The 144,179-nt window shown below is 42.4% G+C and overlaps 1 protein-coding gene and 5 non-coding genes across 7 annotated transcripts; all 6 read right to left on the bottom strand.

The window, feature by feature from the left end:
- Window positions 1-339: 339 nt before the first annotated feature.
- On the bottom strand, window positions 340-421 carry trnas-gcu (transfer RNA serine (anticodon GCU)). Its single transcript has one exon. It is a non-coding gene; the product is annotated as a tRNA-Ser (tRNA).
- A 726-nt stretch (window positions 422-1,147) lies between these two features.
- trnas-gcu (transfer RNA serine (anticodon GCU)) lies at window positions 1,148-1,229 on the bottom strand. Its single transcript has one exon. It is a non-coding gene; the product is annotated as a tRNA-Ser (tRNA).
- Window positions 1,230-3,383: 2,154 nt separating this feature from the next.
- Window positions 3,384-3,465, bottom strand: trnas-gcu (transfer RNA serine (anticodon GCU)). The gene has a single exon. It is a non-coding gene; the product is annotated as a tRNA-Ser (tRNA).
- A 4,940-nt stretch (window positions 3,466-8,405) lies between these two features.
- Window positions 8,406-8,487, bottom strand: trnas-gcu (transfer RNA serine (anticodon GCU)). The gene has a single exon. It is a non-coding gene; the product is annotated as a tRNA-Ser (tRNA).
- A 6,378-nt stretch (window positions 8,488-14,865) lies between these two features.
- trnas-gcu (transfer RNA serine (anticodon GCU)) lies at window positions 14,866-14,947 on the bottom strand. The gene has a single exon. It is a non-coding gene; the product is annotated as a tRNA-Ser (tRNA).
- A 38,496-nt stretch (window positions 14,948-53,443) lies between these two features.
- Window positions 53,444-124,240, bottom strand: LOC139392667 (solute carrier family 13 member 2-like). Of its 2 annotated transcripts, none has more exons than XM_071140817.1 (12): window positions 123,937-124,240; window positions 110,929-111,057; window positions 110,576-110,712; window positions 107,539-107,792; window positions 106,963-107,143; window positions 100,249-100,371; window positions 58,349-58,558; window positions 58,086-58,201; window positions 54,548-54,666; window positions 54,284-54,445; window positions 53,961-54,098; window positions 53,444-53,665 (listed from the first exon to the last, which is right to left on the bottom strand). In XM_071140817.1, the coding sequence occupies exons 1-12, from the start codon at window positions 124,033-124,035 to the stop codon at window positions 53,531-53,533; spliced, it is 1,803 nt and encodes a 600-aa protein (XP_070996918.1). In that variant the 5' UTR covers window positions 124,036-124,240; the 3' UTR covers window positions 53,444-53,530. The 2 variants fall into 2 exon arrangements, with proteins under 2 accessions (XP_070996918.1, XP_070996917.1); XM_071140816.1 differs by lacking the exon at window positions 123,937-124,240 and adding an exon at window positions 117,656-117,785.
- Between the last annotated feature and the right edge of the window lie 19,939 nt (window positions 124,241-144,179).

Genomic DNA, 144,179 nt, shown 5'->3' with positions numbered 1-144,179 from the left:
GGCCGAGTGGTCTCCAGTGCTTGATTAAGTGTGTTGAGGTGTCGGTTCAAATCCCACTATTGAGGTTGCCCTTGGTGAAGTTATTCTTCAATACCTGAATCTTATTAGTCGCTCTAGGATTGCGCAGGGATTCTATTTTCATGTGGGGCCATGTAAGAGAGGAAATAACAAATGTTGTGTGAAGAGGTTGGTGTTATAATCCACACATGCAGTTCATCGCCTTCACCACTCAGATACCAAGTCCTGTGCTCTCGCTGTGGCAGTCAGCAATTTTGCCAGTGTTTGTGAAAGTCAAAATCTTCCAGTGCCAAAATAAAGCACATCATTTGAATTGTTACTCGATGAGGATGGGATTCGAACCCATGCATGCAGAGCACAATGGATTAGCAGTCCATCGCCTTAACCACTCGGCCACCTCATCCTGTTTTTTGGAAGTTGCAAATGACGTTAAAAGACTGTATTTGCTGTATGTAAACCCTAGATTGATATCAATGAAAGTTATGCAGAGCAATGGCAAGGCCATGTGTCTATCCCATCGAGACATTTAACAAATGTTTTGTCAGGCCGAGTGGTCTCCAGTGCATGATTAAGTGTGTTGAGGTGTCGGTTCAAATCCCACTATTGAGGTTGCCCTTGGTGAAGCTATTCTTCAATACCTGAATCGTATTAGTCGCACTAGGATTGCGCAGGGATTCTATTTTCATGTGGGGCCATGTAAGAGAGGAAATAACAAATGTTGTGTGACGAGGTTGGTGTTATAATCCACACATGCAGTTCATCGCCTTCACCACTCAGATACCAAGTCCTGTGCTCTCGCTGTGGCAGTCAGCAATTTTACCAGTGTTTGTGAAAGTCAAAATCCCACTATTGAGGTTGCCCTTGGTGAAGTTATTCTTCAATACCTGAATCTTATTAGTCGCTCTAGGATTGCGCAGGGATTCTATTTTCATGTGGGGCCATGTAAGAGAGGAAATAACAAATGTTGTGTGAAGAGGTTGGTGTTATAATCCACACATGCAGTTCATCGCCTTCACCACTCAGATACCAAGTCCTGTGCTCTCGCTGTGGCAGTCAGCAATTTTACCAGTGTTTGTGAAAGTCAAAATCTTCCAGTGCCAAAAAAAATCACTGAATTTTAATTGTTACACGATGAGGATGGGATTCGAACCCATGCATGCAGAGCACAATGGATTAGCAGTCCATCGCCTTAACCACTCGGCCACCTCATCCTGTTTTTTGGAAGTTGCAAATGACGTTAAAAGACTGTATTTGCTGTATGTAAACCCTAGATTGAAATCAATGAAAGTTCTGCAGAGCAATGGCAAGGCCATGTGTCTATCCCATCGAGACATTTAACAAATGTTTTGTCAGGCCGAGTGGTCTCCAGTGCTTGATTAAGTGTGTTGAGGTGTCGGTTCAAATCCCACTATTGAGGTTGCCCTTGGTGAAGTTATTCTTCAATACCTGAATCTTATTAGTCGCACTAGGATTGTGCAGGGACTCTACATTCATGTGGGGCCATGTAAGAGAGGAAATAACAAATGTTTTGTGAAGAAGTTGGTGTTATAATCCACACATGCAGTTCATCGCCTTCACCACTCAGATACCAAGTCCTGTGCTCTCGCTGTGGCAGTCAGCAATTTTACCAGTGTTTGTGAAAGTCAAAATCTTCCATTGCCAAAATAAAGCACCACATTTTTATTGTTACACGATGAGATTCTAACCCATGCATGTAGAGCACAATGGATAAGCAGTCCATCGCCTTAACCACTCATCCACCTCATCCTGTTATTTACATGTGGCAAATGACCTTAAAAGCCTGTAGTTGCTGTATGTAAACCCTAGATTGAAATCAATGAAAGTTAGGCAGAGCAATGGCAAGGCCATGTGTCGATCCCATCGAGACATTTAACAAATGTTTTGTCAGGCCGAGTGGTCTCCAGTGCTTGATTAAGTGTGTTGAGGTGTCGGTTCAAATCCCACTATTGAGGTTGCCCTTGGTGAAGTTATTCTTCAATACCTGAATCTTATTAGTCGCTCTAGGATTGCGCAGGGATTCTATTTTCATGTGGGGCCATGTAAGAGAGGAAATAACAAATGTTTTGTGAAGAGGTTGGTGTTATAATCCACACATGCAGTTCATCGCCTTCACCACTCAGATACCAAGTCCTGTGCTCTCGCTGTGGCAGTCAGCAATTTTACCAGTGTTTGTGAAAGTCAAAATCTTCCAGTGCCAAAATAAAGCACCGAATTTTAATTGTTACACGATGAGGATTCTAACCCATGCATGCAGAGCACAATGGATTAGCAGTCCATCGCCTTAACCACTCATCCACCTCATCCTGTTTTTACATGTGGCAAATGACCTTAAAAAACTGTAGTTGCTGTATGTAAACCCTAGATTGAAATCAATGAAAGTTAGGCAGAGCAATGGCAAGGCCATGTGTCGATCCCATCGAGACATTTAACAAATGTTTTGTCAGGCCGAGTGGTCTCCAGTGCTTGATTAAGTGTGTTGAGGTGTCGGTTCAAATCCCACTATTGAGGTTGCCCTTGGTGAAGTTATTCTTCAATACCTGAATCTTATTAGTCGCTCTAGGATTGCGCAGGGATTCTATTTTCATGTGGGGCCATGTAAGAGAGGAAATAACAAATGTTGTGTGAAGAGGTTGGTGTTATAATCCACACATGCAGTTCATCGCCTTCACCACTCAGATACCAAGTCCTGTGCTCTCGCTGTGGCAGTCAGCAATTTTGCCAGTGTTTGTGAAAGTCAAAATCTTCCAGTGCCAAAATAAAGCACGAATTTTAATTGTTACACGATGAGGATGGGATTCTAACCCATGCATGCAGAGCACAATGGATTAGCAGTCCATCGCCTTAACCACTCGGCCACCTCATCCTGTTTTTTGGAAGTGGCAAATGACCTTAAAACACTGTAGTTGCTGTATGTAAACCCTAGATTGAAATCAATGAAAGTTAGGCAGAGCAATGGCAAGGCCATGTGTCGATCCCATCGAGACATTTAACAAATGTTTTGTCAGGCCGAGTGGTCTCCAGTGCTTGATTAAGTGTGTTGAGGTGTCGGTTCAAATCCCACTATTGAGGTTGCCCTTGGTGAAGTTATTCTTCAATACCTGAATCTTATTAGTCGCTCTAGGATTGCGCAGGGATTCTATTTTCATGTGGGGCCATGTAAGAGAGGAAATAACAAATGTTGTGTGAAGAGGTTGGTGTTATAATCCACACATGCAGTTCATCGCCTTCACCACTCAGATACCAAGTCCTGTGCTCTCGCTGTGGCAGTCAGCAATTTTACCAGTGTTTGTGAAAGTCAAAATCTTCCAGTGCCAAAATAAAGCACATGAATTTTAATTGTTACACGATGAGGATGGGATTCGAACCCATGCATGCAGAGCACAATGGATTAGCAGTCCATCGCCTTAACCACTCGGCCACCTCATCCTGTTTTTTGGAAGTTGCAAATGACCTTAAAAGACTGTAGTTGCTGTATGTAAACCCTAGATTGAAATCAATGAAAGTTATGCAGAGCAATGGCAAGGCCATGTGTCGATCCCATCGAGACATTTAACAAATGTTTTGTCAGGCCGAGTGGTCTCCAGTGCTTGATTAAGTGTGTTGAGGTGTCGGTTCAAATCCCACTATTGAGGTTGCCCTTGGTGAAGTTATTCTTCAATACCTGAATCTTATTAGTCGCACTAGGATTGTGCAGGGACTCTACATTCATGTGGGGCCATGTAAGAGAGGAAATAACAAATGTTTTGTGAAGAGGTTGGTGTTATAATCCACACATGCAGTTCATCGCCTTCACCACTCAGATACCAAGTCCTGTGCTCTCGCTGTGGCAGTCAGCAATTTTACCAGTGTTTGTGAAAGTCAAAATCTTCCAGTGCCAAAATAAAGCACATCATTTTAATTGTTACACGATGAGATTCTAACCCATGCATGCAGAGCACAATGGATAAGCAGTCCATCGCCTTAACCACTCGGCCACCTCATCCTGTTATTTACATGTGGCAAATGACCTTAAAAACCTGTAGTTGCTGTATGTAAACCCTAGATTGAAATCAATGAAAGTTAGGCAGAGCAATGGCAAGGCCATGTGTCGATCCCATCGAGACATTTAACAAATGTTTTGTCAGGCCGAGTGGTCTCCAGTGCTTGATTAAGTGTGTTGAGGTGTCGGTTCAAATCCCACTATTGAGGTTGCCCTTGGTGAAGTTATTCTTCAATACCTGAATCTTATTAGTCGCTCTAGGATTGCGCAGGGATTCTATTTTCATGTGGGGCCATGTAAGAGAGGAAATAACAAATGTTGTGTGAAGAGGTTGGTGTTATAATCCACACATGCAGTTCATCGCCTTCACCACTCAGATACCAAGTCCTGTGCTCTCGCTGTGGCAGTCAGCAATTTTACCAGTGTTTGTGAAAGTCAAAATCTTCCAGTGCCAAAATAAAGCACATCATTTTAATTGTTACACGATGAGGATTCTCGAACCCATGCATGCAGAGCACAATGGATTAGCAGTCCATCGCCTTAACCACTCGGCCACCTCATCCTGTTTTTAGAAGTGGCAAATGACCTTAAAAAACTGTAGTTGCTGTATGTAAACCCTAGATTGAAATCAATGAAAGTTATGCAGAGCAATGGCAAGGACATGTGTCGATCCCATCGAGACATTTAACAAATGTTTTGTCAGGCCGAGTGGTCTCCAGTGCTTGATTAAGTGTGTTGAGGTGTCGGTTCAAATCCCACTATTGAGGTTGCCCTTGGTGAAGTTATTCTTCAATACCTGAATCTTATTAGTCGCTCTAGGATTGCGCAGGGATTCTATTTTCATGTGGGGCCATGTAAGAGAGGAAATAACAAATGTTGTGTGAAGAGGTTGGTGTTATAATCCACACATGCAGTTCATCGCCTTCACCACTCAGATACCAAGTCCTGTGCTCTCGCTGTGGCAGTCAGCAATTTTACCAGTGTTTGTGAAAGTCAAAATCTTCCATTGCCAAAATAAAGCACCGAATTTTAATTGTTACACGATGAGATTCTAACCCATGCATGCAGAGCACAATGGATTAAGCAGTCCATCGCCTTAACCACTCGGCCACCTCATCCTGTTTTTACAAGTGGCAAATGACCTTAAAAGACTGTAGTTGCTGTATGTAAACCCTAGATTGAAATCAATGAAAGTTAGGCAGAGCAATGGCAAGGCCATGTGTCGATCCCATCGAGACATTTAACAAATGTTTTGTCAGGCCGAGTGGTCTCCAGTGCTTGATTAAGTGTGTTGAGGTGTCGGTTCAAATCCCACTATTGAGGTTGCCCTTGGTGAAGTTATTCTTCAATACCTGAATCTTATTAGTCGCTCTAGGATTGCGCAGGGATTCTATTTTCATGTGGGGCCATGTAAGAGAGGAAATAACAAATGTTGTGTGAAGAGGTTGGTGTTATAATCCACACATGCAGTTCATCGCCTTCACCACTCAGATACCAAGTCCTGTGCTCTCGCTGTGGCAGTCAGCAATTTTGCCAGTGTTTGTGAAAGTCAAAATCTTCCAGTGCCTAAATAAAGCACATCATTTGAATTGTTACACGATGAGATTCTAACCCATGCATGCAGAGCACAATGGATTAGCAGTCCATCGCCTTAACCACTCGGCCACCTCATCCTGTATTTTAGAAGAGGCAAATGACCTTAAAAACTGTAGTTGCTGTATGTAAACCCTAGATTGAAATCAATGAAAGTTATGCAGAGCAATGGCAAGGCCATGTGTCGATCCCATCGAGACATTTAACAAATGTTTTGTCAGGCCGAGTGGTCTCCAGTGCTTGATTAAGTGTGTTGAGGTGTCGGTTCAAATCCCACTATTGAGGTTGCCCTTGGTGAAGTTATTCTTCAATACCTGAATCTTATTAGTCGCTCTAGGATTGCGCAGGGATTCTATTTTCATGTGGGGCCATGTAAGAGAGGAAATAACAAATGTTGTGTGAAGAGGTTGGTGTTATAATCCACACATGCAGTTCATCGCCTTCACCACTCAGATACCAAGTCCTGTGCTCTCGCTGTGGCAGTCAGCAATTTTACCAGTGTTTGTGAAAGTCAAAATCTTCCAGTGCCAAAATAAAGCACATCATTTTAATTGTTACACGATGAGGATGGGATTCTAACCCATGCATGCAGAGCACAATGGATTAGCAGTCCATCGCCTTAACCACTCGGCCACCTCATCCTGTTTTTTGGAAGTTGCAAATGACCTTAAAATACTGTAGTTGCTGTATGTAAACCCTAGATTGAAATCAATGAAAGTTATGCAGAGCAATGGCAAGGACATGTGTCGATCCCATCGAGACATTTAACAAATGTTTTGTCAGGCCGAGTGGTCTCCAGGGCTTGATTAAGTGTGTTGAGGTGTCGGTTCAAATCCCACCATTGAGGTTGCCCTTGGTGAAGTTATTCTTCAATACCTGAATCTTATTAGTCGCTCTAGGATTGTGCAGGGATTCTATTTTCATGTGGGGCCATGTAAGAGAGGAAATAACAAATGTTGTGTGAAGAGGTTGGTGTTATAATCCACACATGCAGTTCATCGCCTTCACCACTCAGATACCAAGTCCTGTGCTCTCGCTGTGGCAGTCAGCAATTTTACCAGTGTTTGTGAAAGTCAAAATCTTCCAGTGCCAAAATAAAGCACATCATTTGAATTGTTACACGATGAGATTCTAACCCATGCATGCAGAGCACAATGGATTAGCAGTCCATCGCCTTAACCACTCGGCCACCTCATCCTGTATTTTAGAAGTGGCAAATGACCTTAAAAACTGTAGTTGCTGTATGTAAACCCTAGATTGAAATCAATGAAAGTTATGCAGAGCAATGGCAAGGACATGTGTCGATCCCATCGAGACATTTAACAAATGTTTTGTCAGGCCGAGTGGTCTCCAGGGCTTGATTAAGTGTGTTGAGGTGTCGGTTCAAATCCCACTATTGAGGTTGCCCTTGGTGAAGTTATTCTTCAATACCTGAATCGTATTAGTCGCTCTAGGATTGCGCAGGGATTCTATTTTCATGTGGGGCCATGTAAGAGAGGAAATAACAAATGTTGTGTGAAGAGGTTGGTGTTATAATCCACACATGCAGTTCATCGCCTTCACCACTCAGATACCAAGTCCTGTGCTCTCGCTGTGGCAGTCAGCAATTTTACCAGTGTTTGTGAAAGTCAAAATCTTCCAGTGCCAAAATAAAGCACATCATTTTAATTGTTACACGATGAGATTCTAACCCATGCATGCAGAGCACAATGGATTAGCAGTCCATCGCCTTAACCACTCGGCCACCTCATCCTGTATTTTAGAAGTGGCAAATGACCTTAAAAAACTGTAGTTGCTGTATGTAAACCCTAGATTGAAATCAATGAAAGTTAGGCAGAGCAATGGCAAGGCCATGTGTCGATCCCATCGAGACATTTAACAAATGTTTTGTCAGGCCGAGTGGTCTCAAGTGCTTGATTAAGTGTGTTGAGGTGTCGGTTCAAATCCAACCATTGAGGTTGCCCTTGGTGAAGCTATTCTTCAATACCTGAATCGTATTAGTCGTACTAGGATTGTGCAGGGATTCTATTTTCATGTGGGGCCATGTAAGAGAGGAAATAACAAATGTTTTGTGAAGAGGTTGGTGTTATAATCCACACATGCAGTTCATCGCCTTCACCACTCAGATACCAAGTCCTGTGCTCTCGCTGTGGCAGTCAGCAATTTTGCCAGTGTTTGTGAAAGTCAAAATCTTCCAGTGCCAAAATAAAGCACATCATTTTAATTGTTACATGATGAGGATGGGATTCGAACCCATGCATGCAGAGCACAATGGATTAGCAGTCCATCGCCTTAACCACACGGCCACCTCATCCTGTATTTTAGAAGTGGAAAATGACCTTAAAAAACTGTAGTTGCTGTATGTAAACCCTAGATTGAAATCAATGAAAGTTAGGCAGAGCAATGGCAAGGCCATGTGTCGATCCCATCGAGACATTTAACAAATGTTTTGTCAGGCCGAGTGGTCTCAAGTGCTTGATTAAGTGTGTTGAGGTGTCGGTTCAAATCCAACCATTGAGGTTGCCCTTGGTGAAGCTATTCTTCAATACCTGAATCGTATTAGTCGCACTAGGATTGTGCAGGGACTCTACATTCATGTGGGGCCATGTAAGAGAGGAAATAACAAATGTTTTGTGAAGAGGTTGGTGTTATAATCCACACATGCAGTTCATCGCCTTCACCACTCAGATACCAAGTCCTGTGCTCTCGCTGTGGCAGTCAGCAATTTTACCAGTGTTTGTGAAAGTCAAAATCTTCCAGTGCCAAAATAAATCACCGAATTTTAATTGTTACACGATGAGGATGGGATTCGAACCCATGCATGCAGAGCACAATGGATTAGCAGTCCATCGCCTTAACCACTCGGCCACCTCATCCTGTTTTTTGGAAGTTGCAAATGACCTTAAAATACTGTAGTTGCTGTATGTAAACCCTAGATTGAAATCAATGAAAGTTATGCAGAGCAATGGCAAGGCCATGTGTCGATCCCATCGAGACATTTAACAAATGTTTTGTCAGGCCGAGTGGTCTCCAGTGCTTGATTAAGTGTGTTGAGGTGTCGGTTCAAATCCCACCATTGAGGTTGCCCTTGGTGAAGTTATTCTTCAATACCTGAATCTTATTAGTCGCACTAGGATTGTGCAGGGATTCTATTTTCATGTGGGGCCATGTAAGAGAGGAAATAACAAATGTTGTGTGAAGAGGTTGGTGTTATAATCCACACATGCAGTTCATCGCCTTCACCACTCAGATACCAAGTCCTGTGCTCTCGCTGTGGCAGTCAGCAATTTTACCAGTGTTTGTGAAAGTCAAAATCTTCCAGTGCCAAAATAAAGCACATCATTTGAATTGTTACACGATGAGGATTCTAACCCATGCATGCAGAGCACAATGGATTAGCAGTCCATCGCCTTAACCACTCGGCCACCTCATCCTGTATTTTAGAAGTGGCAAATGACCTTAAAAAACTGTAGTTGCTGTATGTAAACCCTAGATTGAAATCAATGAAAGTTATGCAGAGCAATGGCAAGGACATGTGTCGATCCCATCGAGACATTTAACAAATGTTTTGTCAGGCCGAGTGGTCTCCAGGGCTTGATTAAGTGTGTTGAGGTGTCGGTTCAAATCCCACTATTGAGGTTGCCCTTGGTGAAGTTATTCTTCAATACCTGAATCTTATTAGTCGCTCTAGGATTGCGCAAAATCCCACTATTGAGGTTGCCCTTGGTGAAGTTATTCTTCAATACCTGAATCTTATTAGTCGCTCTAGGATTGCGCAGGGATTCTATTTTCATGTGGGGCCATGTAAGAGAGGAAATAACAAATGTTGTGTGAAGAGGTTGTTGTTATAATCCACACATGCAGTTCATCGCCTTCACCACTCAGATACCAAGTCCTGTGCTCTCGCTGTGGCAGTCAGCAATTTTACCAGTGTTTGTGAAAGTCAAAATCTTCCAGTGCCAAAATAAAGCACATCATTTTAATTGTTACACAATGAGGATGGGATTCGAACCCATGCATGCAGAGCACAATGGATTAGCAGTCCATCGCCTTAACCACTCGGCCACCTCATCCTGTTTTTTGGAAGTTGCAAATGACCTTAAAAGACTGTAGTTGCTGTATGTAAACCCTAGAATGAAATCAATGAAAGTTAGGCAGAGCAATTGCAAGGCCATGTGTCGATCCCATCGAGACATTTAACAAATGTTTTGTCAGGCCGAGTGGTCTCCAGTGCTTGATTAAGTGTGTTGAGGTGTCGGTTCAAATCCCACTATTGAGGTTGCCCTTGGTGAAGTTATTCTTCAATACCTGAATCTTATTAGTCGCTCTAGGATTGCGCAGGGATTCTATTTTCATGTGGGGCCATGTAAGAGAGGAAATAACAAATGTTGTGTGACGAGGTTGGTGTTATAATCCACACATGCAGTTCATCGCCTTCACCACTCAGATACCAAGTCCTGTGCTCTCGCTGTGGCAGTCAGCAATTTTACCAGTGTTTGTGAAAGTCAAAATCCCACTATTGAGGTTGCCCTTGGTGAAGTTATTCTTCAATACCTGAATCTTATTAGTCGCTCTAGGATTGCGCAGGGATTCTATTTTCATGTGGGGCCATGTAAGAGAGGAAATAACAAATGTTGTGTGACGAGGTTGGTGTTATAATCCACACATGCAGTTCATCGCCTTCACCACTCAGATACCAAGTCCTGTGCTCTCGCTGTGGCAGTCAGCAATTTTGCCAGTGTTTGTGAAAGTCAAAATCTTCCATTGCCAAAATAAAGCACCGAATTTTAATTGTTACACGATGAGATTCTAACCCATGCATGCAGAGCACAATGGATAAGCAGTCCATCGCCTTAACCACTCATCCACCTCATCCTGTTACTTACATGTGGCAAATGACCTTAAAAACCTGTAGTTGCTGTATGTAAACCCTAGATTGAAATCAATGAAAGTTAGGCAGAGCAATGGCAAGGCCATGTGTCGATCCCATCGAGACATTTAACAAATGTTTTGTCAGGCCGAGTGGTCTCAAGTGCTTGATTAAGTGTTTTGAGCTGTCGGTTCAAATCCCACCATTGAGGTTGCCCTTGGTGAAGTTATTCTTCAATACCTGAATCTTATTAGTCACTCTAGGATTGCTCAGGGATTCTATTTTCATGTTGGGCCATGTAAGAGAGGAAATAACAAATGTTGTGTGATTAGGTTGGTGTTATAATCCACACATGCATTTCATCGCCTTCACCACTCAGATACCAAGTCCTGTGCTCTCGCTGTGGCAGTCAGCAATTTTACCAGTGTTTGTGAAAGTCCAAATCTTCCAGTGCCAAAATAAAGCACATCATTTGAATTGTTACACGATGAGATTCAAACCCATGCATGCAGAGCACAATGGATTAGCAGTCCATCGCCTTAACCACTCGGCCACCTCATCCTGTTTTTTGGAAGTTGCAAATGACCTTAAAATACTGTAGTTGCTGTATGTAAACCCTAGATTGAAATCAATGAAAGTTATGCAGAGCAATGGCAAGGACATGTGTCGATCCCATCGAGACATTTAACAAAGGTTTTGTCAGGCCGAGTGGTCTCCAGGGCTTGATTAAGTGTGTTGAGCTGTCGGTTCAAATCCCACCATTGAGGTTGCCCTTGGTGAAGTTATTCTTCAATACCTGAATCTTATTAGTCACTCTAGGATTGCTCAGGGATTCTATTTTCATGTTGGGCCATGTAAGAGAGGAAATAACAAATGTTGTGTGATTAGGTTGGTGTTATAATCCACACATGCATTTCATCGCCTTCACCACTCAGATACCAAGTCCTGTGCTCTCGCTGTGGCAGTCAGCAATTTTGCCAGTGTTTGTGAAAGTCAAAATCTTCCAGTGCCAAAATAAAGCACATCATTTTAATTGTTACACGATGAGATTCTAACCCATGCATGCAGAGCACAATGGATTAGCAGTCCATCGCCGTAACCACTCGGCCACCTCCTCCTGTATTTTAGAAGTGGAAAATTACCTTAAAAAACTGTAGTTGCTGTATGTAAACCCTAGATTGAAATCAATGAAAGTTAGGCAGAGCAATGGCAAGGCCATGTGTCGATCCCATCGAGACATTTAACAAATGTTTTGTCAGGCCGAGTGGTCTCAAGTGCTTGATTAAGTGTGTTGAGGTGTCGGTTTAAATCCAACCATTGAGGTTTCCCTTGGTGAAGCTATTCTTCAATACCTGAATCGTATTAGTCGTACTAGGATTGTGTAGGGACTCTATATTCATTTGGGGCCATGTAAGAGAGGAAATAACAAATGTTTTGAGAAGAGGTTGGTGTTATAATCCACACATGCAGTTCATCGCCTTCACCACTCAGATACCAAGTCCTGTGCTCTCGCTGTGGCAGTCAGCAATTTTACCAGTGTTTGTGAAAGTCCAAATCTTCCAGTGCCAAAATAAAGCACATCATTTGAATTGTTACACGATGAGATTCTAACCCATGCATGCAGAGCACAATGGATTAGCAGTCCATCGCAGTAACCACTCGGCCACCTCATCCTGTATTTTAGAAGAGGCAAATGACCTCAAAAAACTGTAGTTGCTGTATGTAAACCCTAGATTGAAATCAATGAAAGTTATGCAGAGCAATGGCAAGGACATGTGTCGATCCCATCGAGACATTTAACAAATGTTTTGTCAGGCCGAGTGGTCTCCAGGGCTTGATTAAGTGTGTTGAGGTGTCGGTTCAAATCCCACTATTGAGGTTGCCCTTGGTCAAGTTATTCTTCAATACCTGAATCTTATTAGTCGCTCTAGGATTGCGCAGGGATTCTATTTTCATGTGGGGCCATGTAAGAGAGGAAATAACAAATGTTGTGTGAAGAGGTAGTTGTTATAATCCACACATGCAGTTCATCGCCTTCACCACTCAGATACCAAGTCCTGTGCTCTCGCTGTGGCAGTCAGCAATTTTACCAGTGTTTGTGAAAGTCAAAATCTTCCAGTGCCAAAATAAAGCACATCATTTTAATTGTTACACGATGAGGATGGGATTCAAACCCATGCATGCAGAGCACAATGGATTAGCAGTCCATCGCCTTAACCACTCGGCCACCTCATCCTGTTTTTTGGAAGTTGCAAATGACCTTAAAATACTGTAGTTGCTGTATGTAAACCCTAGATTGAAATCAATGAAAGTTATGCAGAGCAATGGCAAGGACATGTGTCGATCCCATCGAGACATTTAACAAAGGTTTTGTCAGGCCGAGTGGTCTCCAGGGCTTGATTAAGTGTGTTGAGCTGTCGGTTCAAATCCCACCATTGAGGTTGCCCTTGGTGAAGTTATTCTTCAATACCTGAATCTTATTAGTCACTCTAGGATTGCTCAGGGATTCTATTTTCATGTTGGGCCATGTAAGAGAGGAAATAACAAATGTTGTGTGATTAGGTTGGTGTTATAATCCACACATGCATTTCATCGCCTTCACCACTCAGATACCAAGTCCTGTGCTCTCGCTGTGGCAGTCAGCAATTTTACCAGTGTTTGTGAAAGTCCAAATCTTCCAGTGCCAAAATAAAGCACATCATTTGAATTGTTACACGATGAGATTCTAACCCATGCATGCAGAGCACAATGGATTAGCAGTCCATCGCCGTAACCACTCGGCCACCTCATCCTGTATTTTAGAAGTGGCAAATGACCTCAAAAAACTGTAGTTGCTGTATGTAAACCCTAGATTGAAATCAATGAAAGTTATGCAGAGAAATGGCAAGGACATGTGTCGATCCCATCGAGACATTTAACAAATGTTTTGTCAGGCCGAGTGGTCTCCAGGGCTTGATTAAGTGTGTTGAGGTGTCGGTTCAAATCCCACTATTGAGGTTGCCCTTGGTGAAGTTATTCTTCAATACCTGAATCGTATTAGTCGCTCTAGGATTGCGCAGGGATTCTATTTTCATGTGGGGCCATGTAAGAGAGGAAATAACAAATGTTGTGTGAAGAGGTTGGTGTTATAATCCACACATGCAGTTCATTGCCTTCACCACTCAGATACCAAGTCCTGTGCTCTCGCTGTGGCAGTCAGCAATTTTACCAGTTTTTGTGAAAGTCAAAATCTTCCAGTGCCAAAATAAAGCACATCATTTTAATTGTTACACGATGAGATTCTAACCCATGCATGCAGAGCACAATGGATTAGCAGTCCATCGCCGTAACCACTCGGCCACCTCATCCTGTATTTTAGAAGTGGCAAATGACCTTAAAAAACTGTAGTTGCTGTATGTAAACCCTAGATTGAAATCAATGAAAGTTAGGCAGAGCAATGGCAAGGCCATGTGTCGATCCCATCGAGACATTTAACAAATGTTTTGTCAGGCCGAGTGGTCTCAAGTGCTTGATTAAGTGTGTTGAGGTGTCGGTTTAAATCCAACCATTGAGGTTTCCCTTGGTGAAGCTATTCTTCAATACCTGAATCGTATTAGTCGTACTAGGATTGTGCAGGGACTCTATATTCATGTGGGGCCATGTAAGTAGGGAAATAACAAATGTTTTGTGAAGAGGTTGGTGTTATAATCCACACATTCATCGCCTTCACCACTCAGATACCAAGTCCTGTGCTCTCGCTGTGGCAGTCAGCAATTTTACCAGTGTTTGTGAAAGTCAAAATCTTCCAGTGCCAAAATAAATCACAAAATTTTAATTGTTACATGATGAAGGTGGGATTTGAACCCATGCATGCAGAGCACAATGGATTAGCAGTCCATCGCCTTAACCACTCGGCCACCTCTTCCTGTATTTTAGAAGTGGAAAATGACCTTCAAAAACTGTAGTTGCTGTATGTAAACCCTAGATTGAAATCAATGAAAGTTAGGCAGAGCAATGGCAAGGCCATGTGTCGATCCCATCGAGACATTTAACAAATGTTTTGTCAGGCCGAGTGGTCTCAAGTGCTTGATTAAGTGTGTTGAGGTGTCGGTTCAAATCCAACCATTGAGGTTGCCCTTGGTGAAGCTATTCTTCAATACCTGAATCGTATTAGTCGCACTAGGATTGTGCAGGGACTCTATATTCATTTGGGGCCATGTAAGAGAGGAAATAACAAATGTTTTGAGAAGAGGTTGGTGTTATAATCCACACATGCAGTTCATCGCCTTCACCACTCAGATACCAAGTCCTGTGCTCTCGCTGTGGCAGTCAGCAATTTTACCAGTGTTTGTGAAAGTCAAAATCTTCCAGTGCCAAAATAAATCACCGAATTTTAATTGTTACACGATGAGGATGGGATTCGAACCCATGCATGCAGAGCACAATGGATTAGCAGTCCATCGCCTTAACCACTCGGCCACCTCATCCTGTTTTTTGGAAGTTGCAAATGACCTTAAAATACTGTAGTTGCTGTATGTAAACCCTAGATTGAAATCAATGAAAGTTATGCAGAGCAATGGCAAGGACATGTGTCGATCCCATCGAGACATTTAACAAAGGTTTTGTCAGGCCGAGTGGTCTCCAGGGCTTGATTAAGTGTGTTGAGCTGTCGGTTCAAATCCCACCATTGAGGTTGCCCTTGGTGAAGTTATTCTTCAATACCTGAATCTTATTAGTCACTCTAGGATTGCTCAGGGATTCTATTTTCATGTTGGGCCATGTAAGAGAGGAAATAACAAATGTTGTGTGATTAGGTTGGTGTTATAATCCACACATGCATTTCATCGCCTTCACCACTCAGATACCAAGTCCTGTGCTCTCGCTGTGGCAGTCAGCAATTTTACCAGTGTTTGTGAAAGTCCAAATCTTCCAGTGCCAAAATAAAGCACTTCATTTGAATTGTTACACGATGAGATTCTAACCCATGCATGCAGAGCACAATGGATTAGCAGTCCATCGCAGTAACCACTCAGCCACCTCATCCTGTATTTTAGAAGTGGCAAATGACCTCAAAAAACTGTAGTTGCTGTATGTAAACCCTAGATTGAAATCAATGAAAGTTATGCAAAGCAATGGCAAGGACATGTGTCGATCCCATCGAGACATTTAACAAAAGTTTTGTCAGGCCGAGTGGTCTCCAGGGCTTGATTAAGTGTGTTGAGGTGTCGGTTCAAATCCCACTATTGAGGTTGCCCTTGGTGAAGTTATTCTTCAATACCTGAATCTTATTAGTCGCTCTAGGATTGCGCAGGGATTCTATTTTCATGTGGGGCCATGTAAGAGAGGAAATAACAAATGTTGTGTGAAGAGGTTGTTGTTATAATCCACACATGCAGTTCATCGCCTTCACCACTCAGATACCAAGTCCTGTGCTCTCGCTGTGGCAGTCAGCAATTTTACCAGTGTTTGTGAAAGTCAAAATCTTCCAGTGCCAAAATAAAGCACATCATTTTAATTGTTACACAATGAGATTCTAACCCATGCATGCAGAGCACAATGGATTAGCAGTCCATCGCCGTAACCACTCGGCCACCTCATCCTGTATTTTAGAAGTGGCAAATGACCTTAAAAAACTGTAGTTGCTGTATGTAAACCCTAGATTGAAATCAATGAAAGTTATGCAGAGCAATGGCAAGGCCATGTGTCGATCCCATCGAGACATTTAACAAATGTTTTGTCAGGCCGAGTGGTCTCAAGTGCTTGATTAAGTGTGTTGAGGTGTCGGTTCAAATCCCACCATTGAGGTTGCCCTTGGTGAAGTTATTCTTCAATACCTGAATCTTATTAGTTGCTTTAGGATTGCCAAGGGATTCTATATTCATGTGGGGCCATGTAAGAGAGGAAATAACAAATGTTTTGTCAAAAGGTTGGTGTTATAATCCACACATGCAGTTCATCGCCTTCACCACTCAGTCAGATACTAAGTCCTGTGCTCTCGCTGTGGCAGTCAGCAATTTTACCAGTGTTTATGAAAGTCCAAATCTTCCAGTGCCAAAATAAAGCACAGAATCTTCCTTGTTACACAATGAGATTCTAACCCATGCAGGCAAAGCACAATAGATTAGCAGTCCATCGCCTTAACCACTCGGCCACCTCATCTGTATACTGGAAGTGGCAAATGACCTTAAAAAACTGTAGTTGCTGTAATGTAAACCCTAGATTGAAATCAATGAAAGTTAGGCAGAGCAATCGCAAGGCCATGTGTCGATCCCATCGAGACATTTATCAAACGTGTTGTCAGGCCGAGTGGTCTCCAGTGCTTGATTAAGTGTGTTGAGGTGTCGGTTCAAATCCCACCATTGAGGTTGCCCTTGGTGAAGCTATTCTTCAATACCTGAATCTTATTAGTCGCACTAGGATTGTGCAGGGACACTATATTCATGTGGGGCCATGTAAGAGAGGAAATAACAAATGTTTTGTGAAGAGGTTGGTGTTATAATCCACACATAGAGTTCATCACCTTCACCACTCAGATACCAAGTCCTGTGCTCTCGCTGTGGCAGTCAGCAATTTTACCAGTGTTTGTGAAAGTCCAAATCTCCCAGTGCCAAAATAAAGCACAGAATCTTAATTTTTACACGATGAGAATCTAACCCATGCATGCAGAGCACAATGGATTAGCAGTCCATCGCCTTAACCACTCGGTCACCTTATCCTGTATTTTAGAAGTGGCAAATGACCTTAAAAAACTGTAGTTGCTGTATGTAAACCCTAGATTGAAATCAATGAAAGTTAGGCAGAGCAATGGCAAGGCCATGTGTCGATCCCATCGAGACATTTAACAAATGTTTTGTCAGGCCGAGTGGTCTCAAGTGCTTGATTAAGTGTGTTGAGGTGTCGGTTTAAATCCAACCATTGAGGTTGCCCTTGGTGAAGCTATTCTTCAATAACTGAATCGTATTAGTTGCACTAGGATTGTGCAGGGACTGTATATTCATGTGGGGCCATGTAAGAGAGGAAATAACAAATGTTTTGTGAAGAGGTTGGTGTTATAATCCACACATAGAGTTCATCACCTTCACCACTCAGATACCAAGTCCTGTGCTCTCGCTGTGGCAGTCAGCAATTTTACCAGTGTATGTGAAAGTCCAAATCTCCCAGTGCCAAAATAAAGTACAGAATCTTAATTGTTACACGATGAGATTCGAACCCATGCACGCAGAGCACAATGGATTAGCAGTCCATCGCCTTAACCACTCGGCCACCTCATCCTGTATATAGGAAGTGGCAAATGACCTTAAAAAACTGCAGTTGCTGTATGTAAACCCTAGATTGAAATCAATGAAAGTTAGGCAGAGCAATGGCAAGGCCATGTGTCGATCCCATCGAGACATTTATTAAATGTTTTGTCAGGCCGAGTGGTCTCAAGTGCTTGATTAAGTGTGTTGAGGTGTCGGTTCAAATCCCACCATTGAGGTTGCCCTTGGTGAAGTTATTCTTCAATACCTGAATCTTATTAGTTGCTTTAGGATTGCCAAGGGATTCTATATTCATGTGGGGCCATGTAAGAGAGGAAATAACAAATGTTTTGTCAAGAGGTTGGTGTTATAATCCACACATGCAGTTCATCGCCTTCACCACTCAGTCAGATACTAAGTCCTGTGCTCTCGCTGTGGCAGTCAGCAATTTTACCAGTGTTTATGAAAGTCCAAATCTTCCAGTGCCAAAATAAAGCACAGAATCTTCCTTGTTACACAATGAGATTCTAACCCATGCAGGCAAAGCACAATAGATTAGCAGTCCATCGCCTTAACCACTCGGCCACCTCATCTGTATACTGGAAGTGGCAAATGACCTTAAAAAACTGTAGTTGCTGTAATGTAAACCCTAGATTGAAATCAATGAAAGTTAGGCAGAGCAATCGCAAGGCCATGTGTCGATCCCATCGAGACATTTATCAAACGTGTTGTCAGGCCGAGTGGTCTCAAGTGCTTGATTAAGTGTGTTGAGGTGTCGGTTCAAATCCCACCATTGAGGTTGCCCTTGGTGAAGCTATTCTTCAATACCTGAATCTTATTAGTCGCACTAGGATTGTGCAGGGACACTATATTCATGTGGGGCCATGTAAGAGAGGAAATAACAAATGTTTTGTGAAGAGGTTGGTGTTATAATCCACACATAGAGTTCATCACCTTCACCACTCAGATACCAAGTCCTGTGCTCTCGCTGTGGCAGTCAGCAATTTTACCAGTGTTTGTGAAAGTCCAAATCTCCCAGTGCCAAAATAAAGCACAGAATCTTAATTTTTACACGATGAGAATCTAACCCATGCACGCAGAGCACAATGGATTAGCAGTCCATCGCCTTAACCACTCGGTCACCTTATCCTGTATTTTAGAAGTGGCAAATGACCTTAAAAAACTGTAGTTGCTGTATGTAAACCCTAGATTGAAATCAATGAAAGTTAGGCAGAGCAATGGCAAGGCCATGTGTCGATCCCATCGAGACATTTAACAAATGTTTTGTCAGGCCGAGTGGTCTCAAGTGCTTGATTAAGTGTGTTGAGGTGTCGGTTTAAATCCAACCATTGAGGTTGCCCTTGGTGAAGCTATTCTTCAATAACTGAATCGTATTAGTTGCACTAGGATTGCGCAGGGATTCTATATTCATGTGGGGCCATGTAAGAGAGGAAATAACAAATGTTTTGTCAAGAGGTTGGTGTTATAATCCACACATGCAGTTCATCGCCTTCACCACTCAGATACTAAGTCCTGTGCTCTCGCTGTGGCAGTCAGCAATTTTAACAGTGTTTATGAAAGTCAAAATCTTCCAGTGCCAAAATAAAGCATAGAATTTTAATTATTACACGATGAGATTCAAACCCATGCACGCAGAGCACAATGGATTAGCAGTCCATCGCCTTAACCACTCGGCCACCTCATCCTGTATTTTGGAAGTGGCAAATGACCTTAAAAAACTGTAGTTGCTGTATGTAAACCCTAGATTGAAATCAATGAAAGCAATGGCAAGGCCATGTGTCGATCCCATCGAGACATTTAACAAACGTGTTGTCAGCCCGAGTGGTCTCCAGTGCTTGATTAAGTGTGTTGAGGTGTCGGTTCAAATCCCACCATTGAGGTTGCCCTTGGTGAAGCTATTCTTCAATACCTGAATCTTATTAGTCGCACTAGGATTGTGCAGGGACACTATATTCATGTGGGGCCATGTAAGAGAGGAAATAACAAATGTTTTGTAAAGAGGTTGGTGTTATAATCCACACATAGAGTTCATCGACTTCACCACTCAGATACCAAGTCCTGTGCTCTCGCTGTGGCAGTCAGCAATTTTACCAGTGTTTGTGAAAGTCAAAATCTTCCAGTGCCAATATTCTGTTATTTGCATGTGGCAAATGACCTTAACTGGTGCCTCTAGAGACAAAACCTCTCTCATCGTCACTCAATGCCTAGGCTTACCTCCACTGTACTCACATCCTACCATACCCTTGTCTGTACATTATGCCTTGAATCTATTCTTCCACGCCCAGAAATCTGCTCCTTTTGTTCTCTGTTCTGAACGCACTAGACGACCAGTTCTTATCGCCTTTACCCGTACCATTATGCTACTCCTCCTCTGTTCCTCTGGTGATGTAAAGGTTAAGCCTGCAGCCCCCAGCACCGCTCTCATTCCCCAGGCGTTCTCATTTGTTGACTCCTCTAACCGTAAAAGCCTTGGTTTCATGCATGTTAAAATCCAAAGCCTCTTCCCTAAGTTTGTTTTATTCACTGCTTTAGCACACTCCACCAACCCTGATGTCCTAGCCGTGTCTGAATCCTTGGCCACCAAAAATCTTGAAATTTCCATCCCCATCTACAAAATTTTCTGAAAAGATAGAACTGCCAAAGGGGGCGGAGTTGCAATGTACTGCAGAGATAGCCTGCAGAGATATCATACCATCCAGGTCTCTGCCCAAAACATTCGAGCTTCTACTTTTAAAAATCCACCTTTCCAGAAACAAGTCTCTCACCATTGTTGCTCTCACCCCCCTTAGCCCCCAGCTGTGCACTGGACACCATATTTGAATTGATTGCCCCCCATCTATCTTCAGAGTTCGTACTGTTAGGTGACCTAAACTGGGACATGCTTAACACACCGGCCATCCTCCAATCTAAACTAGATGCACTCAATATCACACAAATTATCAAGGGGACCTACCAGGTACAACCCTAAATCCGTAACCATGGGCAACCTCTTAGATATCATCCTGACTGCTTCCGTAATTGGTCCGTGGTCAAACGACCACACCTCATGACTGTCAAACGCTCCCTAAAACACTTCAGCGAGCAGGCCTTTCTAGTCGACCTGGCCCGGGTATCCTGCCTGGTTGCTATTTAAAAGTGCTTTCTTCGCCATCTTAAAGAGGCATGCCCCATTAAAAAAATGTAGAACTAAGAACAGATATAGGTTATTGGATATTGGTTCACCCCAGACTTGACTGCCCTTGATCAGCATAAAAACATCCTGTGGCGTTCTGCATTAGCATCGAATAGCCCCCGCGATATGCAACTTTTCAGGGAAGTCAGGAACCAATATACAGTCAGTTTGAAAAAAATAGCCCTAGCTTTCCTAACAGAAATGTTCATCCTGTAGCAATAATTCCAAAAAGATTTGGGACACTGTAAAGAATTAGAGCACCTCCTTCCAGCTGCCCACTGCCAAGAGGCTAGCAACCACTGTCACCAGCAATAAATCTACGATAATCGATAATTTCAATAAGCATTTTTCTACGGCTGGCCATACTTTCCACCCGGCCAACAGCTCTGCACGCCCTGCAGTAACTTGCCCAAGCACCCCCCGCTTCTCCTTCAGCCAAATCTAAACAGCTGATGTTCTGAAAGAGCTGCAAAATCTGGATCCCTACAAATCAGCTGGACTAGACAATCTGGACCCTCTCTTTCTAAAATGATCTGCCGAAATTGTTGCAACCCCCAATAGTAGCCTGTTCAACGTCTCTTTCGTATCGTCTGAGATCCCCAAAGATTGGAAAGCTGCTGCGGTCAACCCGCTCTTCAAAGGGGGAGACACTCTAGACCCAAACTGTTATACACCTACAGTTGAAGTCAGAAGTTTACATACACCTAGGTTGGAGTCATTAACTTCTTATGGGCAGGTGGGACGGTAACGAAATACATCAAAATAAAGCTTAACTTCTTGTTAATCCAGCTGCTGTGTCAGATTTCAAAAAGGCTTTACGGCGAAAGCACACCATGTGATTATCTGAGAACAGCACGCCGCATACAAAAGCATGAAAACTTATTTCAACCAGGCAGGTGCAAAAAGTCAAAAATAGCAATATAATAAATGCCTTACCTTTGGTGATCTTCTTCTGTTGGCCCTCCAAAAGGTCCCGGATACATCACAAAGGGTTATTTTTGTTCGATAATGTCCTTCTTTATATCCATAAAAACTCAGTTTAGCTGAGAAGAAGTTAACAGATCACCGACTATTTCAAATCCCACCGTACCTTCTCCACTATGCAATCTGGTTTCCGAGCTGGTCATCGGTGCACCTCAGCCACACTCAAGGTCCAAAACGATATCATAACCGCGATCGATAAAAGACAGTACTGTGAAGCCGTCTTCATTGACCTGGCCAAGTCTTTCGACTCTGTCAATCACCAAAACACACCGCAGGACCTTGGTATGCTTCTTACAAAGCCACTCCTTCGTTGCCCGGGCGGTGTGTTTGGGATCATTGTCATGCTGAAAGACCCAGTCACGTTTCATCTTCTATGCCCTTGCTGATGGAAGGAGGTTTTCACTCAAATACTCACAATACATGGCCCCATTCATTCTTTCCTTTACACGGATCAGTCGTCCTGGACCCTTTGCAGAAAAACAGCCCCAAAGCATGATGTTTCCACCCCCATGCTTCACAGTAGGTATGGTGTTCTTTGGATGCAACTCAGCATTCTTTGTACTCCAAACACGACGAGTTGAGTTTTTACCAAAAAGTTATATTTTGGTTTCATCTGACCATATGACATTCTCCCAATCTTCTTCTGGATCATCCAAATGCTCTCTAGCAAACTTCAGACGGGCCTGGACATGTACTGGCTTAAGCAGGGGGACACGTCTGGCACTGCAGGATTTGAGTCCCTGGCGGCGTAGTGTGTTACTGATGGTAGGCTTTGTTACTTTGGTCCCAGCTCTCTGCAGGTCATTCACTAGGTCCCCCCGTGTGGTTCTGGGATTTTTGCTCACCGTTCTTGTGATCATTTTGACCCCACGGGGTGAGATCTTGCGTGGAGCCCCAGATCCAGGGAGATTATCAGTGGTCTTGTATGTCTTCCATTTCCTAATAATTGCTCCCACAGTTGATTTCTTCAAACCAAGATGCTTACCTATTGCAGATTCAGTCTTCCCAGCCTGGTGCAGGTCTACAATTTTGTTTCTGGTGTCCTTTGACAGCTCTTTGGTCTTAGCCATAGTGAAGTTTGGAGTGTGACTGTTTGAGGTTGTGGAGAGGTGTCTTTTTTACTGATAACAAGTTCAAACAGGTGCCATTACTACAGGTAACGAGTGGAGGACAGAGGAGCCTCTTAAAGAAGAAGTTACAGGTCTGTGAGAGCCAGAAATCTTGCTTCTTTGTAGGTGACCAAATACTTATTTTCCACCATAATTTTTAAATAAATTCATTAAAAAAATCCTACAATGTGATTTTCTGGATTTTTTTTCTCATTTTGTCTGTCATAGTTGAAGTGTACCTATGATGAAAATTACAGGCCTCTCTCATCTTAAAGTGGGAGAATTTGCACAATTGGTGGCTGACTAAATACTTTTTTGCCCCACTGTATATACCGTTACACATGCACTTATCACATAGTATTCCATACATAAATTAAAGGTCATGCAACCTGAGTTGAAACCTGAGTGAGGTGCACATGTACATAAACAGATACATGTGCAATATATTCATGTGTTGGACACTTGATACGGTCACATGATTTTGTTGTGGTATGGCACAAAATAATGTTACGACCACATATCACAATTAATTGTATATATCAATATTTTACTAAGTGGATGGTCTCTACAGAAGGTGTAAACAGTACAGCCAAATGGTTCGTTGCATAGTAGGAATATCATAAATAGGTAGTGTCAATATAAATAACATACGGTACAGTATGTACAAGAACAATATCAGTGATAGACGAGGTAGTTATATGCATACAATCAGGGGTAAAGTGGCTGAGCAGCAGGACAAAAAAAAAAAACGTACGTGAGTGTGTTAGGAGAGAGTCATGTGAATAGAGGCACTGCAGATCGTGCTGATGACTGGTCCGTCCAAACCACGCATGAACAAGGGAATCAATATTCAGAGAGACTGTTTCTGTCCTGCCTTTGACTTTGGTGCAGGGCATGTAATGTCCATAGTCTCTTCATTGCAAAACTCCCTGATCTTCTCAAAAAGATCAGTTTGTCTTGCTGTGTCCAGTCCAGGTGGTGCTTGTACAGGCAGACCATCAACGGGCAGAAGGATGCTAAGCAGCTGAAACCTGGTTCCGAAAGTCCGGACGCTCCTTGGCGACAACACCAGGCTCCAGAGCATCAAAGCTGTAAAACAGGGAATAACAACAACAACAAAAAATCAAAAGACACAACAACCCTGCACACCATTAATTCACCTCCCAAGTTTAGATAAGAATAACCTCATACAATGAAAATTGTTTTACCTGAAGTGCTGGTACTGCTTGATCTGTGGCAGCAGCCTGAAGTACGGAGTCAGGTGTTGTTGCCAGCCATAGCTTTCCACCAGCACCGTACCAGCCTCCAGTCCAACCAGCTCTGGGATGTTGACCTGTCACAGTGCTGTCCTTCACAACACCAGCAATCTCAGACAAAGTGTTCACTCTGTTCTTTCTGAAGCGCTTCTTGATGAGGTCGAAGCACCAGCCATGGGCAAACTTGGTGTGGCCTGTGATCAGGAAGTGAAGGTCCAGATTGTGGTGGAGGTTGTGAATACCATTGCACAAACTTGTTCTTGTTTTGGCCACTGCAGTTCTCACAATTCAGGTCCACACGTGTTTTCCCAACTCCGTAGTTGAAGAAATGGTGCCTGTAGTTGATGACAGTGCTGCTGCCTTTGCTTGCTTGGGCCAGCTCTCTTTTTAATGACTGGTGGATTAGAGTCAGGTGGGTTCTACTGATTGATGCTGACAGACAAATTCCAGATACAAATATTTTAGCATTATTTTACAATAAATGCAAAAAAACTGGCATTCTGCTTTATCACTGCACACAGTTCATACAGGGAATGTTAGCTACTGTAGCTAACAGTAAGCTTTAACTAGCATTACAATACAGATTTGCTAGCTATGACAAAATTAACTTCTTTGGGGTAGTGGGCAGTATTTTCACGTCCGGATGAAAAGCGTGCCCAGAGTAAACTGCCTGCTACTCAGGCCCAGATCCTAGGATATGCATAGTATATTTGGATAGAAAACACTCTGAAGTTTCTAAAACTGTTTGAATGATATATGCGAGTATAACAGAACTCATATGACAGGCAACAACCTGAGAAAAAAATTAACCAGGAAGTGGGAAATCTGAGGTTTGTAGGTTAACTCTTTGCTTATCCAAGATACAGTGGAAATGGGGTCATGTTGCACTTCCTAATGCTTCCACCAGATGTCACTTTTCGTTCGTACTTTCCGCTGGATCTCTTTGGATTGATTTGTCGTTTGAGCGCCGTACTCAGATTATTGCATGGTTTGCTTTTTCCGTAAAGTTTTTTTTTTAAATCTGACACAGCGGTTGCATCAAGGAGAAGTTGATCTAAAATTCCATGTATAACGTGTATTTTCATCAACATTTATGATGACTATTTCTGGAAATTGATGTGGCTCTCAGCAAAATCACTTAATCTTTCATGTGCCTTAATATAAAACTTACACGTTCGAGAAGGCATTTCTGCCAAAAAAAAATGCATTTTGATAAAATAAAAATGTACGTTCAAAAGGCTCTCCTGTAAAGTCGTGATTTGCGACAGACGCCTAGTTTCCTGAATCAGGTCACAAAGTAACCCGTTTTTCCCCACGTACAAGTCTCTCACCTGAGCCCTACCACTATTCTGCCTGGTCCATTTCTCCCACCAGTACAGCAGGAGCATGAGAGAAGTTTGAATGTTCTCTCTCCATACTCACTCCACATGCGTGGTCTCAGGACTCATGGCGCACTCCTGCTGCCCATACCCAGGTTACAGATAGGAGTGTTAAAAGTCACTTTTGCATTGAACGCCTTGGTTCTTTCTTCAGCCGGTTAGGAAGGGGTTTAGGTTCACACTGTTCGGTTCAATTATCTCTTTCATTCATTAAGATACCATCTGATGGCCCTCCCGAGTGGCACAGTGGTCTAAGCTGTGCCACTAGAGATTCTAGGTTTGAGTCCAGGCTCTGTCGCAACCGGCCGCGACTGGGAGGCAGCGCACAATTGGCCCAGCGTCGTCTGGGTTAGGCCAGCAGGGATATCCTTGTCTCATCATGCACTAGCGACTCCTGGGGTGGGCCGGGCGCAGTGCACACTGACACGGTTGCCAGGTGTACGGTGTTTCTTCCGACACATTGGTGCCGCTGGCTTCCGGGTTGGATGGGCATTGTGTCAAGAAGCAGTGCGGCTTGGTTGGGTTGTGTTTCGGAGGACGCATGGCTCTCGACCTTCGCCTCTTCCGAGTCCGTACGGGAGTTGTAGCGATGAGACAAGACTAACTACTACCAATAGAATACCACGAAATTGGGAAGAAAAAAGGGCTGACAAATACAACAAAAATAGATACCGTGTCACATTTGCCATAACTTGAGTGAGAACAGAGCAAAACAATCAGTTTAAGACACTTTGAATCTGGAAATCCAGACCATCCATTATGATAAATTATATTCTCAATACCAATATCTCTAAGACAAAAGTCAGAGTATAACATGCGGTTACTGTTGAAACCATTTTCAAAATTTAATCATACTCCCTTTTTTTTACTGGCCACCTCTCTGAAGAGTTACCAGATCAGGGCGTTAGTACCCCAACCCAAGGGGGAGTCCCAACAATCCAGCAGACCCAATCTGGTGAAATTCGTATTGAAACAAAGACAAAAATTAAGTCAGCAATACACATGTCACAATCCATTTGGAGTGACTGTCATCCCTTAACATATTTTTCCTTCTATATACACAGACTGAACAAAGTACATTTGTATATTTACCCGAAGACCATGCCCCCAGGTACCTGGTAATTTTCCCTTCCAACACATGATTCAAAAACATGTTACATAAAAAATAAACCAGTTCAAATAACCAATCAATTTAGAATTACAACTCTTGATAACCCCATAAGGAAATAATCTCATAAAGTAATGGAAAAATAGAACAGAAACTGGTGTTTCTCATTCATTATATTATAAAATCCCACCTGTTTCGATCATTTCCTGTGAGATTGGTGAGAACTGATCAGAAAGTCAGGATACTGGGCATTCGACACCATTAAATAGTTCCTTTCCTTGTCCTTCAGAAACCATTTAAAAAACATGTCCATCCTTCTGCATACCCAATTTAAAAACAAATTGAAAAGACCCCACAAAATGAATCCCGCGGTATTAACACCAATAACAAATATTCATACCTGGTGAGTTGTGTGTGCATGCTAGTGTGGTAAACCGTAGGTTAAAACACACATGAACAGGCCTTACTTATCTGGGAACTCTGTTTATGGCCTAATCCACATTTATACCTAACTGCTGAAAACCAGTTTCGGGGAACATTCCAACGATAGATAATGAAACCCCCTCCTCTTCCGGAAAAGAAAGTGTACATTGTTAGCATTCACTTTGCTACATCTTAAATCAGCAATCCAAAAGTATTAATTATAAACCAACCATGATAATGGTAAATCCACTGTCCTTACTCTAATCATTAAATGTTTGTTTTAATCCACCCAATCATTTATGTATCCTTTATTTAGCATCTACTATCCTTATCTCGCAACCGAGTCTAATGTTGCCGTGTCTAACTGTTCACTGGTCTCTTTTCCCCATGATTCTCCATAACCACAATGTTCATGAACTAAACAGTTTAAAACTTAATTTTAGATTTTGTAACCCTAATGCTTTTCTCGTGACTCCTATCGCCCACTATAAAAATCTATTTCAGAATAAGACATAAAATGTCTGAGATTAAACCCCTCCCCAAAGTGTTCTGAGTTTGCAAGGAGTGTTTGGCCAGATCATTTGACTTTTTTTGCCTCTATAGAATCCATCCCCCTGGCCCCCATTTCACCTAGATTCTTCAACCCAAAATACTTTTTCCTGTAGCAAATTCATCCAGTTTCTCATAAGGAATCCACAATATTTGATCCCAGGCATATATCACTTTTCAATACTACGTCTCCCTTCACATAGAAACTGTATCTTCAATGGACCACTATCAATCTATCCGAGGCCATACACCACTGTGTGAAAGTTCCCTGTCCCGTTACTTTCAGGAATGTATGCTGCTGTTTTGACAAAGATGCAAAGGCTTGCATCTCAGCATACCCCCGAATGCAGCGGGTTCAGTGGTCTCCATTACAGGTCGACACTCATTCTTCCATTGACCGATAGCCCCACATCTAAAACAGGGAGCTAACCCCTTGTGCCTTGGAAAGGGTAGCAAACCAGTGCTCTTGCTGTTTCTTTGTCCTACCGTAGCAATTGAGACCCCTTTAAAGAAACTTGTTGAAATCGGACACTGTGGTGGGATTAACAAGGCTTTACGACAAAAGCATACCATGCAATTATGTTAGGTCAGTACCTAGTCACAAAAAAAACAGCATTTTTTCCAGCCAAAAGAGAAGATTCACAAAAAGCAGAAAAAATGAATCACTAACCTTTGATGATCTTCAGATGGCACTCATATAACTTCATGTTACACAATACATGCATGTTTTGTTCGATAAAGTTCATATTCATATGCAAAAATCTGTTAACATTGGCTCGTTGTTATGTTTTGCCTCCAAAGCATCCAGTGAAAGTGCAGAGAACCACATCCATTTACAGAAATACTCAAATGTTAATGAAAATACAACATATGCATGTAATTAAAGATATACTTCTCCTTATTAATGCAACCGCTGTGTCAGATTTCAAGAAAGCTTTACGGAAAAAGCACAACATGGAATAATCTGAGTACAGCGCTCAGAGACCAAAACAAGCAATACAGATACCCGTTATGGAGTCAAAGTCAGAAATTGCATTGTAAATATTAACTTACCTTTGATGTTCTTCATCAGAATGCACTCACAGAAATCCCAGTTCCACAATAAATGTTATTTTTGTTTGACGAAGTCCATAATTTGTCCAAATACCTCCTTTTTGTTCAGCATTTAGTACAGTAATCCAAATGCGCAGGCACAAGGTCCAGACAAAGCCAAAAAGTTATATTATAGTTCGTAGAAACATGTCAAACGATGTATATAAATCTTCAATAATGTTTCAACCGGAGAATTCCTTTGTCTTTAGAAATGTAAGGGAACGGAGCTAATTCAAGGGCCATGACTCAATCAGCTCTCATTCTCTCCCACTTCACAGTAGAAGCCTCAAGGTTCTAAAGACTGTTAACATCTAGTGGAAGCCTTAGGAAGTGCAATATGACCCCACAGACACTGTATATTGGATAGGCCAAGACTTGAAAACCTCAGATTTCCCACTTCCGGTTTGGATTTTTGCCTGCCATATGAGTTCTGTTATAATCACAGACATCATTCAAACAGTTTTAGAAACTTCAGTGTTTTCTATCCTACACTAATAATATGTGTAGGATAATAAAATATATATAATATCCTATCCTAATCTACTAATATGCATATCCTAGCATCTGGGCCTGAGCAGCAGGCAGTTTACTCTGGGCACGCGTTTCATCCGGATGTGAAAATACTGCCCCCCTACCCCAAAGAAGTTAAACCAAGTTTATTAATTCCAGAGTGTTGAACAGGCAGACACAAAACACAGATGACGCAATCTCAATCGCACACTGCCCTTTCCCACCTGGACAAAAGAAACACCTATGTGAGAATTATGTTCATTGACTTCAGCTCAGCGTTCAACACCATAGTGCCCACGAAGCTCATCACTAAGATAAGGACCCTGTGACTAAACACCTCCCTCTGCAACAGGATCCTGGGATTCCTGACGGGCCACCCCCAGGTTGTAAGGGTAGGCAACAACATGTCTCCCATGCTGATCCTCAAAACTGGGGCCCCTCAGGGTTGTGTACTTACTGCACGGCCAGGCACGACGCCAACACCATCATTATGTTCGCTGATGACAGTGGTAGGCCTGATCACAGACAACGATGAGACAGCCTATAGGGAGGAGGTCAGAGACCTGGCAGTGTGGTGCCAGGACAACATCCTCTCCCTCAAATGTGAGCAAGACAAAAGGAGCAGATTGTGGACTACAGGAAAAAGCCAGCGGAACAGGCATCCATTAACATCAACAGGGATGTAGTGGAGCGGGTCGAGAGCTTAAAGTTCCTTGGTGTCCACATCACCAATGAACTATCATGTTCCAAACACACCAAGACAGTCATGAAGAGGGCATGACAGAACCCACCTCCTAGGAGACTGAAAAGATTTGGCATGGGTCCCCAGATCCTCAAAATGTTCTATAGCTGAACCATCGAGAGCATCCTGACCAGTTGCATCAACACCTGGTATGGCAACTGCTTGGCATCTGACCATAAGGCGCTACAGAGGGTAGTGCATATGGCTCAGTAAATCACTGAGGCCAAGCTTTCTGCCATCCAGGACCTACATAATAGGCAGTGTCAGAGGAAAGCCCATAAAATTGTCAAAGACTCCAGTCACCCAAGTCAGACAGTTCTCTATGCTACCACATGGCAAGCGGTACCGGAGCGCCAAGACTAGGACGAAAAGGCTCTGACAGCTTCTACCCCAAGCGATAAGACTGCTGAACAATTAATCAAATGGCCACCGGACTAGTTACATTGACCCCCCCCACGTCGCACCTACCGATATTTTACAAATTACCTCAACCCGTACCCCCGTACCCCCGCACACTGACTCGCTACCAGTACCAGTACCTGTTACTGTTATTGTCTTACTTTAGTTTATTTGGTAAATATTTTCTTAACTCTTCTTGAACTGCACTGTTGGTTAAGGGCTTGTAAAGTAAGCTTTTCACTGTAAGGTCTACGCTTGTTGTATTTGGCGCATGTGACATTGAGATTCACACAAGAATTGATATTTAACCCTTTCTCCAATGCCGAGTCTCCTCCCACACATCAGAACAGCCACTGCATCTATTGCTAGACAGAACCTTAGTGATATCTGTTCTTCCTCAGAACTCTGCACCACAGTGCTCATTCCTCCCCAACTCACGGCTGTCATAGTCTGGTACCAGTCACGATCTCTTCTCCTCCGAGGATCCCTCCCGGCTAACATATCCTGACAATGTAAACGTTATACATTACCCTCTCCCTCTGTGACATGAATAAGTATATTTCATATTCTCAGAACCCAACAATGACACTTTATGCACTTATGACAAACTATTTATTCCCTGTTATGAACGGGATATCAGATAGCTTTCGATCTACGACGGTCCATTATGTTGTGTCCAGGGGTAGACATTAGGGTAGGGCCTGATTTTGTAACTAGGCATGACTTTCACTTAAAACCAAGCCCATCACCAGTCCCATCCCCTTTGGGCCAGGACAAAACAGCTTGGCAGCTGTTTTTTTTATTTTATGTACCAAACAGCTTGGTACATCATACTGTACCTTTCCACTCAGATCTCTCCTCACCTGCTCCCTCCACTAATCATGTGTCCCAAACCTCTTCTCTGCCCCCTCCCAGTCTCCCCCTCTCTCCAGTGAGTGATGAAATGGATTTGAAACCTTGCAAGTTATTAAAGATCAGTCCAGTTGAGCTGTGTTGAACTGCAGTTCCTTACTGCTCGTACCGGATTGGTTGTTCAGCTCCCCACAAACAGACCTCAGTCACTCACTGGCTGCACACCAATTCTATTCTATTTTTTTTCTTCTTAAAACTGCATTGTTGGTTAAGGGCATGTAAGTAAGCATTTCACTGTAAGGTTTTCACCTGTTGTACTCGGCACGTGACAAATAAAATGTGATGTTCATGGTAATCTATTGAGTGTTAAAGTGAGAAAGGCTATTCTCCATTCAAATGAACTTTTAAGTGATGTTAGTTTTGAGAAATGCAACTTTGTTATATGTCACGCTCAAAACTGTAGCCTAGTTTATATTGTAAGAGCATTTGAAAAGAGAACACTAAAAGTTTTGCTCCCCCCAACTTGTAATGCATACTCAGGGAGAAAAAGGTGTAGATTCACACACAGAGCATGGCAGATGTTAATTAAGCCTTCGCAGAAGGCAGAAATTGTGGTCACAGGCAGACAAATTGTCAAACATAGGTAGGCAGTAAAAAAAACAAATACCTCACAACCATACTAACAGAAAGAACTGAACTAAATAGGGAGCTGGAGAGACAGAACATTGTTGGCGGAGGTACTTCGCTATTTCGTGGTTCAGGCGTTCCGTCTGCCCGTTGGGTCTGGGGGTGGTACGCGGAGGAGAGGTTGAGGGCGACCCCCAGTCGGTCACAGAAGGCTCGCCACACCCGGGAGACAAACTGGGGCCCAAGGTCAGAGATGGTGTCCTCTGGAATCCCATACAGCCGGAACACCTGCTGGAATATATACTCCGCCACTTCCATGGCGTTAGGTAGATGAGGAACCAGACAACACATTTTACAAGAGGTTACCAGAGGATTCAGGAAGGTCTGTGATGAAGTCAACAGCTAATTTGGACCAGGGTCTGTGGGGGATTGGCAAAAGTTGAAGCTTCCCAGAAGGGAGATGAGGGCTTTTGGTTTGGGCGCAGACTGAACAGGAGAGTACGTAATCCCGTACTTCGAATGCCAGTGAGGACCACCAGAAATCCCGGGCTAGAAGTTCAGTGGTTTGTGTAATGCCCGGATGTCCTGACCCCAAGGACGTGTGATACCATTGCATCAGTTGGGGTCCAACAGCTGCTGGTACACAACTTTTCCCAGCTGGTGTCTCAGGAGGAGCCGGGTCGGTGGTTAGGGCTTCTTGTATGGCACGGTGAACCTCTCACTGTACCGGTTCCCTAATGCAAGAGGAAGAAAGAATGGGTGTAGGGTCTGAGTTGCTGGTCGGAAGGTCAAACTGGCAGGAGAGAGCATCAGCATTTATGTTATTCTCTCCAGGGATGTAAGTAACATGAAAATGGAAGCGTGTGCAGGTGAGCCCAGCGGACTTGTCTGGAGTTTAACCTCTTGGCCCCTCTGATATATTCCAGATTACGATGATCTGTTAGGACGAGAAAGGGATGTTGTGCGCCCTCCAACCAGTGGCGCCACTCCTTGAGGGCCAGCTTGCTGCAAAGGAGTTCTGTTCCCCACATAATTCGTAATTCCTCTCAGCGGGGATAACTTCCTGGAGAAGGCACAGGGATGTGATTTGGGAGGTGTTCCCACCCACAGAGAGTATGTCGCCTACTTAGGAGGCATCCATCTCCAGGGTGAAAGGAATGGTCAGATCAGGTTGGTGAAGGACAGGAGCTGAGGTGAAGAGGCGTTGCGCTAGCGGAACCCCTCGACAACATTCCGCTGAAGAGGCAGCGAGCGAAATTCAAAAATATTTTTTTGAAATATGTAACTTCACATTAACAGCAAATGAAAGATAAACATCTTGTTAATCTATCCATGGTGTCCGATTTCAAAAAAGTAAAAAACAAAAACAGCAATTTCTCCAGCCAAAGATAGAGTAACAAAATGCAGAAATAGTTCAAATTAAATCACTAACCTTTGATGATCTTCATAGGACATCATGTTACACAATACATGTATGTTTTGTTCGATAATGTGCATATTTATATCCCAAAATCTCAGTTTACATTGGCGCCTTACGTGCAGTAATGTTTTGATTCCAAAACATCTGGTGATTTTGCAGAAATACTCATAAACATTGATAAAAGATACAAGTGTTATTCACAGAATTAAAAGATAGACTTCTCCTTAATGCAACCGCTGTGTCAGATTTTAAAAAAACTTTGCGGAAAAAGCATAATCTGAGAACGGAGCTCAGATCCCAAAACAGCCAGAGGAATATCCACCATTTTGGAATCAACACCTTAAATGTTCACTTACCTTTGATTAACTTCATCAGAATGCACTACCAGGAATTCCCAGTTTGACAATAAATGACTGATTTGTTCCATAAAGTTCCATCATTTATGTCCAACTAGCCACTTGTTAGCGTGTTCAGCCCAGTAATCCATCTTCATGAGGCGCAGGCACTTCATCCAGACAAAAACTCGAAAAGTTCCGTTACAGTCCTTTAGAAACATGTCAAACGATGTATGGAATCAATCTTTAGGATGTTTTTAACATAAAACAACAATAATGTTCCAACCGGAGAATTCCTTTGTCTTCAGAAAAGCACTGAAACGAGAGGCAATTCTGTCGGGAGCGCGCGTCATGAGACCAAGGTTCTCTGCCAGACCACTGACTCAGATCTCATGAGCCCCTGCTTTATAGTATAATCCTCATTCAAGTTTCTAAAGACGGTTGACATCTAGTGGAAGCCGTAGGAAGTGCAACTTTAGCCATATCTCAATGTGTAGTCGGTAGGCCAAGCTTTGAAAAACTACAAACCTCAGATGTCCCCCTTCCTGGTTGGATTTCTCAGGTTAACCTGCCATATGAGTTCTGTTATACTCAGACGTCATTCAAACAGTTTTAGAAACTTCAGAGTGTTTTCTATCCAAAACTAATAATATGCATATATCAGCATCTGGGACAGAGTAGCAGGCAGTTTACTCTGGGCACCTTATTCATCCAAACTACTCAATACTGCCCCCCTGTCACCAAGAAGTTAATGGGGTTGTGCTCAATGTATTTGCTGCATTGCATCAGAAATCCCTGACATTTCCCAGGTGAACAGTCATATTTTCCAGGCGTGGGTATGAACGAAGGAGGGCTATGGGTTACGATACCTGGCATCAGAGGAGTAGGGATAGGCTGGCAGAGAAGATGGCACATTTCCTACATAAGCTCCTCTTGCTGGGTTAGGCGCATTTCCTCCATAAGCTCCTCTTGCTGGGTTAGGCGCATTTCCTCCATAAGCTCCTCTTGCTGGGTTAGGCGCCACTGTAGCTCCACTGAATGCATTCCATTTTTAGGTGAGAGTGTGTAATGGATACTCATGCAGAAAAAATAGTGTTGATACACACGCAGAGCGTGGCATATGTTTATTAAGCCTTCGCAGAAGGCAGGAATCGTGGTCGCAGGCAATGGTCAAACACAGGTAGGCAGTCAAAATCAACAACCATACAAACAGAAAGAACTGAACTAAATAGGGAGCTGATGAGACCAGGTGAGAAATGATCACAGGTGAAATCAATGAACAAAAATGAAAGACAGGGCTACGTTCCAGAAAACAAAGAAACAGGGCTAAGTTCAAAGAAAAAGAACACAAGGTTGACTAAGAAAAGAAAAGCAGAACCAACCCACAACTTCCGGCGCCGACAGAGATGGCCGCCTCGCTTCGCGTTCCTAGGAAACTATGCAGTTTTTTGTTTTTTTACGTGTTATTTCTTACATTAGTACCCCAGGTCATCTTAGGTTTCATTACATACAGTCGAGAAGAACTACTGAATATAAGATCAGCGTCAACTCACCATCAGTACGACCAAGAATATGTTTTTCGCGACGCGGATCCTGTGTTCTGCCTTACAAACAGGACAACGGAGTGGATTCCATGCAGCGACCCAAAAAAACAACTCCGAAAAAGAGGGAAAGGAGGCGGTCTTCTGGTCAGACTCCGGAGACGGGCACACCGTGCACCACTCCCTAGCATTCTTCTTGCCAATGTCCAGTCTCTTGACAACAAGGTTGATGAAATCCGAGCAAGGGTAGCATTCCAGAGGGACATCAGAGACTGTAACGTTCTTTGCTTCACGGAAACGTGGCTCACTGGAGAGACGCTATCCGAGGCGGTGCAGCCAACGGGTTTCTCCACGCATCGCGCAGACAGAAACAAACATCTTTCTGGTAAGAAGAGGGGCGGGGGCGTATGCCTTATGACTAACGTGACATGGTGTGATGAAAGAAACATACAGGAACTCAAATCCTTCTGTTCACCTGATTTAGAATTCCTCACAATCAAATGTAGACCGCATTATCTACCAAGAGAATTCTCTTCGATTATAATCACAGCCGTATATATCCCCCCCAAGCAGACACATCGATGGCTCTGAATGAACTTTATTTGACTCTTTGCAAACTGAAAACCATTTATCCGGAGGCTGCATTCATTGTAGCTGGGGATTTTAACAAGGCTAATCTGAAAACAAGACTCACTAAATTTTATCAGCATATCGATTGCGCAACCAGGGGTGGAAAGACCTTGGATCATTGTTACTCTAACTTCCGCGACGCATATAAGGCCCTGCCCCGCCCCCCTTTCGGAAAAGCTGACCACGACTCCATTTTGTTGATCCCTGCCTACAGACAGAAACTAAAACAAGAGGCTCCCACGCTGAGGTCTGTCCAACGCTGGTCCGACCAAGCTGACTCCACACTCCAAGACTGCTTCCACCACGTGGACTGGGACATGTTTCGTATTGCGTCAGACAACAACATTGACGAATACGCTGATTCGGTGTGCGAGTTCATTAGAACGTGCGTTGAAGATGTCGTTCCCATAGCAACGATTAAAACATTCCCTAACCAGAAACCGTGGATTGATGGCAGCATTCACGTGAAACTGAAAGCGCGAACCACTGCTTTTAATCAGGGCAAGGTGTCTGGTAACATGACCGAATACAAACAGTGCAGCTATTCCCTCCGCAAGGCTATCAAACAAGCTAAGCGTCAGTACAGAGACAAAGTAGAATCTCAATTCAACGGCTCAGACACAAGAGGCATGTGGCAGGGTCTACAGTCAATCACGGACTACAGGAAGAAATCCAGCCCAGTCACGGACCAGGATGTCCTGCTCCCAGGCAGACTAAATAACTTTTTTGCCCGCTTTGAGGACAATACAGTGCCACTGACACGGCCTGCAACGAAAACATGCGGTCTCTCCTTCACTGCAGCCGAGGTGAGTAAGACATTTAAACGTGTTAACCCTCGCAAGGCTGCAGGCCCAGACGGCATCCCCAGCCGCGCCCTCAGAGCATACGCAAACCAGCTGGCCGGTGTGTTTACGGACATATTCAATCAATCCCTATACCAGTCTGCTGTTCCCACATGCTTCAAGAGGGCCACCATTGTTCCTGTTCCCAAGAAAGCTAAGGTAACTGAGCTAAACGACTACCGCCCCGTAGCACTCACTTCCGTCATCATGAAGTGCTTTGAGAGACTAGTCCAAGGACCATATCACCTCCACCCTACCTGACACTCTAGACCCACTCCAATTTGCTTACCGCCCAAATAGGTCCACAGACGATGCAATCTCAACCACACTGCACACTGCCCTAACCCATCTGGACAAGAGGAATACCTATGTGAGAATGCTGTTCATTGACTACAGCTCGGCATTCAACACCATAGTACCCTCCAAGCTCGTCATCAAGCTCGAGACCCTGGGTCTCGACCCCGCCCTGTGCAACTGGGTACTGGACTTACTGACGGGCCGCCCCCAGGTGGTGAGGGTAGGCAACAACATCTCCTCCCCGCTGATCCTCAACACTGGGGCCCCACAAGGGTGCGTTCTGAGCCCTCTCCTGTACTCCCTGTTCACCCACGACTGCGTGGCCACGCACGCCTCCAACTCAATCATCAAGTTTGTGGACGACACAACAGTGGTAGGCTTGATTACCAACAACGACGAGACGGCCTACAGGGAGGAGGTGAGGGCCCTCGGAGTGTGGTGTCAGGAAAATAACCTCACACTCAACGTCAACAAAACTAAGGAGATGATTGTGGACTTCAGGAAACAGCAGAGGGAACACCCCCCTATCCACATCGATGGAACAGTAGTGGAGAGGGTAGCAAGTTTTAAGTTCCTCGGCATACACATCACAGACAAACTGAATTGGTCCACTCACACAGACAGCATCGTGAAGAAGGCGCAGCAGCGCCTCTTCAACCTCAGGAGGCTGAAGAAATTTGGCTTGTCACCAAAAGCACTCACAAACTTCTACAGATGCACAATCGAGAGCATCCTGGCGGGCTGTATCACCGCCTGGTACGGCAACTGCTCCGCCCTCAACCGTAAGGCTCTCCAGAGGGTAGTGCCCTCCAGGACACCTACACCACACGATGTCACAGGAAGGCCATAAAGATCATCAAGGACATCAACCACCCGAGCCACTGCCTGTTCACCCCGCTATCATCCAGAAGGCGAGGTCAGTACAGGTGCATCAAAGCTGGGACCGAGAGACTGAAAAACAGCTTCTATCTCAAGGCCATCAGACTGTTAAACAGCCACCACTAACATTGAGTGGCTGCTGCCAACACACTGACACTGACTCAACTCCAGCCACTTTAATAATGGGAATTGATGGGAAATGATGTAAATATATCACTAGCCACTTTAAACAATGCTACCTTATATAATGTTACTTACCCTACATTATTTATCTCATATGCATACGTATATACTGTACTCTATATCATCGACTGTATCCTTATGTAATACATGTATCACTAGCCACTTTAACTATGCCACTTTGTTTACATACTCATCTCATATGTATATACTGTACTCGATACCATCTACTGTATCTTGCCTATGCTGCTCTGTACCATCACTCATTCATATATCCTTATGTACATATTCTTTATCCCCTTACACTGTGTACAAGACAGTAGTTTTGGAATTGTTAGTTAGATTACTTGTTGGTTATTACTGCATTGTCGGAACTAGAAGCACAAGCATTTCGCTACACTCGCATTAACATCTGCTAACCATGTGTATGTGACAAATAAAATTTGATTTGATTTGATTTGAAGCTCTCGAAGAAAAGTTATTGTGCTGACGTTGCTTCCAGAAGCAGTTTGGGTACTGAGTGTTTCAACCGAGGACAGATGTTTTTACACACTACGCACTACAGCACTCGGCGGTCCCGTTCTGTGAGCTTGTGTGACCAACCACTTCGCGGTTGAGCCGTTGTTGCTCCGAGACATTTCCACTTCAACTCTAGCAGGGCAGACATTTGACGAACTGACTTGTTAGAAAAGTGGCATCCTATGACGTTGCCACGTTGAAAGTCACTGAGCTATTCAATAAGGCCATTCTAACGCCAATGTTTGTCTATGGAGATTGCATGGATGTGTGCTCGATTTTATCTTCTTCTCAGCAACGGGTGTGGCTAAAATAGCCGAATCCACTAATTTGAACGGGCGTCCACATAGTTTTGTAGTATTTATAGTGTGTGTAGCCTTCAGACAGTGTATGTCTGTTTCATTAGATCCTTACACAACTAAAAGCCACACCCTGTGGTTACTGACAGTGTACTGCCGGTCAGTTCACAACTCTGTTTAATGTAATCCTTACTGTGTGTATTTACAGCAGCATCCTGGTTCTTATGCTGAGTGGCTCAGTGGAATAAGACCAAGCCCTCATTGGTCAAAGGCCAGTTTGGAGGGTCAGGGTGATGATGTCATCAAATCAGTGGTAGTGAATGGTATCATCATCATACTCCATTACATTTCTAGGTGTGGGGAATTTGGGTAGAGAGGTGAGGTGACCAGAGTGAGCGAGCAATTCGAGGGCAGAGACAGACAATTATGTTTCCATGATAACACTGTTGACAGTGATAAGAAGGCCATGCATCCCAGAGTCAGTTGGCCTTGTTAGGGCCGTCATGGTGATTCATTATACAATTATAAGTGGGTCTCCTACTCATTCAAGGGTTTTTCTTTATTTTTACTATTTTCTACATTGTAGAATAATAGTGAAGACATCAAAACTATGAAATAACACATATGGATTCATGTAGTAACCAAAAAAAAGTGTTAAACATATCAAAATATATTTTATATTTCAGATTCTTCAAAGTAGTTACCCTTTGACTTGATGACAGCGTTGTACACTCCTGGCATTCTCTCAACCAGATTCACCTGGAATGCTTTTCTTGAAGGAGTCTTGAAGGAGTTCCCACATATGCTGAGCACTTGTTGGCTGCTTTTCCTTCACTCTGTGTGTGGTCCGACTCATCCCAAACCATCTCAATTTGGTTGAGGTCAGGGGATTGTGGAGGCCAGGTCATCTGATACAGCACTCCATCACTCTCCTTCTTGGTAAAATAGCCCTTACAAAGTTTGGAGGTGTGTTGGGTCATGGTCCTGTTGAAAAACAAATGATAGTCCCACTAAACCCAAACTAGATGGGATGGCGTATAGCTGCAGAATGCTGTGGTAGCCATGCTGGTTAAGTGTGCCTTGAATTCTAAATAAATCACAGACAGTGTCACCAGCAAAGTACCCCCACACCATAACACCATCTCCTCCATGCTTTACAGTAGGAAATACACATGCGGAGATCATCCGTTCACCCACACCGCGTCTCACAAAGACATGGCAGTTGGATCCAAAAAATCTCCAATTTGGACAGATTTCCACCGGTCTAATGTCCATTGCTCATGTTTCTTGGCCCAAGCAAGTTTCTTCTTCTTTTGGTTGTCCTTTAGTAGTTGTTTCTTTGCAGCAATTCAACCACGAAGGCCTGATTCACGTAGTCTCCTCTGAACAGTTGATGTTGAGATGTATCTGTTACTTGAACCCTGTGAAGCATTTATTTGGGCTGTAATTTCTGAGGCTGGTAACTCTAATGAACTTATCCTCTGCAGCAGAGGTAACTCTGGGTCTTACATTCCTGTGGCAGTCCTCATGAGATCCAGTTTAATCCTAGCGCATGATGGTTTTTGCTACTGCACTTGAAGAATCTTTCAAAGTTCTTGAAATTTTCCATATTGACTGACCTTTGTGTCTTAAAGTAATGATGGACTGTCAATTCTCTATGCTTATTTGAGTTGTTCTTGCCATAATATGGACTTGGTCTTTTACCAGATAGGGCTATCTTCTGTATACCACCCCTACCTTGTCACAACACAACTGATTGGCTCAAACGCATTAAGGGAAGAAATTCCACAAATTTACTTTTAACAAGGCACACCTGTTAATTGAAATGCATTCCAGGTGACTACCTCATCCTTCAGGGCCTGAGCTACAGGCAGTTAGGTTAAGGTATGTAATTTTAGGCGACAATTGAAAAAAGGGGCTAATCCTTAAGAGATTTTTGAATGACTACCTCATCTCTGTACCCCACGCATACAATTATCTGTAAGGTCCCTCAGTCGAGCAGTGATTTTCAAACACAGATTCAACCACAAAGACCAGGGAGAAAAACAGACATTGAATTTCCCTTTGAGCATGGTGAAGTTATTCATTACACTTTGGATGGTGTATCAATACACACAGTCACTACAAAGATAGGAAACCGCTCGGGGATTAACCATGAGGCCAATGGTGACTATAAAACAGTTACAGAGTTTAATGTTTGTGACAGTAGAAAACTGAGGATGGAGCAACCGCATTGTAATTACTCCACAATACTAACCTAATTGACAGAGTGAAAAGAAGGAAGCCTGTACAGAATACATATATTCCAAAACATGCATCCTGTTTGATACAAGGCACTAAAGTAATAACAATAAAAATGTGGCAAAGAAATTAACTTTTTGTGCTGAATTAATACAAAGTATTATGTTTGGCGCAAATCCAGTACAACACATTACTGAGAATCCGAGAGGAAAACGTGGTTCAGTCTGCTTTCCACCAGACACTGGGAGATTAATTCACCTTTTAGCAGGGCCAAATCTACACCGGAGTTGCTTACCAAGAAGTCAGTGAATGTTCCTGAGTGGCCAAGTTACAGTATAATTGTCACGCCCTGACCTTAGAGAGCCTTTTTATGTCTCTAGTTGGTTTGGTCAGGGTGTGATTTGGGTGGGCATTCTATTCTATGTGTTGTATTTCTTTGTGTTTGGCCGAGTGTTGTTCCCAATCAGAGGCAGCTGTCTATCGTTGTCTCTGATTGGGAATCATACTTAGGTAGCCTTTTGCCCCACCTATGTTGTGGGATCTTGTCCTTGTATTGTTGCTGTTGAGCCCTACAAGGCTGCACGTGGCGGTGGTTCTCTTTTTCTTGTTATTAGTAAAGAATATGATTAACCTACCCCACGCTGCATCTTGGTCTAATTCCACCAACGCCGATCGTTACAATGATAGAACAATAGGCAAATATTGTACAATCCAGGTGTGGAAAGGTCTCACTTACCCAGAAAGACTCACAGCCGCAATTGCTGCCAAAGTTGATTCTAACATGTGTTGACTCAGACTTATGTAAATGAGATATTTCTCTATTTCATTTTCAATAAATTTGCGTGGATCTGTTTCTACATCTGGATTGCTTGCTGTCTTGGGTTTTAGGCTGGGTTTCTGTACAGCACTTTTTTTACATCGGCTGATGTAAAAGGGGCTTTCATAAATCAATTTGATTGATTGATAGTGAACCACATCCAGTTCCACTCTCTCTCTCTCGCTCTCTAGTGAACCATGGGAAGTTTCCTAAGCAGGAGGACTCGTATGCGTTCGAGGAGGACAGCAGCAGTGGCAGTCTGTCTCCAGAGCAACACCACAGTGATGAGTCACAGGGGTCCGCATGCCTAAGTGCAGCACCAGCCCTCAATAGCCCTAAACAGGTAATAGTCCTTCTCCTCCTCTTACCTCTTTCCTTACCAGACCCAAATAGGCCTATCGTCCTCTCATTTCCCCTCCATCACTGTTTCCCTCTTCTTCTTGCCGCTTCTTCTCTTCATTATCCTCCTCCCTCTTGATAATGTATCATAACATAAAATATCCTCCATGAGTGCACACACTATGAACAAAAGGTGCACCAAAGCCTCCCCTATTCCTTCACAAACATACCCAAGTTAGTTATATGGTATATGTTAGTTATAGTGGTATATATGGTATACATTTTGAGCTTAACAAACATGAACCCTCTACCTGGACATACAGTCCCAAATGGCACCCTATTCCCTTTATAGTGCACTACTTTTGACCAGGGCTCATTGGGCACTATATGGGGAATAGGGTGCCATTTGAGATGTGTGCGCAGTCATCAGTCAAATGATTTGTTAAGGACATTGAATTGTTGTGATCTTATTGTCTGGATAAGAAACTGTTAAAAATGACAACCATATAGATCCATGCAACACAAAATCATGTAGCCTAATGTGTGATGATGCTACTGCATATTACATATTGTATCTGGTTCAAAAAATAACCACAATAACAAGTTCAAAGTACAAGTAGAATTGTATTAATTTAATTGAAATGTATTCACAGTGCCGATACCATGCCCTCTGCTTAGCTATAAGAATATATGTTGAGGATCAATAACTTTTTTACATTTATTTAACCTTTATTTTACTACACTGTAAAAAAAAGTTTTTGCGTTTAAGTTAAAATAACTTTATTTAATCTATTCAAGTCAATTAAATGTGAAAAATGTGTTGATTTGACAAATCATGCTAAGTTGACTTCAACTCAACAAAAGCTGTAAAAATAAAAATAAATTTGTTCAGTTAGCAAAGAACAATTTGCTCAGTCAACTTTCAAATCAGAACTAATAAGTCAAACTAAAACAAAGATCCTAGTTGTGCTGACGAAAAATGGCAAGTTATAACAACTACAAGTCATTACATTGTCTTAACTTGGGGCGGCAGGGTAGCCTAGTGTTTAAAGCGTTGGACTAGTAACCAAAAGGTTGCAAGTTTGAATCCCTGAGCTAACAAAGTACAAATCTGTTGTTCTGCCCCTGAACAAGGCAGTTAACCCACTGTTCCTAGGCCGTCATTGAAAACAAGAATTTGTTCTTAACTGACTTGCCTAGTTAAAGAAAGCTAAAATAAATAAATAAAACTTACAAAATCAAGTTGAATCAGATATTAACTATGTGTTCACTCAACTTTCAAATTAGATCCAATAAGTCAAATGAACTAAATAAAGACACCAGTTGTTTTGACTTTAAATGTCAAGTTGGGATAATTACAATTCTTGACATGAACTTTACTTACAAAATTAAGTTAAATCAGCTAAGACCTGTGTGTTTAACTTTCAAGTCAGAACCAATAAGTCAAATCAACAACACCAACATAACAATTGTGTTTACTAAATATTTCAAGTTATGATAACTACAATGCATTACACTGTCTTAACTTACAAAATCAATTTGAAACCCCTAAGAACAATTTGTTCAGTCAATTAAAAAAAAGTTAAAATAAACTAAAATAAGATCCCAGTTGTGTTGACAAAAAAATGACATGTTATATTAACTACAAGTCATTACATTGTCTTTGCTGATTCAATTTGTTTTTTTATAAATTATGAACTGCCGTAATTCCGGACTATAAACCGCTACTTTATTCCCACACTTTGAACCTCGCGGTTTATACAATGACGCGGCTAATTTATGGATTTTTCCCGCTTTCACAAGATTCATGCCGCCAAAAAACTGAGCACCGTTACATAATGTGACGTAAATCGAGCGCGCTCAAACTTCCCATCATTCTGATTACGGTAGTAATTTTGTCACCCTCATCATGGCAAAGACACGGAGAAATGCATATGATGCAGCTTTCAAATTGAAGGCGAGAAATCTGGCTGTTGGAAAAGGAAATAGAGCTGCTGCACGGGAGCTTGGCCTTAATGAGTCGATGATAAGACGTTGGAAACAGCAGCGTGAGGAACTGACTCAGTGCAAAAAGACAACAAAAGCTTTCAGAGGGAAGAAAAGCAGATGGCCCAAAGTATTTGCAGCCACTCGACATCAGTGTAAATCGTGCATTTAAGGTGGCGCTCCTTGTTCAGTGGGAGGCTTGGATGACAAGTGGGGAGAAATCCTTCACTAAAACGGGCCGCATGCGAAGAGCAACTTATGGTCAAGTCTGCCAGTGGGTCCTGACAGCGTGGAGCATTGTCAAAAAAACCACTATCATCAACGGGTTTCGAAAGGCTGGACTGCAGCGTGTTGAAGGGGCAGCATGAGCTCAGCGGGGTATTTGCCTCCGGATGAAAGTGAAGAGAGCGACAATGAAAACGATCCAACATCGGATGAAGCAATTCGGAGGCTATTCAACTCCGACACCGAAGGAGATTACTTCAGTGGTTTCAGTGCACAGGAGGAGGAAGATAGTGACCAATGACTTTCTTGGTAGGCTACTGTTTTAATTTTTGTTACAAGCCGTGTTTCGTTAAAGCCTATTTATTTTTGTTACAAGCCGTGTTTCGTTAAAGCCTATTTATTTTTGTTACAAGCCGTGTTTCGTTAAAGCCTATTTATTTTTGTTACAAGCCGTGTTTCGTTAAAGCCTATTTATTTTTGTTACAAGCCGTGTTTCGTTAAAGCCTATTTATTTTTGTTACAAGCCGTGTTTCGTTAAAGCCTATTTATTTTTGTTACAAGCCGTGTTTCGTTAAAGCCTATTTATTTTTGTTACAAGCCGTGTTTCATTTAAAGGCTGTGTAAAGTTCATTTGTTTCAATGTACCGGTAGGCAAATCTGTACATTAACTAACTTAAAATTAATATGTGCTTATTTAACTTTTAAGTCAACCAAGAATCAAGAAGTAAAATCAGTGGTCTGTGCAACTGCATCCGGTGCACATGTACTGTTGTGTGGGTTGAACTTCTTAAATTATAGCCCAAATAGTGTACCCATTTTAGTGGAAACCATTTTTTTTGTGTGTGTTTTTGCCTATCCACATTGTGATTGATGAAAAATGCCTTATTTTTAAATCCCAGTTAAAGGGAGCCATGGAAGGCCACAATACAGTTCCTTTTTTCATACGTAAGAATCCCTATTGGGTGCCAACAATTGTTCCAGTTGTCATTTTGTGGATGGTTTGTTTTTAAATCAAATTTGATTGGTGCAACTTTGCTGGAGTGACTTCCCCCATATTCCTTGCAGCCAATAAATTATTTTTTTTGTCTCCTGAGGGCAAAAGTCACATGTAATATCTCATTTTCTCATTTCTGACACCACTGCAGCAAATGTTAAATAATATGGAGCCACATAGCCACACACTGTGCCAATTGTATAGGTTATGGGTTCATATTGTGTTAGCTGAGAGTTACAGGTTTTTACTGGATGAAGGTCTACATGTGTAAGGCCAAGCTGCTTGCTTAGTAAGTAGGCCTATTGCTTATTCCTGTCAGACTAACAGTTAGTTGCTCTGGATAAGTGTGTTGATTGATAGGGGATATTGATCAAACTTCATTTTCAGTGGTAATTTATAGGCAGCAGCGCATTTCAGGAAGCGGATTGATCAAGACCACGCTTCGGCAACTCCTATACTGCATTCAACATCTTTCCAAGCAGGAGTGAGTAGCTTGGCAAAATGTGTTTATAAAAATAATGACAACTTTTCAGCACAAGAATAGCAAGGACATTAGCCACTGTGTTACATGCTAGCTAGCTGGTTAGCACCACACACACACCATGTTAAAATGGTAATTTGGTTCAATTAAGAAAGAAAATCTGATGTTTGGCAAATAGTATTTTACTATATCAGTTAAAATCAGATTACTTGTGCAATTCTGCTATGTGTACTGTAGTATAATTGCAGCTAAGCTTGCTGTTATTGTGCTGTTAAATAGCACCTCTCTAGCTAGCAGCACACATGGCGCCAACTGACTAACTAACTAACTTGTCATTTGTTTGATAACCTGCATAACAGTAGCTAGCTACAAAAGCCAACTGTTGCTACTGTAGCTATGCTTATAGTTATAATTACTATTAGATTGGGTGGTAATGCCCTGTTATCAGTTTATTTTACTATTGTGGTTGTATTCGGTGACTTGCTCGTCAAAAATCAAAAAGTCAAGCTAGTCAAAAATCAGATATCAAACATCAAACAATAGCATGGTTGTGCTGCCATCCTGTTAGAAGGTGACAGATTATTTTATTACAATGATTAAGGTGGATTTTCATTGTGTTCCATGGTGTTATTCGCCCCCTAGTGGAGCTTTCTGATACTTAGAAAGACTGTACGCAAATAAGAAGTAGAGAATTAGTTCTGCACGCATAGAAGCAGCTAAAAACAACGCTACAGTGCAGGTCTTTTAGTGTAGTTATTTCTTGTCACTCTTCAGCCTTGGAAAATATTTGTTTGTAAGTTCGATTCAAGCATTTAGCTAATGATGATAATCTTGTTATTGATAGAGTTGCTTACATATCTATGCTAGTTGGTTGCATTTACTCACACAAATTGCAATGCCATTCATGTATGCCGTTAGCTGTATTACTCATTACTCATTGCTCATGCGTCATGCAAACTAATTGTAAAATATACAATACTGTAGTTTTGTTACTGCTTTCTAGTGTAACATGCTTTGTTATTCTACAGAGATGGATGTACATTATTAGAGTAATGAAAGGAATTAGCCAATTACCATATAAGTAACAATTAGCTATATGGTTTGGCATCATGCCAGATGCATGGTACCTTAGCACGTGCTTTGTATTTATGCAACTTCAAATGTATAATGTACAGCTATAGTATGTCGGTGTGAATTGAATACTAAAGTATATTCTTTTCTGTATTTTGCAGTTTCACAACAAACTTTTTGAACATATTCATTCAAGAAAAGTCGCGCCTTGGGAGTTTTATTGTAGACTTAGTTTTTTTATCTGTCTAGTTTTGCATGGGAAAGCAATTCAAGGGCAGAATAATGGCATTATTTCACTCTAATAGCTACTATAAATTGGACAGTGCAGTAAGATTAACAAGATTTTAAGCTTTCTGCCAGTATCAGATATGTCTATGTCCTGGAAAATGTTCTTGTTACTTACAACCTCATGCTAATCGCAATAGCCTACATTAGTTAAATCGTTCCATGGAAGGGACACCGATCCCAAAGAAGATTTATAGTTTTTTTTAACAAGTGTTTGAGTTTATTGGCTATTGGCTATTGGCTAATTGGCTATTTTGCTTGATGGCCTTTAGTGCCCAGGCTAATTGTTTTGGTGCACTGGCAGATTAGTCACCCCCTTAATTAAGACATAGTGGCCTTGTCCCTAAAATTAATTTCCTTGTATGTTATGCTCTTCAAACAGGTTGCTCTGGAATTCATGAGACTGGTATCTGTGGACCTCCAGAAGATATTTTATGAAGGCCTGGACAGTCATCTTTCCAAGCTCCTTGAATTCTACCGGGTCAAGAGCGATGGAGGGATGGAGCTAAAACACCTTATGAAAAGTCTTGACAAAGACATAGGTTCCATTATATTCACATGACAGTATTTTTGTACATTTATTACCTACGTTTTGCTGTATTGATAATTGCTACTTTTTTAAATACACATCGATATTGGGGGTGAGACCTTAATATTGACAACTACATTAACAATGTTGTAAAACAGTCAATTAGGCTTTTGATGTTAGAGTTCCAATCAAAGGAAGAGAGAGGCTGTGCTCCGAGGATTGCCATACTTCCTGTGAGAAGACCCTACCAATTTTTTTAAAGATGTGAGGCATACAACCCTACAACATAACCTTAAGCTTTCTCCCAGGAGTGAAATTTCCTATGAATCATGATGCACTGTAACGTTCAATGGGGTCAAGTTGAATGTCTTTCACCATCTGAAGTGATTGTAGCACACAGGCCAAATCAAATGTGAACCAACTACAGTATATAAGGGCATCTCTTTTAGCAATGTTTTAGATGTTTTACTTTTACTCCCTTGCTAGACATTCAATTGAGAATAGTGATTTAGCATGCTTTTTGTCCAGAAGAAACTAAGTCTTTATCTTGGACAACTTCATCTTGGACTGCAAAGCAAAAATCAGGACCATACATTAAACACAATACTAGGTTTGGGCGATAATACCTAACTACCATGTAAACTACTATTGATAGCTGTTGTCGACGGCTGTGAAATGTAAGTATGCGCAGGTTTTTGGATATTTTAATGTATCACACATCCCTGGTGTATGGCAGCACACAATACTGCTGTGCCCTTAGTGATATGTCAAATTACCCCTTAGACAATTAACAGAATTAAAGTGGCACTGTGAGGAATTCCAAATTCTATACCAAAGCTGTAGAAATATTTATTATTGATGGGACAATTAATCCCTACACCATGCAGTGCTGATTTTGCCATTTGAACAGGAATTGCAATCAGTTTTGCTTCAACATTGTTTGTCAGTGGGCTCGCTCCGGTCCGTCTTCAATATAAACTTAGCATTTTAGGCTATACTTTTGTGTAACAAACTAATTGCTTATTGTAGGGAATCATTGTCCTATTTTTAACATTTCTAGAGATATAGTTTTTGCAGCTTTTGTAAGCTGGTCATTTAAAAAGAAAGTAGAGGTAGAATTCTACACAGTGCACCTTTAATATAATGAATGTTGTAGATTGCCAAAACAGCACTGAATGATAGATGATGCTTTACATGCTTTTCCCCCTTAGGGTAGCCTAGTGGTTAGAGCGTTGGAATAGTAGCCGGAAGGTTGCAAGTTCAAACCCCTGAGCTGACAAGGTACAAACCTGTCATTTTGCCCCTGAACAGGCAGTTAACCCACTGTTCCTAGGCCGTCATTAAAAATAAGAATTTGTTCTTAACTGATTTGCCTAGTTAAATAAAGGTTACATTTTTAAAAAGTCAGTGTTGGATGAACATAGGCCTTTGCGGCGCTATAGCAGACAATCAATCATTTTTAGCAAATAGGAAAATAACAGACATGTTTTACCTCAACTAAGAACACATTATTTCTAGACCTGGGAGCAATCATGGTTAACTGACGTGCTTGAGGACCATGCTTGTTTACTGGCGCAACGCTCTTGACCACTAGGCTACCTGCCACCCCACTTGCCTGCATCAATATGCAACAGTACATTTGCAGACATTTTCACAGAAAAAAAATGTATTGTAGGATGTTTTGTAGGGCAATGCCTTTATTCTTGGCCTCTTTTTGTTCTGTTTTTCAGAAGACAACTGATTCTGAGGAAGTCACCCATGTAGTGAAAATACACTTGTCGTTGTGGTTGGAGCTGCAGCAGATGACCCAATGCCAGCTGACAATGTGGACGTTGCCCTTGTGATAGAATAGCAGGTGATCATACATGAGCTTCACAATGTCCCAAATGCCTTTGCCACTTTGATTGGACTTCTTTATTTTCTGAACATGGGTTACCCAAAAATGTTTGAGGTAGTTCAGAAAATATTCTTGAAGATTTTGGTGCAGAAAACTACAGCAGAAGTGCATGGGCTGAAGAACCGTCTTCGTTAATTCAACTAATTGGTGTGTTTTTGTTTTGCTCGCAGTAGTTGAGTTAATTCTGAGGACAATGATGCAGTTATTTGCCTAAATCTTCCAAATCTCAATTTTGGGAAGACTTAAGTTACCCTATTTTTACGTGTGAACTTCAGTCTACAAACTACAACTGTCTTTTGTTAGAGACCATTGAATTTGCTATCATCTCTTCCCATTGACTACAGTGCATTCTGAAAATGTTTACAGCATGTTAGAATTTCTTTTCACACTCAACATCCACTTGTCTTAGAAACCATTGTGAAGGCTGTCTTTGCTCAGTGTTTGAATTTTTAATTACCGTGCCATAAAACCATTTTTTAATGGTGCCATTTACAAATGTGTATGGGTTTATTGGACAGTGGAATAAATACAACTTTGACAAAACATTTTATCTTAATAAAATTAAATAAAAATCTTCCCTGATATTGTTTAAAATACCAATTAGTGACAGCAGAATTTGGCTGCCCGTTTAAATGCACCCAAAGACATTAATCTAAAAATATGCATTGTTAGATTTTTTTTTAATGACAATAAAAATGCATTCTAGGGAACGATACATTGTTGAAAATGTATTTGTTAATACATAGTGTAATAAATGTTCTGAAATACACAAAAGGACTATTTTGTCATTACAAGCTAGATATAATTAATTGATTTCAATGTAAGTTGTTGAATCGATCAATGTCCTCTTGATAGTAAAACAGTCATTGTAAATATAAAGTCATTTTAAAATGGAGATAAGCTTTACTAAATCTGAACTTTGGTCAACTGTACATACGGGGTTATATTAAGTTTACAATTTGTATTAGTCAGTCATTTTGTTGAGTTAAAACAGTGGTTCTCAACCTGCAGCCTATGGCAATCTTGTCTGTTATGTCATTAATAGTATAGTTATTTATTTGTGTGTGGCCTGCTTGACTTGCTCGTAGCCACAGTCTAGCACCACCAGCCAAACAGGTTGAGAACTATGTGTTACAATAACTCAATATGACGTAGGCTTGACTCTTTTTTTAAATGTGACATTAAATCAGATAACTCACACTTTAATGTTGTTTCAACTTGTTATTTCCAGTCATCTAGTTGCGTGGCCTTTTTCAAGCTCAGAGCACTTAACATGTCACATTATCCTTGCATAGACCATTTGGTTATGTAAACTTTAAATGTAGTTTCGATAACTATTACTAGTTACAGTAACTTAATTGAAAGTTTACTCAACAAAAAACAGTTGGTCATACTGACATGATGATGTGGACTTAGGTGTTTTTAATTTGTCAACAAATGTTGCTTTATGTTGCTATGATAACACAACATTTATTGTTGACGTAATAAATGTTTAAGTTGACTCGAATTAGAATAGTAAGTTACACTGAAATGAAGCAGTGTACTTAGCTGTCTTATTTGGCAACAATAATGTAGCTTTAGTTATTAGAATTACACATTTATTGTTAACATAAAAGGTTTAAGTTGATTCAAATAATAATATTAAATTAACAATTTACAAACATCAAATTAACAGTCTATTGTTAGTCAAAATAAATGTAATCAAAGCTAGGATACCGTGAAATGTGAAGTACTCTGAGCTTGAAAAAGGCCACTGGAAATAATAAGTTGAAACAAAAAATATTTTTTTTACAGTTAGGTAAGTCAGTTAAGAACAAATTATTATTTACAATGACAGCCTACCCCAGGCCAAACCCTCCACTAACCCAGACGAAGCTGGGCCAATTGTGCGCCTCCATATGGGACTCCCGATCACAGCCGGTTGTGACAAAGCCCGGGATTGAACCACTGCGACCCTCGGTCCCCATTCCTACTTATATGCTATATTTCAAGATATGTATACATACACATTCCTGCACAATGCTTGCTTTGAAGATGTAGTCTCGTTTTAAGGATATCCTTGTCTGGAACTGGGACAGACTCGATTCAAAGGAGTGCACTACTGTGTTGAAGCACCATTCAACCCTATTCCGCTTCACCAGATTTACAATTACATGTAATGAACACTAGGGGGCAATGGAACTGTATTGTAATGTATGGCCCAGTCCAGGAACCACCAAGACCCTAGTTCGCTAGCCCCTTGCCCTGACCACCTAGGCACTTTTAACAGCAGACTTAGCCTATCAGAGGGCAAGGTAGAGCTGCAACCATATTGTATATGGTATCTTATTTCTAAACTGTCCTAAATTAAGGAGAAAATACTGTAGCTGGTGTACTTGTTCATTGTCACTTCAACATTATGTGTGTGTGCTTAATCTCCCTTTCCCATTCGCTTTGTCTCTCTCTGTCTATGTCTGACTTTCTGTTTGCCTGTCAGTCCACATTTACAGTACCAGTCAAAAGTTTGGACACACCTACTCCTTCAAGGGTTTTTCTTATTTTTTTACTATTTTCTACATTGTAGAATAATAGTGAAGAAATCAAAACTATGAAATAACATCTATGGAATCAAGCAGTATGCTGTGGTAGACATGTTGGTTAAGTGTACCTTGAATTAAGTATCACCAGCAAAGTACCCGCACAGCATCACACCTCCTCTTCCATGCTTTATGGTGGGAACCACACATGAGATCATCCATTCACCTACTCTGCGTTTCACAAAGACATGGCGGTTGGAACCAAAAATGACAAATTTGGACTCATCAGACCAAAGGACAGATTTCTACCCGTCTAATGTCCATTGCTCGTGTTTCTTGAACCAAGCAAGTCTCTTCTTATTGGTGTCCTTTAGTAGTGGTTTCTTTGCAGCAATTTGACCATGAAGGCCTGATTCACAAAGTCTCCTCTGAACAGTTGATGTTGAGATGTATCTGTTACTTGAACTCTGTGAAGCATTTATTTGGGCTGCATTTTCTTAGGCTGGTAACTGTAATGAACTATAGCAAAGGTAACTCTGGGTCTTCCTTTCCTGTGGCGGTCCTCATGATAGCCAGATTCATCATAGTGCTTGATGGTTTTTGCGACTCTGCTTTAAGAAACTTTCAAAGTTCTTGAAGTGTTCCATATTGACTGACCTTCATGTCTTAAAGTAATGATGGACTGTCATTTTACTTTGCTTATTTGAGCTGTTCTTGCCACAATATGGACTTGGTCTTTCACCAAATAGGGTTATCTTCTGTAGCCCCCACTACCTTGTCACAACACAACTGATTGGCTTAAAAGCATTAAGCAGGAAAGAAATTCCACAAAATAACTTTTAACAAGGCACACCTGTTAATTGAAGTGCATTCCAGGTGACTACCTCATGAAGCTGGTTGAGAGAATGCCAAAGCAAATGAGAATACCAAGGCAACTGGTGGCTACTTTGAAAAATCTCATATTAAATATATTTTTATTTGTTTAACACTTTTTTGGTTACTACATGATTCCATTCACATTTTTGATGTCTTCACTATTATTCTACAATGCAGAAAATAGTAAAATGAAGAAAAACCCTTGAATGAGTAGGTGTGTCCAAACTTTTGACTGGTAATGCCTCTCTCTCTCTCTCTCTCTCTCTCTCTCTCTCTCTCTCTCTCTCTCTCTCTCTCTCTCTCTCTCTCTCTCTCTCTCTCTCTCTCTCTCTCTCTCTCTCTCTTTGGTGCTCATATCAAAATCCTCCCTCCATCCTCCTCCTTCCTCCAGCCTCTCTCTCTCTCTCCCCCTCTCAGGGCTTGGTCCCATGTGTGATGTTGGCCCAGTCAGGGAAAGTGCTGAGCTGGAACATTGCGTCTCCCCAGGTGTTGATGCCCATGTTGATGGTCATGATCCCGATCATGTTCAGCATGAAGCCTGCCTTCACCTGGACAACACAACAACACAAATTCAGGGTATACAGTAAACAAGGTTGTATCTGAATGTGTAATAACAAAATATATGCCTTTTAGCTGACACTTTACTCCAAAGCGATTTACAGTAGTCTGTGCATACATTTCAGTGTATGTGACCCCAGTGGGAATTGAACCTACTATTTTGGTGTTGCAACACTATGTTACCATCTGAGCAGCACAAGACTACTGCTGTGGTTGTGTGTCTGTGTCTATCCATTTGTGTGTGTGCACTTATTCACCTGTGTGTGTGCATGTGTTGGGTCTCACCATGTCCATGACTTTGAGATTTCCATAGGAGAAGACGATGGCATTGGGAGGTGTTGCCACAGGCAACATGAATGCCAAAGAGGCACAGATGGTGCAGGGCAGCATCACGTACAGAGGATGCAGCCTAATAGCTGTGGCCTGTTGGGAAGTAGAAAGGAACACACCAAGTCAGTCAACACACTTGGACATGTGTATGAGAGAGACAGACAGAGAGAGGGAGTGTGTGTGTGTATGCAAATGTGCACGCATGCATACGTGCGTTATTGCGTGTGTGCGTTCGTTCGTGCATGAGTGCGCATGTGTCTGTTTGTGTGTGTGGTTACCATAGAGGCCAGTATGGGCAGGAACAGTGTGGTAGTAGCTGTGTTGCTGGAGCACTCAGTGAAGGTCCCCACCAACAAACAGAGTAGCAGAGAGATACCGAAGGGAGGAATGGACTGTAGAGGAGCTAGACTCTCACCCAGCCATTGAGACAGACCAGATGCCTAGAGAAACAGATGGGGTGGGCGAGATGAGGGGGGTGAGTGGAGGTGAGAGCGAGAGAGACAAGATACAGGGCATTATGAACTAGATGCCTGCACACAAACCTCGCTACCGCTGGCCAAAGCAAAACCTCCTCCCAGCAATAGGATGATATTCCAGGGCATGCGTTCGTGGACCACATGCCAGTTCAACAGAGCAGTTGGGGCCTTTTGCTTCTTCTTACCTGGAGAGTGGGAGGGGAGTAAGAGAAGGAATAAGTGAAATTAACATTAACAATGCACATTAAAGGACTATCTCTTCATTAGAGAGTGAAACTGAACTTTGTCTCATTGAGTCTTCTTAACTGAACAGAATCTGCAGACAAAGATACAGTTGAAGTCGTTTACATACACCTTAGCCAAATACATTTACATTTAAACTCAGTTTTTCACAATTCCTGACATTTAATCCGAGTAAAAATTCCATGTTTTACGTCAGTTAGGATTACCACTTTTTTTTAAGGATGTGAAAAGTCAGAAAAATAGTGTAGATTTATTTATTTCAGCTTTTATTTCTTTGATCACATTCCCAGAGGGGCAGAGGTTTACCAACACTCAATTAGTATTTGGTAGCATTGCCTTTAAATTGTTTAACTTGGCTCAAACGTTTCGGGTAGCCTTCCACAAGCCTCCCACAATAAATTGGGTGAATTTTGGCCCATTCCTCCTGACAGAGCTGGTGTAACTGAGTCAGGTTTGTAGGCCTCCTTGCTCGCACACGCTTTTTAAGTTCTGCCCACATACAGTGCCTTGCGAAAGTATTCGGCCCCCTTGAACTTTGCAACCTTTTGCCACATTTCAGGCTTCAAACATAAAGATATAAAACTGTATTTTTTTGTGAAGAATCAACAACAAGTGGGACACAATCATGAAGTGGAACGACATTTATTGGATATTTAAAACTTTTTTAACAAACCAAAAACTGAAAAATTGGGCGTGCAAAATTATTCAGCCCCTTTACTTTCAGTGCAGCAAACTCTCTCCAGAAGTTCAGTGAGGATCTCTGAATGATCCAATGTTGACCTAAATGACTAATGATGATAAATACAATCCACATGTGTGTAATCAAGTCTCCGTATAAATGCACCTGCACTGTGATAGTCTCAGAGGTCCGTTAAAAGCGCAGAGAGCATCATGAAGAACAAGGAACACACCAGGCAGGTCCGAGATACTGTTGTGAAGAAGTTTAAAGCCGGATTTGGATACAAAAATATTTCTCAAGCTTTAAACATCCCAAGGAGCACTGTGCAAGCGATAATATTGAAATGGAAGGAGTATCAGACCACTGCAAATCTACCAAGACCTGGCCGTCCCTCTAAACTTTCAGCTCATACAAGGAGAAGACTGATCAGAGATGCAGCCAAGAGGCCCATGATCACTCTGGATGAACTGCAGAGATCTACAGCTGAGGTGGGAGACTCTGTCCATAGGACAACAATCAGTCGTATATTGCACAAATCTGGCCTTTATGGAAGAGTGGCAAGAAGAAAGCCATTTCTTAAAGATATCCATAAAAAGTGTTGTTTAAAGTTTGCCACAAGCCACCTGGGAGACACATCAAACATGTGGAAGAAGGTGCTCTGGTCAGATGAAACCAAAATTTAACTTTTTTGGCAACAATGCAAAATGTTATGTTTGGCGTAAAAGCAACACAGCTCATCAACCTGAACACACCATCCCCACTGTCAAACATGGTGGTGGCAGCATCATGGTTTGGGCCTGCTTTTCTTCACCAGGGACAGGGAAGATGGTTAAAATTGATGGGAAGATGGATGGAGCCAAATACAGGACCATTCTGGAAGAAAACCTGATGGAGTCTGCAAAAGACCTGAGACTGGGACGGAGATTTGTCTTCCAACAAGACAATGATCCAAAACATAAAGCAAAATCTACGATGGAATGGTTCAAAAATAAACATATCCAGGTGTTAGAATGGCCAAGTCAAAGTCCAGACCTGAATCCAATCGAGAATCTGTGGAAAGAACTGAAAACTGCTGTTCACAAATGCTCTCCATCCAACCTCACTGAGCTCGAGCTGTTTTGCAAGGAGGAATGGGAAAAAATGTCAGTCTCTTGATGTGCAAAACTGATAGAGACATACCCCAAGCGACTTACAGCTGTAATCGCAGCAAAAGGTGGCGCTACAAAGTATTAACTTAAGGGGGCTGAATAATTTTGCACGCCCAATTTTTCAGTTTTTGATTTGTTAAAAAAGTTTGAAATATCCAATAAATGTCGTTCCACTTCATGATTGTGTCCCACTTGTTGTTGATTCTTCACAAAAAATACAGTTTTATCTCTTTATGTTTGAAGCCTGCAATGTGGCAAAAGGTCGCAAAGTTCAAGGGGGCCGAATACTTTCGCAAGGCACTGTATTTTCTGTGAAATTGAGGTCAGGGCTTTGTGGCCACTCCAATACCTTGACTTTGTTGTCCTTAAGCCATTTTGTCACAACTTTGGAAGTGTGCTTGAGGTCATTGTCCATTTGGAAGACCCATTTGCGTCCAAGCTTTAACTTCCTGACTGATGTCTTGAGATGTTGCTTCAATATATCCACATAATTTTCCTTCCCTCATGATGCCATCTATTTTGTGAAGTGCACCCTTCCCTCCTACCCCCCACAACATGATGCTGCCACCTCGTGCTTCACGGTTGGGATGGTGTTCTTCGGCTTGTAAGCCTCTCCCTTCTTCCTCCAAACATAACAATGGCCAAACAGTTCTATTTTTATGGCCAAACAGTTCTATTTTTGTATCATCAGACCAGAAGACATTTCTCCAAAAAGTACGATCTTTGTCCCCATGTGCATTTGCAAACCATAGTCTGGCTTTTTTATGTCGGTATTGGAGCAGTGGCTTCTTCCTTGCTGAGCGGCCTTTCAGGTTATGTCGATATAGGACTCGTTTTACTCTGGATATAGATACTTTTGTACCTGTTTCCTCCAGCATCTTCACAAGGTCCTTTGCTGTTGTTCTGGGATTGATTTGCACTTTTCGCACCAAAGTACGTTCATCTCTAGGAGACAGAACGCGTCTCCTTCCTGAGCAGTATGACGGCTGCGTAGTCCCATGGTGTTTATACTTGCGTACTATTGTTTGTGCAGATGAACGTGGTACCTTCAGGTGTTTGGAAATTTCTCCTAAGGATGAACCAGACTTGTGGGGGTTCATCCAGGTCTTGGCTCATAATTGTCCATGATGTCAAGCAAAGAGGCACTGAGTTTGAAGGTAGGCCTTGGAATACATCCACAGGTTCACCTCCAATTGACTGAAATTAGCCTCAGAAGCTTCTAAAGCCATGACATCATTTTCTGGAATTTTCCAATGGCAGTCAACTTAGTGTATGTAAACTTCTGACCCACTGGAATTGTTTTCAGTGAATTATAATTTAAATAATCTGTCTGTAAACAATTGTTGAAAAAACTACTTGTGTCATGCACAAAGTAGATGTCCTAACCAACTTGCCAAAACTATAGTTTGTTAACAAGAAATTTGTGTGGTTGAAAAACGAGTTTAAATGACTCCAACCTAAGTGTATGTAATATTCAGACTTCAACTGTATTTGTTATTGTGTCTCTTTCATTGAACCCCCCCCCCCCCCTCACCTTCCTCCCCAGCCTCTCCCTCCTCTTCCTCAGCACTCCCACAGCAGAACGGTCGTGAGGGGATAATGAAGAAGAGCGTGGACATGAAGATGGCAACAGTCCCGTCTGTCACAAACCTGAAGGATACACACAGCGAAAGAGTTTAGAATTCAGTTAGAAGAACAGACATTCACATTTTATTGGTGTGTGTTTGTGTGTGTGTGCATGCATCTGACTGTGTGCCTGCCTGTGTGCATGAATGTATCTGTATGTGTGCTACTCACGCTCCATCCTTGTTAAACAGTACAGTGGCCCAGCCTGGCATGAAGCCTGGTTCTCTGGTGAACCACATCACCACCAGCAGGACAAAGATGGTCAGCACAGCCCCCTCGGCGAAGGTCATGCTCCCCAGCTTCCTGTACTCCTCCTTCATCACTGCGAACGCCTCCTTGTCTCCCTCGTTCTTCTTCCCGCAGCCAAATGACTTCTTCATGCTGTCACGGACAAGGAGTGAGACCTCAAAGAATCAACTAATATCAAACTTAATTGAATTAGGAGCTATTAGTTAGAAGTAATGTAGCATGTTCAGCGGCTTCTGTTAAAGTGATGTTTCACTTCTCTTTCGATGTATATGTCCATTAATTTGTTATTTAAAAAAAGTAGAGAATTGCCTCACTACACAGAAATAACAGTGTTTCTGCATCTCGCCGGAAGGGAAGGGCCATCTACATTTCCTGGTTGTAAGCAAACCATAATATGTGGAATTCATGGCGATTTCGGGATGTAGTACAGCACCTGTCGAAGTTGATCCAGTTGAGAATTGGTGTCAACAGATAGCTAACGTTAATTACGGGACCAGCCACTCATTCATAGAACATCAGAGGGTGTCTCAGGGGAGTCGGGATATGCAAACAAACACATTTCCATTTACACCTCACACTTGTGTTTACACACCTCACACTTACAGGACAAATATAAGCACTCACTATTTGACCTTTTGAGATTGCGAAGAACTTTTTATTTTTGTGTCAACAACAACTGTAAAGTTTAGTCATGTTGTGGTGCTCAATACCTGGATGTGCAAACTTCAAGCAAGTGCAGGCTGCTGGGGTAACATTTCATTGGTTACCTGACGGAAATATTCCTTTGAGCCGATAGTGGCTGGCGGCAGTGCTTAATTTAAGCTAAAGCCTGCCGGAACAGGATCCGGCACTTCTCCGTTTTGGATTGTTTCGTTCCGGGAACCCATTTGGCCGGCAGGTACCTCTCATGGCATGAAAAATAATTGTCAAAAATGTGAATAAACGCGGTGAAAGTTCATTCGAGTTGCCTCTGTTAATTTTCCTCATTATTAGGACTATGATTTACTGCTCATATTGTAGCATACAATATGTGTCTCCACACATCTAGGCTATTGATGGATTCAAGACAACGTTGTTTTCATTGATTTCAGATAATCAGTTTGTCAGTGTCAAAGTAGCCTGACTTTTTGATAATTTGTGCTTTCAAGACAACTGGGAACTCTGGAAAAAAATGAGGTTGAATCATGACGTCAGTGATCTTCAGGTCGGAACTTTGGGCATTTAGAAAGAGGCCAGGGTTCCCCACTTGAAATTCTGGAAAACATATTTTCCCAGTCGGAGATAGTTTTTTCCCAATTTCCCAGTTGTTGAACGCACTGAAGTTGGAAGTCGAAGATTTCCCAGCTCTGAGTTCCCAGTTTTGAACGTGACATTAAAAAGATTATGCCTATGTCTCCAATCATGTAAAATGACATAGAATTGCATAAAATACATCTATAAAAGGCAACAAAAAAATCCCATGTGTGCAACTTCTGTAAGTGCCTCTACTCTACTGCTCTATACCACTTCGCAAATGTGATGATATGCATGCAATGCTTTACTATCAAGGTAAAAAATAATTCTCATGTTTTCCGGTCCCCAGGTCACCCCCCCTCTCACGCTCACTTTTTGTTCCATCACCTCCCGATTTACAAATTAAGCACTGGCTGGCGGCAGTGGAGAAATATCCAAGTGTGTATGTTGGTTGCCAGCACTTTCAGCCAGAGGATTTCGAAACAGACCTGAAGTCTTAACTGATGGGGTTGCCAGGTCGTAGAACATTGAAATGTGAAGCTATTCCATCGATTTGCACCTTCACTTCAAAGAGGAAGCATGCCGATCAGCCAACATCAGCGCAGCAGAAAATAAGTCAAGCAGCAGTAATGTAGTTAACTAGCTAGCCAGTGGCGACCCGTCATTCAGAGCAGATGTTCACCTGTTTTGAGCCCCACCTGTAAAACATTCGTTTTTTGCAGTAATTTGTGTCATATCAATTTGCAAGCAATGTAAAAACAAATGTATTGAGTGAATAAAGCCACATGGTCTTTTTCTTGCATTCTTGAGTAAGGCAGCTCCAAAATGCAGGTGTTTCAGCCTAGACCAGTGCTTTCTATGGTGGAGGGGCAGCCAGTGGAAAATACAGAGCGTAGGTGTTGGTAATCTTCTCTAGTTGCGCTGTGATAGGCTCAGTGTTCTGTCATTCATGGGGACACTACGTCACTGCGTAATCTACAGGGAGAGCTAGGCAGTTGAAGCCCCCTTGGGTGCTGCCATAGATTTACGTTAGAAGTGCTCATCCAAGAAGGCTCAAGGTCATAGGCCACAGATAAAATGACTTTAAATTACGTTATATGTGCTGTAGTTTTGATTGGACTGATCGTGTCAACATCATACTTTCAAAATCTTAACTAGACAAGCAGTCATCATCATAAATCACCTCAACAATCTACTCGCAAATCCTTTCTAATCCTTATCATATGAAGAGAAATGATAGATAAAAGGTATTGGTGCTCATCGGCCATTGGACCGAAAATTACAAATTCAACAATGAGTGGTTTGGAAGGAATAAGTGGCTAACTGCAAGAGTTGCAAAGCACTCACTATGTTGCTTACCCTGCCTGCTATAAGTTTGAATACATTGGCCATGCTATGACTCCAGCATGACTTCTGCCAATTTCAAAACAACTGGAAATTCAGAACTGGGAAATCTCATACTTCAGTAAGTTCAAGACAACTGGGAACTCTGGGAAAAAAATGAGCTCCGACTGGTGAAAATACATCTTAAATGGTCATCCAAGTCAGAATTCCAAGTCGAGAAAGCCTCTTTCTAGAGCTCTGACCTGAAGATCACTGAAGTCATGTTTCGACCATGTCATGATTCGAGTTCCCAGTTGTCTTGAAAGCATCATAAATCCAGAGAATGTCAAAGTTGATGACAAAGTTTGATGATAAAGGACCGCTGCGCCACCTTCCTGTTCAGGAGGGCACAGCACAATGAAGGTAGTCAAAAAATGTATTGTATGCTGCTGCATCAATGATGTAATATGCCAGGTAGATATGTATACTGTAGATAAGAAAGTAATACTAAGTGTATGTTGTGTAGTAAGCTGTTACTATACCATGTGCTTCACCCTAATAATTTTGTCCCTTTTTCCCCCTCAGCACTTGGTGGTGCACATGTAGCCTATAGCCTGTTTTAGAGAAATGTCATCATCAAACATTGTAAGAGCTTTCTTTGTTTGCTTATATGCCCCCTTTATTTATCCTATGTTTCTGACTTGGTGTACATGGAGAACACTGTAAAAATGGCCCATGTTCTGAATTCTGTCTCAAAAGTGCTGAACAAAGTACCCCACACATATAATTATCTGTAAGGTCCCACATTAGTGCAGTGAATTTCAAGCACAGATTCAACCACAAAGAATAGGGAGGCATTCCAATGGTTCTCAAAGAAGGGCACCAATTGGTAGATTGGTAAAAGAAAAAAAAATCAGAAATTGAATATCCCTTTGCGCATAGTGCAGTTATTAATTATACTTTGGATGCTGTCTCAATACACCCGGTCACTACAAAGATACAAGCGGCTTTCCTAACTCAGTTGCCGGAGAGGAAGGAATCCATTCAATTGATTTTAACTTTAAAAAACTAAACATGGCGGTCTTCGCCTTAGCAATCTCACTGCAAAGACCTCCTCCATTCCTGTCATTATTGTAAGAGATTGTGATATCTCACAACTCAAAATAGAGCTAGTCACTTCCAAGGCAGTCAGTCAGTTAACTAATAACTGATCATAACATTGATGTGATTGGCCTGACTGAAACATGGTTCAGTGGGGTTCAGTGGGGTTTGTCCAGCATGTCTAAGGACCTACGCATTGCCACAGTCATACCCTGGATCTAGGTTTGTCTCGTGGAATACAATTTGTGGATCTAAATGTTTTTCCTGATAATTCCTGGACTATCGGACCTCCATTTTATTACAATTGAAATCTCTAAAAAAAATCTGCTAAAACCCCAACAAACTGTTATTAAAATCTGCGAATAAATTATCGGACAACCCAAAGACTCCCTCCACCTACCCAATGACACCGGAGTACAACAATCAGTTAACCACCTACATTTAGGCTTGCATAATACCCTAGATGCAGTCACACTTCAAAAACATTTTTCAAAATAAATGAGCTCTCTGAAATACAGAAAATACCCGACCCTTGAGGCAAGCTTCCAGAAAATTGCTCCACTAAACGAAGTCTTCCGACTAGCTTGGAAAGACAGTAAAGTGCAAGATTGAAGAGCCCTCACTGCTGCTCGATCAGTCTACTTATCCAACCTGAGTAAGGAGAATAAAACAATCCAAAACATATTGTTGATACTGTTGCAATGCTAACTAAAGAGCAGCAATCCCCAAGTGAGGATGGCCTTCACTTCAGCAATGATGAATTCATGAACTTCTTAGATTAAAAGATTATGATTATTAGAAAGCAAATTACGGACTCCAATTTAAATCAAGTCAGGTAAGGCAGGTCCTCACCAGACACCAACGGCAACAATGTCGCCTATGGGCACAAATCCACCATCGCTGGACCAGACAGGACTGGCAAAAAGTGCTCTTCACTTCTTCGTTACACCGAGGCTTGTACTCTGGATCGGGATCGATTTTGAGGTGGAGGATCCGTCATGGTCTGGGGTGGTGTGTCACAGCATCATCGGACTGAGCTTGTTGTCATTGCAGGCAATCTCACCTCTATGCGTTACAGGGAAGACATCCTCCTCCCTCATGTGCTAACCATCCTGCAGGCTCATCCTGACATGACCCTCCAGCATTCCACCAGCCATACAGCTCGTTCTGTGCGTGATTTCCTGCAAGACATGAATGTCAGTGTTCCGCCATGGCCAGCGAAGAGCCCAAATCGCAACCCCATTGAGCACGTCTGGGACCTGTGAGGGTGAGGGCTAGGGCCATTCCCTCCAGAAATGTTCTGGAACTTGCAAGAGCCTTGGTGGAAGAGTGGGGTAACATCTCACAGTAAGAACTGGCTTATCGGGTGCAGTCCATGAGGAGGGGATGCACTGTAGGACTTTATGCAGCTGGTGGCCACACCAGATACTGACTGTTACTTTTGATTTTGACCCCCCCCCCCCCCCCCTTTGTTCAGAGACACATTATTTCATTTATGTTAGTCACATGTCTGTGGAACTGGTTCAGTTTATGTTTCAGTTGTTGAATCTTGTTATGCTCATACAAATATTTACGCGTTCAATTTGCTGAAAATAAACGCAGTTGACAGTGAGAGGACATTTATTTTTTTGCTGAGTTTATATCAGCCTATATTGAATCTTCCTTTCCTGTCAACATTTTTTGAAAAAGTTGTTTAGCAGCTACTCACTGCCTTCCTGAGGACAAATTATGTATATGAAACACTCAAGGCTGGTTTTAGACCCCATCATAGAGACTGCACAGTCCCCTCTATATAGGTTTCCTGTTAAGGCTAAGGCTGATTTCAAGGTTTTACTGCTAACCTACACAGCAATAAATTAACTTGCTCCTACCTATCTCTCCAATTTGGCCCTGCCTTACATATTTACATGTACTCTATGTCACAAGACACAGGACTCGTTATTGACCCTAGAATTTCTAAGAAAACAGCTGGAGGCAGGGCTTTCTCCTATAGAGGTACATTTTCATGGGATGGTCTGCCTATTTATGTGGGAGACGTCTCAACCTTTAAGTCTTTACTAAAGACTCATCTCTTCAGTAGGTCCTATGATTGAGTGTAGTCTGGCCCAGTGGTGCGAAGGTGAACGGCAAGGCACTGGAGTGACAAACCGTCCTTGCTGTCTCTGCCTGGCAGGCTCCCCTCTCTTCATTGGGATTCTCTGCCTCTGATGCTATTATGGGGGCTGAGCCACTGGTTTACTAGTGCTTTTCTATTCCATCCCTAGGAAGGGCGATGGACTAGAGTGGGTTGAGTCATTGACGTGATCTTCCTGTCCGGTTTTGTGCCCCCGTGGGCTCACGCGGTGGAGGAGATATTCATGGGCTACACTCAGCCTTGTCTCCTTGTAGTAAGTTAGTGGTCTATTGATTTCGCTTTAGTGTTGAAGAACAATCTGGCCTTAATGGCCATGTACTCTTATAATCTCCACCCGGCACAGCCAGAAGAGAACTGGCCACCCCTCAGAGCCTTCTTCCTCTCTAGATTTCTTCCTAGGTTCCTTTCTTTTCTAGAGGGGTTTTCCAAGACACCATGCTTCTACATCTGCATTGCTTTCTGTTTGGGGTTTTAGGCTGTGTTTCTGTATAAGCGCTTTGTGACATTTGCTGATGTAAAAAGGTCTTTATAACTACATTTGATTTGATTTGACATTGAATGTTCCTGAGTGGTCTAGTTACCGTTTTGACTTAAATTGGCTTGAAGATCGATGGCAAAACTTGACCATTGCTGTCTAGCAATGATCAACAACCAACTTGACAGAGCTTGAAGAATTTGTAAAATAATAATGGGCAAATATTTTACAATCCAGGTGTGCAAAGCTCTTAGAGACTTACCCAGAAAGATTCACCGCTGTAATCGCTGACAAAGTGTCACGCCCTGACCTTAGACTCTCTAGGGTAGGGGGCAGCATTCGGAATTTTGGATGAAAAGCATGCCAGAATTAAACGGCCTGCTACTCGGGCCCAGAAGATATGATATGCATATAACTGGTAGATTTGGATAGAAAACACCATCACTAGTTTCCAAAACTGTTATAATAGTGTCTGTGAGTATAACAGAACTGATTTGGCAGGCAAAAACCTGAGAAAAATCTATTCAGGAAGTACTTTTTTTTTGGTTTTGTAGTTTTCTATTCAATGCCATTACATACCTTAAGGGAACATTTTGACATTTGCCATATGGTTAGTGAGAAAGTCCACATTGCAAATGTACAGTCCCTTACTAGACGTCCGAAAACGTTTCTAAAATTCGCGGACGGCGTCAGGCCGTGCGGCAGGGCCGGATCTTCCAGGAAGTCATTAAACAAACTCTCTCGGACATTCGGTTTCCGTTTGATAAAATAATATAATTTTGGTCATTTTTCCGCTGTCCCAGTAAATCCCACAAGAGGGCGAATGGAATCATATTGCAAATGTACAAAACATCACCAATCACGACGTGGCCTTATCTCCTAAACTGAAAATATTTCGAAGCCAAAACTTGGTGAGCATAGGTTTGGCATAATGGACAGTTGGCCCCGAACAAGAGGGCGTCTAGGCCTCAACGTTTTTTGAGTTATGGCCATTTTTCGGGGATAAAAGGTCCAAAATAAAAATAGAGCAATATTTTTTCCGCTTCACGTCAAAGTAAAGGAACCTACGGTGTCAATAAAAAAAGAACCAGCCATTTATCTATAGTCATTTAAGAGAAATCGTACAATGTAAAATTCTGTGATTATCTGAAATAATAAACACTCACTAAACCCTCCGCAAATAAGTCAGTTCTTAACGTAAAGACTTAAAACTCAATATTCTATAATTGCCTACCCCAAGGAGGATATGTGTTCACTTTCAGCTTCCTGTGTAAACTGGAAGTGCCTTAAAATGGTGTCATAGGTGCTGTTTAGAAGGGTTTCAAAACTTCATATGTGTGATTAGGCAAACCTCATGAACTGTATGTCAGTCATTTCTCCCAACAGATATCAAAGGGCGGCAGGGTAGCCTAGTGGTTAAAGCGTTGGACTAGTAACCGTAATCCAATTTTAGGTATTATTAAACGTTTATAATCTATCAAAATGATTACAGGGCGATGTGTATTCAATAGCTCCTCGTCTTCAAATCAATGGCCGAAAATGTGCACTTCAAAACATCCTGGCGGAGACCGGAAGAAATGGAATCCAGTTAGTTGGATTTACCAACAAAAAACTCCCCGGATAATGACGACAATGGCGACATCGTGTGGAATCTGTAGGAATTGCATGCAGGTCCATAATTCATTTTGTGCCCTTTTAACAATCCATGAAAGTGACGCATGGATATTATTTTTAGCTTTCAGTGAGCAGTTTTTCTTGCGCTTTTCGATGAAACACACAATCTGTTATAGTCACAGCCGTGATTTAACCAGTTTTAGAAACTTCAGAGTGTTTTCTATCCACACATACTAATCATATGCATATACTATATTCCTGGCATGAGTAGCAGGACGCTGAAAAGTTGCGCGATTTTTAACAGAATGTTCGAAAAAGGAGGGGGTAGGCTTAACAGGTTTTAACTGACTTGCCTAGTAAAATAAAGGTAAAAAAAAAAAAAAACTCTCTCACACACACACACAAAGTGCAGTGCTTAAAGACACACAGAGCCTGCAATGGCATTTCCATATTCTCAAGGCTGTGCCGAGTTCAACGAGATGCCCCGCTTGACCGTAGCACGCTCGGAGTGCAGCGACCGTGAAAAAAGTAGGCCCAAAATGAAGCCTGGCCCTAAATGTCATTTGCTTTTGGGTGACAGTGAGAGAAGGGTTAGGGTGAGAAGCACAATTCGACCTCAGGTACGTTCCTGAGGTCCTCCCGATCTGTGCAAGCCTAACCTTGACCGTGGCATTAACCCTTAACAGTTAATCAGGGTTTTTTGATCTCACAGATTACAATGACATCTCTCCCCATAGGAATACATTGCCTGCTCCTCTAAAGTCAACCTGAAGCCTATGTGGGTTATGAATGCCTTATGAACCTGTCTTCAATGACAATCCATCAGGCCACTATGAGGTCTACCTGTGTTGATTCTAAGCTTCCTGGAGCAACTGGAAGTGGTTAAAATCACCCTAAAAAAAAAAATTCCATACCCAAGCAGCAGTTTGTGATAAATAGTGCATTCAACCCTGTGTAAATTGGTCAGTTCTTAACGTAAACACTGTAAAGATTCTGTAAAGGCATACCCCAATCAGGATATGTGTTTACTTATAGCTTCCTGTGCCAATCGGAAGTGCCTTAAATGGTGTCATAGGGGCTGATTCAAAGGGTTAAAAAGGTCAGATCTTTTCAAAACTTCATATGTGTGATTAGGCAACCCCCATGAACTGTAAATCAGTCATGTCTCCCATACAATTTCCAAGAAAAAATCACACACACACACACAGCTAGGAAAGAGGGACACAGTGTGGTGCGTAGAGACAGACAGTGCCTGCAATAGTTACCTTTGTTCGAGCTATAAAATAACCATCAGACTTAGAGTTCTGAAACTTTAAAAACATGTTCTAGACCTCAGGTTGATAGTGCGTGGTGAGTTACTTGGCTCTAGAAGGTTCTCGGACCGAGAAAAAAACTTGTACATTTGCAATGACTTCAATTCATTTTGACCATTACGAAAATGATGACATTTAGAAAAGTCTCAGAGACGCAAGACTAGGAGCATTGAAACCGGCTCGGCCCATAGAGACGGACCCCAACGTTTCTGTCCGATAGCTCATTCAAGGACCCCGTAGCAAGGCATGGAAAAAAGTGGATTTTCAGCACCAATTAAGGTCTTGCTCGGGCACCGAAGGACCTATTGAGCCGAAACTCAGGATTCGGGGTCGCCTCATATAGGCCTACACATAATGTCAGAACTGGACCCGCAGTTAGAACGTAACTATGTGTTTTACGTTTTTATTATGTTTTAAACTGAAGGCGCTGTGAATTATGGGCCTGCTCTGATATATGTAATAGTTGGCTTCTAAAGGAGTTGGAAAAAGTGGGTTTGGTGTCAGATGGTATCAGTTTGGTGTCAGAACTGACGGACACAGACTTGCTAGTTGACCTTGTACATTTTCAATATGTTTAAACGGAGAGGGACCATCACCAAAATGGCATTCTGAAATCAACACTAAAAATGGCATCACCATAGTCTGCAGACTGTGCCGAGTTCAACGAAACACCCGATGGACCATAGCTCGCTCTGAGTGCAGCAACAGTGGAAAAAAAGCAGTCTCAAAATGAGGCCTGGCCCTAAATTTCAGGGGCTTTTGGGGGACAGCGGCGGAACTGTTAGGTTTAGAAGGACAATTCAACCACAGGAATGTTTCTAAGGTCCTCCCGATCTGTGCAAGCCCAACCTTGACCGTGTGGCATTAACCCTTAACCTGTAGTGACACCCCATCCTGTGAACGGGACCGTTGTCATCATCTGACACTAATTAGCATAACGCAACGGACATAAATCTTCCTAGAAATATTCCTATTCATGAAAATCACAATTTAAATATATTGGAACACAGCTTAGCCTTTTGTTAATCACCCTGTCATCTCAGATTTTCAAAATATACTTTACAGCCAAAGCTAGACAACCATTTGTGTAAGTTTATCGATAGCCTAGCATAGCATTATGCCTAGCAGGCAACCTGGTCACGAAAATCAGAAAAGCAATCAAATTAAATCGTTTACCTTTGATGAGCTTCGGGATGTTTTCACTCACGAGACTCCCAGTTAGATAGCAAATGTTCCTTTTTTCCCAAAATATAATTTTTGTAGGCGAAATAGCTCCGTTTGTTCTTCACGTTTGGCTGAGAAATCGCCCGGAAATTGCAGTCACGAAAACGGCGAAAAATATTCCAAATTAGCTCTATAATATCAACAGAAACATGGCAAACATGGTTTATAATCAATCCTCAAGGTGTTTTTCAAATATCTATTCGATCATATATCCATCGGGACAATACATTTTTCAGTAGGACCGATTGGAGTAATGGCTACCTCTGTATTTTACGCGAGAATCTCTCTGGGAGCATCAGGTGACCACTTGCGCAATGTAGCCGCCTACGGGTATTCTTCAACATAAATGCGTAAAACTACGGCACAATGCTGTAGACACCTTCGGGAATACAGAGAAAGAGTAATCTGGTGGTAGCCCATTCACTGCTCAATAGGGATGTGTTGGAACGCAGCGCTTTCAAAACATGAGGCACTTCCGGATGGGATTTTTCTCAGGCTTTCACCTGCAACATTAGTTCTGTTATACTCACAGACAATATTTTTACAGTTTTGGAAACTTTAGAGCACATATGTCAGAGTCAAGGCCCGCGGGCCACATCCGGCCCGCAAGAAGGTTTTTTACGGCCCCTGGGATGATCTTGATTTATTATTAGAACCGGCCCGCAGCAAGCCGGCAGCCCGCAGATCTTTTACACGCACCAATACTACATTTCCCACAATGCAAAGGTGACGCACCGAGCAGTAGGCTGCTTCATTTCAATATTTATTGGCACAGCAGTCGTCAGCATCACAGTAAAATTAACTTTCAGATACCCATCAAAAATGGCAAAACGGAAGGTGGATACTGAGAACCGGGGGTTTCAAACAAGGTGGGAGTCGGAGTATATGTTCACGAAGGTAGCTGGAAAACCTGTGTGTCTTCTGTGTGGAGAAAGTGTGGCGGTACTGAAAGAGTATAATCTGAGACGACATTATGAAACGAAACACGCGGACACACACGCGGACGCAACTGTCAAGGCCAGTTTTATTTTGGCAGAAGAGATCGCTAAATCAGCCCGGCCATTTACGGAGGGGGATTTCATCAAAAACTGCATGATTAAAGTTTGTGACGAAGTTTGCCCAGAAAAAAGGCAACTCTTTTTAAATGTGAGTCTGAGCAGAAACACCATTGCCGAGAGAGTAGACCAGTTGTCCATCAATCTAAAAGAGCAGCTTGTGAAAAAGGGAAAAGATTTTATTGCATATTCCTTGGCTGTGGATGAGAGCACCGACATTTCTGACATTGCCCAGTTGTCAATTTTCATCCGCGGAGTGGACTCCAACCTAAGCGTGACAGAGGAGTTTTTGGCTTTACGTCCTATGCATGGCACAACTACGGGGCATGATTTGTATGAAGAGGTGTCAAGATGTGTAAATGAGATGGAGCTGCCTTGGGAAAAACTCGTGGGTTTGACAACCGACGGAGCACCTGCGATGTGTGGACACAGGAGCGGACTGGTGGCGAAGATACGGGAAAAGATGCAAGAGGAAAACGCGACAGGTGAGCTGACAGCTTATCATTGTATCATACACCAGGAAGCGTTGTGCGGTAAAGCCTTGAAAATGGAGCATGTAATGAGCATCATCACGCGCACAGTTAACTTTATCAGAGCCAAAGGTTTGAATCACCGCCAGTTCAAGGCATTTCTGACGGAGTTAGAAACGGAGCATGGTGATTTGCCTTATCACACAGAGGTGCGATGGCTAAGCCAGGGAAAGGTTCTTCAAAGATGTTTCGAGCTTCGTGAGGAGATTTGTCTGTTCTTGGACAGCAAAGGGAAAGACACAACACAACTCCGAGACGAAATGTTTCTGTGTGAAATGGCTTTTCTGTGTGACATTACGAGTCATCTGAATGCAATAAACTTGCAGCTGCAGGGTCGGGATCGTGTCATCTCTGATATGTACAGTACAGTGAAGGCATTTAAAACCAAACTGACTCTGTGGGAGACGCAGATGCGGAAAGAAAATTTGAGCCACTTTCCCAGCTGCCAGACCATGAAAGAGAAGCTCTCTACCAGTGCGTTCCCGAGCACACAGTTGGCTGATAAAATAGGTATGCTTGCCGCTGACTTTCGACGCCGATTTGCTGACTTTGAAGCACAAAAAAGCAGGTTGGAACTGCTCGGTAACCCATTTGCTGTTGACGTGGAAAGCTCACCACCAAACCTCCAAATGGAGTTGATTGACCTCCAATGCAATGATGCACTGAGGGCAAAATATGCGGCAGTGGGTGCTGCGGAGTTCGCCCGTTTCCTCCCCGGCACAATGCCCCAGCTGCGCATCCAGGCTGCTCAAACGTTGTCTATGTTTGGCAGCACATACCTGTGTGAACAACTGTTTTCTTTGATGAACCTGAACAAAACATCACACAGAAGTCGACTTACTGCTGAACACCTCCACTCAATTCTGAGGATTTCTTCAGCTCAGAGCCTTACCCCGAACATTGATGAACTTGTGGAAAAGATGGGACACCACCAAGTATCACCCTCAACCTCAAACAAGTGAACATTACTGTGCAATCACATATTTAGAGTTTTTACTCAGTTCAAGTTTAAAAGTTAAAATTTAATATTTGTTTTCACTGCATGTTACTTCTCCTTAAACAAAGTGTTGTTTTTGATTAATAGATTTTTGCACTTTATTTTTTTGTATTTCAATCCAATTATATTTTAAAAATATTTCAGTTGAGTGGATGATAGAAAATTGCTATTATTGTTTTTTCTTTGAAGTAAATTTAGCCCACTTTTGCTAAAATAGAAAATATAGTCTACTGATGGTGCCTTGAATACCGGTTTCTTTCATTTAATGTTCATGTTATGGGGATATTTATATAAAGGAAATTTGTCTTTTGTGTCTGTTGAAAATTAAAGATTACTGACAGAGCCATAAGAAAATATTGCTTTATTTATCTGATCATATTGTAATATATTTGTTAGGTTTTCAGTAGGTTCAATTAGGTTCACTAGACTATATGCGTCATTTAAAATTTTTTCAATGAACATTCGAACAGTCCGGCCCTCGTCTTGTAGCTGATTTTTTTATTTGGCCCTCCGTCCATTTGACTTTGACACCCCTGCTTTAGAGTGTTTTCTATCCCAAGCTATGCATTATATGCATATTCTAGCATCTTGTCCTGACAAATATCCTGTTTACTACGGGAACTTTTTTTTCCAAAAATGAAAATACTGCCCCCTAGTCACAAAAGGTTTTAAGAGTAGTAATTCTAATTTGATTTTCAATGTTGTTTTTTTACACATGAATCACGTTGTGAGTCATGTGTCAAAATGGGGGAATTACCAGTCCTTTAAGGTTTTGGATTGAAGTTTACACACCTAAGAGAGACCACTGCAAAATGATCAGTTTCTCTGGTTTTACTATTTATCGGTATGTGTTTGGGTAAAATTAACATTTTTGTTTTATTCTATAAACTACTGACAACATTTCTCTCAAATTCCAAATGAAAATATTGTCATTTAACCTCCTGTCTGGCGCAGGCGTTCTGCTGGCAACCCACCTCGACAACAAATGGAGAAATTGCAGAGCGCCAAATTCAAATTAACATTCATGAAAATACAAGAATTATTCATCAACATAAAGCTTAACTTCTTGATAATCCAGCCGCTGTGTCAGATTTCAAAAAGGCTTTACGGCAAAAGCACACCATGTGATTATCTGAGGACAGCGCCTCGCATACAAAAGCATGAAAAACATATTTGAACCAGTGAATGAACCAGTGCGCAATGAAAGTCAGAAAAAAATATATAATAAATGCCTTACCTTTGAAGATTTTATTTTGTTGGCACTCCAAAAGGTACCAACTACATCACAAATGGTCCTTTTGTTCGATAAAGTCCTTCTTTATATCCCAAAAACTCAGTTTAGCTGGCGCGCTTCAGTCAATAATCCACCGGTTTCCCTCCTTCAAAATGCATACAAAATGAATCCCAAACGTTACCAATAAACTTCTCCAAACAAGTCAAACAACGTTTATAATCAAACCTCAGGTACCATAATACGTAAATAAACGATACAATTTAAGACAGAGAATCGTTATTGTCTTTACTGGAGATAAACAACAAAGAACGCATTCTCATCCATGCGCATGAAAACACTACAGCCAAAATGGGAGCCACTTAGAAAAACTACAAATTCGATCAAATATTTCCAAAAACAAGCCTGAAACTCTTTCTAAAGACTGCTGACAGCTAGTGGAAGCCCTAAGAACTGCAATCTGGGAGGACTTGCCTCATAATAAAGATGACAGCCAATTTTTATTTTTTGGGATGGTTTTTCTTCTGGGTTTCGCTTGCCATATCAGTTCTGTTATACTCACAGACATAATTTTAACAGTTTTAGAAACTTTAGAGTGTGTTCTATCCAAATCTACCAATTATATGCATATCCTAGCTTCTGTGCCTGAGTAACAGTTTACTTTGGGCACGCTTTTTATCTGGACGTCAAAATACTGCCCCCTAGCCCAAAGAGGTTTTAAAGCAAAATAACAAAAACAATACAGTGTTGTCAGACCTTGAATAATGCAAAGAAAAAACATTTAATATTCATTTTTAAACAACACAATACTAATATTTTAACTTAGGAAGAGTTCAGAAATCAATATTTGGTGGAATAACCCTGATTTACAATCACAGCTTTCATGCATCTTGGCATGCTCTCCACCAGTCTTTCACATTGTTGTTGGGTGACTTTATGCCACTCCTGGTGCAATAATTAAAAAGTTCAAGCAACTCTGCTTTGTTTGAAGGCTTGTGACCATCCATCTTCCCCTTGATCACATTCCAGAGGTTTTCAATAGGGTTCAGGTCTAGAGATTGGGCTCGCCATGACAGGGTCTTGATCTGGTGGTCCTCCATCCACACCTTGATTGACCTGGCTGTGTGGTGTGGAGCATTGTCCTGCTGGAAAAAACAATCCTCAGAGTTGGGGAACATTGTCAGAGAAGAAGGAAGCAAGTTTTCTTCCAGGACATCCTTGTACATGGCTTGATTCATGCGTCCTTCACAAAGATAAATTTGCCCCAATTCCAGCCTTGCTGAAGCACCCCCAGACCACCAAATTTCACAGTGGGTGTGAGACCTGGAGAGGCCTACAAGCCACAGTGTCTCGCACCTACTGTAACATTTGGTGGAGGATAGAGATAGCCTGGAGGAGTAAAACAAAACCCTTATTATTCCTGGCATACGTTAACCAGCCGATGAACCTGAGGTGGCTTAGGATGCCCTCCGATCTGCATTAAAGGGGTGGAACCAGCCATGACTAAAACATTTTTAAACTTGTTATGGCTGAAATCCCGCTACCGGGATCGATATGACAACAGCCAGTGAAAGTGCAGGGCGCCAAATTCAAACAACAGAAATCTCATAATTAAAATTCCTCAAACATACAAGTATTTTACACCGTTTTAAAGATAAACTTGTTGTTAAACCCACGACAGTGTCCGATTTCAAAAAGGCTTTACACCGAAAGCACACCAAACGATTATGTTAGGTGAGTGTCTAGTTACAAAAAACACAGCCATTTAAAAGCCAAAGAGAGGAGTTTCAAAAAGCACAAATAAAGATAAATTTAATCACTAACCTTTGATGATCTTAATCAGGTGACACTCATAGTGTCACTATCTCACACCATGTTACACAATACATGTTTTTTTTCGATGAAGTTCATATTTATATCATATTTACAGTGCCTTGCGAAAGTATTCGGCCCCTTGAACTTTGCAACCTTTTGCCACATTTCAGGCTTCAAACATAAAGATATAAAACTGTATTTTTTTGTGAAGAATCAACAACAAGTGGGACACAATCATGAAGTGGAACGACATTTATTGGATATTTCAAACTTTTTTAACAAATCAAAAACTGAAAAATTGGGCGTGCAAAATTATTCGGCCCCCTTAAGTTAATACTTTGTAGCACCACCTTTTGCTGCGATTACAGCTGTAAGTCGCTTGGGGTATGTCTCTATCAGTTTTGCACATCGAGAGACTGAAATGTTTTCCCATTCCTCCTTGCAAAACAGCTTGAGCTCAGTGAGGTTGGATGGAGAGCATTTGTGAACAGCAGTTTTCAGTTCTTTCCACAGATTCTCGATTGGATTCAGGTCTGGACTTTGACTTGGCCATTCTAACACCTGGATATGTTTATTTTTGAACCATTCCATTGTAGATTTTGCTTTATGTTTTGGATCATTGTCTTGTTGGAAGACAAATCTCCGTCCCAGTCTCAGGTCTTTTGCAGACTCCATCAGGTTTTCTTCCAGAATGGTCCTGTATTTGGCTCCATCCATCTCCCCATCAATTTTAACCATCTTCCCTGTCCCTGCTGAAGAAAAGCAAGCCCAAACCATGATGCTGCCACCACCATGTTTGACAGTGGGGATGGTGTGTTCAGGGTGATGAGCTGTGTTGCTTTTACGCCAAACATAACGTTTTGCATTGTTGCCAAAAAGTTCAATTTTGGTTTCATCTGACCAGACCTTCTTCCACATGTTTGGTGTGTCTCCCAGGTGGCTTGTGGCAAACTTTAACCGACACTTTTTATGGATATCTTTAAGAAATGGCTTTCTTCTTGCCACTCTTCCATAAAGGCCGGATTTGTGCAATATACGACTGATTGTTGTCCTATGGACAGAGTCTCCCACCTCAGCTGTAGATCTCTGCAGTTCATCCAGAGTGATCATGGGCCTCTTGGCTGCATCTCTGATCAGTCTTCTCCTTGTATGAGCTGAAAGTTTAGAGGGACGGCCAGGTCTTGGTACATTTGCAGTGGTCTGATACTCCTTCCATTTCAATATTATCGCTTGCACAGTGCTCCTTGGGATGTTTAAAGCTTGAGAAATCTTTTTGTATCCAAATCCGGCTTTAAACTTCTTCACAACAGTATCTCGGACCTGCCTGGTGTGTTCCTTGTTCTTCATGATGCTCTCTGCGCTTTTAACGGACCTCTGAGACTATCACAGTGCAGGTGCATTTATACGGAGACTTGATTACACACAGGTGGATTGTATTTATCATCATTAGTCATTTAGGTCAACATTGGATCATTCAGAGATCCTCACTGAACTTCTGGAGAGAGTTTGCTGCACTGAAAGTAAAGGGGCTGAATAATTTTGCACGCCCAATTTTTCAGTTTTTGATTTGTTAAAAAAGTTTGAAATATCCAATAAATGCCGTTCCACTTCATGATTGTGTCCCACTTGTTGTTGATTCTTCACAAAAAATACAGTTTTATATCTTTATGTTTGAAGCCTGAAATGTGGCAAAAGGTCGCAAAGTTCAAGGGGGCCGAATACTTTCGCAAGGCACTGTATATCCAAAAATCTCCGTTTATATTGGTGCGTTATGTTCAGTAGTTCCAAAACATCCAGTGATTTTGCAGAGAGCCACATCAATTTACAGAAATACTCATAATAAACATTGATAAAAGATACAAGTGTTATACATGGAATTTTAGATCCACTTCTCCTTAATGCAACCGCTGTGTCAGATTTCAAAAACACTTTACGGAAAAAGCACACCATGCAATGCTCTGAGTACAGTGCTCAGACACAAAAACAAGCCATACAGATACCCGCCATGTTGTGGCGTCAACAGAAGTCAGAAATAGCATTATAAATATTTACTTACCTTTGATGATCTTCATCAGAATGCACTCCCAGGAATCCCAGTTCCACAATAAATGTTTGTGTTGTTCGATAAAGTCCATAATTTATGTCCAAATACCTTCTTGTTGTTGGCGCATTTAGTTCAGAAATCCAAATTCATGAGGCGCAATCACTAGGTCCCGATGAAAAGTTACTGTCCATAAAAACATGTCAAACGATGTATAGAATCAATCTTTAGGATGTTTTTTACATAAATCTTCAATAATGTTCGAACCGGAGAATTCCTTTGTCTTTAGAAATGCAATGGAACGCAGCAACCTCTCAGGCGAGGCCGCGTGATCAGCTCATGGCAGACACCTGATTGAAAGAGCTCTCTTTCTCTCCCCCTTCACAGCAGAAGCCTGAAACATAAGACTGACATCTAGTGGAAGCCTTAGGAAGTGCAATATTACCCCATAGAGACTGTATATTCGATATGCAATGACTTGCAAAACTACAAACCTCAGACTTCCCACTTCCTGGTTGGATATTTTCTCAGGTTCTTGCCTGCCATATGAGTTCTGTTATACTCACAGACATCATTCAAACAGTTTTAGAAACTTCCGAGTGTCTTTCCAAATCTACTAATAATATGCATATCCTAGCTTTTGGGCCTGAGTAGCAGGCAGTTTACTCTGGGCACCTAATTCAACCAAGCTACTCAATACTGCCCCTAGCCATAAGAAGTTTTAACTCTGCAATGTTTGTAAGGTTAAGCTCTCGGCAACACAAACTTCAGAGTGTGCAGTTGGCCAGATTCATTATTGCAATAATTAATCGAGCTTAAATAAAGATTAATTGTTTGAATAGATGTCCAAGTTTCTCTCAGTATACATGATTTTCCATATTATAGTATACTATTCTTTTCCATATTTTTCAGGAGTTGAAAGCTCTCCCCCCGGAATCAGCAAGGAGGGAGGGGATGCTACAGCCACATACTGGACGTCGTATGTGGTGATGGATGAAGTGCTGCAGGTGCTGCCACCCCATCACCACACCGGTCATCATCTCCTTCTCTACCTCCCAGAGTGGTCCAGATGAGGATGTGGGAGAAGGAGGTGATTTCTGTATTCTCATCAAAGTGTTCAGTAACAATTTATTTTAAGGGGTCCTTATTACAGTGTAAGTATTGTAGTTAATTGTAATAACTCATAGTTACACTCTAATAACGACATGGTGGTAATTGCAGTTTGTAATTACAGCGGCATAACAACGAATGCTTGTTAAATGCAAGCATTTTAAAATGGGCAAGTTTACACTAAATTCACCAATTTAGTGTTTAGTTTCTTCTTAGCTGCATCCATTTGTACATTTGAGTCATTTAGCAGACTCTCTTATCCAGAGTGACTTATAGTAGTGAGGTCATACATTTTCTCATACTGGTCCCCCGTGGGACTCAAACCCACAACCCTGCCATTGCAAGCACTGTGCTCAACCAACAAAGCCACACAGGAGCATCCAGTTCATTAATAACTGTCACAGATCGCTGGGGGTCCAAAAAATCCTAAGGTTGAAGGCACTATAGACTCTGACTCTTCAAAATCTCCACTCAATGTTGCTAGCTCTTGCCCCCAAAACGTGTACCATCTGGGTCAACTTTCTTGAGTTTACCAAAACAGATCAGACATAAATCATCCTCACTGGCTGGTGTCAACGATACGGGTGTCATCCCAGATTATAATAAACAATTATTTGTAATATTTAGAAAAAAGGTACAAAATTATTAATATGTTTGTTCCCCATTTCAACAACCTGAACCTCCTTTCTGTACAAGTGAGAGGATAAACCCACAAGTACATATCTTCATAAGGACAATATAATTACTAGGTGTTACACAGGATATACAGTGCCTTGCGAAAGTATTCGGCCCCCTTGAACTTTGCGACCTTTTGCCACATTTCAGGCTTCAAACATAAAGATATAAAACTGTATTTTTATGTGAAGAATCAACAACAAGTGGGACACAATCATGAAGTGGAACGACATTTATTGGATATTTCAAACTTTTTTAACAAATCAAAAACTGAAAAATTGGGTGTGCAAAATTATTCAGCCCCTTTACTTTCAGTGCAGCAAACTCTCTCCAGAAGTTCAGTGAGGATCTCTGAATGATCCAATGTTGACCTAAATGACTAATGATGATAAATACAATCCACCTGTGTGTAATCAAGTCTCCGTATAAATGCACCTGCACTGTGATAGTCTCAGAGGTCCGTTAAAAGCGCAGAGAGCATCATGAAGAACAAGGAACACACCAGGCAGGTCCGAGATACTGTTGTGAAGAAGTTTAAAGCCGGATTTGGATACAAAAAGATTTCCCAAGCTTTAAACATCCCAAGGAGCACTGTGCAAGCGATAATATTGAAATGGAAGGAGTATCAGACCACTGCAAATGTACCAAGACCTGGCCGTCCCTCTAAACTTTCAGCTCATACAAGGAGAAGACTGATCAGAGATGCAGCCAAGAGGCCCATGATCACTCTGGATGAACTGCAGAGATATACAGCTGAGGTGGGAGACTCTGTCCATAGGACAACAATCAGTCAGTCGTACATTGCACAAATCTGGCCTTTATGGAAGTGGCAAGAAGAAAGCCATTTCTTAAAGATATCCATAAAAAGTGTTGTTTAAAGTTTGCCACAAGCCACCTGGGAGACACACCAAACATGTGGAAGAAGGTGCTCTGGTCAGATGAAACCAAAATTGAACTTTTTGGCAACAATGCAAAACGTTATGTTTGGCGTAAAAGCAACACAGCTGAACACACCATCCCCACTGTCAAACATGGTGGTGGCAGCATCATGGTTTGGGCCTGCTTTTCTTCAGCAGGGACAGGGAAGATGGTTAAAATTGATGGGAAGATGGATGGAGCCAAATACAGGACCATTCTGGAAGAAAACCTGATGGAGTCTGCAAAAGACCTGAGACTGGGACGGAGATTTGTCTTCCAACAAGACAATGATCCAAAACATAAAGCAAAATCTACAATGGAATGGTTCAAAAATAAACATATCCAGGTGTTAGAATGGCCAAGTCAAAGTCCAGACCTGAATCCAATCGAGAATCTGTGGAAAGAACTGAAAACTGCTGTTCACAAATGCTCTCCATCCAACCGCACTGAGCTCGAGCTGTTTTGCAAGGAGGAATGGGAAAAAATTTCAGTCTCTCGATGTACAAAACTGATAGAGACATACCCCAAGCGACTTACAGCTGTAATCGCAGCAAAAGGTGGCGCTACAAAGTATTATCTTAAGGGGGCTGAATAATTTTGCACGCCCAATTTTTCCGTTTTTGATTTGTTAAAAAAGTTTGAAATATCCAATAAATGTCGTTCCACTTCATGATTGTGTCCCACTTGTTGTTGATTCTTCACAAAAAAATACAGTTTTATATCTTTATGTTTGAAGCCTGAAATGTGGCAAAAGGTCGCAAAGTTCAAGGGGCCGAATACTTTCGCAAGGCACTGTAGCTAGTTAAAATGAAGTGTATCTTCAGGGGTACTTACTTGTAACTAGTGTGTACTTATATAGTACATTACCCATCCTGACAGCAAATGTATTTGGAATTAACTAGAAGTAACTAGTTACAATGTTACTGTCACGTCTATTCTCCCTCCCTGGCGCTCGAGGGCAACAGTCTGCCCTTCATTAAGCACACCTGTTGTAACGTCTGCTTCCAACTCACACCCTCAAACACGTAGATCCCTTAATTAAACGCAGCACACTTTCCAGCCCACACTCTCAAACACCTAGGTCCCTTGAACGCAGCTCACTCTCCAGATCCCAATCAACTAAATTCTAATCACCTGTTCACACACCTGTATGTCATTATCACACAATATTTAGTTCAGTTCTTTGCACCCCAACACTGTGAGATATTGTTTGTTTTGTGACACATGTCTTTCGGTACTCTGGTTTTCCCTGTGATTTATTCCTCCCATGTATGATCGTTTTTGCCTGCCTCACTAACGATGCCTTTGGCATCCCAGTCTTTAGCCTATCGGATTTCCTGTTATCTACCTATTGCCTGATCTCCCGGACTACGTTACTAGACTTTTCCCTGCCTGTACTTTAGCCTGTCAGATTTCCTGTTATCTACCTATTAACTGATCACCCGGACGACGTTACTAGCCTTTTCCCTGCATATACTGTTGCCCTTTTGGACCCCCTGTGTATAACCTCCTGCCTGCTCCTGGACCCAGCTACCTGCCTCCTCCTGTGGTCCATTGTGATAAACACCTGCTGCGCCCTGCTCTTGAAACCAGCTCTCTGTCTCCCCCCGTGTTCATTATACCTGTCACCATCATTACGCACAGCAGCGCTCATTGGACTCACCTGGACTCCTTCCCTTTGTTGATTACCCCGTCTATAACTGTCTGCTCCCCCGTTTGTTCCCTGTGTCTGCATTAATGTCGTTATGTGTTCATGTCCATACGCTGTCCTGTCCTGTTTCATATCCGTTGTTAATTAAATGTTCACTCCCTTTACCTGCTTCTCGTCTCTAGCAGCGTTGATTCTTACACTTACTGCTATAGAAAATGGTGAAGGGACATTCAACATTCATTCATTTGCAAGTAAACATGTTTCAATAAAACTAGATTGGTCTGTCAATATAGGAAATAGGTTAAACATGGCTTGTATGCAAGACAACATTTATTTGTGAGTTTACACAGCAGTATGCAGGGACAGTTAGGACCACCTGCTCTTTCCATGGCAGACTGACCAGGTGAATCCAGGTGAACGATATGATCCCTTATTGATGTCACTTGTTAAATCCACTTCAATCAGTGTAGATGACGGGTTAAAGAAGGATTTGTTAGCCTTAAGACAATTGAGACCTGTATTGTGTATGTGTGCCATTCAGAAGATGAATGGGCAAGACAAAAGATTTAAAGTGACTTTGAACGGGGTATGGTGGTAGGTGCCTGGCGCACTGGTTTGTGTCAACTCCAATGCTGCTGAGTTTTTCACGCTCAACAGTTTCCTGTGTGTATCAAGAATGGGCCACCACCCAAAGGACATCCAGCAAACTTGACACAACTGTGGGAAGCGTTGGAGTCAACAATGGGCCAGAATCCTTGTGGAACTGTAACGGATTTCCTCCTCTTCGTCTGAACAGGTGTAGCAAGGATCGGACCAATACGCAGCGTGGTAAGTTTCCATGTTCTAATAGAAAAGACTGAACATGACACAAATACAAAATAACAAATTGAAACGGAAACAAAACTGTCCAGTGTGGGACAAACACTGACACAGGAAACAATTACCCACAAAATACCCAAAGAATATGGCTGCCTAAATGTGGTTCCCAATCAGAGACAACGATAAACACCTGCCTCTAATTGAGAACCAATCTAGGCTACCATAGACCTACATAAACACCTAGATGGAAACAACCCCATAAATCTACAAAAAACCCTAAAATAGTACCAACACCCTAGATGAGACAAAAACACACGTATCACCCATGTCACACCCTGACCTAACCAAAATAAGAAAGAAAAGAAAGAATACTAAGGTCAGGGCGTGACAGGAACGCTGTCAACATCTTGGCTGTTCTGAGGGCAAAAGGGGTGAAACGAAATATTAGGAAAGTAGGCAGCAGTGTGGGGAATCCAGGGCAGAGTAGCAGGATGAGGAGACGTGGGACTGGAGATGGGAACCAGAGTCAGAGTATTTGTAGAGGTCTTGATTATGGAACAGGTTGCAGCTGGTGGGGATCTGCTCTGACTCCAGCACACCTGTCTCCACCCACACAGAGAGAGAGAGAGAGAGAGAGAGAGAGAGAGAGAGAGAGAGAGAGAGAGAGAGAGAGAGAGAGAGAGAGAGAGAGAGAGAGAGAGAGAGAGAGAGAGAGAGAGAGAGAGAGAGAGAGAGAGAGAGAGAGAGAGAGAGAGAGAGAGAGAGAGAGAGAGAGAGAGAGAGAGAGAGAGAGCGCGCACTGGGGGAGTGGCGGCAGGTCAAGGAGCGCCCCTTTACACCACTCCAGCTGACGCTTGGAATTGTGCATGGTGATCCAGACATAAGGAAGTGGATGGCTGCAAACTTTCTACTTTTAAACTCGGACAAAACAGAGATGCTTATTCTAGGTCCTAAGAAACAAAGAGATCTTCTGTTGAATCTGACAATTAATCTTAATGGTTGTACAGTCGTCTCAAATAAAACTGTGAAGGACCTCGGCGTTACTCTGGACCCTGATCTCTCTTTTGAAGAACATATCAAGACCATTTCAAGGACAGCTTTTTTCCATCTACGTAACATTGCCAAAATCAGAAACTTTCTGTCCAAAAATGATGCAGAAAAATTTATCTCTGCTTTTGTCACTTCTAGGTTAGACTACTGCAATGCTCTACTTTCCGGCTCCCCGGATAAAGCACTAAATAAACTTCAGTTAGTGCTAAATACGGCTGCTAGAATCCTGACTAGAACCAAAAAATTTGATCATATTACTCCAGTGCTAGCCTCCCTACACTGGCTTCCTGTCAAAGCAAGGGCTGATTTCAAGGTTTTACTGCTAACCTACAAAGCATTACATGGGCTTGCTCCTACCTATCTCTCTGATTTGGTCCTGCCGAACATACCTACACGTACGCTACGGTCACAAGACGCAGGCCTCCTAATTGTTTCTAGAATTTCTAAGCAAACAGCTGGAGGCAGGGCTTTCTCCTATAGAGCTCCATTTTTATGGAACGGTCTGCCTACCCATGTCAGAGACGCAGACTCGGTCTCAACCTTTAAGTCTTTACTGAAGACTCATCTCTTCAGTGGGTCCTGTGATTGAGTGTAGTCTGGCCCAGGAGTGGGAAGGTGAACGGAAAGGCTCTGGAGCAACGAACCACCCTTGCTGTCTCTGCCTGGCCGGTTCCCCTCTTTCCACTGGGATTCTCTGCCTCTAACCCTATTACAGGGGCTGAGTCACTGGCTTATTGGGGCTCTCTCATACCGTCCCTGGGAGGGGTGCGTGACCTGAGTGGGTTGAGTCACTGATGTGATCATCCTGTCTGGGTTGGCGCCCCCCCCCCCTTGGGTTGTGCCGTGGCGGAGATCTTTGTGGGCTATACTCAGCCTTGTCTCAGGATGGTAAGTTGGTGGTTGAAGATATCCCTCTAGTGGTGTGGGGGCTGTGCTTTGGCAAAGTGGGTGGGGTTATATCCTTCCTGTTTGGCCCTGTGTCCTCGGATGGGGCCACAGTGTCTCCTGACCCCTCCTGTCTCAGCCTCCAGTATTTATGCTCTAGTAGTTTATGTGTCGGGGGGCTGGGGTCAGTTTGTTATATCTGGAGTACTTCTCCTGTCCTATTCGGTGTCCTGTGTGAATTTAAGTGTGCTCTCTCTAATTCTCTCTTTCTCTCATTCTCTCTCTCTCTCTCTCTAAGGACCTGAGCCCTAGGACCATGCCTCAGGACTACCTGACAATATGACTCCTTGCTGTCCACAGTCCACCTGGCCGTACTGCTGCTCCAGTTTCAACTGTTCTGCCTTATTATTATTGAACCATGCTGGTCATTTATGAACATTTGAACATCTTGGCCATGTTCTGTTATAATCTCCACCCGGCACAGCCAGAAGAGGACTGGCCACCCCACATAGCCTGGTTCCTCTCTAGGTTTCTTCCTAGGTTTTGGCCTTTCTAGGGAGTTTTTCCTAGCCACCGTGCTTCTACACCTGCATTGCTTGCTGTTTGGGGTTTTAGGCTGGGTTTCTGTACAGCACTTTGAGATATCAGCTGAATACGAAGGGCTATATAAATACATTTGATTTGATTTGATTTGATCCTAGGTTTGTGCGACTGCTCGGTCTTTGAAACCCATTTCAAGAATTCCCGACGAACAGGTATTGTGCTGACGTTTCTTCCAGAGGCAGTTTGGAACTCCAGAGGCAGTTGAGATTTTTACACATTACACGTTTCAGCACTCACCGGTCCCATTCCGTGAACTTGTGTGGTCCACCACTTCGCGGCTGAGCCGTTGTTGCTCCTAGACGTTTCCACTTCACAATAACTGTACTTACAGTTGACCGGGGCAGCTCTAGCAGGGCAGACATTTTACAAACTTACTTGTTGGAAAGAAGGCATTCTACAGTATGACGGTTCCACGTTGAAAGTCACTGAGCTCTTCAGTAAGGCATTTCTACTGCCAATGTTGGTCTATGGCGATTGCATGGCTGTGTGCTCGATTTTATACACCCGTCAGCAACGGGTGTGTTTGAAATAGCCAAATCCACAAATTTAAAGGGGTGTCCACATACTTTTGTATATACAGTGGCTTTGGAACGTTTTCAGAACCCTTGACTTTTTCAAAATTTTGTTACGCTACAGACTTATTCTAAAATGGATTAAATAAAACAATCATCAATCTACACACAATAGTCCATAATGACAAAGCAAAAACAGGCTTTTAGAATTTTTGGCAAATTTATTAAAAGAAAAACAGAAATACCTTATTTACATAAGTATTCAGACCCTTTGCTATGAGACTCACAATTGAGTTCAGGTGCATCCTGTCTCCAGTGGCGCAGCGGTATAAGGCATTGCATCTCAGATTGGGAGCCCATAGGGCGGCGAACAATTGGCCCAGCGTCGGTCGGGTTTGGCCGGGGTAGGCCGTCATTGCAAATAAAATTTGATCTTAACTGGCTTGCCTGGGTAAATACATGTTAAATAAAAAATCATCCTTGAGATGTTTCTGCAACTTGATTGGAGTCCACCTGTGGTAAATTAAATTGATTGGACATGATTTGGAAAGGCACACTCCTGTCTATATAAGGTCCCACAGTTGACAGTGCATGTCAGAGAAAAAACCAAGCCATGAGGTCGAAGAAACTATCCATAGAGCTCCGAGACAGGATTATGTCGAGGCACAGATCTTGGGAAGGGTACCAAAACATTTATTTAGCATTGAAGGTCCTCAAAGACACAGTGGCAGCATGTGGTGGCAGCATCATGCTGTGGGCATGTTTTTCAGCTGCATGGACTGGGAGACTAGTCAGGATCGAGGCAAAGATGAACAGAGCAAAGTACAGAGAGATTCTTGATGAAAACCAGCTCCAGAGCGTTCAGGACCTCAGCCTGGGGCAAAGGTTCACCTTCCAACAGGACAACAGCCCTAAGCACACAGCCAAGACAACACAGGAGTGGCTTCGGGACAAGTCTCTCAATGTCCTTGAGTAGCCCACCCAGAGCCCAGACTTGAACCTGATTGAACATCTCTGGAGTGACCTGAAAATAGCTGTGCAGCAACGCTCCCCATCCAACCTGACAGAACTTGAGAGGATTTGCAGAGAAGAATGGGTGAAACTCCCCATATACAGATGTGCCAACCCAATTAAATTTGAGACAGTAATCACTGCCAACGGTGCTTCAACAAAGTACTGAGTAAAGGGTCTGAATGCTTATGTACATGTCATATTTCAGTGTTGATTTTTTATAAATTCACAAAAAGTTATAATAAATCAGTGTTTGCTTTGTCATTATGATGTAGAGTATGGTGAGAAGATTGATGAGGAAAAAAAATATTTAATCCATTTAAAAATAATTCTGTAACGTAACAAAATGTGGAAAAAGGGTTGTGAATACTTTCCAAATGCATTGTATAGTGTACGTTAGATTCTTCAAGAATCAGTGGACTTAATTTATGTCCACACATTGATGTAGCAACTGCTGATTGGACTTTTAATGTCTACATTTGTTTTTGACATGTTTATTCTATTACAGATACCTTCATGCAGGGCTGCCCAACCCTCTTCCTGGAGATCTACTGTCCTGTTGGTTTTCAGTCCAACCCTAATTTAGCATATCTGATTCAGCTAGTTAAGGTATTGTTGAGCAGCTAATTAGCAGAATCAGGTGTGTTAAATTAGGGTTGAACTGAAAACCCACAGGAAAGTAAATCTTCAGGAAGAGGGTTGGGCAGCCCTGCCTTAATGCATACTTTTAAATGCTATTATGTGAGCTAAACATAACAAAAAAAGCAATACAATTTATATTAATAATAATAATAATTTTCCTTCAAGTATTTTTTTTTAAAGTTCTAATGTTTACTGCCCCAACTACAACAAGAAAAACACTTAAATACAGTACAAAACTGTAGAATTCCATTAGTTTTTCTGGGGAGTGCCAATATGGCCAACCGATGGCTTCAAAGCCTCTTATTGGCCAATACATAGCATCAGCATTCCAAGGTTGATACAGTCAGGTCTATAAATATTTGGACATTGACCAAGTTATTATTATTTTAGCGGTCTACCACAGCATATTGGAATAATGAATATGAGCTGAAAGTGCATACTTCAGCTTAGGGATAGGGGGCAGCATTTTCACTTTGGATGAATTGCGTGCCCATAGTGAACTGCCTCCTACTCTGTCCCAGATGCTAATATATGCATATTATTATAACTATTGGATAGAAAACACCCTGAAGTTTATAAAACTGTTTGAATTATGTCTGTGAGTATAACAGAACTCATAGGGCAGGCAAACTTCCAAACAGGAAGTGGAAATTCTGGGGCTGGTTGATTTTCAACTCATCGCCTATTCACATGCAAATAAGATATGGATCTGTTCGCACTTCCTACGCCTTCCACTAGTTGTCAACAGTCCGTAGAACGTGGAATGAAGCCTCTAGTGTGATGTGTGACCGGATGCCAGCTATTTGAGTCACTGGTCTGGCAGAATGCCAGTTCCTGGTTACGCACAGTACTTATTATATCGCCTTGCGTTCCATTACTCTGTAAACAAAAATGAATGCTCCGGTTGGAACGTTATAGGATATATATGATAATAACATCCTGAAGATTGATTCGCTACTTGGTTTGACCAGTTTATTCGACCTGGAATATAACTTTTTGAAGTTTTCGTCCGAGTTCGCCTGGACCAGCGCCAGCTTTTGGACATGTGAACTAAACGTGCTAGCAAAAGTAGCTAATTGGACACAAGTAATGGACATTATGGAACAAAACAACGATTTATTGCGGAACTAGGATTCCTTGCACTGCATTCTGATGAAAGATCATCAAAGGTAAGGGAATATTTATGATGTAATTTCGTATTTCTGTTGACTCTAACATGGCGGAGAAATATATTTACGTCTGAGCGCCGTCTCAGATTACTGCATTGTATGCTTTTCTTTTTAAATGCTTGTTTAAAAAAAATCTGACACAGCGGTTGCATTAAGAACCAGTGTATCTTTAATTATATGTAAAACATGTATCTTTCGTCAAAGTTTATGATGAGTATTTCTGTTATTTGACGTAGCTGTGTGGCTGTGTGTTTTTTGGGATTTGGTGGTGATCTAACATAAATAAATATATGTTGTGTTTTCGTTGTAAAACACTTTAAAAATCGGACACGATGGGTAGATTAACAAGATGTTTGTCTTTCATTTGCTGTATTGGACTTGTTAATGTGTGAAAGTTAAATATTTCTAAAAAATATTTTTGAATTTCCCGCGCTGCCTTTTCAGCGGAATGTTGGGCGGAGGTTCTGTTAGCGGGAACCTGTGTCCTAGTGTCCTAATTTGAGGATATTTACATCCAAATCGGGTGAACGTTGTAGGAATTACCGCACTTTTTATATGTGCTCTCCCCCTTTTTAAGGGACCAAAAGTAATTGGACAATTGGCTGCTTAGCTGTTCCATGGCCAGGTTTGTGTTATTCCCTCATTAGTTAATTTACAAGTAAGCAGATGAAAGGTCTGGAGTTGATTTCAAGTGTGACATTTGCATTTGGAATCTGTTGCTGTTAACACTCAATATGAAGTCTGAAGAGCTGTCACTGCCAGTGAAGCAAGCCATCATTAGGCTGAAAAATCTAAACAAACCCAACAGAGAGATAGCAAAAACTTTAGGTTTGGCCAAATCAACTATTTGCTCCATTCTTAAAATGATAGAACTCACTGATGAGCTCAGGAACAACAAAAAAGCCAGGAAGACCACAGAAAACAGCTGTGGTGAAAGACAGGAGAATTCTTTCCCAGATGAAGAAAAAACCTTCACAACAGTTGGCCAGATCAATAACACCCTCCAGGAGGTAGGTACAGTGCCTTGCGAAAGTATTCGGCCCCCTTGAACTTTGCAACCTTTTGCCACATTTCAAGCTTCAAACATAAAGATATAAAACTGTATTTTTTTTAGAAGAATCAACAACAAGTGGGAAACAATCATGAAGTGGAACGACATTTATTGGATATTTCAAACTTTTTTAACAAATCAAAAACTGAAAAATTGGGCGTGCAAAATTATTCAGCCCCCTTAAGTTATACTTTGTAGCGCCACCTTTTGCTGCGGTTACAGCTGTAAGTCGCTTGGGGTATGTCTCTATCAGTTTTGCACATCGAGAGACTGAAATTTTTTCCCATTCCTCCTTGCAAAACAGCTCGAGCTCAGTGAGGTTGGATGGAGAGCATTTGTGAACAGCAGTTTTCAGTTCTTTCCACAGATTCTCGATTGGATTCAGGTCTGGACTTTGACTTGGCCATTCTAACACCTGGATATGTTTATTTTTGAACCATTCCATTGTAGATTTTGCTTTATGTTTTGGATCATTGTCTTGTTGGAAGACAAATCTCCGTCCCAGTCTCAGGTCTTTTGCAGACTCCATCAGGTTTTCTTCCAGAATGGTCCTGTATTTGGCTCCATCCATCTTCCCATCAATTTTAACCATCTTCCCTGTCCCTGCTGAAGAAAAGCAGGCCCAAACCATGATGCTGCCACCACCATGTTTGACAGTGGGGATGATGTGTTCAGCTGTGTTGCTTTTACGCCAAACATAACATTTTGCATTGTTGCCAAAAAGTTCAATTTTGGTTTCATCTGACCAGAGCACCTTCTTCCACATGTTTGGTGTGTCGCCCAGGTGGCTTGTGGCAAACTTTAAACAACACTTTTTATGGATATCTTTAAGAAATGGCTTTCTTCTTGCCACTCTTCCATAAAGGCCAGATTTGTGCAATATACGACTGATTGTTGTCCTATGGACAGAGTCTCCCACCTCAGCTGTAGATCTCTGCAGTTCATCCAGAGTGATCATGGGCCTCTTGGCTGCATCTCTGATCAGTCTTCTCCTTGTATGAGCTGAAAGTTTAGAGGGACGGCCAGGTCTTGGTAGATTTGCAGTGGTCTGATACTCCTTCCATTTCAATATTATCGCTTGCACAGTGCTCCTTGGGATGTTTAAAGCTTGGGAAATCTTTTTGTATCCAAATCCGGCTTTAAACTTCTTCACAACAGTATCTCGGACCTGCCTGGTGTGTTCCTTGTTCTTCATGATGCTCTCTGCGCTTTTAACGGACCTCTGAGACTATCACAGTGCAGGTGCATTTATACGGAGACTTGATTACACACAGGTGGATTGTATTTATCATCATTAGTCATTTAGGTCAACATTGGATCATTCAGAGATCCTCACTGAACTTCTGGAGAGAGTTTGCTGCACTGAAAGTAAAGGGGCTGAATAATTTTGCACGCCCAATTTTTCAGTTTTTGATTTGTTAAAAAAGTTTGAAATATCCAATAAATGTCGTTCCACTTCATGATTGTGTCCCACTTGTTGTTGATTCTTCACAAACAAATACAGTTTTATATCTTTATGTTTGAAGCCTGAAATGTGGCAAAAGGTCGCAAAGTTCAAGGGGGCCGAATACTTTCGCAAGGCACTGTATATCTGTGTCAAAGTCAACAATCAAGAGAAGACGTCACCAGAGTAAATGCAGAGGGTTTTCCAGAAGATGTAAACCATTGGTAAGCCTAAAAAAAGGAAGACCAGATTATCATTTGCCAAAAAACATCTAAAAAAGCCTGTACAGTTCTGGAACAGCATGGAAAACCTATAGACAGATGAGACAAAGATCAACTTGTACCAGAATGATGTGAAGAGAAGAGTATGGAGAAGGGAAGGAACTGCTCATGATACGAAGCATACCACCTCATCTGTGAAGCATGGTGGAGGTAGTGTTATGGCGTGGACATGTATGGCTGCCAATGGAACTGGTTCCCTTGTATTTATTGATGATGTGACTGCTGACAAAAGCAGCAGGATTTATTCTGAGGTGTTTAGGGCTATATTATCTGCTCAGATTCAGCTAAATGCTTCAAAACCTATTGGATAGTGCTTCAGAGTGCAGATGGACAATTACCCAAAGCATACTGCGAAAGCAACCCAATACTTTTTTAAGGCAAAGAAGTGTAATGTTCTACAATGGCCAAGTCAATCACCTGACCTGAATCCAATTGAGCATGCATTTCACTTGCTGAAGGCAAAACGGAAGGCATAGCATCCACCAGGGGAGAAACCAAGCATCTGGTGATGTCTATGGATTCCAGACTTCAGGCAGTCATTGACTGCAAAGGATTTGCAACCAAGTATTCAAACTCACAATTTAATTTATGATTATGTTTATCCAATTACTTTTGAGCCCCTAAAATTGGGCGGCTGTGTTTAAAAATAGTTATAATTCCTACACGGTTCAAATAATAAGTTTGACAAAACCCTTATATTAAAGACGAAAGTCTACACTTCAAGCGCATCTTGATTGTTTCCTTTCAAATCCATTGTAGTGGCGTACAAAGCAGAAATTATGCAAATTGTGTCACTGTCCAAATACTAATGGACCTACCTGTATACATCATTGGTTTCGCACAGTGATTACGCATGTCAGCCTTGAAGGAAAAAGACGCCACTGCAGTGGATAGTAGACATGTTTTTCTTACTTACTGATCTGAAGTTTTTTTGTACATAATATCACCACCATCATATCCTGTGACCGAAAACAGCTTCATGACAGCAGAACAGCAGTCACTAACCTCAATGTGGATTAACATTTCTACTCAAACTAGTTGACAGCTCTGGATGTTCTGCTTACACTGGACCAGGCCATAATTCCCGGGAATCGAAAGAGGATGCGTCGGCGAAAGAGGCAGGCGAGGCAGCATCCTGCTGATACTATGCCGATGAGCAAATAGACCATTGTCCTCTGTTCTATTACCGAACGTGCAGCAACTGATGGATGAGCTCCGTTCGAGACTATCCTATCAACAGGTCCTGAAAACTGTAAAATTCTATGTTTCTGAGTCGTGGTCGAATGAGGACATCAATAATGTACTGTACATCTTTCTGATTTTTCTATGCATGGTCAAGACTGGACGGCAGACTCGGTTAAGACAAAGTGAGGCAGGGTGTTTCTCTATTTTAACAACAGCTGGTTTTTGCTGGCCTGAGATAGAATACTGAGTTAGAGTACCTCATGATAAGCTGCAGACCATACTATTTACCAAGAGATTTTTTATCTATATTTTTTTGTAGCTGTCTATTTACCACCACAAACCGATGCTTGCACTAAGACAACACTCAACGAGCTGTATAGGACTATAAGCAAACCAGAAAATGTACATTCAGAGGCAGTGTTTTGTAATGGCCAGTGATTTTAATGCAGGGTAACTGAGATCCGTTTTATACCAGCATGTCACCTGTGCACTTCGAGATGACAAAACTCTAGATACATTTTACTCCACACACACACAAACACGTGCAAGGCCCTCCCTTTGGCAAATCAGACCACAAATCTATCCTCCTGCTTACAAGCAAAAACTCAAAAAGGAAGTACTAGTGACGTGCACAATATGGAAGTGGTCTGATGAAGCAGATGCTAAGCTACAGGATTGTTTCGCTAGCACAGAATGGAATATGTTCTGGGATTAATCCGATAACATTCAGGAGTTTACCACATCAGTCATCGGCTTCATTATTAAGTGCATCGACGACAGTGACCATACTTATCCTAACCAGAAGCCATTAATTACAGGGAACATCCACATTGAGCTAAAGGCTAGAGCTACCGCCCGCTTTCAAGGAGCAGGACACCAATCCAGATGCTTATAAGAAATCTCGCTACGACCTCCGACAAGCCATCAAACAGGCAAAGTGTCAATACAGGACAAAGATCGAATACTACGGCTCTGATGCTCGACAGATGTGGCAGGGCTTGCAAACTATCACGGAATACAAAGGGAAACAAACCCAGCGACACGAGCCTACCAGACCAGCTAAATGCTTTCTATGCTCACTTTGAGGCAAGCAGCACTGAACCATGCACGATAACTGTATCTTTAAACAGGTAAACATTTTCAAGGACGCAGGGCCAGATGGAATACCAGGACGCATACTCAGAGCGTCTTTACTGACATTACAACCTATCCCCGACCTGGTCTATAATAGTAACTTGTTTCAAGCAGTCCACCATAGTACCTATGCCCAAGAACGTCAAAGTAACCTGCCTAAATTACTATCGCCCTGTAGCACTCACATCTATAGCCATGGAATGCTTTGAAAGGCTGGACCCATTCCAAGTCGCATACCGCCCTAACAGATCCACAGATAATTCAATCTCTATCGCACTTCACACTACCCTCACCCAACTGAACAAAAGGAATACCTGTTTAACTTCTTGGATATAGGGGGCGCTATTTTAATTTTGGGATGAAAAACGTTCCCGTTTTAAACAAAATATTTTGTCACGAAAAGATGCTCGACTATGCATATAATTGACAGCTTTGGAAAGAAAACACTTGACGTTTCCAAAACTGCAAAGATATTGTCTGTGAGTGCCACAGAACTGATGTTACAGAAAAAAAATGTTGAAACCGCCTCATGGCAATGACTCCTTATCCTCTTACTTCTACCCCCTCCTTTTTCGAAAATTCTGTTAAAAATCGCGCAACTTTTCAGCGTCCTGCTACTCATGCCAGGAATATAGTATATGCATATGATTAGTATGTGTGGATAGAAAACACTCTGAAGTTTATAAAACTGGTTAAATCACGGCTGTGACTATAACAGATCGTGTGTTTCATTGAAAAACGCAAGAAAAACTGCTCTCTGAAAGCTAAAAATAATTTCCATAAGTCACTTCCACCAGTTGTTAAAAGAGAACAGAATTTAATGGCGATCTGCCTGAAATTCATACAAATTCCGCACGACGCTAAATGCTAAATGTACTCGTTAAAACTCAAACCTTCATCAAAATTCACATGCAGGGTATTGAATTAAAGCTACACTCGTTGTGAACCTAGCCAACAAGTCAGATTTTTAAAATGCTTTTCGGCGAAAGCATGAGAAGCTATTATCTGATAGCATGCAACACCTCAAAATGCCTGAATGCGATGTAAACAAAGATATAGCTTAGCCGGCGCTACACAAAACACAGAAATAAAATATAAAACATTCATTACCTTTGACGAGCTTCTTTCTTGGCACTCCTATATGCCCCATAAACATCACTATTGGGTCTTTGTTTCGTTTAAATCGGTCCATATATACCCAAAATAGCTTTCTATGGAAGCTGTGTCATTCAGAAAAAAACATTGTTTTTAAACGCTGCGTCATTTTTAAAAATTAAAAAAGTCGACGATAAACTTTCACAAAACACTTCGAAATACTTTTGTAATCCAACTTTAGGTATTAGTAAACGTTTATAATCTATCAAAATGATTACAGGGCGATGTATTTCAATAGCTCCTCGTTTTCAAATCAATGGCTGCCAATGTGCACATTCAAAACATCCTGGTGGAGACCGGAATAAATGGAATCCAGTTAGTTAGATTTACCAAGAAAAAAGTCAATTGAAAATGACGACAATGGCGACATCGTGTGGAATCTGTAGGAATTGCATGCAGGTCGATAATTAATTTTGTGCCCTTTTAACAACCCATGAAAGTGACGCATGGAAATATTTTTTAGCTTTCAGAGAGCAGTTTTTCTTGCGCTTTTCAATGAAACACACAATCTGTTATAGTCACAGCCGTGATTTAACCAGTTTTAGAAACTGCAGAGTGTTTTCTATCTACAGATACTAATCATATGCATATACTATATTCCTGGCATGAGTAGCAGGACGCTGAAAAGTTGCGCGATTTTTAACAGAATGTTCGAAAAAGGAGGGGGTAGACTTATTAAGAATGCTGTTCATTGACTAAAGCTCAGCATTCAACACCCTTGTCCCCTCCAAGCCCTTCACCAAACAAAGGGCCCTGGGACTGTAAACCTATCTCTGCCACTAGATCCTGCACTTCCCGACGGCTGCCCCCAGGCGGTGAGCGCATGCAACAACATATCTGCCACACTGACCATCAACATGTGGGCCACTCAAGGGTGTGTCCTTAATCCCCTCCTGTACTCCACAACTGCATGACTCCATCCCCATAATCAAGTTTCTGACAACATGTCGGTTTTTAGGAGTGACCAGCGATGATGATGAGGCAGCCTAGGAGGTCAACCTCTCCCTCAAGGTAAGCAAGTTAGAGCGTGGCTGCTCTAACTGTGGTGAGTTCATTATAAAATCTGAAAAATAGTAATTGTTCTCCACCCAGTGTTTTTCTACATAGAGAGTCATCCATCCACCATCTAAAGAACCCTCAAACGACAGGAGCTGCAGTCCCAGGAAATTGGACACTGGAGACAGAGCACTGAGAGGCTACACCAAAAACTAACACTCAGACGGGCTGGTGCATAGCAAGGAACAGCCGGCGACCTGCCACTAACAACCGACCCAGACATCACCCACCCCTCTGCGCTTCTCTCTCCCTCTTCACATTCAACGAGAGACATACATTAACACAGTTGTGCGTGGGCTAGTGTGGGCATCTGCGGCCACGGAGGGAGCATCTAAGTCCACAGCGGAGCCAGGAAATGTTTGTTCCCTTGGACTGTTGGCGTGCAGCAGTGAAAACTCATTTGAATATGCTGGGTACTCGCGTTCTATCAAATGTATCATCTGCAACATGTTCGTTGTTGTCACAAGGAAAGGTCCGATGGATACCTTCATTTGTGAAAAATGTATAGAACTTAATGACGCTAAAGAAAGGACTATTACTCTTCATGAAGAAAAATACAATTAGACCAGGCGCCTTGAACTGAATAAGGATGCTTTGAGACTATCGGTATCTTTAAATGATTCCAATCAAAACACCCAAGAGGATCATAATGGGACCTTCCTGGACTGTGATCTATTTCCACCACTGCAGCCCTCTACTAGCTTGGACCAGAAAATGGTTGCTCATTATTTGACTCCAGGTGAGTGAAAAATAAATGCGTGTCTAAACCAGAAAGAAGGAGAATAATCGTTCTCAACATGCCTGCCTTCTTCCCCCGCATCCGGACTTAAAACTTTAAAATCGCTTTGAGCCCTTGTACCAGCTGTCTTCTGCCGGGGGCTTGGGTGTTCCCTCCATGGCTGTGGATGCCCCTCCAGCTACCTCTTCCTGTCCTAGTCAATCAACAGCCTGGGCACAGCCTGGACCAAGGTGGCCCCCTTTGGCCCTACAATAAGCCTGTTACCAACCCTTAGTAAACTTTTAGTAAACTGTTATAACACACAAAAATGTGTGTTATAACAGGATCCCAAACTATTTTACAGTAATCAAATTGACAACAGACTTTCAGCAATCTTATAGGGAAGGACATTCAACAAGCACAGCACTTACACAAATGACTGATGATTGGCTGAGAGAAATTGGTGATATAAGATTGTGGGGGCTGTTTTGTTTGACTTCAGTGCGGCTTTTGACATTATAGATCATAGTCCGTTGCCATAAAAATGTATGTGTTATGGCTTTACACCCCCTGCTATATTGTGGATAAAGAGTTACCTGTCTGACACAACACAGAAGGTGTTCTTTAATGGAAGCCTTTCCAACAAAATCCAGGTAGAATCAGGAATTCCCCAGGGCAGCTGTCTAGGCCATTTGATTTTTTCAATCTTTACTAACAACATGCTACTGGCTTTGTGTAAAGCCAGTGTGTCCATGCATGCGCATGACTCAACACTATACACGTCAGCTACCACAGTGACTTAACAAAGAGCTGCAGTTAGTTTCAGAATGGGTGGAAAGGAATAAATTAATCCTAAATACCTCAACTAAATCTTGAAATTAATAATGTTGAAATTGAACAAGTTGAGGAGACTAAACTGCTTGCAGTAACCCTGGAATGTAAACCGTCTTGGTCAAAACAATCTGTCTATAATAAAGCGCTTCTCTACATTCTTAAGAGCACTGTCAGCAAGGCAGGTCCTACAGGCCCTAGTTTTGTCGCACTTGGACTACTGTTCAGTCTTGTGGTCAGGTGCCACAAAGAGGGACTTTGCAATTGGCTCAGAACAGGGCAGCACGGCTGGCCCTTGGACGTACACAGAGAGCTAACATTAATCATATGCATGTCAATCTCTCCTGGCTCAAAATGTACTTCATCACTACTTGTATTTGTGAGAGGTATTGCCATGTTGAATGCACCGAGCTGTCTGTTTGAACTACTGGCACACAGCTCAGATAACCATGCATACCCACAAGACATGCCACCAGAGGTCTCTTTACAGTCCCCAAGTCCAGAACAGACTATGGGAGGCGCACAGTACTACAAAGCCATGACTACATGGAACTCTATTCCACATCAAGTAACTCATGCCAGCAGTAAAATTAGATAAAAAACCAATATAAAGATTTGCCTTATGGAACAACACAAGCATAGAGACATGCACACTATAACATACGCACTATACACACATTTACACATGGATTTTGTCTTATAGATACGTGGTAGTAGAGTAGAGGACTGAGGGCACACACTTAATATGTTGTGAAATCGGTTATGAATGTATTGTAACGTTTTTAAAATGTATAACTGCCTTAATTTTGCTGGACCCCCGGAAGAGTAGCTGCTGCCTTTGCAGCAACTAATGGGGATCCATAATACATTCAAATACAAATACAAAAGGAGCTGATCATGGACTACAGGAACCGTATGAGCGAGCACGGCCACGTGAATGATGCTGTAGTGGAGTATGTCGAGATGTTCAATTTCCTTGATGTCCACAACACTAAGGAATTAACATTTTCCACACACACCCACACAGTTGTGAAGAGGGCACAACAGCACATCTTCCCCCTCAGGAGGCTTAAATACAGTGCCTTGCGAAAGTATTCGGCCCCCTTGAACTTTGCGACCTTTTGCCACATTTCAGGCTTCAAACATAAAGATATAAAACTGTATTTTTTTGTGAAGAATCATCAACAAGTGGGACAATCATGAAGTGGAACGACATTTATTGGATATTTCAAACTTTTTTAACAAATCAAAAACTGAAAAATTGGGCGTGCAAAATTATTCAGCCCCCTTAAGTTAATACTTTGTAGCGCCACCTTTTGCTGCGATTACAGCTGTAAGTCGCTTGGGGTATGTCTCTATCAGTTTTGCACATCGAGAGACTGACATTTTTTCCCATTCCTCCTTGCAAAACAGCTCAAGCTCAGTGAGGTTGGATGGAGAGCATTTGTGAACAGCAGTTTTCAGTTCTTTCCACAGATTCTCGATTGGATTCAGGTCTGGACTTTGACTTGGCCATTCTAACACCTGGATATGTTTATTTTTGAACCATTCCATTGTAGATTTTGCATTATGTTTTGGATCATTGTCTTGTTGGAAGACAAATCTCCGTCCCAGTCTCAGGTCTTTTGCAGACTCCATCAGGTTTTCTTCCAGAATGGTCCTGTATTTGGCTCCATCCATCTTCCCATCAATTTTAACCATCTTCCCTGTCCCTGCTGAAGAAAAGCAGGCCCAAACCATGATGCTGCCACCACCATGTTTGACAGTGGGCATGGTGTGTTCAGGGTGATGAGCTGTGTTGCTTTTACGCCAAACATAACGTTTTGCATTGTTGCCAAAAAGTTCAATTTTGGTTTAATCTGACCAGAGCACCTTCTTCCACATGTTTGGTGTGTCTCCCAGGTGGCTTGTGGCAAACTTTAAACAACACTTTTTATGGACATCTTTAAGAAATGGCTTTCTTCTTGCCACTCTTCCATAAAGGCCAGATTTGTGCAATATACGACTGATTGTTGTCCTATGGACAGAGTCTCCCACCTCAGCTGTAGATCTCTGCAGTTCATCCAGAGTGATCATGGGCCTCTTGGCTGCATCTCTGATCAGTCTTCTCCTTGTATGAGCTGAAAGTTTAGAGGGACAGCCAGGTCTTGGTAGATTTGCAATGGTCTGATACTCCTTCCATTTCAATATTATCGCTTGCACAGTGCTCCTTGGGATGTTTAAAGCTTGGGAAATCTTTTTGTATCCAAATCCGGCTTTAAACTTCTTCACAACAGTATCTCGGACCTGCCTGGTGTGTTCCTTGTTCTTCATGATGCTCTCTGCGCTTTTAACGGACCTCTGAGACTATCACAGTGCAGGTGCATTTATATGGAGACTTGATCACACACATGTGGATTGTATTTATCATCATTAGTCATTTAGGTCAACATTGGATCATTCAGAGATCCTCACTGAACTTCTGGAGAGAGTTTGCTGCACTGAAAGTAAAGGGGCTGAATAATTTTGCACGCCCAATTTTTCAGTTTTTGATTTGTTAAAAAAGTTTGAAATATCTAATAAATGTCGTTCCACTTCATGATTGTGTCCCACTTGTTGTTGATTCTTCACAAAAAAATACAGTTTTATATCTTTATGTTTGAAGCCTGAAATGTGGCAAAAGGTCGCAAAGTTCAAGGGGGCCGAATACTTTCGCAAGGCACTGTATTTGCCATGGGCCCTCAGATCCTCAAAAAGTTACACAGCTGTACCATTGAGAGCATCTTGACTGGCTGCATAACCGATTGGTACGGCAACTGCAAGGCATCCGACCGTAAGGCACTACAGAGGGTTGTGGGTACGGCCCAGTACATCACTGGGGCCGAGCTCCCTGCCATCCAGGACCTCCATACCATGCGGTGTCAGAGGAAGGCCCATATTTTTTTTTGGAGGGGGGACTTTTTTTTAAAGACTCCAGCCATAGATGGCAAGCGGTACCACTGCACAAAGTCTGTAACCAACAGGACCTTGAACAGCTTCTACCCCCAAGCCATAAGACTGCTAAACAAGACTGATAAATAGCTAATCGAAATGGCTAACTGGACTATCTGCATTGACCATTTTTTGCAATAACTCTTTCACTGACTCTGTACACACACACTGGACTCTACCCATTCACTAACACATACTTACACTGACACCCCAACACACACACATACACACACACACACACACACACACACACACACACACACACACACACACACACACACACACACACACACACACACACACACACACACACACACACACACACACACACACACACACACACACCTTTACACTCCCAGCATGCACTGCTGCTACTGTCTATTTCCATCGAGTTGTCTAGTCACTTTGCCCCTACCTGTACATACATGTAGCTACCTAAATTACCTCGTAATTGCACATCGATCAGTACTGGTACTCTCTGTATATAGCCATGTTATTTTTACTTATTATTAATCTGGTCTGAATATTGTACAGGGATGACATGTGAAGTGAGTCTTGTGAATATCCCCCAGTGAGGACACATGATGTGAGCATTGTGAATGTCACGCGTTCAAAACAACTGGGAACTCGGAACTGGGAAAATGGAAATCTCCAACTTCTGACTTTTTAACATTTTTATTAAACCTTTTTTTTTAACTAGGCAAGTCAGTAAATAACAAATTCGGCGTGTTTAAACTACTGGGAACTTGGAAAAAAATGAGTTCTGAATGGGAAAAATCGATTTGAACGGTTCTGAGCTGAAGATCACTGATTTGATCTCCCATTTCTCAGTTGTTCCCAGTTGTTTTGAATGCTGCATTACTTACTTGAAGCCCATGTACATGAACTGCAGCCAGAGCCAGGACAGGATAAGCATGATGATCATGTTGGGAAAGGCAAAGCCAAACCATGACGCAAAGTTGATCACATCGCCATTACCTGGGAAGATCCTATAGGGAGGAGGAGAGGGGGAAAAGGAGGAGAAAGGAGAGGGGAGAAGGGGGAGAAAGGAGAGAGAGAGAAGGGAGAAAGGAGAGAGCGAGGAGAGGGGAGTAGGGGAGAAAGGAGAGAGAGGGGAGAGGGGAGAAGGGGGAGAAAGGAGAGAGAGGGGAGAGGGGAGAAGGGGGAGAAAGGAGAGAGAGAGGAGAGGGGAGAAGGGGGAGAAAGGAGAGAGAGAGGAGAGAGGAGAGGGGAGAAGGGGGAGAAAGGAGAGAGAGAGGAGAGGGGAGAAGGGGGAGAAAGGATGAAGAGAGGAGAGGGGAGAAGGGGGAGAAAGGAGAGAGAGAGGAGAGGGGAGAAGGGGGAGAAAGGAGAGAGAGAGGAGAGGGGAGAAGGGGGAGAAAGGAGAGAGAGAGGAGAGGTGAGAAGGATAGGGAGGAGATTTAGATATGGCCCGATTTTATCTTCATCAAGACTGTATGAAAATTATGGTCATGTACTCAATGTCATATTTATGGAGTGTGCGAGCATGAATGCATGCACGAACACATGTGGGTATCTGTGTCTGCTATGTTACACCCTTATTCTAAAATGGATTCAATAGCCTTTTTTTTCTCATCAATCTACACACAATAACCACAATGATCACACATTTGCAAAAGTATTCAGAACCTTTACTCAGTACTTTGTTGAAGTCCATTTGGCAGCGATTACAACCTTGAGACTTCTTGGGTATGACACTACAAGCTTGATACAACTGTATTTGGGGAGTCTCTTCTCTGCAGATCCTCTCAAGCTCTGTCAGGTTGGATGGGGAGTGTCGCTGGACAGCTACTTTTAGATAGATATACGATAGGGTTCAATCTGGGCTCTGACTGGGCCTCTCAAGGACATTCAGAGACTTGTCCTGAAGCCACTCCTGCATTGTCTTGTCTGAGGTCCTGAGCGCTCTGGAGCAGGATTTCATTAAATGCTGAGCTGTAGTCGATGAACACCATTCTTACGTAGGCATTCCTCTTGTCCAGATGGGTTAGGGCAGTGTGCAGTGTGATTGCGATTACGTCGTCTGTGGACCTGTGGTAAACTGTGGTAAATTCCATTGATTCGACAGGATTTGGAAAGGCACAAACCTGTCTATATTTAAGGTCCCACAGCTGACCGTGCATTTCAGAGCAAAAACCAAGTCTTGAGGTCAAAGGAATTGTCCGTAGAGCTGAGACAGGACTGTGTCTGTCACGCCCTGGTCTTAGTATTTTGTTTTCTATATTAATTTGGTCAGGCCAGGGTGTGACATGGGTTTTGTATGTGGTGTGTTTTGTCTTGGGGTTTTTGTTAGGTATTGGGTTTGTGGCTTAGTGGGGGTATCTAGCATAGTCTATGGCTGTCTGGAGTGGTTCTCAATCAGAGGCAGGTGTTTATCGTTGTCTCTGATTTGGAACCATATTTAGGCAGCCATATTCTTTGAGTGTTTTGTGGGTGATTGTTCCTGTCTTTGTGTTTGTTGTCACCAGATAGGCTGTTTAGGTTTCCTCACATTTATTGTTTTTGTTAGTTTATTCATGTATAGTTTTCTTCATTAAAAAACATGAATAACCACCACGCTGCGTTTTGGTCCGATCCCTGCTACAGCTCCTCGTCAGAGGAGGAGATAGAAGAAAACCGTTACAGAATCACCCACCACAAAAGGACCAAGCGGCGTGGTGAAAGGCTGGAGCAGCGAAAAGAGGAATGGACGTGGGAGGACGTTTTGGACGGCAATAATATAGACAATACTACTTGGGAGGAAATAGACAGGTGGGCGGTCGACCCAGGGAGAGTGCCGGAGCCCGCCTGGGATTTGCTGGAGCAGTGCGAAGAAGGTTATAGGAAAATGGAGTTGGAGAGACGAGCACGGCGACGCGGACGGAAGCCCGAGAGTCAGCCCCAAAAATGTATTGGGGGGGTGGCTCACAGGGAGTATGGCTACGCCAGGTAGGAGACCTGCGCAAACTTCCTGTGCTTACCGGGGGGTTAGAGAGACCGGGCAGGCACCGTGTTATGCTGTGGTGCGCTGTGGTCTCCAGTGCGGGTGCATAGCCCGGTGCTATACATTCCTGCTCCGCGTATCGGGCCGGGCTAGAGTGAGCATCGAGCCAAGTGCCATGAAGCCGGCTCTACGCATCTGGTCCCCAGTGCGTCTCCTTGGGCCGGCTTACATGGCACCAGCCTTGCGCTCGGTGTCCCCGGTTCGCCTGCATAGCCCAGTGCGGGCTATTCCACCTCACCGCACTGGCAGGGCGACCGGGAGCATTCAACCAGGTAAGGTTGGGCAGGCTCGGTGCTCAAGAGCTCCAGTGCGCCTGCACGGTCCGGTCTATCCAGTACCACCTCCACGCATCAGCCCTCCGGTGGCAGCTCCCCGCACCAGGCTTCCTGTGCGTGTTCTCGGCCCAGTACCACCAGTGCCAGCACCACGCATCAGGCCTACAGTGCGGCGGGCCTGTCCAGCGCTGCCAGAGACTTCCTCCTCTCCAGCGCTGCCGGAGTCTCCCGCCTATCTAGCGCTGCCAGAGCCTTCCTCCTCTACAGCGCTGCCGGAGTCTCCCGCCTGTTCAGCGCAGTCAGAGCCTTCCTCCTCTACAGCGCTGCCAGAGTCTCCCGCCTGTTTAGCGCTGCCAGAGCCTTCCACCTATACAGCGCTGCCGGAGTCTCCCGCCTGTTCAGCGCAGTCAGAGCCTTCATCCTCTACAGCGCTGCCGGAGTCTCCCGCCTGTTCAGCGCTGCCAGTCTGCAAGGAGCAGCCAGAGCTGCCAGTCTGCAAGGAGCAGCCAGAGCTGCCAGTCTGCAAGGAGCTGCCAGTCTGCAAGGAGCTGCCAGTCTGCAAGGAGCTGCCAGTCTGCAAAGAGCCGCCAGAGCTGCCAGTCTGCAGGATGCCGCCAGAGCTGCCAGTCTGCAGGATGCCACCAGAGCTGCCAGTCTGCAAGGAGCCGCCAGAGCTGCCAGTCTGCAAGAAACCGCCAGAGCTGCCAGTCTGGATGGAGCAGCCAGAGCCGCCAGTCAGCATGGAGCAGCCAGAGCCGCCAGTCAGCATGGAGCAGCCAGAGCCGCCAGTCAGCATGGAGCAGCCAGAGCCGCCAGTCAGCATGGAGCAGCCAGAGCCGCCAGTCAGCATGGAGCAGCCAGAGCTGCCAGTCAGCCAGGATCTTCCAGATCCGCCAGTCAGCCAGGATCCGCTATTCAGCCAGGATCCGCCATTCAGCCAGGATCTGCTAGAACTGCCAGTCAGCCAGGATCTGCAAGAACTGCCAGCCAGCCAGGATCTGCCAGAGCCAACTACCTGCCTGAGCTTCCTCTCAGTGCTGAGCTTCCTCTCAGTGCTGAGCTTCCTCTCAGTCCCAAGCTACCCCTCAGTCCCGAGCTACCCCTCAGTCCAGTGGGGCCCTTGATGAGGACTACTAGGCCAAGGTCGGCGGCGAGGGTCGCCTATCTAAGGACGCGAGGAAAATGGACTAAGACTTTGTTAGAGTGGGGTCCACGTCCCGCGCCGGAGCCGCCACCGTGGACAGACGCCCACCCGGACCCTCCCCTATGGGTTTAGTTGTGCGGTCGGGAGTCCGCACCTTGGGGGGGGGGGGGGGGGGGGTTCTGTCACGCCCTGGTCTTAATATTTTGTATTTTCTTTATTAATTTGGTCAGGCCAGGGTGTGACATGGGTTTTGTATGTGGTGTGTTTTGTCTTGGGGTTTTTGTTAGGTATTGGGTTTGTGGCTTAGTGGGGGTATCTAGCATAGTCTATGGCTGTCTGGAGTGGTTCTCAATCAGAGGCAGGTGTTTATCGTTGTCTCTGATTGGGAACCATATTTAGGCAGCCATATTCTTTGAGTGTTTCGTGGGTGATTGTTCCTGTCTTTGTGTTTGCTGTCACCAGATAGGCTGTTTAGGTTTTCGCACGTTTTTTGTTAGTTTATTCATGTATAGTTTTCTTCATTAAAAAACATGAATAACCACCACGCTGCGTTTTGGTCCGATCCCTGCTACACCTCCTCGTCAGAGGTGGAGATAGAAGAAAACCGTTAGTGTCGAGGCACTGATCTCGGGAAGGGTACCAAAAAATATCTGTAGCATTGAAGGTCCCCAAGAACACAGTGGCCTCCATCATTCTTTTATTTAAAAAATGTACCCATTACACCCCCACCCCTCTTCGGAGGACACATACCTTGTATGTTTTTTACAGCTTTTCTGCTACATATACACTACCATTAGAAGTTTGGGGTCACTTAGAAATGTCCTTTTTTTTGTCCATTAAAATAACATCAAATTGATCAGAAATACAGTGTAGAAATTGTTAATGTTGTAAATCACTATTGTAGCTGGAAATATTATGGAATATCTACATAGGCGTACAGAGGCCCATTATCAGCAACCATCACTCCTGTGTTCCAATGGCACGTTGTGCTAACTAATCCAAGTTTATAATTTTAAAAGGCTAATTGATCATTAGAAAACCCTTTTGCAATGATGTTAGCACAGCTGAAAACTGTTGTCCTGATTAAAGAAACAATAAAACTGTCCTTCCTTAGACCCGTTGAGTATGTGAGGCATCAGCATTTGTGTGTTTGATTACAAGCTCAAAGCGGACAGAAACAAGAACTTTCTTCTGAAACTTGTCAGTCTATTCTTGTTCTGAGAAATGAAGGCTATTCCATGCGAGAAATTGCCAAGAAAGTGAAGATCTTGTACAACTCTGTGTACTACTCACTTCACAGAACAGAGCAAAATGGCTCTAACTAGAATAGAAAGAGGTGTGGGAGGCCCTGGTGCACAACTGAGCAAGAGGACAAGTACATTAGTCTAGTTTGAGAAACAGATGCCTCACAAGTCCTCAACTGGCAGCTTGATATGGGCAGATATGCATTCTCATTAATCTAACTGCACTGTCCAGTATACAGTAGCTATTACAGTGAAATAATACCATGGTTTTGTTTGAGGAAAGTGCACAGTTATGAACTTGAAAATGTATTAATTAACCAATTAGGCACGTTTGGGCATTCTTGATACCACATTTTGAACAGAAATGCAATGTTTCATTGAACAGTCTAAAACTTCGCACATACACTGCTGCCATCTAGTGGACAAAATCAAAACTGTGCCTAACCTGGAATGGTACATTATGGCCTTTCTCTTGCATTTCAAAGATGATGGGACAAAAATATGAAATAGATGCATGTTTTTTCTTTGTATTATCTTTTACCATATCTAATGTGTTATATTCTCCTACATTAATTTAATTTCACTTTTCCACAAACTTTAAAGTGTTTCCTTTCAAATGGTATCAAGAATATGCATATCCTTGCTTCAGATCCTGAGCTACAGTTAGATTTGGGAATGTCATTTTTGGCAAAAATTGAAAACAAGAGCATGATACTTAAGAGGTTTTAATTAACACCATAGTACCCTCAAAACTCGTCACGAAGCTCGAGACCCTGGGTCTCGACCCCGCCATGTGCAACTGGGTCCTGGACTTCCTGACGGGCCGCCCCCAGGTGGTGAGGGTAGGTAACAACATCTCCACCCCGCTGATCCTCAACACCGGGACCCCACAAGGGTGCGTTCTCAGCCCTCTCCTGTACTCCCTGTTCACCCATGACGGCGTGGCCATGCATACCTCCAACTCAATCATCAAGTTTGCAGACAACACTACAGTGGTAGGCTTGATTACCAACAACAACGAGATGGCCTACAGGGAGGAGGTGAGGGCCCTCGGAGTGTGGTGTTAGGAACATAACTTCACACTCAATGTCAACAAAACAAAGGAGATGATCGTGGACTTCTGGAAACACCAGAGGGAGCACCCCCCTATCCACATTGACGGGACAGTAGTGGAGAAGGTGGAAAGTTTTAAGTTCAATGGCGTACACATCACGGATAAACTGAGGCACTGGTCCACCCAGTGCCTCTTCAACCTCAAGAGGCTGAAGAAATTTGTCTTGTCACCAAAAACACTCACAAACGTTTACAGATGCACAATCGAGAGCATCCTGTCGGGCTGTATCACCGCCTGGTACGGCAATTGCTACGCCCACAACCGTAAGGCTCTCCAGAGGGTAGTGAGGTCTGCACAACACATCACCGGGGGCAAACTACCTACCCTCCAGGACACCTACACCACCCGATGTCACAGGAAGGCCAAAAAGTTCATCAAGGACAACAACCACCCGAACCACTGCCACCCGAGCCACTATCTCAAGGCCATCAGACTGTTAAACAGCCATCACTAACATTGAGTGTCCACTGCGAACATACTGACTCATCTCTAGCCACTTTAATAATGAAAAATGTATGCAACAATTGTATCACTAGCCACTTTAAACAATGCCACTTTGTATATAATTACATACCCTACGTTACTCATCTCATATTTATATCCTGTATGCTATACCATCTACTGCATCTTGCCTATGCCGTTTGGCCATCGCTCATTCATATATCTTTAGGTACACTCGCATTAACATCTTCTAGCCATGTGTATGTGACAAATAAAATTGGATTTGATTTGATTTGGGAAGGGTTCTGAATACTTTCTGAATGCACTGTATGTGTGTGCCTGTGTGTGTGTAACTTACTCATCCATCTGTCCCTTGAGGATGAGGTTGGGTGTGGTGCCAGTGAGGGTGGCTGTGCCTCCGATACTGGCAGAGTAGCACACACTCAGACTCATCCCTTTAGTCAAGAGCTGGTACTTCAACTCTCTCTCTTTTCTTCTCCTCTCCAGAGGTGAGTCCGCATCCCTCTCCTCATCCTTGTCTGGAGGGAGGGAAGATGAGGAAGGACAGACAGAGAGAGGAGGGGTGGAGAGATAATGAGGAATGTGGTTAGCGGGCTAGGGGGGAAAAAGGGCTAGGTTTGAGAGTTAATCAGGAATAGGGTCACATTAAACGAGACATGTTCCTGTCATTCCCTGTTCTCCATTCATTCACACACACACACACTTCTCAGAAGAATCATTAACACTGTATTCAGGGTACTCTTTTCAACTCATTAAAACATATTGAAAACATATTGAAAATGGTTCTAGGAACCATATCAGGCAATAATGGGTTGTTCTTTATAACATTACTTTTAAGTTTTAAGAAAGAACCATAAAACTCCCCTTAAAAGGATTACATTCAGGAAAGAAAGTACTGTATCTTTACACTTACACATATAATCCTGCTGAATCTTGACGAGGTCCTGTTTAGTGTTGATCTCTTCTTCTTGGGGTGCTTTGGTGTCCAGTTCAAAGGCCTGGTTGTCTTTCCCTTCAACCTGCAGCTCCCGCTCATCCTGCCTGGCCTCTGTGGCACACAGCTGTCCTAGCACAGCCTGGGCGATGGGCACCATCATGGCTGTGGTAGCTGTGTTACTGATCCACATGGAAAGGAAGGCTGTCACACCCATGAACCCCGACATCAGCCTGGAGAGAGTGAGATGGGGATGGTGATTGCATTCAAATGTTACTATTGCATGTAATATCTATCTGTATTGTTTTTTTTATACCTAAGGTAGGCCTACTTCTAACATTGTTCTTATTGTTTTATGTGATACAGTAGCTAATGTTGCTAACTCTGTCTGTATTTTGGAGGACGATAGCTAATGTTGCTAACTCTCACTGCATTTTACAGTACAGTACCTAATATGTCAAAATCTGACTGTATTTTGTAGGACGGTAGTTAATTTTGAGAACTCTGACTGTATTTTGCATTACTGTAGCTAATGTTGCCAAATCTGACTGTATTTTGTAGAACTGTAGCTAATATTGCTAACTGACCGTAATTTGTAGAACAGTCGCTAATGTTACTTACTCTGACTGCGTTTTGTATTACCGTAGCCCTTGTTGCTAAATCCGACTGTTTTTTGTAGAATAGTAGCTAATATTGCTAAATCTGACTGTATTTTGTAGAATAGTAGCTAATATTGCTAAATCTGACTGTATTTTGTAGAACGATAGTATACTTACAGTGCCGTCCATATCCCCACTACCAGTAGTAAGGTAGCTAATGTTTCTAAATCTGACAGTATTTTGCCAGACGGTAGCTAATATTGTTAACTTTGACTGTATTTTGTAGAACAGTCGCTAATGTTGCTAACTCTGACTGTATTTTGTAGCTAATATGGCCAATTCTGATTTATATTTTGTTGTACGTTACCTAATGTGGCTAACTCTGACTGTATTTTTTACGAAGGTAGCTAATATTTCTAACTATGGCTGTATTTTGTAGTACGTAGCTAATGTTGCTGACTCTGACTATTGTTGTATTATGGTAGCTTTTGTTGCTAACTCTTACTGTATTTTTTAGAACGGTAGCTAATATTGCTCTCTGACTGTATTTTGTAGAATGGTAGCTAATATTGCTAACTCTGACTGTATTTTGTAGAGCGGTAGCTATCGTTACTAAATCTGACTGTATTTTAGTTCATTAGAACGTACATTGAAGATGTCGTTCCCATAGCAACGATTAAAACATTCCCAAACCAGAAACCGTGGATTGATGGCAGCATTCACGTGAAACTGAAAGCGCAAACCACTGCTTTTAACCAGGGCAAGGTGACCGGAAACATGACCGAATACAAACAGTGTAGCTATTCCCTCCGCAAGGCAATCAAACGTCAGTATAGAGACAAAGTAGAGTCGCAATTCAACGGCTCAGACACAAGAGGTATGTGGCAGGGTCTACAGTCAATCACGGATTACAAAAAGAAAACCAGCCCCGTAACGGACCAGGATGTCTTGCTCCCACATGCGGACTCTCCTTCACTGCAGCCGACGTGAGTAAAACATTTAAACGTGTTAACCCTCGCAAGGCTGCAGGCCCAGACGGCATCTCCAGCCGCGCCCCCCAGAGCATGCGCAGACCAGCTGGCTGGTGTGTTTACGGACATATTTAATCAATCCTTATCCCAGTCTGCTGTTCCCACATGCTTCAAGAGGGCCACCATTGTTCCTGTTCCCAAGAAAGCTAAGGTAACTGAGCAAAACGACTACCGCCCCGTAGCACTCACTTCCGTCATCAGGAAGTGCTTTGAGAGACTAGTCAAGGACCATATCACCTCCACCCTACCTGACACCCTAGACCCACTCCAATTTGCTTACCGCCCAAATAGGTCCACAGACGATGCAATCTCAACCACACTGCACACTGCCCTAACCTATCTGGACAAGAGGAATACCTATGTGAGAATGCTGTTCATCGACTACAGCTCAGCATTTAACACCATAGTACCCTCCAAACTTGTCATCAAGCTCGAGACCCTGGGTCTCGACCCCGGCCTGTGCAACCTCACTGAGCTCGAGCTGTTTTGCAAGGAGGAATGGGAAAAAATTTCAGTCTCTCGATGTGCAAAACTGATAGAGACATACCCCAAGCGACTTACAGCTGTAATCGCAGCAAAAGGTGGCGCTACAAAGTATTAACTTAAGGGGGCTGAATAATTTTGCACGCCCAATTTTTCAGTTTTTGATTTGTTAAAAAAGTTTGAAATATCCAATAAATGTCGTTCCACTTCATGATTGTGTCCCACTTGTTGTTGATTCTTCACAAAAAATACAGTTTTATATCTTTATGTTTGAAGCCTGAAATGTGGCAAAAGGTCGCAAAGTTCAAGGGGCCGAATACTTTCGCAAGGCACTGTATATGTATATACTGTACTCTATATCATCTACTGCATCTTTATGTAATACATGTATCACTAGCCACTTTAAACTATGCCACTTTGTTTACATACCCTACATTACTCATCTCATATGTATATACTGTACTCGATACCATCTACTGCATCTTGCCTATGCCGTTCTGTACCATCACTCATTCATATCTTTATGTACATATTCTTTATCCCTTTACACTTGTGTGTATAAGGTAGTAGTTTTGGAATTGTTAGGTTAGATTACTCGTTTTTTATTACTGCATTGTCGGAACTAGAAGCACAAGCATTTCGCTACACTCGCATTAACATCTGCTAACCATGTGTATGTGACAAATACATTTGATTTGATTTGTAGAACGGTAGCTTATATTGCTAACTCTGACTGTATTTTGTAGAACAGTAGCTAATGTTGCTAACTCTGACTATATTTTGTAGCTAATGTTGCTTGCTCTGACAATATTTTGTAGAACGGTAGCTAACTCTGACTGTACAGTATACTGACTGTAAATGCTACTGTATTACAGTGGCTACTAGCTAACTTAGTGTACTTACAGTGCCGGTCGTACCCCCACCACTAGTAGTACTCGGAGGGCGATGCGTTTGTGAAGATTCCAGTTCTCAACAGCGATGGCCACCAACAGACCACCGATGAACAGCATGTTAGAGTCCTTTAGGTACTGGACACACACCTGGAAAAGGTAACATGCACGCACGCACGCACGCCCGCACACACGCACGCACGCACACACACACACACACACACACACACACACACACACACACACACACACACACACACACACACACACACACACACAGGTCAGGACCTAATCAGCCCACTGACTAAAGCGTAGACATCAGGTTTCAGTCATTTGTATTGATTTGTTTGTGTAATGTTTGCGTACTGCTCCAGACTCCATGATGCCCATCATAGGGAAGAGGACAACAGGCAGTAGGGCAGTCACAGCCAGGGGCATACACTCTGTACACCAGTACAGTGCCATCAGGATGATAGCATAGCCACACTTAGCCTCCTGTACACAGACACAAATGGAGAAAAAGAGAGAGAGAGTGAGAGGAATAGGGGGGGGGGGTTAGAATACAAACTTGAAACAGAATATGGCCAGTTTCATTACACGTTAAACAACAATAGCAACTGCCTAGCTCTCCATTAGACCAGAAAGGGATGGATTTTCACTTGTGGGTTCTGGAATTGCTAAACTGACTGAATTAGAAAATGTATAGCACTACTACTGTTTCTCTGTATTAAGTCTCTCTCTTAAACATACATGCACATAATCTTAAACACACACACACACACACAACAGAGAAATAGTAAATAGCTGTAACCTTTGATCATAAAAACGAACATTCATCCATGCGCTTGTCTTTTATGACACACTTTATGGGCCGGAGGGAAAAATACAAACTCATTATTTAACCTCCCTGGCTGAAAACTTTCCATTGGTTTAGAACACATTGGTTTAGAACAGATCATCGTTTACAACAAACCAGGAGAGAGTTACAGTAGAAAGGAAACAGTGTGAAAGGTAATCATAGTAGTAGCTAGCTAGTTGACCTAAGGTCAGGAATTCAGCTTTGAACAGAGCTTTCCTTTATCCCTTGGTCTACCATGTAGCCTTGGGTTTGGGTTCTCTCTCTCACACACACACACACACACACACACACACACACACACACACACACACACACACACACACACACACACACACACACACACACACACACACACGTTACCTTAGTACCATGGTCACCTCAGAGAGTCCGATGACCCAACACATCCATTACAATTTCATCATGTTATTGCTGTCAGCTGTACTCTTGTACAATTCCATTGACTGTGCTATTCAGTTTCAGGTTGTGTCAGTGTGCCACCGACAAAATGTGTATGGGCAGAATGCAATATACTGTATGTATTATGTATGTGGTGGTACAATATGTGTATGACATGGGCAATGTCCACTGTATGTATTGTGTATTTGTTGAGTGTGAACAGTGCAGATCTGGGTTAAAATACTATTTAGGGTATTTCAATTACTTTCAAATACATTTTGACATAATTTTTCTTGAAAATACAAGTAGTTGAATATGATTGATTGATATGATTTATTTAAGTCTCTGAAAATCTACCGGTGCCCAGCCACATGGGCTTACAAGACACTACGAAACACAATACAATTTTCCTTGTACTGAAAGCCAAATAACATTTGACAAATTATATACATATACAATAATTATGTACAGCTACCATCTAGCCACATTACACAAATAGTACATTTCTCCTCCTCCTCCTCCTTCTCCAGGCATTGTGAACAAACTGAGCAAACTAAACATAATGCAAGCCTCCTACTGAAGAGTTGATCTAGCTACAGCTATTCATTTGGTCTCGCAATCCGGGGTTTTAATCAAGCCCTGCCCTGCTTAACTCTGATATTTGTCACTGACTACTACCAATGTGCTATCCTGAGAATGATTATTGAGAGATCTCTTAATAACTAAATATATTCACTGTTGTTTTCGAAGTCAATCCAACATTTTGGTTTAAAATAACAAATTAAATGTAACCATACTTCATTAGTCACACAGTGATTTCGGAAAGTATTCAGACCCCTTGACCTTTTTCACAACTTGCGTCACAGACAATTCTAAAATGAATTAAATAAATTAAAAATCATCAGCAATCTACAAACAATACCCTATAATGACAAAGCGAAAACGTGTTTTTTAAAACAGAAATACCTTATTTACATAAGTATTCAGACCCTTTGCTGTGAGACTCGAAATTGAGCTCAGGTGCATCCTGTTTCCATTGATCATCCTTGAGATGTTTATACAACTTGATTTGAGTCCACTTGATTGGACAGGATTAGCAAAGGCACACTCCTGTCCATATAAGGTCCCACAGTTGATAGTGCATGTCAGAGCAAAAATCAACACATGAGGCCAAAGGAATTGTCTGTAGAGCTCCGAGACAGGATTGTGTCTAGGCACGGATCTGGGGAAGGGTACCAAAAAATATCTGCAGCATTGAAGGTCCCCAAGAACACCGTGGCCTCCAACATTCTTAAATGGAAAACGTTTGGAACCACCAAGACTCTTTCTAGAGCTGGCCACCTGGCCAAACTGAGCAATCATGTGGAGAAGGGCCTTGGTCAGGCAGGTGATCAGGAACCCGATGGTCACTCTGAAAGAGCTCCTGAGTTCCTCTGAGGCGATGAACCTTCCAGAAGGACAACCATCTCTGAAGCACTCCACCAATCAGGCCTTTATGGTAGAGTGGACAGACGGAAGCCAGTCCTCAGTAAAACTGCACATGGCAACCCGCTTGGAGTTTGCCAAAAGGCACCTAAAGATTCTCAGATGAAACCAAGATTGCACTCTTTAGCCTGAATGCCAACCTTCACGTCTGGAGGAAACCTGGCACTATCTCTACGGTGAAGCATGGTGGTGACAGCATCATGCTGTGGGGATGTTTTTCACTGGGCAGGGACTGAGAGTCTAGTCAGGATTGAGACTGGGGCGAAGGTTCAGCTTCCAACAGGACTTGAATCCGATCGAACAGCTCTGAATATAGCTGTGCAGCAATGCTCCCCATCCAACCAGATAGAGCTTGAGAGAATCTGCACTGAGGAATGTAAGAAACTCTCCAAATACAGGTGTGCCAAGCCTGTAGCGTCATACCCAAGAAGACTCGATGGTCTAATCGTTCCTAAAGGGTCTGAGTAAAGGGTCTGAATACTTATGCATGAATACTTTCCGAAGGCACTGCATATCATCAATGATATTATTTAAGCCTATATATCCTTTGAAAAGTCACCAACAGCTTTTGCTTCAATTCAACCCAGGGTTTAACAAAAAATGCACAATCAACTCAGCAGAAAAAGAAAAATACCTTTTTTCAGGACTGTCTTTCAAAGATAATTAGTAAAAATCCAAATAACTTCACAGACCTTCATTGTAAAGGGTTTTTAACACTGTTTCCCATGCTGGTTCAATGAAACATAAACAATTAATGAACATGCACCTGTGGAATGGTTGTTAACAGCTTACAGACGGTAGGCAACTAAGGTCACAGTTATGAAAACTTAGGACACTAACGAGGCCTTTCTACTGACTCTGAAAAACACCAAAAGAAAGATGCCCAGGATCCCTGCTCATCTGCGTGAACGTGCCTTGGGCATGCTGCAAGGAGGCATGAGGACAGCAGATGTGGCCATGGCAATAAATTGCAATGTCCGTACTGTGAGATGCCTAAGACAGCTCTACATGGAGACAGGACAGACAGCTGATCATCCTCGCAGTGGCAGAACATGTTTAACAACACCTGCACAGGATCGGTACATCCGAACATCACACCTGCAGGACAGACACAGGATGGCAACAATAACTGCCCGAGTTACACCAGGAACAATCCCTCCATCAGTGCTCAGACTGTCCGCAATAGGCTGAGAGAGGCTGGACTGAGGGCTTGTAGGCCTGTTGTAAGCAGGTCCTCACCAGACATGACCGGCAACAACGTTTCCTATGGGCACAAACCCACCGTCGTTGGACCAGACACGACTGGCAAAAAGTGCTCTTCACTGACGAGTCACGGTTTTGTCTCACCAGGGGTGATGGTCGGATTCGTGTTTATCGTCGAAGGAATGAGCGTTACACCGAGGCCTGTACTTTGGAGTGGGATCGATTTGGAGGTGGAGGGTCCGTCATGGTCTGGGGTGTGTCACAGCATCATCGGACTGAGCTGTTGTCATTGCAGGCAATCTCATCTTACATATAGGCCTAGGGTTTCAAGTTTTGGTTGATTTCAAATATATTCTTCAAGTTCATCATTAATATGTTGGACTCTTGTCTCCATCTCAACCAGAAATCTAAGTAAAAAAATAGGACTAAATTAAATCAAACCTTAAATGCACTTTACATGAAGTTTGATGTGATTATTGGTTGAGATGGAGTCGTAAATCCAACATATCAATTCTTAATTTGTAGACAAACTGAAATTGAAGCCAGACTAAGTCACCTGTACAAAATATACGTCTCCTTCAAATGTTGATATTTGGTTGAGTTGACTATCAAACACAATTCATCATTTTTATATATTACTTTTGTAATACAGAAAATTGCCAAAAGTTAATTTTACAAACTAATATAACAGTATTTATTTAACCTTAAAATGAGTAACGGCCACATTGAGGGTAGCCTATAGTAACTATGAATATAAATATCTTCTTATGTAATCATGGAGCGTTTGCATGTTCAAGATAACATGCAAAGATCACAGGTCGGTGGAGATCTTCACAATTGCTGTAATAATTTGTGCAGGATCTCGAACAGCATTGATTACTTGCACCATGTATTTTTTATGTAATCTCAACTGGATACCATGTCATTTGGTTTTGCTATTAGATGAAGCACAGTGATAAAACATCACGCTTTTGTATGAATAAAAAATATCTGACATTGTATTCCCATTTGAACTTTGTTTTGCTTTTAAATGGTTGAAAGTGCAGTAATAACACATTTAGATGACCACTAAACCAAAAATCAGACATTGTTTTTCCATTGTAATTTGCTTGGGGTTTTAGATGGTTGAAAGCATAGTGATAACACATCGGGAATTCAACAAATTTTACCCACATTGAAATGCCGTGGTATGTGTGCCCATTGGGAGTGTACATTCTAAGTTGAAGTTTAAACCTAATATCAGCTTCCCATTTTTCCTTGTGGATTACAAAAAGTTTATCCTTGATTTGGGTTACACCACATGATAATTTGTTCCTGAATATTTATACTGAAAATCAGTTTCACAAAAAATAGATAACAATTCTCTAGTCCACGGATTGTTGTTATGAGTAAGGTCCCAGTCTAACACTTTTTTTGTGATTCTGTGTTCTGGCATATTTATCCGTCTGCGCCATAGACATACCATGTCACCTTTTTGCCTAACCACACATGGTTCCCAACCCATATCTCCACAGATGGCCAGGTTTGGAGTCAGTTCGCGCCCTACAAGAAAGCAGCGGATTTCTCTGTTTTGAACATTGTTACAATTAGTACGCACGTTGGATCCCTACACCCCAGAAGCATAGTCCATCACTGGAAAAACAAAGGGTTTATGCATCTGAGAATAAGCACACAGTAAAAACGCAATTTTGTGTATTTAGAAATACACTAGCAAATTATTGGCAAATTATTGGCATGTATTTGCAAATATTAATGTTTAAATACTCCTATGCATTTGAACCCGTGTCTGTTTGGTATTTCAAATATTGTATTTGGAAATAAGTATTTGAAAATAGTTCAAAAGAGTATAGTAAATAATTTTAAAATACTTAAAAATACTTCCAATAGAAGTAGTTCAGGGATTCTTGAAATTCTTGTCTGGAAAAGTATTTTTTATAGGTGAAAAAAGTGTTTTGTTATTTGAGCTTACCTTTAGGGGGATTTTTTTGAAGGTGAAAGATTTGCTTTTGGTATTTTCTACATATTTTCAATATTATTCATATCCATGTCAGCTCCATGCCCAGAAATGCCCATGTCCGGATTAAAGGATCCCAATTTCAAGCGCTCCCCCAAAAAGTTTTTACTGTTTTAAAAACTGTGATTCCTGAAAAATGTGTCCAGAGATTTGGTCAACTCAGTCAAATTTGTCTACAATCCTAAATTAATCAGGAATGTGGAGGGAGCTATATTATTCATGAGCAGGACCCCTTATTCATGTCCTCATTACATGTAGTGCAACACAACCTCATGGTCTGTAAAGTTATCTTTTTTTTGATTGATTTAAACAAACAATAGTGAAATTACCATAAATGGTCAACTCCATCTCCCTGATAGATTAAGATAGGATGTACACTTTTTTGTTTATTTTAATTAGGTTTTAGAGTCATAAAGGCAACGAAGGGAGAGTGTGAGAGAGAGAGAGAGAGAGAGAGAGAGAGAGAGAGAGAGAGAGAGAGAGAGAGAGAGAGAGAGAGACACAACTGCATGTGAGCTCTCACATTTTTTTATAAGAAGATAGATTTAGAGTTAGGTAAACTTGCATTTTTCGGGTAGGGACATATACAGGATGCTACCCTCCACAGCTTAACCTTTAGTCCGCTTTCAAAACCCCAAACCTAAAACCACATTTTTGGACAAAATTACCTTTATGTAACGATTCTCGTTGGTGGAAGAAGGAGTAGACCAAAGCGCAGTGTAGTAGTGTTCATGATGCCTTTAATAAACTGAACACTAAATACAAAACATAGAATACCCACCGCAACTCACGCCCTGACCAAACTAAAATAGAGACATAAAAAAGGAACTAAGGTCAGCACGTGACACTTTAAGGAATACTACTATCAAGGATTCTTTCTTCCAAGCTAACAAACAGCAGAAACCTGTGACAGACGAGATACAACTTCTATTAGCACTGAGGTGTGAAGAGAGAGGTGTCGAAGCCTTTGAGCCCAACAAATGGCAGGAGTCTCTCACAGCCTTCCACACCCAAATCCGAAGGCCTTTGAAGCAACCTCCCACTGTTAAAAGACCATTCAATGGCATTTTCTTCAAGAAATCTGCCTCCAGATATAAAAGCTTCTCCCAAGTGGGTGTGACACCTACTCCCATTACCTGCTGCACTGCTGCTTGGATTCCGCCAGGTGATCTGTTCTCTGTCTGCACTGTTGACTCTGGACTTACAATGGCTAGCCCCAAGTCGTTATTTTTTTTCTTGTGCATTTTCCTATTTTGCTATTTGCCTCATGACTCCTGCATGCTTTGTTGACTATGAACGTGCTTGTTTACCCAACCGTGGGATAGACTATGTTTGTTCCCACACTCGGGACTCTGACTCTATTGGTTAGACAGACTTTTGGCCTCCCATCCTATTCTAACCACCTCTCGCCAGCTTGATATTCATGTTACCTGATGAAATTTCTGTACAATATGATCTTGTTGCCATCTAGTACACATTCAAATGTCATAAATCAGCACTGCAGAGCTCTCCCTGTCCTTGATTGTATTACTGCTGATGATATCTAGAAATGTACATGTACACCCTGGCCCATTTACTGTTGCTAGCCCCAATTCTGACCCCAATTGTGCTCTGATATCTGCTTCACTGATTTCTGCTCTCGTAAAAGCCTGGGTTTTCTGCACGTAAACACGAGAAGCTTATTACCTAAAATTGATCAATTGAAAGCGTGGGTTCACAGTTACAATCCAGATGTGTTGGTCATTACTGAGACGTGGTTGAGGAAATGTTTTGAATACGGATGTTAACCTTTCTGGTTGTAACCTTTTTTAGCAAGACAGACCTTTCAAAGGTGGTGGAGTGGCAATCTTTATCAAGGATCACCTTCAGTGCTCGGTTGTCTCCACCAACTCTGTCCCCAAACAATTTGATGTGCTGGTTTTAAGCATTACACATTCAAATAGCTCTTTGTTGACTGTTGCTTGTCCTCCATCAGCACCGGCCTGTACCCTACCTGCCCTAAGCTATCTCCTGGCCCCTTACACTAAGTCTGAATTTGTCCTCCTAAGTGACCTAAACTGGGACATGCTTAAAACACCTGACCAAGTCCTAAAGCAATGGGACTCCCTAAATCTTTCTCAGATTACTACCAATCCCACAAGGTATGACTCCAAACACCCAGAAAGGCTACTCTCCTCAATATTATCCTCACAAATAAACCTGATAGGTATCAGTCTGGTGTTTTCTGTAATGACCTTAGTGATCACTGTGTTACAGCCTGTGTTCGTAATTGCTGCTCAGTGAAACGACCTGTCCTGATTTGTCATACACGCTTGCAAAACAACTTTAATGGGCAAGCGTTCCTTCGTGACCTGGCCTCTGTAAATTGGTATAGAATCAACTTGATCCCTTGTGTTGAAGACACTTGGACACTTTTTTATATTTTCAGTGGTACTGTTAACAAACACACCCCCATAAATAAAATGAGAAATAGAAACAGGTTCAGCCCCTGGTTCGTCCGTGATCTTGCAGAGTTACTCCACCTCAAGAATTTAATTTGGCGAAAGACTCGGCACATGCACACTCAGGCTGATGAGGAATAATTGCACTCAGGCTATCCGGAAAGCCAAAGTTAGTTACTTTAAGGAGCAGTTCTCTCTCTGTGGGTCTAACCCCAAGAAGTTCTGGAAAATGGTCAAAGACCTGGAGAAGAAACCCTCATCCTCACAGCTGCCCATGTCCCTTAATGTTGATGATGTGATTGTTATTGACAAGAAGCACATGGCTGAGCTCTTTTTTCACCACTTCATTAAACCAGGATTCCTATTTGACTCAGCCATGGCTCCTTGCACGTCCAACATTTCCTCATCTCCCGCCCCTTCTAATGTGACTAGCCCCGACGCTCCTCCCTCTTTTCCCCCTGCCCCACTACAAAGTTTCTCCCTGCAGGTGGTCACTGAGTCCGAGATGCTAAAGGAGCTCCTTAAACTTGACCCCAAAGAAACACCTGGGTCAGATGGTTTAGACCTTTTCTTCCTTAAGGTTGCTGACCCTATCATTGCCAAGCCTATCTCTGACCTTTTTTAACCTCCTCTCCATTGCTTGGAAGGTAGCCACAGCGCGTCCTTTATTTAAAGGGCGAGATCAAGCTGATCCTAACTGTTATAGGCCTATTTCTATTTTGCCTTCTTTACTGACTGGCTTTCTTGATGTCTATTGTATTCTCTCTGGTATGCAATATGGTTTTAGCTCAGGTTATGGATGTGTCATTGCAACCTTAAAGGTCCTCAATGATGTCACCATTGCCCTTGATTCTGTGCAATGTTGTGCTGCTATTTTTATTGACTTGGCCAAAGCTTTTGATACGGTTGACCATTCCATTCTTGTGGGCCGGCTAAGGAGTATTAGTGTTTCTGAGGGTTTTTTTAGCTTGGTTCGCTAACTACAGTGGTTGGTCCACTAAAAGGTTTGCGATTATGCTGCGGGACGTAGAGGTGAATTGTGGTTTAGTACGTTACCTTGTGTCACCACTTCTTGGCTCCAGACAAGGGCAAAGGGGGAGTTAGAGCACTGATTATGCTTGCAGGTCCTACTGTGTCTCTAACTGACAATGAATGGGTGACATAAACCTAAATAGAAACTGATAATTGTGCAGAACTTCAGTATTACTTACTAAAACTGTTGTTACACTAAGGTTTTTATTATTTTCTTTTGTTAGGATTATTTTAGCTTTTACTGTAGTACTGTAGCCCACTCTTGACCAGTCACATTGTACAGCGCCTGAGTGGCACAATGGTCTAAGACACTGTGTTGCTACAGCTGTGTCGCTACTGATGTGTGTTGCTACAGATGTGTGTTGCTACAGATGCTGGTTCCATACTCGTGCCGGCCTCGACTGGGAGACCCATGAGATGACTGTAGGTTTTTGGTTTGTCTCCCCCTAAAAATATAAATAATTAATTCTAAATAAAAAACTGGCTTTATTTACGAATTAGTAACAATGTCTCACCCCATTCTCAAGAATGGCCTTTTTCCTCGCTCAATTTACATTATTTGAAAGCAAAATCATCTCCAAAATATGTTTTATTATTATTATTATTCTTTTAGAATTATATAAAAGCCCCTTGGATATTCTCACAGATATATTATTTACCCTGTTATTAGCAGGACAATACATATCCACATCGACGGGGCAGTAGCGCAGAAGGTGGAAAGTTTTAAGTTCCTCGGCGTACACAACACGGACAAACTGAAATGGCCCACCCACACAGACAGCGTGGTGAAGAAGGCGCAGCAGCGCCTCTTCAACCTCAGGAGGCTGAAGAAATTTGGCTTGTCACCAAAAGCACACACAAACATTTCAGATGCACAATCGAGAGCACCATGTCGGCCCACAACCGTAAGGCTCTCTAGAAGGTAGTGAGGTCTGCACAATGCATCAAGGGGGCAAACTACCTGCCCTCTAGGACACCTACACCACCCGATGTCACAGAAAGGCCATAAAGATCATCAAGGACAACAACCACCTGAGCCACTGCCTGTTCACCCCGTTATCATCCAGAAGGCGAGGTCAGTACAGGTGCATCAAAGCTGGGACTGAGAGACTGAAAAACAGCTTCTATCTCAAGGCCATCAGACTGTTAAACAGCCACCACTAACATTGAGTTTGTCTGTTATTATAAACTGGCTACCAACATAATTAGAACAATAAACAAGTACTGTTGCATCATACCCATGGTATATTGTCTGATAAAACTAGGCTTTCAGCCAATGAGCATCCAGGATAATTTCTTTATACAGCAGTACTGACAATTTCCATGAACAATAAAGCATATCCCATCTTATTGCCTTATTATCCCCCTGTCTATTCACATGTAACCGCCTAAGGACATGCTTTGTGTTCAGTAGGCATAAAGTAAGAGAAAACAGTTTGAAACAAATGAGATATGTTACTAAATGGCCTGAACCTGACCAATAATAACACTAATTTGATTTAATTGTTCTGTTTCAAAATCTTTCAACATGTTTTTCAATCTTGTGCATACTGAGCATGAGCCTGCGATCACAGTTTTATTTGTTTATGTTTGATTCTCTTCCAGGCAAACTAGCATGGTGAGGAATATTTGGTAGACCCTAGATGTCACACCTTGACCATAGAGAGACTTTTTAATCTCTATTTTGGTTAGGTCGGGGTGTGACTACGGTGAGTAATCTAGGTTGTTTTAATTCTATGTTGGCCTGGTATGGTTCCCAATCAGAGGCAGCTGTTTATCTTTGTCTCTGATTGGGGATCATATTTAGGCAGCCATTTCCCCACTGTGTTTGTGGGATCTTGTTTCTGTGTAGTTGCCTGTGAGAACTCCATAGCTTCACGTATCGTTTGCTTTTTTTCTATTGTTTTGCGCGTTTCAAGAATAAAAAGATGTGGAACCCATATCACACTGCGCCTCGGTCCGAATGTTATTTCGACTATATATATTTTTATATTTAATGCATATCTACTAGTATCTGCTGTTATCTAATAATGAACCTTGGTATTTTGGAGCCTCGCTCCTCACAGTGTTTTGCACTTGATGACATCAACATGTTCCCTCCTCAGAACTGCTGGCTCATTCTGATTTAGGACCTCTTTCTCTTCATTATGGATACCAATCAACATCCCTCTAACCAGGCAAGCTCCTCTGTGTTTACATCACTAAGGATTTAACATGGTCCACACACAAATGCACCATTGAGAGCATTTAAAACTTCTAATGGCTGGGGGTGCTATTTCACGTTCGGATGAAAAGCGTGCCCAGAGTAAACTGCTTGCTACTCAGGCCCAGAAGCTAAGATATGCATATTAGTAGTAGATTTGGATGGAAAACACTCTGAAGTTTCTAACAGTGTTTGAATGATGTCTGTGAGTATAACAGAACTAATATGGCAGGTGAAAACCTGAGAAAAATCCAACCCGGAAGTAGGAAATCTGTGGCTTGTAGTTTTTCAAGTCATTGCCTATCCAATATACAGTGTAAAATTTGGTCCAATTGCACTTCCTAAGGCTTCCACTAGATGTCAACAGTCTTTAGAATTTTGTTTCATGCTTCGACTGTGAAGGGGGAGCGAATAAGAGCTGTTTGTATCAGAGGTCTGGCTGTAAGCCATTAGTTTAGTCACATGCGCGAGCTCTGTGAGCACGAGCTCTGTTCCTTCTCATTTCTAAAGACAAAGGAATTGTCCGGTTGAAACATTATTGAAGATTTATGATAAAAACATCCTAAAGATTTAATCTATACGTCGTTTGACATGTTTCTACGAACTGTAATATAACTTTTTTGACTTTTCGTCTGGACTTAGTGCTCGCGCCTTGTGCATTTGATTTACTGGACTAAAAGGAGGTATTTGGACATAAATTATGGAGTTTATCGAACAAAACAAACATTTATTGTGGAACTGGGATTCCTGGGAGTGCATTCCGATGAAGATCTTCAAAGGTAAGTGAATATTTATAATGCTGTTTCTGACTTTTGTTGACTCCACAACATGGCGAGTATCTGTTTGATGGCTGAGCGCTGTACTCAGATTATCACATGGTGTGCTTTTGCCATAAAGCTTTTTTGAAGTATATCTTTAATTCTCTGCATAACACTTGTATCTTTCATCAATGTTTATGATGAGTATTTCTGTAAATTGATGTGGCTCTCTGGAAAATCACCATATGTTTTGGAGGCAAAACATTACTGAACATAACACGCCAATGTAAACTGAGATTTTTGGATATAAATATGAACTTTATCGAACAAAACATACATGTATTGTGTAACATGAAGTCCTAGGAGTGATCATCAAAGGTTAGTGATTAATGTTATCTCTATTTCTGCTTTTTGTGACTCCTCTCTTTGGCTGGAAAATCGCTGTGTTTATCTGTGACTAGGCGCTGACCTAACATAATCGCATGGTATGCTTTCGTCGTAAACCCTTTTTTAAATCAGACACTGTGGTGGGATTAATAACAACAAGTTTATCTTTAAAATGGTGTATAATACTTGTATGTTTGAGAAATGTTAATAATGAGATTTCTGTTGTTTGCCCTGCACTTTCACGATCCCGCTAATGGGATTACATCCGTAAGAAGTTAACATCGCACATCAACTCAGTAGTGATAGACTGTGTATATAGCCAAATTATTGTTACTCATTGTGAATTTTCTATTGTTTTTCTGTTTTCTCTCTGCATTGTTGGGAAGGGCCCGTAAGTAAGCATTTCACTGTTAGTCCACACCCGTTGATTACGAGGCATGTGACAAATAACACTTGATTTGAAAATACTTTTTAATAAGGATGTAAATGCTAGCACACACACACACACACACACACACACACACACACACACACACACACACACACACACACACACACACACACACACACACACACACACACACACACACACTTACTGGTGTGGGGATAAGCAGAGGCAGAGGCAGGAGGAGAAGTGGGGTGAGGAGGATAATGAGGTAGTTCCTATGGCTCCACATCCAGCTACACCCAACCATGGCTCTCCAACAGACAGGTAACCCAGAGACAGAAACACACCTGGACCACAGGTAACCTAGCGATAACTTACTACTAACCTACAGGTAATACGAAAAACTGTTTGGTCAGGTATACACCTGGGCACCAGATAGCTCAACCTTCAGGGAACCAAAATGTAACCCGGAAAGCAGTGAACAGAAAGGTACATCTGCACTCCTGGCTGAGCTACAGGTCAAATACAGGTAAGCCTCAGGTTAGCTACTGGTAAGGTAGTGGGAAAGGTGTGCTCCAGGCTGACAGCGTAGCAGGAAATGTGCCTATTAAGACTGCCATTTACTGTTTATATCACAGAGAAAGTATTAAACATTAACTCAACCACAAGGGAGGGTGATCATAGAGAGTGAGGGAGAGAGATAGGAAAAGGAGAAAGAGGGAGGGAAGGGTAAAGGATAGGAGAAGTGAGGGAGGGAGGGAGAAAGAGAGAGTGATCACCAAACTATAGAGGATTGATTTACTAGACAATAAAGTTCTTTCAACTTTATCTAAATGTCAAATTCCAATGATTTATCACACACACTATTATTGGAAGTTACTTGAAACCCCTTTTCATCTCTTGCCGTGGTGATAAGCAAGTGGGTTTACTCTGGCGCACACACACACACACACACACACACACACACACACACACACACACACACACACACACACACACACACACACACGCAGTGCCTTTGGAAAGTATTCAGACCCCTTGACTTTTTGCACAATTTGTTGTTTGTCGTCAATCTACACGCAATAACCTATAATGTCAAAGCAAAAACAGGTTTTTAGACATTTTTGCTGATTTATTAAAAGTAAAAAAAGAAATATCACATTTACAGAAATATTCAGACCTTTTACTCAGTACTTCGTTAAAGCACCTTTGGCAGCGATTACAGCCTCGAGTCTTCTTGGGTGTGACGCTACAAGCTTGGTACACCTGTATTTGTGGAGTTTCTCCCAATCTTCTCTACATATCCTCTCAAGCTCTCAATTGCTGACCCTTATTTAAAGCCCTTGGTGAATACCTTTTTCCCTATTCTACTCGAACGCGTGTTTTAGATTGTAGTACTTAAAAAAAAAAGAGAACAAACAAATTAATGATTTTTAAGCTATTGTCACAGTTAATTAATAATAATAATAAAAAATATATACAATTATTTAACCTTTATTTTCTTATTTACAATGGCGGCCTACCGTCATGATCCAAATACACACAATGATCCAATTATACATTTCCTGTCTCTGTAGTTGTGTTTGCTGTGGGATCTTAGAACTCTGCTTTTGACATATACAGCACAATATTGTAATACGATCCAATGATGTCAACAGAGTGGTATTCCAACCATTTTATCAGTATTCTGTGGAATGTCCCCCAAACTGGTCTCTTTCACGTAATCAGTTGATTTAATATGTTATAACTGTTTTGTAATACAAAGGCAGACAAATTGGCAGACATATTAGATATTATGACATTTATTTGACCATTATGGTTTGGAAATAATTAAATTGTTACCATTTGAATTTGACCAAAGAAACAACCTTACGATTTGACTTTGGACGATGCAGTGAAAACACAGTGTAAACAGTGTAAATCTATTTGTCTGAGAACACACAGACACTGAGAATTCGTAAGAACTGTAAGAACAGTACGTGCTAATCCACTTATTAAGAAATCAATACTAATGTTCCTGCTTTAAGATCATAAATCCTTACATACTGTAAGAACACTGTGTCCCTTTCTTCTCTCAACAACTTCAATTAAGTTGTAAACTACAGCGCCAAAGCTGTAAAAATATAAAATAAATGCTTACACTCCCACAATTACAGAACGCTTGACCAATGGTGAAAACATAATGAGGAATAATTCTAGCCCCTTTGGCACTAAATACCATATCGTGTAATATTACACTATATATACACAAAAGTATGTGGACAACCCTTCAAATTAGTTTATTTGGCTATTTTAGCCAAATTTTATGTACCTTTGATGACAGGTATATAAAATCGAGCACACAGCCATGACATCTCCATAGACAAACACCTGCACTAGAATGGCCTTACGAAGAGCTCAGTGACTTTCAATGTGGTATCGTCATAGGATGCCACCTTTCCAACAAGTCAGTTTGTCAAATTTCTGCAGCTATTGTGAAATGGAAACATCTATGAGGAACAACGTCTCAGTCGCGAAGATAAAAGATAGAACAGCACACTCCGGGCGGTCTGTGCATATTTGTAAACAACAGCTAGTGCACGAAATCTAAGGAAGTCTATAGTATCTTGTGATAAAATACAGACCACACTATTTACCAAGAGAATTTTCAGCTATACTTTTCATGGCTGTTTATTTACCACCACAGACGGATGCTGGCACTAAGACCGCACTCAGTCAGCTGTATAAGCAAATAAGCAATCAGGAAACCGATCACCGAGGTGCGGCGTTCCTAGTGGCTGGAGACTTTAATGCAGGGAAACTTAAATCAGTTCTAGCTAATTTCTATCAACAGGTTAAATGTGCAACCTGAGGGGAAAAAAATCTAGATCACCTGTATTCCACACACAGAGACACGTAAAAAGCTCTCCCTCGCCCTCCATCTGGTAAATCCAACCACAATTCTATCCTCCTGATTCCTGCTTACAAGCAAAAATTAGAGCAGGAAGCACCAGTGACTTGGTCTATAAAAAATTGGTCAGGTATGCATATGCTAAACTATATGACTGTTTTACTATCACAGACTGGAACATGTTCCGGGATTCTTCCGATGGCATTGAGGAGCACACCACATCAGTCACTGGCTTTATCAATAAGTGCCTCGAAGACGTCGTCCCCACAGTGACTGTAAGTACATACCCCAACCGGAAGCCATGGATTTCAGGCAACATTCGCACTGAGCTAAAGGGTAGTGCTGCTGCTTTCAAGTTGCGGGACTCTACCCCAGAAGCTTATAAGAAATCCTGCTATGCCCTTCGACGAACCATCAAACAGACAAAGCGTCAATACAGGGCTAAGATTGAATCGTAATACACCGGCTCCGACGCTCGTCTTATGTGGCAGGGCTTGAAAACTTTTACAGACTCGAAAGGGAAGCACAGCCACGTGCTACCCAGTGACACAAGCCTATCAGACGAGCTAAATCACTTCTATGCTCGGTTCGAAGCAAGCAACACTGAGGCATGCATGAGAGCATCAGCTGTTCCAGGCGACTGTGTGATCACGCTCTCCGTAGCTGACATGAGTAAGACCTTTCAACAGGTCAACATTCACAAGGCTGCGGGGCCAGACGGATAAACCAGGACGTGTGCTCTGGGCATGTGCTGATCAACTGGCAGGTGTCTTCACTGACATTTTCAACATGCCCCTGGTTGAGTCTGTAATACCAACATGTTTCAAGCAGACCACCATAGGCTCTGTGCCCAATAACAAGGCAATCTGTCTGAATGACTACAGACCCGTAGCACTCACGTCCTTGGCCATGAAGTTTTTTGAAAGGCTGGTAATGGCTCACATCAACACCATTATCCCAGAAACCCTAGATCCACTACAATTTGCATACCGCCCAAACAGATCCACAGATGATGCAATCTCTATTGCACTCCACACTGCCCTTTCCAACCTGGACAAAAGGAACACCTACGTGAGAATACTATTCATTGACTACAGCTCTGTGCTCAACACCATAGTGCCCTTAAAGCTCATCACTAAACTAAGGATCCTGGGACTAAACACCTCCCTCTGCAAATGGATCCTGAACTTCCTGACGGGCCGCCCCCAGGTGGTGAGGGGAGGTAGCAACACATCTGCAATGCTGATCCTCAACACTGGAGCCCCTCAGGGGTGCGTGCTCAGTCCCCTCCTGTACTCCCTGTTCACCCATGACTGCATGGCTATGCATGACTCCAACACCATCATTAAGTTTGCAGACGACACAACAGTGGTAGGCCTGATCACCGACAATGACCAGACAGCCTATAGGAAGGAGGTCAGAGACCTGGCCATGTGGTGCCATGACAACAACCTATCCCTCAACGTAACCAAGACTAAGGAGATGATTGTGGACTACAGTAAAAGGAGGACCAAGCATGCCCCCATTCTCATTGCGGGCTGTAGGGGAGCAGGTTGAGAGCTTCAAGTTCCTTGGTGTCCACATCACCAACAAACTAGAATGGTCCAAACACACCAAGACAATCGTGAAGAGGGCACAACAAAGCCTATTATCTTTTTAGTTTCCCCCTCAGGAAACTAAAAAGATTTGTCATGGGTTCTCAGATCCTCTAAAGGTTCTACAGCAACAACACTCGTTGCATCCCTGCCTGGTACGGCAATTGCTCGGCCTCCGACCGCAAGGCACTACAGAGGGTAGTGCGTACGGCCCAATACATCACTGGGGCTAAGCTGCCTGCCCTCCAGGACCTCTACACCAGGCGGTGTCAGAGGAAGGCCCTAAAAATTGTCAAAGACCCCAGCCACCCCAGTCATAGACTGGTCTCTCTACTACCGCATGGCAAGCGTTACCGGAGTGCCAAGTCTAAGACTAAAAAGGCTTCTCAGCAGTTTTTACCCCCAAGTCATAAGACTCCTGAACAGGTAATCAAATTGCTACTCGGACTATTTCCATTGTGTGCCCCCCAACCCCTCTTTTACGCTGATGATACTCTCTGCTTATCATATATGCATAGTCACTTTAACTATACATTCATGTACATACTACCTCAATTGGCCCAACCAACCAGTGCCCACACACATTGGCTAACCGGGCTATCTGAATTGTGTCCCGCCACCCGCCACCCGCCAACCCCTATTTTACCCTACTGCTACTCTTTGTTTATCATATATGCATAGTCATTTTAACCATTTCTACATGTGCATACTACCTCAATCAGCCCTACTAACCAGCCTGTATATAGCCTCGCTACTGTTATAGCCTCGCTACTGTATATAGACTCGCTACTGTTATTTTTCACTGTCTTTTTTACTGTTGTTTTTATTTCTTTACTTACCTATTGTTCACCTAATACCTTTTTTGCACTGTTGGTTAGAGCCTGTAAGTAAGCATTTCACTGTAAGGTTGTATTCAGCGCACGTGACAAATAAACTTTGATTTGATTTGTTTTGACCATCTGGCAGTCCAACGGACAAATCTGGGTTTGGCGGATGCCCAGAGAACGCTACCTGCCCCAATGCATACTGCCAACTGTAAAGTTTGGTGGAGGAGGAATAATGGTCTGGGGCTGTTTTTCATGGTTCTGGCTAGCCCCCTTAGTTCCAGTGAAGGGAAATCTTAACGCTACAGCCTCTATCTCTCTCGTTCCCTCTAACACTAATTTACCAGGTGAACCTTAAGTCTTACCCTACATTTTAACTGTATATATTTATTACCAATCTCTGTGGGGTATTCATTATTTGCTTCACACTCAACATCTATTATTTTGAGATTAACATGTAAAGCGCACAAATTTTAAAATGCATCAGCCATAATCTAATGTTCACTCAATTAAAATTAACTGGATGGATTAAACTACTCCTTACTGCTTCACACAACCAATCACTCATTATGCAATTTGTCAGATGACTTAAAGAGCTTCACATTAAAATCAGACAAGAGCATTGTGCTATGTCAGAAAATGTTCACATAAACATGGCTACTGCCTTCCCAGCCTTATCAAACTTATTTAAAAGAGCTTATTATTTTGCTTGAATTCTATCTTCAAATCTGCAGCATGTGCGTAACTGGCTGCAGGGAAGTCAGGCCAGGAGAGCAGAATTGGGTAGCAAACGGAGCAGTTTATTTCGGTGAACAAAACACACAACACTAAACAGCTAAGGGTAGACATACCCCAGCGCAAAGCAGTCAGACGTGCCCATACGAAACAACAAACAATTCCACACACAGACATGGGGGGGGGGGGGGGGGGGACAGAGGGTTATATACACAAATAATGGGGATTGAAACCAGGTGTGCAGGAAAACAAGATGAAACAAATGGAAAATGAAAGGTGGATCGGCGATGGCTAGAAGACCGGTGACGTCGACAGCCGAACGTCGCGCGAACAAGGAGAGGAACCAACTTCGGCGGAAGCAACCCCCATTGACGCTCGGCTCCAGCAGCGCGCCGACACCGGCCTCGGGGACAACCCGGAGGGTGAGGCGCAGGGCGATCCGGACGGTGAAGGTGGAACTCCCACAGCATTGAAGGATCCAACACATCCTCCACCGGAAGCCAGCATCTCTCCTCCGGACCGTACCCCTCCCACTCCACGAGGTACTGAAGGCCCCTCGCCCGCCGCCTCGAATCCAGTAGGGAGCGATCGGCGTATGCCGGGGCCGCCTCGATGTCCAGAGGGGGCGGAGGAACCTCCCGCACCTCAGACTCCTGGAGCGGACCAGCCATCACTGGCCGGAGGAGAGACACATGGAACGAGTGGTTAATACGGTAATCGGGGGTAATCATTCAGTCTCCAAAGGACTTTGAACGACCCAGCTTCCAGGAGGGCAGGTGGAGGGGCAGGTGGAGGGTCGAGAGCCAGACCCGGTCCCCTAGTGCTAACACTGGGGCCTCACTGCGGTGACGGTCTGCACTGGCACCTTCAGCACGACGCGCTGAAGGTGAACATGGCCGGCGACCCATGTCTCCGCACGCCGGAACCAGTCATCCACCGCAGGAGCATCGTTCTGATTCGGATGCCAAGGAGCCATAATTCCAGTGTTTAATTGCTATATTGTAATTACTTTGCCACCGTGCCCTATTTATTGCCTTACCTGTCTTATCCTACCTCATTTGTACATGCTGTATATAGATTTTTTCTACTGTATTATTGACTGTATGTTTGTTTACTCCATGTGTAACTCTGTGTTGTTGTATGTTTCGAACTGCTTTGCTTTACCTTGGCCAGGTAGCAGTTGTAAACGAGAACTTGTTCTCAACTAGCCTACCTCGTTAAATAAAGGTAAAATAAAATAAATAAAAAAATGATGGTGGCAGCATCGTGCTGTGGGGATCTTTTTCGGCTGCAGGGACTGGTAGACTAGTCAGAATTGAAGGAAAGATGAACAGGGCAAAGTACAGAGAGATCCTTGATGAAAACTTGCTACAGAGAGTTCAGGACCGCAACGTGGGGCGAATGTTCATCTTCCAACAGGACAACAACACTAAGCACACAGCCAAGACAATGCAGGAGTGGCTTCGGGACAAGTCTCTGAATGTCCTTGAGTGGCCCAGCCAGAGCCTGGACTTGAACCCGATCAAACATCTCTGGAGAGACCTGAAAATAACTGGGCAGTGACGCACCCCATCCAACCTGACAGAGGATGAGGATCTGCAGAGAATAATGGGAGAGTCTCCCCAAATACAGGTGTGCCAAGCTTGTAGCGTCATACCCAAGAAGACTCGGTCCTGTAATCGCTGCCAAAGGTGCTTCAACAAAGTACTGAGTAAATTTGACCCGATTCAGGAAACTAGGCGTATGTTGCAAGTCACAGGAGAGCGGTTTGGCTGACATGTGAAGTTTCACGTGGCTTAATATCAATCCTGTATGCCATTTGTAAATACGAATACAATTGCCAAATTACGAGCCTAGTTGGTTTAGCCAAACGTGCTAGCCGTGATAAGAGATAATAGTGAGATAACACTGAGATAATGAGTGGGCTGGACATGCTGAGAGATGAGTTTGGATTGGTCTGCGATATAGCACGTCTGTCTATTGGAGCTGGTCAGTATGTCTAGGTATTTGTGTCGAACACAGATTGTTTTTAAATGTTAGTTAGAGAGGCCAGAGTTATAATAAAGTACATTTTCAAGGTCAAGCTTCTGGCATTTACATGTATCAGCTCAAAGTCGCCGCTGCGGGATTTCACATCAGATGGACTCTCTAATACAGGCATACTATGCTCAGTTGGTAACCCCTTTTTTGAAAATATCATAGGTGTCACACCCTGATCTGTTTCACATGTCTTTGTGCTTGTCTTCACCCCCCTCCAGGTGTCGCCCATCTTCCTCATTATCCCCAGTGTATTTATACCTGTGTTCTCTGTTTGTTTGTTGCCAGTTAGTCTTGTCTTGTCAGGTCTTACCACCGTGTTTCCCATCTCCCTGCGTTCTCAAGTTCTGTTTCCTAGTTTTCCCAGTTCTGACCATTCTGCCTGTCCTGACCCCGAGCCTGCCTGCCTGTTCTGTACTTTTTTTTGACTCTGCCCTGGATTACGGACCTCTGCCTGCCTTTGACCTGTCTTTTGCCTGCTCCCTGTTTGGGTCAATAAACATCTGTGACTCTAGCTGTCTGCATCTGGGTCTTATCCTAAGTTATGATACTAGGACTAGCTTGAATTTGTATATACAATATTCTCTCAAAATTTACCATTGGGCCTATGCCTCGAGCGAGGACGTGGGTTAAAACAAGCGTCAATGATGGTTACCTGTTGCGGGCCTGCAGTATGATGATAATGCTGATACTTTTTGGTTGGGATTACCTGAGCAGGACTTGGGGTGTTGATAAGTCAAGGTCAGGGTCCAGGCTCTAAAATGAATTTGATGGACCATATCCTCTCTGCAGAACATCTTCTGTTTCAAAAAGATCAAAGTTATCCACAAAAGTAACTCCAACAGAGCTATAGTGCCAGCAACCTACTGATTTTTCGCTACCATGACTCAGTGATTTCACTGGGGCTGAAATAATTGGATGTTTATTGGTGTCATTCAGAGTTCCAATCAGTTCTATAAAATCCCATTTCAGCTGATCCGAGCTAGCCATCCTAATGTCATTAGATCCTACATGGACTACGACAGCGACATCCCCTGTGTTCTGGAGTAGAACGGTAGGAATCAGCCTATTGATATTCTGTACCCGAGCCTCAGGATAGCACAAGGTTTTTGCCTCAGGAACCAAGATGTTTCTCACCATAGAGCTGCCGATGATAGCGGCTAGTGGGATGGCAGAGGAGAAATGTTAGTTTTTGTGCCTGGAGCCGGCCGCAAAACCAAATGTGGCTGATGGAGGACCCGGTGTGTCAGACATCCTCGAGGTCCGGGATTCGTGTCCAAGTCCTCCCCAGAATTTTGAGGATCCAAGTCTGAGGAAGAATCTGAGACAGAATCCCCTGGGAAGGAGTCTAGATAGGGGCCAAGCTTTCCAACGCCAAAAAAGCTCCACTCGCCACATGCAGCTTCCCTCCATTTTGCCTACGGTGGGTGACACACTTCCATGGCCGGGCAGCAGGATTGGTGACAGTATCATCCGCTTATCTACTAGAAGCGACGGAACTCGCTTCTGGTCAGAACTCCGGAACTCCGGTCGGTCAACATTGTCCCAGAAGAGAGCATAGTAAATACACCTCCTGCAGCGCATGGAGCTTGCTTTTTTCTCTGAACGAGAAGGCTTCCATGAGAAGAGACATAGCAACTCAATCTGTGTTGCAGAGATAGTAATTTACAGACACAGTAAAACACATATGTATTTATCCGGACCTATGCAGGCCGTTGGTTAATACACCCGATACAAACCTTTAAATGAAACGAAATACACTCTAGCCTGTTACACTTAACTTTTTGGAGGAGAAAATGCAACAAACAGCACAGTGACATTGCGGAAGTCTGTGACCACAACACCATAATACATTAAGACATCATTCATTCATCTCTAAAACATTGTAAACAATAGACAATTAGCAAGGCCATAGTGAATCATTGAGGAGACATCTCTATCACTTTAAAGTGACAATAACTGAATTACAGCCATCGGCCTTAGCCCCAGGAATGTCATTTTAGGGCATTAAATGCTGTTTAAGTGCTGTTATATGGTGACGCCTATCCTCAGAGGGATTAACCTCTGGTTTAATAGGCAGCTAGAATATACAGCCTATCACAGGTATAACTCTTTTGGGATTCATGTAGAACCCTCTGTGGACAGGGTTACGAATGGAACTTTGAAGGGTTCTACCTGGAACCAAAAGGGTTCTTCAAAGGGTTCTCCTGTGGGGACAGCCGATCAACCTTTTTATCTAAGAGTGCCGATGGGCAGGGTTTACAGTTTTGGGACTATGTTATTTGTTCCATTTGCCTGCCAAACTCAATCAAGAACAGATTAAGTATTTTAAATTATTTCAAATAGTGTTTGAACCCAGGTCCGTTAGACATTGGTTAATTTTATGTTTTGTTATCATAGGATAAGCTGGCCAGTGTCTGGTAGAATGTAAATGAACTCTGGACTTTAGTGCCTGCCAGATATCGTATATGTGATTTAAGTTTTATATTATAATAAGAAATAATACCTGGGATTTATATAGCACATTTCAATGACTGTGTGTGATTTGTCCTGCACTCTTTTTAAAACACAGGCTTTAGTACAAAAGAGGAAAGAGGACATGTGAACTGTCGTCTATGGAGACACTCACTGTTATGTAACAAGCATGGGTGGCGCTTGGAGCACTGGACAGGGCTGGGATAGGGAGAGATTATAAAGATTTATAATATCCACCAGACTAGACTAGACTAGAAAGAGAGAGAGAGAGCAAGAGAGACAGAGGCCATATCGGATGGAGGTGAGAGGTGGATAGAGGTACACAAAGAAAGCTGAATGAATGACTCAGTAGACTAGAGTAACTAACGTATGTGTCTCTCAAAGCTTGTCAATATTATGTCTGATTATGACTTGTTTATTGCTTTGCAGAGTATTACAACCAGCTGTCGGAGCTAGAAAATATGGAAAACAACAAAGCAATTTGTTTATTTCATCTGTTTTGGTTATATATGATTTGGCTTTGGTCCTTCTCCTGCATCAGAACCAAGAAATATAATTATAAGATTAGAATTAAGTGACATTTCCATTCAAAGCAAAGATTACAACAAAAGTGTACAACTCATCGAATCAGAATTAGAAGAACAGACAAGTGACCGGCTTATTGTGTGTACCATTTGGAATGTTCAATTAATTTATGCTTATCCTACTGTTACAAAACCAATAACCAGCCTGTAGATATTGTTGCACTTGCTTGTCTACTGGTCATAGAAACCTTACCTTGGTCTAGGGCCAGCTCTGTCTCTATTGACCTCTTGGTCGTCCAGCCCAAGCACATTATAATTGGTTCAGATAGGGATGAAACATAAATGTATACAAAAAGGAAAAATATCAAAGGCATGCCCAAAATAAAAGACTCAAAAACAACCAAAAGGCATCATTGCCACCAAACCAACCCTATGTGTAGACTGCGGTTACTACATTCCGCGCCCACTGCCAATGAGGCTGCTAGCACTCTCTCTTGCCCACACCAGTACAGAAGGTGGAGGTAATGCACCAACATTGGATGTCCACTACCAAAAAGCCCCAACGAAGAAGGAGGCTGCTAGCTAGCTTGGGGACACCGGAAGACATTGTCCTTTGCCCCAGCCTGCCGAGCACTGCTTTCCCATCAGTTCTGTTAATTTACAGAGATGGAAGTAGCTAGCTAGTGAAGCCAACCCAACTCTTGCTTGGAAGTGATTACCCTCACCATAACGTTAAAATAACTGCAGGAAAGCAGAGCTCGGCAGGCGGGGGACGAAAGACACTGTGTGACTGTGTCCTAGCTAGCTTGTAGCCTCAATGGCAGTGGCGGTGTGCAGATAGACCCTTCTCAACCAACCAACAACCTCACGACTCTCCAAGCTGGCACTCTGACTGACAACCACCTTAATTGGCAGCATCTGATGTGCTTATCAAGCCTTGGCTCAGCACCTATACCCAGTGGCTGCCACGTGGGGAATGGAGTGTGGAAGTGTATCCTGGAAAGTGTGTGTATGATCTCACACTAACCATTCCCTTATATCATAACAATACCATAGATAAGCATGTGACCTGACCAGGAAAACCTCTTAAGCCTTTAACTAGGGTGAGGAAAAAGTCCCTGTCCTTTGGAAAACAACTCTAACCATGATATGTCTCAGACAGGCACCATAGTATCTGCTGGCCCGCGTCCCCACCTCTCCCTCTACAAGCAGCTCAGATAAGTTGACAAGACTATGACCCTACCTGGTCTGTGAGCTGCCAATCATAGGACAATGTGGGATGGACCTGATTGGTAGAACATGAAGTCACACTGAAAGAAATCTGATTGTAACAAGAATATACTCTATTCCACATTTCTTCTATGCACTCTATTTCTACCTGCTATATTATTAAAGAGTGCTAAGCAGTCCAGCCAGCAGACAACTCAAGGCTCTTCCCTTTGTCATATACCTGTTCAAGTTGTCCCACACAGAGCACAAAACATCTACAACCTACTACCAGGCACCACACTACCTATATTAAACTCTGGCATTGTTAGCGTATAGGTTCTTAGCATATCTCAATGGATGCCAGAGACGGCATGAACTGGCAGGGACAGTGTAGATTGCGTAATATGTGAGTAATAACAGGCGCAAATCCCTGCTTCTTCACTGAGTGTACTGTACTGTACCAAACGTATAGGTAATGTCCCAAATGGAACCCTATTCCCAACACAGTGGGAATGGGCCCAGGTCAAAAGTAGTGAACTATGTAGGGAATAGCGTGTCATTTGGGACGCGTCTACCATTTTATCACTCTGCAACCCAAGGCCGTCGCACCTAACAAAATATGTTCAAATTATTGATATAACATTATTACAGATATGTGGTTACCATCCAGAACTCACATAACATCATAAACCCACAGGAACGTCCCTCAGAGAGACAAAGTACACACACGGTGAAAATGTAACAATGGCCTAAATTTTTCCTGGTGAGGTAAGTGTTCACGGAAAACTTCAGGCCCTTACATTGATTGAAGTTACTTCCTCATTGACTAATATAAATTGTTCCCAGTAGTCCTGAAGGCCTTGGGTACTGCAATGTTCTGTAATGTCTGAATGGAATGTTTCTCTGGCTCAGAGGGACTCATCTATAGCTAATAGGAGATCTGACGTTTTGCAACTAAAAACTAGAGTTTCTGTTGGACAAACTCTGGTAGGTCCCTCCCGGCTTCGTTCCGTTTGCTTCTGTTTAAGAACCATTTTGCAACGGAATCGGCGTAATGAATACCCCTCCATGTGATCAGAGACTGAGCCATTGACCAGGAAGTCCTTTGTGAAACACACACACACACACACACACCCAGACACACACACATACACAGATGTGTAAGGCTCTAATTGTTAAAAACATTATTGGTAGCACTGGCACTCCCAACTCCCAACTCCCACTCCCAACTTAGGAGCACCACTTAAAATGTATTATTGATTGAGTGTCATGTCTGCTCCCGCTCCTCCGGCGTACGACGTTGCCAGAGTACCGGTCCTGGGATTCATCATTAAGCACACCTGGCACTTATCATTACGTGCACCTACCTGGACTCCATTACCTTCATCATTTCCTCCCCTTTATATGTCACTCTCCCAGGTTCACTCACCAGTTGATATTGTTCTTGTGTATCGGCGTTCTGCCTTGTGTTGTGTTCCTGGTTTTGTTTTATTAAAACGTTTCTCCTGCACCTGCTTCCGACTCATCATTACATTGAGACGCAGCCTTTATTGGGCCTATATGAATTCTAGCTACTTTTGAGGCAGATGTTGTGCTCTAGAAACTAACATGTAAAGGCATTTGTTCATTATAAGATAAAATGTTGAAACAAATACCTGTCATTGAAATTACAAAGAATGTTAGGTTTCTACATTGTGTGAAAGCACTGTTTTCTACTAAGATGCATTACATTGAACATTTAACACTGTCTCTAAGAATGTCACATTTGTTTTGTGACAACACGCAAATCCATCATTCATCATTGATCTCCTGGGGCCTCACATATAAACGTGTGTTGCCCCAAAACATGCGTGCGCCACTTTTCACACAAAATTTGGCATTTATAAAAACTGGACATGAGTTGTGCTTATCCTCCCGCAAACAGGAGACCATAAACGCACAGTTTCTAGTTTGTTGAAGCATTGCAAGAAGGCAAAATAAGCAATTGTGAAATTGGAATATATGACAATCTTATAACAAAAAAACAAGTAGTCTAGCTAAATATAATATAACAAGATGCAAACATTTTCGCATTCAAAAACAATTTGAAATAGGCATATACTTCCTATTTCATTTCCATGATCATTGCAGAATAAGTTCTTCACCTTTTCTGACTTTGATGGTTTCATATGCTACTCATGTCGTGAAATAGCCTGTAGCAGTGGTGGAAAAAGTACCCAAATGTCATACTTGAGTAAAAGTAATGATAACTTTAATAGAAAATGACGTAACTAAAAGTCACCCACAAAAATTCTACTTAAGTAAAAGTCTAAAAGTATTTGGCTTAAAATATACTTAAGTATATTTTAGCAATTACATGTACTTTTGATACTTAAAACTTCTCTAGGATAGGGGGCAGCATTTGGAATTTTGGATGAAAAGCATGCCCAAATTTAACTGCCTGCTACTCATCCCCAAAAGATAAGATATGCATATTATTAGTATATATGGATATAAAACACTCTGAAGTTTCTAAAACTGTTTGAATCATGTCTGTGAGTATAACAGAACTTATGTAGCAGGTGAAACCCCGAGGACAAACCATTCAGACTTTTTTGTTGTTGAGGTCACTCTATTTTAAATGGGTTTTCATTGGGAATCCATTTCTAAGGGACATGCTTGCAGTTCCTACGGCTTCCAATGGATGTTACAAGTCTTTAGAAATTGGTTGAGGTTATTCCTTTGTGTAATGAAGAAGTACGGCCATCTTGAACGAGGGTCACTTCGCGTGTACTGTTTGATAGAGGCGCATGACCAGAAAGCATGCTTCAGTTTGTTTTCTTCCTCTATTGAACACAGATCATCCCGTCTTCGATTATTTACGTTAAAAAAGACCTAAAGTTGTATTACAAAAGATGTTTGAAATGTTTTGGCAAAGTTTACAGGTAACTTTTGAGATATTTTGTAGTCACGTTGCGCAAGTTGCAACCGGTGTTTTTCTGGATCAATTGCGCCAAATAAATTGACATTTTGGATATATAGCGACGGAATTAATCGAACAGAAGGACCATTTGTGATGTTTATGGGACATTTGGAGTTTTGGAGTGCCAACAGAAGAAGCTCGTCAAAGGTAAGGCATGATTTATATTTTTATTTCTGCGTTTTGTGTCGCACCTGCAGGGTTGAAATATGTTTTCTCTCTTTTGTTTATGGAGGTGCTATCCTCAGATAATAACATTGTTTGCTCTCGCCGAAAAGCCTTTTTGAAATCTGACATGTTGGCTGGATTCTCAACACGTGAAGCTTTATTTTGGTATCTTACATGTGTGATTTCATGACAGTTTGATTTTTATTGGAATTTATTTGAATTTGGCGCTCTGCATTTTCTCTGGCTTATGGCCAAGTGGGACGCTACCGTCCCACATATCCCAAAGAGGTTTAACCTCTTGAAGCTAGGGGGCACTATTTTATGTTTGGAAAAATGACGTTCCCAAAGTAAACGGCCTATTTCTCAGGACCAGATGCTAGAATATACATATAATTGACATATTAGGATAGAAAACACTCTAAAGTTTTCAAAACTGTCAAAATATTGTCTGTGAGTATAACAGAACTGATATTGCAGGCGAAACCCTGAGAAAAATTTTACCAGGAAGTGGCTTCTATTTTGAAAACTCCATGCTCCATAGCCTCCCATTGCTCCATTTAAAGGGATATCAACCAGATTCCTTTTCCTATCGCTTCCTCAACGTGTCAACAGTCTTCAGACATAGTTTCAGGCTTTTATTTTGAAAAATGAGCCAGAAAGATATCGTGTCAGGTGGTCACATGAGGTTTGCTTGCGCAACAGAGTTCGGACAGCCATTTCCTTTCCCTCTCCTACTGAACAAGACCGTTGCGGTTGATATATTATCGATTATATATTTTAAAAACAACCTGAGGATTGATTCTAAAAAACTTTGACATGTTTCTGTGGACATTACGGATATTATTTGGAATTTGTCTGCGTTGTCGTGACCGCTCTTTCCTTTGGATTTCTGAACATAATGCGCCAAACAAACAGGTATTTTGGATATAAAATTAATCTTTATGGAACAAAAGGAACATTTGTTGTGTAACTGGGAGTCTCGTGAGTGAAAACGTCCGAAGATCATCAAAGGTAAACGATTAACTTGATTGCTTTTCTGATTTTCGTGACCAAGCTTCCTGATGCTAAGTGTACTTAATGTTTTGTCATGCAATCGATAAACTTACACAAACGCTTGGATTGCTTTCGTTGTAAAGCATAATTTCAAAATCTGAGATGACAGGTGGATTAACAAAAAGCTAAACTGTGTTTTGCAATATTGCACTTGTGATTTCATGAATATGAATATTTGTAGTAATATTTTTTGACTATTCAGCGGTTGCTGATGACAATTATCCTGCTTAAGGGAAGGGTAGCGTCAAGAAGTTAAAGTAGTATAAGTATAAATCAAAATTCCTTTTATATTAAATTAAGCAAACCAGATGGCCCCATTTTATTTTTTTCACTTACGGAAGCCAGGGGCCCACTCCAACATTCAGACATCATTTACAAACAAAGCAGGTGTGTTTTGAGAGTCTACCAGATCAGAGGCAGTAGGGTTGATAAGTACGTGAATTGGACTCTTCCTGTCCTGCAAAGCATTCAGAATATAATGACTGCTTTTGGTTGTCTAGGAAAATGTAAAAAGTACAATATTTTCTTAAGGAATGTAGTGAAGTTAAAGTAGTCAAAAATATAAATAGTCAAGTACAGATACCCAAAAAAACTACTTAAGTAGTACTTTAAAGTAATTTTACTTAAATAGTTTAGACCACTGCCAAAAGGCCTACAACAAGTTAGTTTGGATACCATTCCTCCCATCTCTTATTTAATTGTACTCACACATAAATAGATAAGGTATTTTCTTATATGAGATCCAATCTGAAGCTCTGTTTAACAGTAGAACAAACCTTCTCTATTGAAGTTTGTAGGCTATGGCTAAATACTGTATGGTCAAATTTCTCATGTAGACAATAATTCATTTATATACATAATACATACTGTACATCATAACCATTGCAGAATATATTCCTCAAAACGTTCTGGCCATGTTGAGACAGTTAAGTTCATACTCTTGAAGTAGCCATACAAAATAAAATACCATGTGCATCTCTCATTCAAGTGGGCCTGTTAGATTTAATTTCAAGATTAGGCTCTATGCATCTGACAGGGAGCACGGTTTATGACATATAGCAGAAATGTATTAGGTGAACAGACAGTTGATATTTTACATTGAAGTGGGCAGGCTAACACTGTAAGTAGGCCTACTGTACTTTTCATTGAAAGGTGAACAAACAGTTGATCTTTACATTGAAGTTTGTAAGCTACCACTGAAAGTAGGTGTACTGTAGTTTCCATTAACAGGTGAACAGAGAGTTGATATTACAGTGAAGTGTGTAGGCTACCAATGTAAGTACGTGTCACATCTGCTCCTGCTACGCCCTCGTGTGTTCATCCAGTGTATTCTTGACCTGCAGTTACTCCCCCTGTACACTCTCTCTCTCTCTCTCTCTCTCTCTCTGTGTGATTGTGTGGTTGGAGACAGGTGTGCTGGAGTCAGAGCAGACCCCTACCAGCTGCAACTCGTTCCATATCAAGACCTCTACAAAAACTCAGTTCTGCCACTTCCACTCTGCCAGATCATAATCTCTGCTCAGCCAGTTCATGATTCTGGCCATTTATGATTATGCAAGATCCTGTTACGCTGCTGTGCCTGTTTTCCTGCCTGACACTGTTTATCCTCTCGTTGCAGTTTACTGATCTGTATCTGTCTCCTGTCTCCTGTTCCACATCTCACCACCCAACTACCTTCTCTGGATTTTACTCACCACCACTACCTTGGATTCCCCTCAGGACCTAATTACCCTGTTCCACTCAGCTAACTCAGTCACCACATCTGTTTTTTTTCTGCAATTCATCTGAGCTTTCCCAGATCTGCGCTCCATATCTCCTTGTTTTAACAATACATATTTTGATTCATTCATTCCCGTTTCCTCATCTGAGTCTGCTCTTGGGTTCCCCTCTGTCACTCCGCTTAACAGTAGGAGCTGGCCAAGAGATGAAACAAGCAGACTCCACTACTCTTCAAACTCTTGTTGGACTAGGCGCCCTTCTTGAGCAACATGACAAAGCCCTGCTGGAGAACATCAAGATGTTTTCACAGAGCCTGTCTGACCTACAGGTCCGAACCTCCGACCGGAGTTCACAACCAGTCTCAAGTCCCTCTTCTCTGCCCCGAGAGCTTTTCGTTCCGACTCCTGAGTGCTGTGATGGTAATCTTGGCACTTGCAGAGCCTTTCTTGTGCTATGTTCACTAGTATTTGTGCAACAGCCCTACTCTTATGTTAGTGACCGAGCCAATATTTATTTTTTCATTGGCTACCTTTGTGGAGCAGTGCTTTCTTGGGCCACTAAAGTGTGAGAGAGTCACCTATCTGCTTCTCCTACGGTAGATTCACAGATGAGATGAGGAAGGTCTTCGACCACCCGGTCTTTGGAAAAGATGCCGCTATACGACTTCTGCCCCGTCGTCAAGGCTCTGAGTGTGGCTGAAATGGCATGTGAGTTCTGCACCCTCACTGCAGAGGGTGGCTGGAATGACGAAGCCCTTCAGGGAGCATTCCGGAACGCACTCACTGAGACCCTCAAAGACGAGTTGGTGTCCAGAGAGGAGCCTGATGTACTTGACAAACTAATTTCTCTCACTATCCGCATTGACAACCATCTCTGAGTGTCAGAGGGAGAGGCGAGGTAGGGTTGCATGTCCCATAACATCTGCTTCAGTGCCTTGCTCTCCTTCTCCAACTGCATCTTCTAATCCTGAACCCATGCAGCTCGACCGGACCCGTCTATCTCCAGAGGAAAGGCAGCTGCGTATCAGTACTAGGAGCTGTCTATATTGTGGCCAGTTTGGTCACCTGGTCTCCACTTGTTCACTGTGTCCAGAAAAGGCGGGGGCTCAGCAGTAGTGGGGGATATACTGTTGAGCCAAATCTCCTGCCCATCATCTCCCAGACCCCTTGAGGCCAACCTTGTGTGGCAGGGTCAGGCTTTTCCTCTGCCTACTCTCATTGATTCAGGCGTGGACGAGAGATTTCTGGCCCGAGGGGTCATTAATCAGTTGGGTCTGGACACTGTTTCACTCAATTCACCTCTGGATGCCAACGCTATCAATGGAAAGCTACTCTTCTGTGTTTTGGAGAGAACTGTTCCTGTTATCCTGCGTCTCTCTGGAAATCACCAGGAAAAGATCAGTTTCCACATAATCGACTATTCTCCCTCACCTCTAGGTCATCGATGGTTAAAGCTACACAATCTACAGACTGACTGGTCCACCGGATGGATAACTACTTGGAGTATATTTTGTCATGCCAATTGTCTACATTCTGCCCTTCCGCCTGCCTTGTCTGCACCCCAGTCCATTCCAGAACCCTCAGACCTGTCTTCTGTTCCTCCAGAATATCACGGTCTACCTCCTGTATTCAGTAAGCACCACACGCCATCTCTGCCACCTCATCGGCCGTACGACTGTGCTATCGAGCTTCAGCCTCCTCTCCCTAGTAGCATGTTGCCTAACCTCTCTCGCCCCGAGCAAGAGGCCATGGAAGAATACATCCAGGACTCCCTGGCTGTCGGACATATCAGGCCTTCTTCCTCTCCAATGGGAGCTGGTTTTTCTTTGTCAAGAAAAAGGATGGGTCACTGAGGCCATGCATAGACTTCCGTGGGTTAAATAGTATCACTGCCAGGAACATATATCCCTTGCCACTCATGCTGCTTTTGCCCCCCTCCATGGTGCCACAGTGTTTACTTAACTTGAACTTCGGAATGCCTACCACCTTGTCTGTATCAGAGAAGGGCGACGAGTGGAAAACAGTTCAACACACCACTTGGACATTTCGAGTATTTGGTCATGCCTTTTGGTCTCACTAACGTCCCTGCTGTTTTTCAGAGACTGGTTAATGATGTCCTGAGGGATGTCATTGTGCTTTTTGTTTTTGTCTATGTGGATGAAATTCATTCTTTTTTTTCAAAGGACCTTGAGAATCACAAGCAACACATTCTCCAAAGGCTGTTGGAGAATAAGCTATTTGTTAAGGCTGAGAAATGTGAGTTT

Source organism: Oncorhynchus clarkii, chromosome 33 (assembly GCF_045791955.1).
Source record: "Oncorhynchus clarkii lewisi isolate Uvic-CL-2024 chromosome 33, UVic_Ocla_1.0, whole genome shotgun sequence".
In the NCBI taxonomy this organism is placed as follows: Eukaryota; Metazoa; Chordata; class Actinopteri; order Salmoniformes; family Salmonidae; genus Oncorhynchus; species Oncorhynchus clarkii.
Note: the sequence above shows the minus strand (reverse complement) of the source record. Positions and strands in the feature narration are given on the sequence as shown.

Bases quoted from the DNA above. Each gene is read 5' to 3' on its own strand.
- LOC139392667 (XM_071140816.1), bottom strand. From the start codon at position 117,763: ATGCACAAGAAAAAAAATAACGACTTGGGGCTAGCCATTGTAAGTCCA. The intron at 107,793-110,575 runs GTAAGTACACTA...CACTCTCTCCAG, and splicing joins GTGGGGGTACGACCGGCACT to GCTGATGTCGGGGTTCATGG. The intron at 58,202-58,348 runs GTGAGTAGCACA...TGTATCCTTCAG, and splicing joins CTGTTTAACAAGGATGGAGC to GTTTGTGACAGACGGGACTG.